Genomic DNA, 121,896 nt, shown 5'->3' with positions numbered 1-121,896 from the left:
TCAGTGTGGGTCCAGTTGACTTCAGCAGGAGTTGCAGCCTTAGGATAACACTACAGAAATTGATGACTCTGCTTTCATTAAGTTAAGAATATTTTAAGTAAAAACTGATTGTTTCCGGAAAATCTTAATCAGTAGTTTTTATTCCTCCCCTTCCTGCCCCCCCCCCCCCGAATTATGGTGAAACTTGTTGTTTGGGAATACTTACACTGTTTCTGGACCTTCCTAGAAAAACAGCTGCAACTTTTCTTTCTTTGTTTTTTTTTTTCCCCAAATTTTCTTAATTCCTGTAGATTAATGTTTTCAGGTTTGCACTCAGGACTCAGTAACACTTTTAGTTTATAGTGATTATATTTAAAGCTTCTATTTGTAACGTTTTGTTTGCTTTATTCTATTTTTAGTCACGTTGTTTGTCATGGAAAGCAGTGTTTAATAAAAAAAAAGTAAAGTTTCCTAGCAATTTCAAGAGAGATGTGCCTGCTTCTTGATGTCCCTCAAGGACTCTTTTTAAAAACTCTTAAGACAGGAAAATGGTCACCAAGGAAATGCCTTATTAGTTTCCATAAAAACAATGGATAAATCTATACATGCTTAGTGATATATAAGGCATTGGTCCATTCAAACACTTTGTGTTCAAATTGTCTTCATTCAGCAAAGTTTCAGCTGCAAAGTTTCAGTTCTTTGCTCTGTAGGGGTCTAATTTCCTAACAAGATGTACCTCATTGCCCTTTCAGTTTTATGCTAAAAAAGCAATATTTTTTGATAACAGTTTTTCAAATAGAAACTTCAGTAAGCTGTTGCTGTTTGCCAATGAACATAATTTTGTGCTGGTCTCTGTTAATTTTAATTAGAGGTGCACCACATCTAAAGACGGCAGGGGAACAGAACGAACACTGAGCTCCCACCTGGAATCTCTAAAGAGCTTTTGGTTACTGACACGATCTAATCTGTTCCAGTGGGAAGGGTATTTGCTTTGTGTTTTGAACTGTCACAAATGACAAGCTCTTGCACCCTTGACCACAGGAGGAGAAATTTGAAATAACTTACATCAGTGTAATGTGATGCAAATTGTGCATATGAATTTCAGAAAGAAGTGACAAGGCAATTCCCCAGAGGGTCTGGAAGGGTAGCGGATGCTATGGTTTTCCAAGGGTTAATAGTACCGCACTCTTGGGCTACTCTATTCTGTGTAATGTATTTTCTGACTTGAAAGTTTAGGGTCAAAACCCTACACCAAATTCAGAAGTAACGTAGGAACACAGATTACATATGGGTGAACTTGATTCAAAAGGGATAAACGGATATGGCAAGCAGTCAGCATTAGCTGGAGGTTACACGAACTTGGGCTCAGGTTTGTTGATGTCTCGGTATCTCAGCCTTCTACAAGGAACGATCCTGCTATGGAGTTTACTAGTGTGGTCCCAGTTAAGAACTTGGTGAATGAATTTGGCATCAATGTTAGTGCTGGATGATGCCTTATTTTTTTAATGGTGCTGCCACTTCTTTTGAAATTCTGTATGATAACTTCTGGTATCTTAAGTATTTGGAAAAAAAAAAAAATCCTGATTTGGGAAGGGAGGAGCAAATGCGCAACTCGGTTTGAACTCAAACTCATTTAAAAAGTTAGATGAGCACGGTTTACTCTTATGTGGCTGTCCTATGTTTTTTTGGTAATATAAAAGGAACCATAAGAGGAGGGAAGTTAACGTATTTCATCAGAAGCTGTCGAAAGTAGCTTCGATATAAATGGGAATGTGAGCCAGTGATTGTAGTATAGTTACATAAAAGATTACTTTTAATTGGGTTTATTTTATATGGCAATCCAGTTCATGGGTTATACATGATTTAGAATGAATTGTTTTAAGGGATTTGAAATGTAAATTCTTCTGTTCTAAATTAGTACAGTAATTGGAAAGGTGATATTTTTTTGACAGAGAACTGCCTGAAGTGGCTAAGTAAACTCAAAGAAGCCACAAAACACTAGCAGCAAAACACCTGAGCCTTGAGGTGTTTGGTAGACATAATGAAGGATATGTAGTTATGATGTGTTATATATATGTGTAACACTATAAATAATGCAGAAAAAGGTAAGATTTCCAGCTCATGACTGGCTGAAGATAACTTCTGATATGGTGACTTCTTATGAAATTCATGCCGAGCTGTGAGAACTCAGATTATAATTTCATGAATGCTTTAAGTAGGTTAGTTGCTGAAAAGTACAATCCTAACCTTTGCTGTCACCTGTCCATTCCCAAACTTGGCTCTCTTTTTTTCTGGTTGCCACAAATATTTATGCAGCCATGAAGTGAATTGGGTCAGTTATCTACCTAATAGAGTTAAACCCGAACTTTTTTCCTCAGGCCTGGTCTTTTAACTAAATCAGTTTGTGCGGTTGTGTCGTGAATCCGAGCAGGAGATGCTTTCTCCACTGCAAAAGGTAGTGTGGGGCCCATCTGTGTATAGGAAGCGGCTGGTCTTGGAAGGGAGAAGCCTGAGGTGCGTGACAGATTATGTTGCATCTTTTGGCAGAGGTGCTAGTTTGTCCAGTCAGAGCCTGAACTTACAGACCAAGGGTTTGAAGTGTGCCAACAAGTGTTGTTGATTCAAGTATGTTTGTCCCTTCTGATTATCATTGAGCTCAGGCTCATAGGCAGCTTATTTCTCTTGGGGAACATACATGTCTTAGTGAGATTTCTATTTTAATTGTGGTGCTGTGCTTAATATTGTGCAATACATGGCCCTTGTATAGTGAAGTATAATTTGTGAAACTATTAATAGTTATTCCATACAGATGTTCTTATCTGTGCAGGTCCCATCTTAACTTGGGCAGAAGATTTAATAATCAGGGTATTGTAGGTTGACTTGCTAGAATTCTGGGTATATCTTAAATGTAGAAGAGGCATGTGCATGTATACACACCTTCCTACAAGTCTTGAAAAAGAGATTGTCAAATGGCATGTGAGACAGTAACTTTATTAAGAAGACTTGGCCAATGCCCAAGTCCCTCCGAGCAAGTCTGTCTCAAGAATTGACTGTAAAAAGGAGCCAGCCTTTCTTGTTAGAGCTCTGGCAGAGCAAAACTACTGCCTAATAATGTAAGAGTATTTATTATTTTCTAATCTTAGACGGAACTTTGAAGCCTATATATTGTAGAATTGCCTGCTATTGTGTATGCTCATTTCCTTATTGCCAACTAAGGTGGTTTAAAAACATGAATTTCGTGGTTGTAACTTAAAATCCTGCTGTTTTGTTGCTTGTCATAGTGGTTTGCTTATTTCTTAAATTAATTTAAAAGCTTCCTTTCCTATCTAGTACCTTATAACATGGCTCTCCCAGGAGAAAAAAATAAACAAACAATGATGTAGTAAAGAAACCTGTAGACTTTCCTGACTTCTGTCGATACGTTGAGATTCTTTACTTCTTTGCATACCGTAATAGCTTTGTTATGCATTGGGGACAGCTTGTATGAAATTTGTTAGCTGCTGTGAAGTTATCTTTAACATTGTTATCATACTTTACAGTGAAAGTGGAACTTATTTATTAGACTAAAAAGTACAGCTTAAGAAATCAGCTGATACAAGTAGATAGATGTGCATGGAAAACAAATCAATGTACTGTATTGCCTCCATTGTTCTACTTGGACTCTAAGTTCCATTCAGACAGCATATTCCTGTTTTATTGTATCCCATGACATTCTTGTAGATCTTAATTTTCACTACTCCCAGTTCCACTTAATCTCCCCTCTTCTCACTAGAATGCTTATTGAGTGTTAATTCATAATCCAAATTCCTACAACTTTTGCATATCAGCTTGTCATCTTTATCGTCTTGAGTCTGTTGTGTAAAGTTGGCTTTGAAACATCCGTCTGTGCCGAGTGGACTCTTCCAGCTTAATGCTTGTGGGGGAAGAAGGGTTTTACCCAGTGTGACTATAAAATAGTCAGTATCTTCACTGACTGCAAGTAGTTTGTGTGATGTGAATTCAATACTTCACACTCACTGGCAAAAGTCTGCTCTACCTGTAGATTGTATTTACATGCTCTACATGTAAATTGTATTTTGTAACATACTGGGCTTGAGATTTATCTTTGTAAACCTAAAAGCAACGAGTCTCATCTTGACACAAGCTAGACATGATGGCAAACACATTTCCAGATGATTGTATTTGGAGTAGATGATCTATTAATATCTTCTGGTAGGGTGTTGATACATTCTGAATTTAAGTTTCTTCCCCGGTAGTGTCTGCTGTGAGGATTTCTTTATAGTACTTACCTGGGTATATTTACATAGAAATGTGTGGTAATACCAGGCTTAAGCGAGTTGGTTGAAATACCAGAGGCAATATTGCTGTGATACAGAGTTCCTGCGACACTAGTGTATACTGTCAAAATTGTAGCCATCTCCTCTGTCATTTGCTCAGGCTTTTTTTTTTTTTTCAGTGAGAATTAAATTCCTAAACTGAAATTAGTTGGTGAGAGTTGTGCTAATATCAGACCAGGTTGGCAAAAAAAAAAACCACACCCAAAAACTAGTGTATATTTGATAGTCTAAAAACCTGTCCTCAGGCTGACACAGTAAAAAGGGGTAATTGGCCTGAGGTTTGCACATTACACCCGCTTCCTTACAGTGCTGCATCCTCATAAATGACATGCATAGAATACAGGACTAGGAAACGATTCTGTTTTTAGCTGTGTAACATAGTTTAGTACCCGGAAAAGGAGGACAGCTAAGATCCTGTGACCTACCAGTGCCCTGCAGATCATTATATGCACCATGAGTGGTATTGCTGTACAACATTTACCTCTGGACAAGGTCCTGAATTATCCTAGTCTGACCTTGAGGTTTGGACTAGGTGACTTCTGCCGGCCCCTTCCAACCTTAGCCGGTCTGATTAATACCGACTAATAAATCTGTCTCGATCACATAATTTGACAGCGCGGTAAATGCAGACTCAGTGCTCCAAACTGGTACTTTTGAGAATGACTTTAGCTTGTTTTCTTGAAGACTTCTATTGTTAGCCCTGAGACTGCAGCAATAACAATTACTGACATTTCTGTAACATAAGGTTATGGAACAATGTGCTCTGTCACGGGCTAAACATCGTTTCAGAGCAGTAGCAGAAATGAGGTTATATGAAAGGTCAGTCGTGGCAAATTAGCTCCATAATTTAGTTTTGCTTTACTGCGATTAAGTGTAATAAGCCTGCAGGGTTTAATTTTGGATACTAGTCCTAAATAGTGTATTTGAAATAATATTTACAACTATTTATAGAGAATAGTAAGGGCAATCTGAAACAGATGAGCACGCTGTTTATGTAACTCTCTAACTCCTTATGTTATGAGGAGAAAAAGCAGCCAATAATTGCATATTGTTATTGAAAGAAACAAAAATATAAGGGAATTAATAATTTTTCTGCATAACTTCTAGTCAGCTTACTGGAGCTCTGTAGAAGTTACAGGTTGATGTCTAATACACCTGTACTAAGGATTGGTAAATTCCTGAATTTATACTAATTAACACATTGATAATTAATTGGACGTTTACATACTCCCCTTAGCTGGTATGAAGTTTAATACTCTTGTATTAAGAGTAGTGACACTGTTTTATGTATGGGCTTGTTACTTCTGTGTGTCTTAATTACCTTTCTACTCTGATGGATTTGGGGTAAAGTCTCCAAATTCAGTAGAATTTTCCTAACAGGTGGTGAGAATCATCTCTTGAGTCCACTCTTCTGTTAAGTTTTTTATTTGCTTCCTAATGTAATTAAGTTGCAAACAAAGAAATTGCTAATGGGTATGGAAAAACAGGGTATGTTCTGTCCTTAAACTGTGGAAAAAATTGTCTTTATTCTTTGTAATAGCGATGTGTCTTAGTTGTACTGTTTTTCAACGATTCTGTGTCCATGCTGCTTTCCAACAGGGTCTTTTTTTACTACTTTTTGCCTTTGAGTTGATGCCTGGTATAATTTTCTTCTTGCCCAGTGCATTACACTTTCTAAGCTGCCTACAAGCTCAGAAGCACCAGCCTGCCTTCCCCATAACAAACCTGGCACTTAAACCCAAATACAACATAGCATTTTCTTTTAGGGCACGGGGCACCGAAGTAATGCCTTGCTTCTGGTTGTGTTCAGCAGCTTGTGCTGATGCAGTTAGGTCTTTTCTGTCTAATAAATGAAACTGAAGCGAAGTCCCTATTTGAGCCTTGGTGAGACTAGTCTTAGTGCTCGGTTTCAGAGGTCAATTGTTGTCTTAAAATAGTATGAAACATACTTTCTGAAAACTAAGCCCCCAGATGAAGAACTTCTGTGTTAACTTGTGTATGTGATGTATTTAAAAGTGTAGTGTAACTGTCTCTCTCTTCTCCACGCTGCCAGGAATGAGGGGAGACTCATACTTCTTTGGAATGCGAGGTCTCAGTCACTATGGCTTCATCCCGGAGGACGGAGGACAGTTCTTACTCTACTCTATAAATGACGACAACGATTTAAAGAGATGTTTTGCAGAGGAAGATTTTCATGAAATAATTGACTTCAACGATCTTCCGAATTCTCTCTTTGCTTGTAATGTTCACCAGTCCGTGTTTGAAGATGAGGACAGTAAGGTACAGTGTCCGTTTCTGTATTTTCAATGTAAGAGAAACATATGCCTTATGTTTTGTGTTTATTGCAGTTTTGATGAAACAGGTAGTTTAATCTGTCTCATATTAAGAAACTGGATTTCAAATACGATTTCCCTCTAAGGTGACAACAGCACTCTGCCATGATGCATAAAAGCTGTTTTGTCAACTAGGGTGAAGAAAAACGTTTTTCTTTTGTTCAGATTTGCAGAATACTGAAATGCAAGTATGTGTCTTCATAGCAACCATAGTTACAGTCATGATGGAAGTGGCAAAGTTAAACATGTAAAGTTTCTTCAACTCGCTGATCACGTACCACTATGGGAGGTTGCCTTTCTTGTATTTTTTCATAGAACCATAGAATAATTTAGGTTGGAAAAGACCCTTAAGATCAGAGTCCAACCTTTAATCTACCACTGCCAAGTCCACCACTAAACCATGTCCCTAAGCGCCATCTCCACACATCTTTTAAACACCTCTAGGGATGGTGACTCCACCACCTCCCTGGGCAGCCTGTTCCAATGCTTGACAACCCTTGTGGTGAAGAAATTTTTCCTAATATCCAATCTAAACCTCCACTGGTGCAACTTGAGGCTATTTCCTTTCGTCCTATCACTTGTTAATTTGAGGAAAAAGAGACCAATACCTACCTCGCTACAACTTCCTTTCAGGTAGTTCTAGAGAGTGATACGGTCTCAAATGTTTTAAGTTAATCTGAAATGCTATTTTGTCTGGAAAATCTAAAATGAATGATAGTGATAAAGACAAGAAGAACTCTGTGAGAATATTTTTAACTCTGCAATTAGTGTAAAACAAAATGTTGAAAACAATATCTCTTAAAATTAAAAAAAAAAACCCAAAACAAACAGCTTTTGCAGGACATGTTCAATGCCTGTTTCTTAGCCTAGTATTCTTCCTGATGGAGATGTCAGGAATATAAAACTGATCACTTGGGGCTTTATTGTCTGATGAAATTAGTCTAGGCTAATTATTACAGGCACATCTGAGACTATTTGAGTGTCTTGTCCAGAATTTTCAATTCAGAAACAAGCTGGAAGTGGTAAAGTGGTCTCTGGCTGGAACTGGCAGCTTGAGGTATCCAGAAAAAACTTAGAGATTCACAGGGACGGAAGCTGGCCAGGATGGAAAAGGGTCTTTTAGTGGGGAAATTACCAGATGAAAGGGAAATAAAACAAGGCTTGTAAGGATAACTTCCTGTTAAAAGTACTGAAAATGGTATCTGTGGAGGCTGCGGAAGTGGAATTGTTTTGGTTTAATTCTTTAGACAACTTTTGTCTTCCATAATGATGTCTTGTGTATGTTTGAGTAATACAGATTGAAAGAAAATAAAAGTTCATACCACAGCAGTAAACAAAATGGTCATATTTCTATATAAACCCCCCCCCACACTCTAAATTGCAATCTTGGAAAACAGTGCACCATGTTACTGTATTGAAGTCCCTTTGCTAATAAGCATCTTGCATTTATGTTGTGCCATTTTGTGGAATTTTATAACCATCTGGTAATGAAGTTCACTAAAGTTGAAGGGGTCTGAAAGTCCAGTTTTAAAGGAAGAAAACAGAGGCCTGCCTAGAACTAGATAATATCTCTTCATCCAGGAGAGGTTGTGTCCCCACTTGCTTCCTCATGAGCTTTTCCTTTTGAGAGCTGTATTCTGATATTTAGCTGATGGCTTAGTTAGAAAATGAAATGGGTGATTATTTAAGTATGTGGGATAGCAATCCCCAAAGACTTGCAGGATTTAAGGATGTGTCTTAAGAATAGCAGCTGGGTGGTGGAGGTGGATGTTCTGTTCCAAGCGCATGTCTGCAAACTATCTGTCAGTGACAGGGATTGAACAGCTCTATTTGCAGGTAAGTAGTTACTCCCGTAAGTCTATAACTAGATGGGATTACCTTCAGATTTCTCATTAAAGCCAAGGACCTGGGGAGCTGATTATGATTTTTTTTATTCTTGTAGACCATGTACTTGTGTTCCCGGTTGATTAATACCAGTGGTCCTTTCTATTATTAACTGTTGCTGCAGGATAAGAGCACACATGAATTCAGTATAAAATATTGTCAAGCTACAAAAGTTTAAAATCTCTCACAATCACAATTAATAAGTGCTGCTAACAGTCATATGTTTAATTATATATTGATCCAAGGTACAGAACAGAGCATCTGGTCAAAACATATTTCCCTACCTTTCAGACCTGTGTTCTTGGAAAGAAATTTCTACTTGGGTCAGGAGAATCCCTGGGATAGCTGGGTCAATAATACAGGCATTTAAGGATTTGCACAGGATGGCTTAGCAGCTTCCATGCACTAACAGCTTGTGACAACTGAAGGGAGGTGGTTTTGCTTATCTCTGCTCCCATCATGAACAGCCTGCTCCTTCATGGAGAAAATGAAATTGTACCTTCTTCGCAATGTGACTAGAAAATACTGAGCTTCTTAGTTTTTAAGGCAGAACAAAAGTGTGAAGTAGATTATCCAACAGGCCTGTTGCAAAGCTGGGATCACATTCAGCTGTGTCCCCATCACTGTCCTGTGTTCTGATTGTTTGTTTTGGCATACAACCTGTTAATGGTAGGGGCAGACTTTTTGGTTTTTGGAGCGTGCAGCACTGACTTGGTTGAGCCATGGAAGTCTTAGTGTAATGAAGCTAAAAATAAAATTAATCCTAAACCCTGGGATTTGCCACGTGTCGCTTGGAAAAACTGATGGGACTACTTACGTGAGCAAGATATGGCAAAATTGAGACTGTTATTTTTGGCTGATGGGTAGCGTGACTGAATGGGAGGTGCTGCTCCTTTTATCTTTCCTGATAAAGCAATTGTGGTGGTGAGCCAAAGGGCATGACTCTGATTACTCCTAAGGGTGGATATGTATGTGTTTTAACAGTTAATTGCTACACATAGCCCTCAGGCTTTCCAGTCAGTAACCCTTTTGTTGTACTTTTGTTATATGAAAATACCACTGTTTTGTAAAACCATCCTTTCTGTAATGTGACTGTGTTAATTTCCTTCAGGCTGAAACTGGTAAGCACACTGTCAAAGTGAAGCATCGTTGTCTCTTAAGATGGTTTCTTCAGATGCTGTAATGCCTCAGGAGATGCCTACACAAAACTGTCATTATTCGAATACGCTTGTGTGAAGAAAGGATGTATTTCCTCAAGCTGCTTAGAGGCTGTATGCTCTTCTTGTTTTCCACTATTTTGACTCAAACTGGAAGGAGCACTTATTAAACTTGATAGTTTTATTTCAGATAAAGATTGATTAATCAGTTTCTGAGTGCTTTTTCTTGCCAATGTAATTCAAACCAATAGAAGATGATACTTCTACATGAGGAAATACAGTGACCAAACATGTGTCTGGTTCTGGACTTCCCAGTACAAGGAAGACATGAACATAATGGAGAGAGTCCAGTGAAGGGCCACTAAGGTGATGGACTGGAGCATCTATGAAGAAAGGCTGAGAGAGCTGGGACCGTTCAGTCTGGAGAAGAGAAGGGGTGAGGCTTGTGTGTGTGTTATATCAGTGTGTACGAACACCTGAAGGGAGGGTGCAAAGAAGACAGAGCCAGGCTCCTTTCACTGGTGCCCAGTAACAGGACCAAAGGCAACGGGCACAAACTGAAATACAGGAGGTTTCTTGTGAACATCGGGAAACACTTTTTTTATTTTTGTGAGAGTGACTGAGCACTGGCACAGGCTGCCCGGAGAGGTGGTGGAGTCTTCCTCCATGGCAGTATTCAAAAGCTATCTGGATGTGGTCCTGGGCAGCTGGCTCCAGGTGGCCCTGCTTGAGTAGGTGTGGTTGGATGAGATGGTCTCCAGAGGTCCCTTCCAACCTCCACCAGTCTGTGATTCTGTGAACATATTTTGAAGTGTATCCTAATTCTTCTGATGAGGAGGGTCAGTGTGTAATGCAAGATTGGGGAATGAAGGTGATTAAAAATGCATTTCCTGAACTGTGAGCTTAATGGAGGCGGGGTGGGGAAGGGAGGAGAGAAGTCACTGAACTAAGAAGTCAATGGAAAAGATAATCCGATGTTAATGGAAGGACTTAATTATGAAAAGTTACTATTTTCATGAGGGATTCTTTCACATTACAACTTCATTTACATATATTGGATGACTACTTGCAATTCTTAGAGAAGCTTACATTAGACTTCCTTTGACGACTCTTTTTTTTTTAAAAAAATATTTATTATTGTGCTTGGGCCTTGAAAAAGATTTGAGGCTACCTCAAGTGAGTGCTGGAGTATTTGTCCAAGGATGATGCTTTAAGAAAACTCTATAGCCTTAGTTGGAAAACCTTTTTTCCTTTGTACTTGTATTCAGCTTTCTCAACAAAGCCCATCTTCATGCTGCTATTTTTATTTTTAAGGTGCAGTAAAAAGACACCGGCCTGTTCAGTGCTCTGCTGTGTTGTCTTAAACTTTTATATGTTAATTCTGGAATGGAAACTTTCTACTAATACTTTGACTAGGAAGCATATAATTGAAATGTGTCTGTTCAGCTCCTTTTAAACAAAGTGGAGCCAGTATGTCTGCTGCTGTGTGTGAAATGTTTCTTTGGTTCCCTTTTCCTCCAGGGTAATTGAAGAAGATGCTCTAGGAGGCAGGCTTTGTTTCTGCAGGGGAAGATCTCTTCCTTTTGACTTCATTTTTAAAAATCCAGATTGTGAAGTCAGAACCTCTTTGGTCATATTACATCACTGAAACCTCTAGGTGTTGAGTCACCATTATATTTGGAGGGTCGCACGCTTCTTTTTAGTCTAATATTAGTATTCAAGCATGGACTTAGTGGAAGGTCACCCTAGCAGAAATGAAGTCACTGCTCCAAGGCTGGAAAGGAATGCAGGCTTCATTCTGCCTTCCTGGTACACTTGCTGTTGCTTTGTTTTACTTTCAGTTTTTCTACCTTTTAAGGTTGTTGTCCGTTGATATGATAACATTATCAGAAACTGCCACTTGAAGCAGACTGTGCCTTGTGCTGTGGAATCTTTACCTGCTTTGTTTTGTTCTGTTTTATAAATGGGGATGAATATTACTCACTGTCATTCTGTAAAATTTGAAGTGTTTCTTTACTATATGCTGTATATGTATCTTTATTTTATTAGATGCAGAGAGCTTGCAAAGAAAGGCAGCAGGAGCAGTGTCCTTCAGCACTTCATGAATCATAACTACTCTCTGGGAATCCTGTCTTGCACTCTTCCCCGCGTGGTGGTTTACAGACATCTAAGAACTACTTTTTTTGTATGACCATGGAGGCACTAAAATATCATAGGCTCTTCTTGCTCTGAGAAGTATGCAGAATAAAAAATTCATTTTCTATGGCATTTATTCTGTAACTAATTCCAAATGCATTTTCTGTGAACCATATCAGTGCAACACAGTATTTCAGCTTTTAACTTTAATGCTTTGCGTCTGAGATCCCATCTGACTGCTGGAGTGATAATCCCAACTTTTTCAGCCCCATTATATAAGTCCTCTCTATAACCTAGAAGAGCTGTTGATACTTTTCATTCATAAACCTACCTTAGCTTACTTTTATGTTACAGCTGCTGGACCTTGTTAGTCAGCTCTGACGCGTGGAATGGGATGCTGGTGTAACAGCTCCTCTGTGTAGCTGCCGCTTCTGTGCCTTACTCACAGGTCAGTTGTGGGCTATATTGAGCAGCTCAGATAACAAAACCAGTCACTTCATGAAGTCAGACATACTGTATCATACGAACTGTCTAAACGTGACTGGCACTAAGATCCACAGAACATGAGTGTCTGGAGCTCCCCAGGGCTGTAGAACCACAACAGGTGCTGAGGTTTTACTGGGGAAAGGGCAGTAGTGAAGTTAACCTTCACTGACATTTGGGAGGTGTTGAGCGTTCTTGCTGGTTCAGGGGAAGAAAATGAGTTAGTTTTGGTGTGGTTTGTGTATTCAGAATTTTAATACGTGTATATGAAGGAGATTATTTAAGATTGTTATTGTTGCTGTTAACAAGGACAACTTGCTGTGGGTACTGAAGGCAGCTCATGTATTTGTGTACATATATAGGGTCTGACACTAATTTTCTTTGAGGTGATCTGCAGAATTTCTAATGGAACTGTAAGGAGTTGTTGGTCTAGTGTGGTTTAGACGTTCTTTTTATCTTTTCTCTTAGGTGGTTCTGGCTGTTACTAAAAGGCTTCAGTGTTTCTACTGTCTTTCTGGAAAAATGCGTAAGGTTTACGATTTGATAGCCTTCGAAGTAACACAAAGGGCATACTAAGATTGTGCAGTTCAAACAGTATGGTCAAGTTGAATCTGTGCATATGCCCACTTAATCCCATGCAAGTAGAAGGCACACTTGGCCTGTTGGCTTCCAGGAATTACCAAACTCTAAATACTCCTCGATTCAATCAATGTTCAATTTCTGCTCTGAAAATGTGTGGGTTTTGTTTGTTTTTTAAACAACAAAAAAACTTAACTAACCAAACAAAAAAAGTTAACGAGTATTTCTGGGCCTGAAATGCTACTGGCTGTAATGTGGATGCTGTCTAATAATTTATACAGTACTCAGGGTTATTTTCCCATCCATGCACAGGGTGCTTGGTAGTACAGATGCCCTTGTTTTGATGGGAGAATGTGCTTGGCAAAAGACCAACTGGGTTAAAGGTAGGCCTGTATTCATAGCAGCTGAAATTTGGAGTAGTGCTTCAAAGCATCTAGCTATACTAGTTGTTTGTAAATTACAAAAATAAACTGATTAATGTTCTTTCCAGAACACACAAGACAGCAATTATGGTCTGCTTTTTAAATTTGGAAATGTACTTTTCTCATTAAGAGCAAGTATGGAAAATTTCTTCTAGTGTTGGCTTTCTGTGGTCATGCTCTACTCTGCAGTCTAGAGGGAACGTGTTATCTCAAGAAACCAGGGTGGGTGGGAAATCTTTCCTGGGAAAGGACCATTCAGGGTATTTCTTTTTTTTTTTTTTTTTTTTGTACAGGAATATAATATTCTTATTATTCTTATTTCTGCCAAAATACTTTTGAGTAATAACAACATATTTTAACGAAGTTGTTGGTAAATCCATGTCAGAGTTTATGAGGGCCCATGTGAACCTCATGAGGTTCAAGAAAGCCAAGTGCAAGGTCCTGCACATGGGTCAGGGCAATCCGAAGCACAGATGTGGGGTGCGCAGAGAATGGATGGAGAGCAGCCCTGCCGAGAAGGACTTGGAGGTCCTGGTGAAGGAAAAGCTGGACAGGAGCCGGCAATGTGCGCTTACAGCCCAGGTGGCCAACCACATCCTGGGCTGCAGCCAAAGCCGTGTGGCCAGTAGGGCGAGGGAGGGGATTCTGCCCCTCTGCCCCGCTCTGGGGAGACCCCCCTGCAGTGCTGCGTCCAGCTCTGGAGCCCTCGGCACAGGAGAGACATGGACCTGCTGGAGCGGGGCCAGAGGAGGCCCCAGCAATGCTCCGAGGGCTGGAACAGCTCTGCCGGGAGGACAGGCTGGGAGAGCTGGGGGGGCTCAGCCTGGAGCAGAGAAGGCTCCAGGGAGACCTTAGAGCAGCCTTCCCATATCTAAGGGGGCCTACAAGAAAGCTGGAGAGGGACCTTTTAGCAGGGCATGTAGTGATAGGAGAAGAGGTAAGGGCTTTAAACTGAAGGAGGGGAAATTTAGATTATGTATAAGGAAGAAATTTTTCACAGTGAGGGTTTTGAGGCACTGGAACTTGTTGTCCAGAAAAGTTGTTGGTGCCTCATCCCTGGAAGTGTTTAAGGCCAGGTTGGATGGGGCTTTGAGCAGCCTGGTCTAGTGGAAGGTGTCCCTGCGCATGGCAGGAGGGTTGGAATTAGATGGTCTTTGAAGTCCCTTCCAACCCAACCTATTTATGACCTTCTGTTGTGGCATGAGAAAACATAGGCTCTGGGAGCCAGAGGGAATTGCAAGGTCTTACCTGTAAGTCAGTAAAGAATTGTTCTGTTAATTACTTCTTTCTCTAGCACAGTGGACATAGTAGGATAAACTCTGGGTAGGTCTGATTTAAATATCCCTAAACACTGTACAAGTTCGGATTAAGATTCCACTTTGCAGTTGTCTTTCTCTTGTAAACAGGTTGAACTAAATTCCTGGACTTAAATGCCTTCTGATCTTTGAGGAAGTTGAGATGTGGCCTGGAACGCTGAGGCTAGTATGCCTTCCCTCTGAACTTGCTGCTAGTGTTAGCTGGGACATGGAGTTCAGACACAGACTTCTGCTGACCGAGGAGTTTTGGTGGTGGTGTTTGTTTTTCCTTCTGATTATCCGGCTTGAAGATATTTGATAGTTTGACTGCGTGTACGTGGAATACTGAGCCTTTTTTTTTCCAGGATGATAGCAGGTTATGTTGCTTTCTGGGATGATAAGCAAGAGAATTTATCAGCAGTCTGTCCATGTAATCTTATGCAAGTGTGAGAGGGTTGGCTTTATTGTAACTGGTGATACTTGCTATTCTTGACCTGTGTTACCTTTTTTAGCTTTTTTTTTTTGTCTGGCGGTCTGAGGTGTAACATGCTTTTGTAAAGCAATATAAAGCCAAGAAGATAGACACCAGAGCACACTTGGAAAAAAACACAGCAATGATTTCTACAGAACTTCCTTGCATCTAATCGAAACTTATGTTGGCACAGTGCATATTAAAGCAAGAAGTCAACCCTTTTGGTATCTGCTGACACAAGCCAGAGCTACGTCTTTCAAAGGGAAAAGCTGCCTTTATGTAGTTTGTAGTGGAACAAACCAGACTTTTCTAAGTAGTTCTTATCAGCTAATATCTGCTAATAATCAAACACAGTTTTGCCCTTCTCCCTCCAGCAAACTGTCATTCTGAAGTCAACAAAAATACTGTTTTTCCAGCTGATAGTAATCAAAAAGTTCAGTAAAGCCATTTTAATGTGGTTAGTGCAGCAGCTGTTCCTTATTTTAATACCATCAGAGGTCCTAATCCATCCACAAGTTGATATCAGTTTTCTGGCCCAAGGAAAAGACTTCTAAATGAAGGTCAGCCTTCATTACCAATGCATAAAGACAGTGCATTTACAGAAGCTACATTCTGACTTAATGGCACTGAAAACAGTAAATTTACAACTCTAATTACCAGTTATTTAAGGGAATTTCTCAAATCTTTCATATAAAATATGTTAAGAATACTGCACCAGAGTTTAATGTAATTAATAAATCAATGCTTAATAGAGATAGGTACAAGGTAATGCTTGAAAAGGAATGTAGTCTTAGAAAATGAGGGATACTGGAAGGTCATTTGAGGTAATACAGAGTGGAGAAGCAGCAGCTCTGAGACTGTGGCATTGGTTAAGATAAATTCTGCAATAGATTTGAGCACAAACGTGAGAGATCATATTCAGAGTTGAATCAAGGTGAAGTGAATTATCAATTACTTCTGTGCCTTTGAAAACATTTTCTTCTGTGCCAGATAAACTCATGCTGCTTTGTGGTTGATGAACGTTTTAGCATTGGCTGCAGTAGTGCAAGGATTTCTCCACGGCTGTAGAGATCTGTAGATCTGTTCTCAGATCTAATCTTCAGGCAACAGATCTTCTGATAAACTATGCCATTCTGTCAGCTAAGGGGTTTGTTCAAATTCTTAGTTCCCTGTGTAGTGCGAGTGCGTGAATGCTTTTAAAAAGAATGTATCTTGTATTTCTTTTATTGTCTTGCTTTAATGTGATTTTAACTGCAGGTTCTTTCACTCCGATTTGATTGCATTTTATGGACACTTTACGCTGCTTACATTACAGGACTTTTGTACTCGGCTTTGAAACTTAATACAGAAGTGGAGGCATTGCAAATATGGCAGATGTAATGTGTATGTCTCGGAGGGATAAGAGAAACCTTTTCCTTGTGATAGACACTAATGAGCTGGAAGTTAAGATGATAGTAGGATGAGGGGAAAAAAAAATCACGGTATCCCTGGCAAGAGAGTAACGAAAGCGTCTATTATGCTGCATCAGGGTGGATTCAAATCAGTATCCGTTGTCTCTAATTGGTCTTGCAGTTGGTCTAAAAAGCGTAAAGACGTTGTAAGACTGCTGCATGCAATCATTTAGAAATGTTGCATTTGATGTTACTGGAACTAGTATTGGGGAGAAATTTGATCATTTCACCCCCGTGTTTCCAGTGTGTGGCCAGCTTACAGGGGAGGAATGAAACTGAGAACTTCAGAAGATGCTGAGGAAATGAGGTACCAGCCCCTGACTGAGGGGGAGTTGGCCTCTGTTTTAAGGCCTCTGTAACACTGGGGTGCACCATGGGGCTGACTTCTAAAAACCATGATAAAAGTCAAGCAATGCACGTCTCTTCTGTTTTTATTCTTCGCGACTCTTCTGAATGGCGATTGTATATCTATTTTTCAAGATAGTTCTTGTTGAAAGCTTTGGGGTTTGTGTGGTTGTTTTGTTGTGTGGTTTCAGGGTTTTTTTAAGTTTAATAGCCAGAGTCTGTGGTATCCCTCACTGAAAATACCATCAGTTCACTCAGGCTGAAATACCCATTCCTATCACCTTAACCCTGGGGGTATTTCACATGGCCGAGATCGTGTTGCATCAAGCCACAGGGCTATCTAGATCAGCCTTCTGCCAGTTTGGAAACTAGAGTTATTTGTATTTGTTTTTCTTTAGTTCCTGGGACAGGCCCATACGCAAATACAGAGAGCACTGACACAGCGCATGCCTTGATCCAGAGGCAGTCCTATGCCATATCAAACATTTAATATATGTTAGCGAGGTTTACTGTCACACACACTATCCTTTGGCACTAGTTGCTTTCACTTGACCTTGCAAAGCTTTTGGGTGGATTCTCCCAAGAATCTGTGTTTAACAAGCAAAGAAAAAAATTCAGCTTATATAATGATTTATGCTTACTTGAGTAACTTCTAGACCCATTCTGTTCTTACCTGCTAGTGATCCTATTCCTCTGAATAAATGTGCATGGCTGCTTCTTACCATCTGCCTTAAAGGTTTGGGTCATGGACAGTTCCAAATTCCTTTAAAGTTTGCTGCTGTCAGCAGGAATTGCAGAAATAAATCACAAAATGATGTGATGCTGTCCTTCCTTCCTGTGTCCTTCTGTAAATCCCTGTATCTTCTGTATCTGTAACTACAAATCTTCCTTGTTACTACAACCAGTTCATTTCAGGTGTTTCTTTAAACATAGTGTCCATTATATCTGCTGTGTGTTCTGTAATGCAGCTTCTGATACCAGCATTCTAATTGCTCCTGTTTGTCTTGTAGTTAGAAGGAGAAACACGTAGCACAAATGGTACAGGAGTGGTTCTTAGGAAGGTAATTTGAAACTGGAATATAAAAAAGGAAGACAGATTACTTACATTTATTAAAAGGTGTAAGTTTTATTATTTTTCCCAAATAAATGGCTTTATTCATAGAATCATCTGGGTTGGAAAAAACCTTTCAGATCACTGAGTCCAACTGTTTACTGATTGTCTTAATCTATCACCTTCACAGTTTTGAAACTGAAGTTAGAATTTCTGACTCCCTGCTGCTTTAAGCTATATATAGCAGATGCAGTGCCCTGTGTATGTATTTAAATTTTGAGAAATTTTTGTGGACATAGCTATCACTTACTGAGGCGTAGTTGAGATTATCTATTATCTATTCAAAACACTACTTCACTGTAGTTATTCTGCTGATCTAAAACATATTATCAGATTGACATAATATAGTGACAATGGACAAGCTGTTTTAAATGGTTGTTTTCAAACTATGTATCTGCGTTTCATGCGATTACTTCAGGTCTAAGAATTAAATCCTCTTCTGATATTTGTCAGTCTTAAACCAGAGAGAGATGGCCTTATCAATACCTTTACTGAATACATTATAAGATGAGATTTTTGTGAAACCCCTACCTCGCATTCCCAGTACAATCCTGTATTTTTCCAGGCCTGCCTTTCTTGTTTGTTCTTTTTTCCTTCCCCTGTTAGTAGGTCTCGCACTGATCTGCACTTTGAATGAGGATTATTCCAATGTAAAAAAAAAAAAAAAAACAAAAACAAAACAGACCACCAACTCCTTTCTGGTTGTATATCTGAAGGGGGAGGTGGAATCTGAATGCAAATGTCAACAGACACTGGATTTTCAGAAAATTCTTCATAAGCTGAAAGTCATGTGAGGACAGTGACTTTTGTAGGATTTAGTGTTTTATATGTACCACAAATATGCGGTATACAGTTTCTGGATGTCTCCTCGAAATATTTGGTACCTACCTTGCTTTTTCTTCTTCTGGTATCCTTTATCCATGTTCTTGTAGCATATGGACTGCTATTAACCCCAGACCTATAAAACGTAGTTGTGTCAGTATACTGTGATACTGATTTTTAGGAAAACTTTAGATTCTTATTAATGCCTTCTGTGTGTTTGAGCTTTATGGTACACCTTAATCACCATCTGTATGTGGTTTTTGTGTTTTGGTTTTGTGGTGTGTGTTTTCCACCCCCACCCCGAGGTCCTATCTTAGGTGGGTGTAGGGTGGACTAAAGGAAGATATTTGAAACTGGGGTTCTTACACAAGTGCATCTCTTCGGACAACTGGGTAAAACCACCAATATTGTAGAATTTAAGATTAAAATTATGAAAGTGAAATGCACTGTTCCACTTCTTTCTGATTTCTCCTTGCACCTAATAATCATGCAGCAAGTCACCTTGATAGTGAAGATAAACTTAATTTATACCCTGTTAGACTATTTACACTGTATAAAGGAAAATCTTGGCTGGTACAGAAAAAGCCACGTTTTCTGTGGATAATCCACTGTGTGTGAACTAAAGGACATCAGAATGTGTGTGCTGTGGTTGTATAAGTGCCACGGGTGCCATCTGCTGCCTCCTTTATGTACCATGTAGCTCTTCAGCTGTGGGAAGAAGGAAAGGTAACATATGTTAAGGAATATAGTTTTAAATACCCTGCCACCCGAATATTAAATACAATTTTTAATCCTTGCTGGCTTTGTGCAGTTTGATCAACCGTGTTCACCCTAAATGTATTTGAGGTTCATTTCAGCCTTGGAAAATAGTTTTACAGAGTAATTTTTACTGTCAGTGTTCTTTTGCAGTATGTTTGCTTATGGTGACCATAGGTCTTAATTTTCGCAGTGTATTGCAGCTTATTGTCTAAACTCAGCTTCTAGCCATGTACTTTTTTATCTTATTAACTCTTTCCTCATTCCACTTGTTATATTCCATCTATGGTATCCTGTAAATATAGCTAGGAAGTGAGACTTGAAATAATTTCTTTATTGTGCTTGCTTGCAAAGCTGGTAAAATAGATTCTGTTGCCCTCGGTGAACAATACCAGCAGTGCTACCTGGTGAGGTAAATAGCCAAATAAAGTTGGCTATACCTGATGTAGTAACAAAGCTGAGAAAAGGGGCGAACTGGAGGAGTACAGCCTAACTGGATCCTAGAGTAGTTTATAGCCTATTTATTAAATTTGTTTTAAAGAGAAACCTCTGTTTTGTCTTGCTTGTCATAGTTTTCTTTAAAACCTAAATTGATATATTGCTTTGGGTCATTCAACTGAATGTCAGTATCTACTGGGAAGAAATTCAATCCTAATAAGCATGAAAGTGTAATAATTAATGCTATAGTCTTAGGCTGTGTTGCTGCTGTAAATGAAATAATTTCTGGCAGGTGTTCCAGCACTAATACTGAGAGATAATGTTTTCAGCTGAATTGCCGAAGTGGTCCATGCCACACTTTTGGCTGAGGACAAACAATACTTTCTAACAACTTCCAGGCATGGTTTGGGAGACTGCATGGTCCTAGGGATCATTCCCAACAGTAATTTTGGAAACTAAGAGTTAACAGTTTCCTTGAAACAATTAAATTATCACTTACTAGCATAGATGTGGCCAGCACATGGCAATGTGTGTCAGGGCCCCAAGTGTACCAATAGGCTTCAATTACTGTGACCAGCCTCACCTTCTGCTTGTTGGTCCAGGAGCTCCATTTAAGCTCGGGATGGGGCCTTTATTCCTGGCTTGAACAATTACATAGGCCTACCTGTCTCGAGTCCTGTCCTTGGACCACATTGTAGCCTTGGACTTATGTTGCAGCCTTTCTGGTTTTGTCTCTGGTCCCATCTGTTTCCATGACTTTCTGTGGCCAGCGCGCCATGGTCGCTGTGACCAGCATTCTGCTCTACCCACCCTGTTCAGATGCTGCCGGATGGGCCCTCGTCTGTGAGGGCTCTGCCTGCACTGTGGTCACCCTCAGCTTCCAGCTAATCTTCATTCATAGAGCAGCTTTGCTCTTGCTACTCCCTGACAGTTGGCCTCAGGATTTGAGAATGGGCCTTGACACCACTTTTGTCATGTAGAGGTAGCTCTAGTGTCCTGATACCAGTCTAAGACTGCTGGGTTGACTGGAGATTTCTTCTGTGACATCTTGGGATCATAGCATCAAACATGTATGTGGTCAGGGCTTAGGCTAGTTATTCGTGGAAGTATTGCATATGAAATAGGGACAGTAATTCCAGAAACATCTACTGAGGGACAAAGAACACATTTCAGAGTTGTGCAAAATCAAAGGTTGAGTGCACCTTCTTTTGAGACCTTGTTGTAAATCAAGGGGTGCTCCAAAGACTCTCAACACCCCTGAAAGCAGAATGCGAAGGCAGATCCTGATGGAAAGCAGTGTGACTTCAATCTCGATGAACATCAGTGCCAGAGATGATATGCTGAAGACGCTTTGCTAGTGTCTGAACCCACATGTGGCTAGCAGTAATGGGCTGAACTTGAAAGTGCAGGTAAGTCAGAAATGGGTGTCAAAAGAAGTTTGTAAACATTCTTTCTTCCTGTTACCTGATCTTCCAAACCACTGTAGAATATACAGTATCTACAAAGAAGAATAATAGTTGAAAACCTTGGAATGATATCAAGACTTCTGTATTTTCTACCCAGTTTTATTTGCATCTATCAAAACACTTAATATTCCAGATGGTTTTTTCCTTCCTTGTAAGGACAAAAGTAAAACATGTGGAAGCCTTTAATCCAAAAATGGGGTGACTGAAACACTAATATAGATGTGCTGTGAAGGTATGTGCTTGGGATATGAGAACGAAGGTGTTTCAATTCTTTCACAGAACTTGAGGCTGATTTTCCTGCTTTGACTTCCATTTGAATTATTTAGTATTCCATTTGTTTATATCTTCCATGGTTGAATGGTAATGAAACTAGTATTTATTTTTTTTCCACAGATAGTTTTGTTCTTGATTAGTTGATTTCTACTGAAACCCGTTTTGACAGATCAAAAAAACCTATGGAACTCTCATTGTGGCCTCCTACATACTTGAGATAGGTGCCTGCCTACTTTGTCAGTAAAATTAGAGAAAATATCTGAAATGAGAATTCATACAGTTCCTTTACCTGTGCTTTTTTTCCTCTTGCTGTTTGCTTTTTCTCTGGATAACAGTCTTGCTTCTTGCAGATTATAAAAACAGAGGGTACTGCTGTGTGCATATTCTGTCATTTCATGAAGTAGGTTCTCATTTTCAAATTACTTCCTCTAACTAGAACATACTTCTAGAAGATAATCTATTTTTAAAAGTTTGTTTGTATTATTGGTGTGTGTTACCAGGATGTGTTTGGATACATGAAACCTGAGTTATGTAAAACTTCAGTTTATACATTCACTCCAGCTCTGAATTCAAACATTTCCAACTTGTACATTGCAGTTGAACTGAAGCTGAGGATGAATTATCTGGAAGGTTTGAACAGAACATTTTATGCAGCTGAAATTAAGTGCTCTGCAGTGCTGAAGGCAGTCTTCCAAAAAGCAAGTATTGATATAAGCACCACAGGAAACCGATTGCTTCTCAGTGCTTTACACTAATAAATTGCTTTCAATACTACTTAATTGTCTGCTGAGCTCAGAATCCTAATGTGTGTTTGAATATCCAGTGTTTCATCTCTGTGTGTGTGTATATACATATACACACATCCCTTGCACTTGCATATTTGCTCAAGACTTTATTGGTCTCCTACTGTGCTAGCTAACTTTTGATGAAATACCTTCACTGCTGCACTGATAACAGTGAACTGAGTCTAGAAGTGTGAGAGTTTTAGACAAGCACTGAATACTGGGTTACATAGTTGTCGTGGTTTAGCCCCAGCCGGCAACTAAGCACCACGCAGCCGCTCGCTCACTCCCCCTCCCGCAGTGGGACGGGGGAGAGAATTGGGAAAAAAAAACTCGTGGGTTGAGATAAACACGGTTTAATAGGACAGAAAGAAAGAAGGAAACAACAATGATAATACCAACAAAGGAATGTACAAGAACAAGTGATGCCCAATACAGCAATTGCTCACCACCCCGTGATCGACAGCCCGTCCCTGAGCAGCAATTTCCGCCCCCCGGCCAACTCCAGTTTATGTACTGGGCATGACGTCGTATGGTAGGGAATATCTCTCTGGCCAGTCTGGGTCAGCTGTCCCGGCTGTGTCCCCTCCCAGCTCCCCGGGCACCCCCAGCCTGCTCGCTGGCAGCCCAGCACGAGAAGCTGGACTGTCCTTGACTGCTCAGCAACAACCCAAAACATCAGCACATTATCAACAGTTTCTCATCCCAAATCCAAAACACAGTCTCACACTGGCTTCTGTGAAGAAAACCAGCTCTATGCTGGCTGAAACCAGGACAATAGTTGACCTTGATGAGCTTAACAGTTGTTCAGTGCTGGGAGGGTTTAGAATCTGGCCCCTGGGGAGCGATGGTGGAAATGGGTACATGAAAACTTGAATTATAAAAGAGGAGGCCTGAGGCACACAAAAAGGCACTTGGAACAAATGCAAATCATGTTCTGGAGATTCAGTTTTGTGATCTTCCTGCGCTCCTAAAAGTGTCACTGATGGGCATGTTATTTACAACAAAAAAGGTCAGCCCTCCACCCTACTCGAAACTGGAAACTTGAACTTCTTTTGCTTTCTTGCCCCATGAACACGGCTACAGGGCTGTAGCGTTAAAGTAGTTTCAGTCTACTGCTTACCTTACCTACTGAAGTAAGCAGTAGGTTCTGTGCAGCCTAAGAAAAAAGAGAGCATCTTATTTTTGTGAGGGAAGCTATCTGTTTCTTGACATTGATACTATAAATGTGAGCTTTTGTCTAACTTTTATTTCATGGTTGGAATCTCTCTTCTGTCTAAACAGACTCACCAGAAGGTGGGGATGAGGACCTTTTTAAAAGCTTGGAAAAGAAACACGGGAGCTTTTTCTTCACACTTCTGCTTCTTATCGGTACTTTAAGTTCTCTGCTTGATACGTCAGCAATTCAAATCATAATATTGCATTCGGATATGATTTCACTTATACTTGTTATTTGTATTCTTCCTCTATCAACTACCCTCACCATGATTTGAAAAAACCAAACAAGACTTTGTAGGTAAAATTGCCTTCAAATGTCTCTTTCTAGTTCTTGGTGCCTTTTTTTCCAATTCTCCATCTATTCCCTGTCAGTGTTTGCCTCCATCAACCTGTTTAGCTGTGGGTTGTACAAGTTCTGTTCTTCATACCAGCTGACACAAGGATATTTGTATCTCCACCTACAAAGGAAATGATCCAGGGTGCATGTTAAGTGGAAAATCCTTAGTGGGTAGTTTGGAATCCATGCTGTGGAGAGGAAGCATAACCAAATGATTACAGACCCATTTGGGACTTGGGACCCAAATTGTGTTCACAGGTTTATCTTTCTGTCCTGACCAGGCTGCTATATGTGTGTTTTGGAGGGCTCCATTACTATCCCACCTACTGTAGCAGGGATGTTGTTAGGATAAATGTGTTGTGAGAATTATTTAAGGCACTTAACGTGCCTTGCTGCTATAGGTAACCCCTGAACATTTTTGTTTTTTTTAAAGAAAAGGAGGCGAAATACTGTTGCATTAAGGTGATGAAAACTGACTCGTGTTTATGCACGTTTGTTCTTATTTGGCAAAGCCCTACTGAAGTATATAGGATTACTTGGAAAGCAAGGTAATGCATAAGATAAAGTTTCTGCCAGGCTTACATGAATGGGATCAGCTAAAATATGCCGTAGTAAATAATTTAAATTTACAGTATGTTTTGAACAAAATCGGAGGATTGAGTACTTCTGCTGTTTATAGCCCAGCCTTGGTAAGGCAACTGTTGTTAAAAATAACTTTGTAAAATATTCTAGTTTTATCTTTGTATCTTCTAATTTAAGAATATATTGCTCGTGTCCTCTCCACTTGACTGTTCAGGGAGGTGGGAAGAAATCTTTGGTATTCTGATCTTTATGAGGGAGGGGTGATGTCCTCTGGATATATGCAGAAATACTTAGCAGAGCTAATTGGTAACTAATGGATGCAGTCACTATATAATGCTTAAAGTCAGTTAAGTAAATGAATGGACTGAAGAGAATACTTCCTGAAATATTTGAATACATCAGTGATTTTAAATGCATTGAACATAAAGTATATTTTTTTTTTGTCTTGCCTACGGAAGGACTGATCTCTTTGACTGTTGATGTAATTATTGGATTTTATTTATCTGTATCAGAAGATGATAAGTTCTGCCATTTTTAATTCCTTCCATTGCATGCTTATTTAGCTGTAGTGCTAAGTGACCTAAGACTTCTAGGTGAACATGCAGTTTGGGATATATTCACTTTACAGATGCTGTAGAGAAACTGTTTTCATAAACTTACTATGTTTTGTACTGGTGCCCGGGAAGCAAAATAAATCGTTTGGGGTTATCAATAATTCATTGACACTGCACTACTTCCTATGTGAGAGCATTTTCTTAAAGAAGGATGTAAGTTCTTCAATAATTCTGTCTCTTGCAGTTCATATTATATGAATTGTAGTTACTTGGGGGGAAAATTATTTTTTGCTTTTGTGTAACTCTCTACTGGGAGCCAAATTTGATCCCCATATTCATACTGAATGACAGTTTTCCTCCAGTAGCAGTGGTCTGCTGCATGAAACTTTTAGAAGTTTATTCCCTCTTAGTGTAGTAAATAGAAGTTTTACCAACATAAGAACTTTCTCATAATTTATCGGCTAGCAAGTTACAAATGCCAAGCTAATGTCTTATTTTTCTGATTGTTTCATGTGATGATTTACTTTCCTTATCTGTAATTTACACTGTATCTTAAGCGCTTTAGGACTGTGATACTTGTTAGTACACACCCTAATAAAATGTACTAGACTCTAGAGGAATAAACACAACCAAAATGAATAATAAAGCCCTGGTGATGCCAGGATCACTTTTTTGGGTAGATATACTTATGTCCCTCTTAAGTGATCTTGGTGATGTTATTTCACATATATACAACTTCAATTTTTTAATGAACGGTAAGCCAGACCACTTAACTACAAACTTCCTGCTCTAAGGTAATATTTTTAAATGGTTTTACTGTGTGTAGAAGGAATTAGCTTAATATATTTACGTAAACTGAGTGTGATGATTACTCTTCTATATTCTGAGTACTTAAGGGCAGATAAATCTTCCTAACAGTTTGTTTTTGTTTTTGTTTTTTTTTTAATTCTGCTTTTTGGTCTGTTGCATGTAATATGTGTGTAGTGTATGTGTGTGCATACTTCACAAAAAAAATTCTGATATGGAAACTAAGTGTGACTTTCTTGGGCTAGCAGAAAAGTCAGGTAATTTTAAGCAAGCCAGTAGAAAGTGTGCTTACCAGACTTCAAACAAATGAGTTACTGAAGCAACCTAGGCAACTCATGTTAAGTATGAGAAACTTGGACAAGTATAGAACAGCATAGAGGAGATGTCATTGAATATTTTTTAGTTAGAGACAACTTGTTACTGCAAAAGTTATTTATTTGCAAAACAATTTGCTCTAACTGGAATTCTGTCCTGTATACATCTTATTTCTGTTGGCAATACTGGAACAGGCTATAGGCCGATTAGGTAAAAAGATGGCTTTGTATAATCAAAAGCCACTGTGAATTACGTTGTAATTCAAGTTTGGGTAAATGTAGTGAGGTATTTAAATATACTTACAATGATATTTAAGTGGCAGTCAATGAGTCAGTTTGACAGAGAATTGTCAGACAAAAGCAAAGTACTCTTTTCTAAGCTCTTGGCAATGCAAAGTATATTGCATTACTACCCTAGTGAGAATTTGACTTTTCTCTACTTGAAGGGGTTTTTTGAGTCTACAAGCAAGCAGACCTCCCTGCTTTTCCTCATGCAAATAATAATTAAGAATCTGTAATGAGAAGGTCTGAAACTAACAAATTCCTTTTTGAGTTTGTCGTAAATTCATAACTGTTACCTGAGCAGAATAGCAAGCATTTTATCTGTTGCATCCACTTAGTGGACCAATATATGCTTTGTTTTCCCCAGGAATGTTCCCAAAATTATCATTGCTGTCCTGAGCAATTAAGTTCCTGCATTGTATCTTCAGTGAATCAGAGACATTGGTTGGAAGGAATCTCTGGAGGCCATCTGGTCCAACCTTTTGTTCAAAGTAGGGCTGTTGCCAACACTAGATAAAGTCAGCTGTGGCTTCTTTTATCAGCTCTTGAAAACCACAAAACTCTACAATGTCTCTGGGTAGATGGCATCTGTGCTGCATCACCCTTCAAGTGAAGAAATTTTTCTCTAATGTCCAATCAGGACTTCCCAAGCCACAACTTAAGGCTATACCCCATATTTTACTACCTCTTTTACTATCATTTGCACTTTCAGCAAATTGGCAATTTGTGCAGAGCACTTAGGAAGATACTGAACAGTATCTGCCCTGATACTGACCCGTGTGATATTCTGCGTGTTACTTGTTGCCAAATACATGTTGAGCACTTGATGATTAGTGTTTCTGCCTGTCAGTTCAGCAAGTTTTCAACCAATTTTAAGTCTGTTCAAACAGCCTGTACTTGCTCAGCTTACAAATGAGATCATTGCGTAAGGGTTCTGTTAAAGTCAGTCTTACTCAAAGCTCTTATGAAATGGGTGATATTTGCCTTATATTTGAATGCTTAGCGTTAGCGTGTTATTTGTTGTATGTGTGGCTTGGTTTTGTTTTTTTTTTAGTGGCTGGGACTGGCCTACAGAGAAAGCCGAGTTTGCCTTTGAGCTACTGGACCCTGAAACCTGAGCTGCTGGGCAGTCAGAGATGTTACTTCTTCGTTGGAGGCAACTGAGCACTAGGAAAGACAGCCTTCAGGAATGCCAAGTAGGAGGAGAGAAAGGTTGAGAGAGGAAGAAACCCGTGGTGCAACAGAGTTCTGGGAAGAGCTGGGAGCAGAAACACAGGCTGCAGGGATATTGGAAAGATACTTCCCAGGGAATCAGGGGCAATGTATTGAGTTTCCTGCAGTGTAGGAAGCTGCTGTATTGCTGGATGGAAAGCCACCCGAATGGTAACACTTCTATCTGTGAAGATGCAGTAAACTTACTCTGCAGACAGGGGCAAATTTGCTTCCAACTGTGTTTCATTTCTGTCTTCTCACTGTGAGACATCTGTATTTTAAAATGTTCAAATTTTAGTCTTCGGTCGCAGTTAACTGCATAATGTGCTACATCAGCAAGAGCAGAGCCAGCAGGCTGAAGGAGGGGATTGATTTCACTTACTTGTGAAGCGACATCTAGAGTAGTGTGTCCTGTTTTGGGCTACGCTACACAAAAAAGATGCAGACTAACTGGAGAGGGGCACTGAAGGAGCACAATAACACATGGAGAGGTTGTCTGGGGGCCTGGGTTTGTTCAGTCTCAGGAGGAGAAAACAACTAGGACTAGGGAGGGATCTAGTTGTCCTCTACCACCGAATGAGTGTCTGTAGAGAAGACGTAGCCTGACTCTTCTCACAGGTGCACAGTGAAAGGACAGAAGGCAGCAACTATAAGTTGTGATGTCAGAAATTCCAACTGGTTATAAGGAAAACCATCTTTCATAGTGGGCAAGCACTGAATCAAGCTGCTGAAAGAGGCTGAGAAACCTCCACCCTTGAAGACTCTTTGTAACTTGACTGAACAAGACCCTGAGCAATCTGATTTAATTTTGAAGCTCTCCCTGCCTTGAGTGGGAGGTTATACTAGATGACCTTCAGAGGTCATGTGAACAGTGGCAAATATGCTTTAGAAAACTGATTCACTAGATATGTCTGGTATCGGTCTTTTTGTTGTCTAATTGGCACATATAGAGCTTCCTTGCGTATAAACTGCCATAGATGGAGCATGGTTGGTTGCAGGCCTCTTAAAATCATGCTTTTATTTGGACTGCTTCCTGGCCCTTCTGTGCATTGTTATGACAGATCCGAAGATCTCATTCTTCCCATTCCTTCCTGCATGACTGAAGAGATGGAAAATGGTTAGCATCATTCCAGCACCAACCTAATCTTCATTGCATTGTTGATAAAATTTTATTTTTTTCCATGATAGTGGCTAAGTACTGTGTGCTTAAGTTCTTGCTTTCTGACAACCTCTGCTAAGTGAAGCTGTGTTTGCATTAGTATGATAGCAAAGCAGGGGTAGATCTGTAGAAGAAAATAGGTGTGGGTGGATGTGTGGATGTGGTATTTCAGACTACTTCTTAATCTGGACCGAGCATGCTCATTATGCTCCTGGAATGCCTCTTCCACTTCAATTTTGTCCAAAGAAATCCAGTTTGCATATTCCTGATAAGTGGTGTAAAACAAAGTGTGCTAGCTGGGGACTGTCAGGAGGCTTTCTTCAAAAGCACAATCCGGATTTGAACTAAATGCAAATATAGATGCACCCATAAAATACTATTATGTATGTGAAATGTATTGAAGTTGAGATTTTTCTCACCTGTTCAGGGAGACTTAAAACAGAATAATAAAGAAGGCCTGGGGCCATATTCGCATGATTCTTAGTCATGTAAACTATCTCAAACGTTTTAAAAGAAAAATACATTTTTGGTACACAAGTGAATATCCAATTACTATGGATTATGTTCTGCTCTGTGCATATCTGTGGTGTGGAGCTACTGAACAGCCATCTGCAAATAAGTTATTGTGCGAGGGTATGCTTAGTTGAATTTCCGACACAGAGAGACAGAATAAAAAGCAGAGCTGACAGAAAGGCAACTAATGGGGGAGAAAAAAGGTTAAAAATTGGTTTTGGTTCATTCCTGAAATTATAGTGTGAAATGTTAAATATGTGGGAAGTCATGCTTGACCAACCTGATGGTAATCTGCGATGAAGTGACTAGCTCAATGGATGAGGGGAGAGTGGTAGATGTTGTTTATCTTGACTTTAATAAGGCTTTTGACATTGTCCCCTTGTAATATCCTCATACACAAACTAATGAAGTGTAGGTACTAGATGAGTAGACAGTGAAGTAGACTGAAAAGTGGCTCAAGTGCTGGGCTAAAGGGGTTGTGATCAGCAGCAAGAAGTCCAGCTGGAGGTCCATCATTGGTGGTGCACCCCAGGGGTTGCTACTAGGACCAGTACTGTGTAGTATCTTCTTTAATGACTTGGATGATAGGAGCAAGTGCACCCTCAGCAAGTTTTGAAGACAATACAAAATCGGGAGGAGTGGCTGATAGACCAGATGAGGCTACTGCCATTAAGAGGGACCTCCACAGGCTGGAGACATGGGCCAACAGGACCCCCATGAAGTTCAGCAAAGGAAAATACCAAGTCTTGCCCCTGGGGAGTAACAGCCTGCTGCACCAGGCTGTGTTGGGGACTGACTGGCTGGAAGCAGCTTGGCAGAAATGGTCCTAGTGGACACAAAGTTGATCATGAGCCAGCAGTGCATGGTGGTGAAGAAGGTCAAGAAGGTCAAAGACATTCTGGGCAGTATTCAGAAGAGTGGTGGCAGCAGGTTGAGGGAGGTGATCCTTTCCTTCTGCTCAGCCCTGGTGAGACCCATCAGAGTGCTGTGTTCCAGAACTAGAGTTCTGGGCTTCCCAGTATCAGAGACATACATACTGGAGAGAGTCCAGCAAAGGGCCATGAAGGTGATTCAGAGACTTGATCATCGTGCAAGGAGAGGCTGAGAGAGCTGGGAGAGTTCAGCCTGGAGAAGAGAAAGCCCAGGGGGATTTTATCAGTGTGTATTAAATATCTGATGGGGGGAGTGAGGAAGATGAAGCCAGACTCTTTTCAGTGGTGTTCAGTGAAAAGAAAAGAAGCAGTGGGCATAAACTGGAGAAAAAAAAGGGGAAATTTCATCTTAATAATTTTAGGAAGTTTATAATAAAAATAATAACAAAAGTATTTTTTATTATTGATTTTTAAGGTGGTCAAGTGCTAGCACAGCTTGCCTTAGTGGGGCTGTGGACTCTCAATCTTTGGAAATACTCAAAACCTGACTGGGCATGACCCTGAGCAACCTGCTGTAGCTGGACCCTGCACGAAGCAGGGTGTTGGACTAAATGATCTCCAGACTTCCCTTCCAGCTGCAACTGTTCCCTGATTCTTACTCATCTTTCTCTTACATAAAAAGTCACAGCTCAAGACTGTTCTTACAGAGCATTCCTGTAAAAGCTCTGTATGAGTTTTCTTGGTAGATTCAGGAGTGTTGGTATGCTAGTATCAGAATTCTGGTTCCTGTTTGCCTGCACTTAAATTAATCATTATAGACCAGTTAATTTAAAATGATCAATCGCTTGTGCTGATTTAGCAGTCATTAAAATAATTTTATTGCACAAATTTGGGCATCTCTTTCAACTGGTGCTGCTTGAAGTTTTTGCCCAAATTTATATCAGGCTCTGTGGAAGTAAAATAGCTTGCAGTATGTTCTTGGTTTAGGTTATGAATGAGCTCCTGTTAGACTTGGATTTGATACTGTATACCCAATTTACAGTTGAGACATAACCTATCATTACTCTGTGCTTCATTGTCTCTTTTGGTAGGAACTCTCTTTAAGTTGCCTTGGATAATTCCTTTTTTTCACCTGACTTCAGTCATCAACACAAAAGCTGGAGTTGATTCAGCTTCCCAATTCTTATCTGGCTCCTTAAATCCATCCGGCCTGTTTTAGTGGACACTTAGGTGTGCTTTGCTGAAAATGTAAAAACTTGAATGACTGAAACCAAACTCCTCGTCCTTTTCTGGCATCTTTTTTGTTCTTTTATGCTGAATATGTTGCAATATCTTTGCCCTGATTCCATGTGACAGGCCCAGACAATCCATGTAATTTTATGTATGCTCTGTAAACTTCAAGAACTATTCTGTCCCCCTGCTTCTGTGGCTGAAGGAATCTATCAGTTGTAATAATCGCCTCTTACCTGAGCTGACCATGTACTTGGGTTTTATGACTCCCATACTTTCTCCCATGCCATTTCACTATTCAAAACAGCTGTTAGACTTCTTCCTTATGAATCATTGTGACTGATTCTGATGTATGATGATGCAGAAGGTATGAAATAGGAGTATGCTCAGGCTTCTTTTTTCCTCTCTCCAGCATGGGCAGCCTTACGTATTCATGCTATTTCAGGTTCCATTTCAGATTTATTGCCACCATTGCTTTGCACTTCTTCCCTCCCATACTTAACTTAAAACTTTTTCAAATTACTCTTGTCTCTTTCCAACAACAATGCCAATCCTGCTGTCCTGTTAGCATTCCCACAGACATCTTGGAGCTTGTTATTTTATAAGTGTATTAGTATAAGTATTTGTTTACTATGCCATCATCATCATTTAGCTATCTCTTCTTTAAACTGTACTTATCATTGAACTGAGGTGTTGTGAAGTGACATAATAATTTGTCTCTCCTTGCCTGGAAGTATTCTTCTGCCAAAGTCTGGGATTTCCTTGTCTTTTTCCAAATGCTACATGTTACATTAACTTACCAGCACTGTTAGTCTGTGATAAACTTCTAGTCCTGATCCTGATCCTCTCATGCTTTGAAGATGCCTCTAACCTTAAGCCATTGGCAGTTTTGTGAGTGCCTGCCTGTTGTGTGGGTTGTCATTAATATGCCAGATAAAATTACTGCTAATAATCTGTTTCAATAGAAGCGGTATCAATAGCCTTCCCCGGTCTGGTACCTCCTCTGTTAGCACTGAAGGTGATGCTGTCCTCTTCTCCACTTAGCAGTTCCTATACCAATCCTGTCTTCTCTTCGTTAACAAATGATCTGCTGTCCAGTACTCCGTCAGGTGATTTATTGTATGTGATCCACTATTTATTTATCTGAAATGAACCATACTAGACAAAATCTACTAAGGATTCTCTTCAGAAGGAGAGTAACTTTAAACTTTTGCTGCCTTTTTTAGCATTTAAGCGTATGGATTGCAATGTTCTCCTTCAAAACCTCTTCCAAAATCTCTTGAAGTTGTGTAAGCTTGTGCTTGCCTACCGTATGTCCACCTGTGATTAAAAAAGCTCTGTTTCTTCTTGTCCGGTCATATGGTGTTAAGATTTTGTGATACAACCCCAAACTGATGAAACTGGAGATTGATGTAACTCCCTGCCTTTGATTTGAGGTGGAAGCTTCAGATTTTTTTAATTAGAATCTGTAAATGATGCACTAAAACAAGAAAGTAAATAATGGTGTCTCAGAAGTAACAGAAAAGGCAAGATAAAGTGATTAGAAAAATTTGCTCTGCAAAAACAAGGTGTAGAGGAGGTGTTGCTGGACATGAGCCGGCAATGTGCTTTTGCAGCCCAGAAGCCACCTGTGTCCTGGGCTGCCCCCAAAGCCGCGTGGCCAGCAGGGCGAGGCGGGGGATTCTGCCCCTCTGCCCCGCTCTGGGGAGACCCCCCTGCAGTGCTGCGTCCAGCTCTGGAGCCCTCGGCACAGGAGAGACATGGACCTGCTGGAGCGGGGCCAGAGGAAGCCCCAGCAATGCTCCAAGGGCTGGAACAGCTCTGCTGGGAGGGCAGGCTGGGAGAGCTGGGGGGGCTCAGCCTGGAGGGCTGAGAGGGAGCTGCCAGGGCTGAGAGGGAGCTTATAAGAAAGGTGGAGACAGACTTTTTAGCAGGTCCTGTTGTGAGAGGACAAGGGGTAATGGCTTTAAACTAGAAGAGGGCAGATTCAGACTAGACAGAAGGTAGAATTTTTCACACTGAGTGTGGTGAAACCCTGGCCCAGGTTGCCCAGAGAGGTGGTAGATGCCCCATCCCTGGGAACATCCCAGGTCAGGCTGGACGGGGCTCTGAGCAACCTCATCCAGCTGCAGATGTCCCAGTTCACTGCAGGGGGGTTGGACTAGATGGCCTTGAGAGGTCCCTTCCAACCCGTCTGTGATTCTATGATATTTAGTAGCTTTTTAACATTTATTTTACAGTTTTGTAGCTAGGCCCGCATATAAGTGGATCTTAATACAGAAACTTTTCTGTCTGTCATCTACCTTCTCTTTTGTATGTTTATGGGAACAAGGCAGCAAGTTGGGACTACCTTTATGGATGTCAGAATATGTATCTTTATGGATGAATGTCTTTTAGTCCCTGTTGGTTTCTGTTGCTGTGAAGGTGGGATTGGTGTAAGACACTGTGAGTGTACCTTGCCCCTTTTTCATGACCACTGTGCTTCCTGGCTCATAGGTACATGGTAGACTGATGGGAGTGTCTTTTGGTGGTTAGCAAGGTGCTCTTTTAATCTTTTATTTGCAAATTTTGTATACTATGGTCATCTATACAGTGAATGTGATGCCCTAAAGACTTCAGCAGCCTTCTCTTAAGACAGTCTCATATGGGGCAGACCTCTGCCCTGTAACAGTCTGCAACCTGGTACAGGAATTGTTTTGCTGGGGAATTTGCTCTTTTTAAAATCTGCTTACTGTATATGGTCTGGTACATGTCCCTTCAGAAATTTGGCTGCATTCTTTGGTGTATGTAAAATATTTTGTAAATAGCAACCAGACATTACAATAACATTTTTAAGATGCTAAGAGAACACTGAAAGAACAGGAAATAGATAACTCTTTGGTTGCTCTGTCCAAAAGATAAGAAATTGTTTTTTTGTTCAAGTTCTAATTCAGTTATCTTCAAGGAATGTTTCTTGGCTTGTGACTGTCTTCAATTACTTCCTTGTATCACAGAAACATAAACATGCTTGAGATATGCTTAGTAATTCAGAGTGGGAATAAATCTGTCTTAGCTGCAGAGCATATCTTTTTTCCTGAGAAGTGGTTGCTATCATGCGATATCATCCAACGTTAGAATACTTTTTAGCAGTCTGAGCTAATTTAAAGACTTGTGACCTTCCTGTTGTGCGCATTTTGGAGCATGATTTTCTTCTTACTCAACTTGACGTAAACAGTGCCAAGTACGCCTTTGAGAGCAGGTGGTACACCCAAGATGCCTTTTGCTATGTGTTGTAATATTTGAGTGTAATTTTATCGCTGTGGCCTGAGGAAACTGTAATATAATTGGTGATATCTCAAGTGAACTAAAGTAGAACTTTGCTTGTCCATCTTAAGTTAGAAGGGTAAGAAGTTCTGACTGTAAAAACTCAGCTTACAGCTAAAACTTATGGATACTATTTAAATTTTCATACTAAATTACAAATCAATACTTGTGTTTTTTCTTTTTCAACAATAAGCAAACAACTGCCTTTTTACAGTAAGTCCTACTTAATACCTGGAATATCTAGTGCAGGCAAGACTTCCTATGGATCTGGATGACTCAAATCAAGAAAAAAAACCCTGAAGTATCTCTGAAGATTATTAAAACTAGAAAGAGTTTGAATTTTTGTATGGAAACATCCTTCTACTAGAAAATGGGTTTTTTTGGGTAATAGCATACAGTTGGGTTCATTGTTTGCAGCTCCATGTTTCAGAAGGAAGTTGATTGTTTAACTATAGATAAGTTGCTTTAAAATAAGATCAATTTTCTGTCACTCATATTTTTAAATGTATTTGCTATTTAATTACTGTCAATTAAATATTGATAATGCATTGTAATGCCCTTTTATTGAAGAGTGAATCAGCATATAGAATGACTAAATTTACAACTGTATTAAATACACATCTTCGGAAACCACTGTACTGATTCTTCAGGTGTGAGATGACTGTATGGGAACTAGCGCTGGTTTATTTTTTTTAATATCTGAGCTGTATCACGCTTTATAAAAACTACTGAAGTACTGAGTAAACTGGGAGTGCAAGACAGAAGATTGGAAGACTGGTTCTGGTCCTCTCCTGGGCTGGGTCTATGGAAGACTAGTTCAAGTTCTAGTTGGGAAAATAAGTCTGGTTTTTAGGGAGAGCCAGAGGAGGAAACTATATCTGATCTTTTCTATCATCATGTAAGGTACAGGCTTTTAAATGGGCCATCGAGGTCTCTTTCTTCTGTCTGTGAAATCATGAAATCAGCCTTGCGGGGAGGAGCTTGGATAAAGCCGTTTCGTAAATGCACTACAAGTTCACTAATATTTTAGAATTACTCAGATTTCTTTTTTTTCTGATCATCAGTTATATGCTCTAGGGTTAAAAAACAACTTCCTTAACAGATTTCACATTTCAATTTAGAGCCACTGGAGAACGTTTATATGACTTTTGGGTCCCATATTATCTAATCTCCATCCATCCTTTGAACATAAAAAAATAGCAGAGAATTTATCAAAATGAAAGACAGTGTCTTCTGTCTGCAATGAAGACAAGAGTAGATATTTGTATATGGTAAATTTTAAGTATCAACACTTATTTTTTTTGTCTGCAGTTGGATCAGGGGATTAACAGGAAAAGAGAGTATCTGGTTTAAAGTGTGGCAGCAAAATAAGTACCCACCCTAAAATGTGAAAATAAAATAGCAATTAGGTAAGAAATCTGTTATTCATGGTTTCATCATTTGCGGTCTGACTGCATACTGTTTGACAGTTTACTTTTTTTTTTTTTTCTTTGAACTGGACTGGTTTTGCTGGCTTGGCAGTAAGCACCGTTTTCTTTCAGTACAGCTGTTAAATCTCTCACCTGTGTGTCCTGTGTAGAGCTGCAGTTGAGAGATACGGTTGGTCTCTCACAGCAGTGAGCATTGGTATTCCAGGCTTTTTTTTCAACGGCATTTTTCTGTGATGGAAGTATCTCAAATGACAAGGAAAAGATACAGGCATGTTAAATACCCTTGCTGTCTGAGACAAGTAAGGGTAAATGGGAATGACTTAACAGTTTCAAAATGTATTTTTAACAGCATTCACGTATTGCTGTAAATCACATTTTAAATCACATTTTTAGACGGGAGTATTACAGACCTATCCCAACCGGCATCATCCCTTAAATAATGTTTAGTAATGGAGAGTACCTGTCCTGCCCAGCTTGCACTTAAAATCCAAATAAAACTCAAGGGCTCTGAGCCCTTCTGAATGTGTGTTCCTGCATGGTTTTCGTCCAAGGTTACATAAATAATTCTGTCAAAAACTGAATCCATCTCTTCAGCATCTTGTTCCTGTGCCAGCCTCTCAGCATCTCCATCTTCCTAATGTGAACTGAGAAGGTACCTGCTATTTCAGAGTTTCTTGTGGCTCTCAGAGCATTGGCCTGGCATCCTGTGTGTGTGGCATTTAACAACAGAATGCTTATTCTTAATAGAGAATCTGTGTATGACCTGGTTTTAATTCTCTTTTCAAGTACTGCAGGAGTGAATACATGTACTGCAAGAGTAAATATACGTAAGCACTTCACCTGTTTTGCAGTCTTTGTCCAAGGTATGGCACTCATACCAAATGTACATATGCACTATATGTTTAAGCTTCTGTTGTAGTTGCTGGCAGTTAGCACTCAGTGGAGGTTAAAGAGCTATTCAGCCCATCCTAAACTACACATCAAGTGACAGCAAAATCCCGCTGAAGTCGATTGAGTGTATTGAACAGAAGAGTTCAGTTGCCCAAATACCGGTGCTTGGTGTGCTAATTTAAATTAGCACTCTAATTTAGAGTCTTTTGGGGCCTCTGACTTATGATTCAGAAGAGGAGGGTCTTCCAGAGATCCTTTATCGTGTTTGTCAACGCTGTGCATGTGTCTTGGATACCCTAAGGCATCTCACATTGCACTAGCTATCCACGCTCAAGCAATGAAATTAAGTCCCCAATCTGTTGCCTGTGATGGCAACGTATATATCAGGATGTGGAGATCTATGTTTAGCTCTCTTAGTTTAAAACTGAAACCTATGCGATTTATCTATGATACTGTGTAGACAGACCGCAAATAAATTTAGCTTATGCTGCAGGGTTATGATCCTCTTCTGTTATCAGGGATTCGTGTGTGTGTGTGATGTATCCTGTGGGTGGTCATCTGTTCACCAAATGAATCAAGGATGTCCTGACTTCTGAACTGCGGCAGCTCATTTTATGAGAGGAGGTTTTGTAGTCTGGAACCATAATAGTTCTTCTCCTGTGTGGATCTGGCATGGAGAAGGATTTGTAACCATTTCCGGTGGACAGAAGACACATGCACTGATTTCTACCCCCTAACACCTCCCCGCATATACTTGGAAGCTGTGGACTATGAATGATGCTGCTGTGTTAAAAGTAATTGAACAATTCTGACTCAGAGTTGAAACTCGTAGCTAAATGAGATGGCAAAATTATGTTGGCTAAATGACATAGTCGTTTATTCAGTCACCGAAGTATTCTCACGTTATCGTATGTAGGTCTTTGACTTGCCTAATATTATCTTTATTAAAGGGGGAAGAAATCCTTCATAATGTTTATGATTTGTTTTATTTTCTGACTCTTGGACCCTCTGATTTTGAGATCTCTAAGTGTGACTAACAGAAAGCTATTACCTACATAAAAACAAAGCAAAACATAATTTATAATACAGAAGTCACCTTTCCAAAAACCAAGGACAGCCAAGGCATGCTTCAGCTAGGGATTTTCCAAGCTCTATATTTTCTGCATTTATTATAAACTCACTGATTTAGGGTTATTCTAAGTTTAATTAAACTTCCATTTTTCTTTTTTCTCTGGCCAAAATTCTGTCTTTAAAAATCTTCAAACCATAGGATTGATTATTAGTTATGAGAAGGGGTGGATCAGAGGGGGTTTTTTTGCCACAGTTGTTGCCAATTTAGAATTTTTGGGGGTCAAACTCTTCTTGGAAAAATCAGTGTTTTTATAGCTGTTGGATAGTTCATTTTTCCTTATTTATTGTAAATGCCAGTTAAATTTTCTATCTAAATGATATTTTATTTGATGTATATTTAATCTATTTATCATCTTTGGTGGGTTCAAAGATGCTCTACATGCTCTGGTTTATATCTTTGATATTGCTGTGTTCCACAGCCTCTGAAAATTTGTAAGATTCTGATAGTAATTTAGGACCTAGGAAAAAGTAAGTCGGGGCAGATAGGCTTCCTCTGGCTTAACACGCTTTTGTTTCAGCTGTTGACTGTTCTTGGAGAAGTTTGCTAATGGACATTAATGGAATCTCATGCTTTCTCATGCCTTGCAAAGGGTATACAACAAGAGTTAAAGTCCTCACAACGTTGTTAAAAGGGGCATAATTTAACAGAGTAACATTTGGTGGCCATTCTGTTTGGGAATTAAGAGTTGGAATATTATTTCCAGGTAACGATGAATCCATCTGGCATGGTGATGCTAGCTCATAGCATCGGGTAGTGTGTTGTAATCTCGTTCGCTTTCACATCTCCCTTAACTTCAAATATCTCTTTCTGAATTGTGTCCTGAAGGTGCCAGCCTTTCACCCTTCAATATATGCAGAGGATAAACTGCAGCGTAGCTTGAGGTGAGGATAACTCCTCCCCTGAGTTCCCGGTTCTTGGCCCACATTTCCCTGGTCTGATGTGTTGCTGGTGTCTTCCTCTGGCTGGATTTACCTGTTACTTCCACCCTTTTGGGGATAATCTACTTTAGCACGAGTCAATGCTTGCTGTCATAGGAACAAAAAATAATTATGCATGTTCTTTTTTCTTCTGTGGCTGAGCTGAACCCTACTCTGTCTTCAGGATTCCACTCTTGTTTAATGTCTTTATGAAAGACCTCTTTGAAGGACATAACTTTTCTCCGGAAGAATGTATCGGGGTGGCCTTCCATATCTTCTGCTGCAGACAGAGACACAGGAAGAACTGTCTCTTTTCTGGGCTTTTTTTTCAGGGCTGTCTCTTACATTACTACATTTTTATGCGTTTTAAAAAGTATTTATCTTTTATAATTCTGTTAACATATTTTTACAAATATAATCCTATTTTTTAATAAGCTACAGCAATATAAGGGAGCTCAGTTTAAATGTTTAGTAGGCTGAATGAGATCGATAAAGATGTACATCATTATGTCTGACTCGAATGGAACACCGTAAATAGATTTACATTAAAAACATTCAAGTGTCTAAGGGTCATTGATGTAAGGTTTCTTTTTATTTCTCTAGATTTGTACAGTGCCTTAAATGATACGGTTTGCATCTGCAAGCAGAGCTACTACACAAATAACCCCTTTATTACTATAATAATGAGCACAAGCTTCATCCAGTGAACAAAAAATGTCACACGTGCTTCTGAATTTAGCTGGTATTTTTGGTTACAACGTGGCTGATGTTACTGTGAGGTCCAGGTACAGAAAAGTTTTCCTAAGGCTAAATCAATAGTAGTTTGCTTGCAAAGGCGGGGGGGTGGTGAGTGTGTGTATGAAGGTTTTGCACAAGTTCTTTTAATGACTTGACAGTTGAGGTTGAAAAGTCTTAAACCCATGGTACTATTTATATGTATCAAGCTGAGATGCATCCATGATTATGGTAACGCTGCAGAAAAACAAAACCTCCACGCACAGGAGTAAAGCTTGCAGAGTAAGGACTGTGTTATCCCAGGTACTGTTCAAATCCATAAATGCAAGATTGTCCCTGGCTGGAACAACATGACTTTCCTTCTGATTTTGGAACCTTTTTGTCTTTTTGAAGGGGATTGGTGATTCAAGTATAAGGCATAATCATCAGGTGTTAATCGTGAGTCTAGTGGTGCTAAGGGGCTGCTTTGGTTCTTGTGAAGGAACAATACCACCCGGAGTTACGTTTAATCAGTATTATTCTGAGTTCTAGAACCTGTTTGGCTACACAGATAACTGCAAAGACTTGTTATTTCCATACTCAGCCTAGTTGTACAAGTGGGTCTCAATTGCTCTTAAATTCATTCCCCTGAAATATTCACACATAGCGAATAGTGCCCATTTAATTCCATGCACAATTGTTGCTATGGTCAAAACCTGAAATGAATTGAGAAAGTTCTGAATGACTCTCTCCTTTCTCTCTACTCTCAGAATTAGTGCTTGTGGTCTTGAGCCCAATGTAAAATTGGTAGGGGACGGCAATAGTTACATGCTTTTGGATGCACTTACATTAGTACTCTAGTTCAGGTCATTTTCTTCTGAAACAGTCTTCCACTTCCTGCGCGTTGGCTCACATCGCAGAGCACTCTTCATGTGGGTTCCCTTCAGATAAGCCTAAACCCAAGGATGCCTCCAGGACTGCTGCTACTGTGCTGCTGCTGGGTACCAGTCCATAGGGCGTACCAGAGCCTCCTCCTTGAAATAGGTATAGTGTTGTGGTCAGGTCCTCAGCACCAACTGTTTTACTTGAGAGGGGGGAAAAAAAAACCACCTTGTATTGGTCAGTATTAATATTCCATATATTGTCTAGCCTTTAACTTTCAGGTGAAGCTTTAAGGTGTATATGTGATCCTCTGGCTTAGCAGCCGCCAAGAAGAAAGCGGCTTTCCTGCACACATATTAGTACAAAAGCTGTGAAAGCTGTGACCAGTAGCAGTTGGTGATCTGGAGAACCTACTGAAAGAGTAAGTTCTTTGAGTATGCTGAAGTGCATATGTGTCTATATTAATTTTTGTTTATTAAATATGATACCTTTAAAATATACATGAAACATGGCTTTATTTTTTTCTTGGGAGTTTGGTGAATTGAATTTAACAAGGCCATCTAATCCAGAGCTAAGAATTTTTTTGAAAGAAATTGAAATAGTCTTTCTTTAAAACTGATTGAAAAACAAGTCTCCTGATCTGGAGAAAGCAATCAATATTAATCAATTTTAAATTGTCCAATGATAAAATTATTTGTTAACATTAGATGACACTATAAGGAATTGTAGAGTGCCCTGAAAAAAATCTCGCATAGGACTATGTCTTGATTTAAAATGAGGAGTAGTAACAAATAGAATATGATTTATATTGAAAGGCGTAAGTTGAAGTACTCAAATGCTCTGTAGAGTTCTTCTGATAGTTCATCTTTGTTTTTGAGAAGCAAAACCAACCAGGTTGTCTCTGTAAAGAGCTCAGTAAAATACCCTAGGGAGCTAGAGTGGTTTTTAAGGGGAAAAAATAGCTTATGCTTAGGAATAGGCAAGAAGAAACAAGAAATGAAAGTAATTGTGAGCTCAGTGAGGTTTCCTTACTCAGATGGAGTGGAAAAATGGCGACGATTCTGTTTTGAAAGGAGATGAATAGTAGAAGTGCAAGAATAATCATGAAGTGGAAGAGATCAGTTCACACACCATGTACCAGTTTTCATTAGAAGATGGGCTCTTGAAATTGATAGGTGACAGTTTTAAAAATGAAAAAAGGAGATAAATTATTGTGGAACTATCCAGTGTAGCTCTGTATTGTAAGATCTGTTTCCTGTTACTGCTATGAAACCACACTCCGGCCAGTCATCACGTTCACTTCAGATCCCTTTCTCTTAGACCTTAGGAATCAGCATCATCTAATTCTCGATCTTCCCCTTTTTCAAATGTTTGTTATGTTTTGTTGTCCTGTTGGTCCTTACTGCTAAATCTTTCACTAGGCTCAGAAATACATGACTCATCTTTGCTTTCAGTGTTTCCTTCCAGCTCTTTGATAACCACCTACTAACCTCTCAGTTTTCTGATGACGTGATTTTTCCATTGTTGCCTGCTTAGAACTTCAATCTGGCATCTTTATGGCTTTTTTCCATGATATCACATATATGTGATATTCAAATATATGAAGAAAAGTTCCTCTAAACATGCACAAAAATATTAACTTCAAATTCTTTCCAAAAAGTCTTTTCCTATGGTTTATGAAAAAAATTGTCATTGGTTGGTGTACAAAACACTTGATTACCATGATAAACTATACTGATTAATTTGCTGCCTTGTATTACCCCATCATTTCTGTTGATCAGTAGAGTCTTGGTTTGTAAAATCTTTAGTGCTGGGATATGTTTCTTTCCTGGCTCTGGATCTTAGTTTGTGATTACTGTTGAGGGGACTACTATAAATGCAACTTAAAAAGTGCTTAACTTAAAGCAAATAATTTAATAGAACTTGGAAAAGAATGTTCTGATAAGAGATCTGAGCTTTTCTGCATCAGCATCTAGCCTTACTGCCAGCTTGCAGAGCGGATTTCTCAGCGGAGGTTGTTCTGCCATCGGCTAATCTGGAATTCCCTTGCCCTTACCAAATTCACAGTGCTGGTGAAAGAGTAAGCTGGGTGGCTTGAGCCTAATCTGAAGCTGCTTCTGCTTTTAGGTGTCTGAATGCACAGTTTGGGTGCAAAGAACTCTATATATTTTCCCCGGGTGTCTTCATTTTGAATTTCATTAAGAGTATGGTAGTCTGCAGCTCAAACTGACCGTGGTTCAGCATGCCTGTCTGAGATGGTTTGCTACTGATTTTAAACTAGGTTGTCTAAAACTACGTGCAGCATCACAGAACGTGGTGCAAGCTGCAATATCGGTCAATGGAAGTGGAGTGAGTGGAACAGTCTCTTACATTGAGCTATGTGCTGCTGCTAGGTTTATATCAATACTTAAATATTTTAATTCTGCCTGTTAATCTGATTTACCCATAAATGTCATCTCTGGGCCTCCAACAATTAAAAGTAATTTATGGATCACAAGAATGAAACGTTAGACGAAAAATAATGGTGCAAGTCTTGGATAAAGATCAACTTTAGAAGTCCCAAATTTGTAGGTTTTTTATTTCTACCATTAAAACATGAACTTGCAAAGCATAAACAGACCACTGAGTAAGCAGGTGTAAAACTTCTTCACTTTACTTAAATCTGTTTCTCTCAGTTGAATACTGTTACATTTGTGTAGGAGTAACCCTAAGGATAGATGTTATAAAGGTTGCCTTGTGTGAAGTCCTAATTTCAAGGGAAATTTTCATGTTCTGTTCTTTGAGCGGGTATTGACTTCCAAATCACACACAGACATGCCTCTGATCTTCCTGAAGGTGCGTCATAGTGGAACTTGTATGTCTGTGTGCTGGGATCAAATCTGCAGCGCGTTGATCACTCCTGATGACAGGACTAGATGTTCTCTAATCTCATCTGCGGGGTTATATAGCGTGCTTTATTGAAAAAGAAGACCTGGAGCTATTAAAAGCAGAATGCTGAGGTTTTTGATTGTTTGGCTTGTTTTTTTCATTAGTGCTCTGCTGTAGATTTTGAAGTATAATAGTATAATAATAACGAACGTTACCCTGAGCTTAGTGGCTTTAAATGCTGGGTTAATTTACACTCGGAGCGGAGCTTTCAGTGTCAGGCGATCTTTTTTTGCCAACATAAGCACTCGGCTGAAACAACAGCTATGACTCAGTTGCCAGTGAACGCTGCTTGAATTGATTTAGTCCGAGTTCAGATTTAGCACATAATCATGTTCAATTTGATCCACTGTGCTGCCTAGAGATAAAAGGGTTGAAAAAATAGATTTAGCTTATGTCAGTCTTTGTGGTGATGTCATTGCCGTGAGAGATGGAATAGCGCTGTTACTATGCTGTGCCTGCTCAGTTGGTGGGTGTGCGGGGAACGGCAAGGAGCAACTCGGTTAAGTGCAAAGAGCTTGTGTCGGGAGCTTGCCGTTATCGTCGGCACTGAAACAGAATTTTGGACTGTTCCGTTGCAATACTGAATTGAAGATTTTTTTTTTTTCCTTCCCATCGTTTGTTACTCTGAGGTTGCCTAACTCAGTGTTCAAAAGGGGGGGATGCCAGCCCGTAGCATGGACTGTGATGTCTCCACTCTGGTTGCCTGTGGGGTTGATGTGGAGATTTTTGCCAACCAAGAGGTTAAGGTATGCACCTACAATTCTTTTGTTATAAATGCTTCTCAGAAAAGCCTTTGGGAGCAATAGGCGTTTGTATGTATCAATTCAGAATAAGGAGGCAGATGAGATTCTGCTGCAGTAGTTAAAGACATGCAGTTAAAAAAAAAATCAGTTAATTAGGGGAGAGAAATACGGGAGAGAAATGTGTCTGCTTTTTACTGTGTTTTATAAGCTGAAAGAATAGGCTGTGTTTACTCTTTAATGATATAAGAAATGGGTTACATAACTGACATCTGTGCATATGCATCTTTCACATTTGTAACAAATCATTCATTGTTAATTTTGTTGAGATATTTTTAGTCCGGTGTCACTTTTTAGATCAGCTTTGCCATAAATGTTATTTATCAATGTTGATAATCTTCAGATATTTTTACTCAGTGGAACAGCAACTGTTTCTTTTCTTCAGATCCCCATCATGTATATTTTTTTTGTGAAGGGTTATAACTTTGTAGCAAGTATTTTGGTGCATCTGCAATATAACAGAACACAAAAAGTTGTATACATTGCATTTCATATGAATACCTCAAAACCAATGCTTAAATCACAGGCTTGATATGCTGGGCTTATAGTCTCTTAATTAGACAGCTGCTGATGAAAAAAATCATTGTGTGTAATTGCTTACTGTTGAAAACAATTATCTTTTTCATTTATTCCCATATTGCTGCAAGAAAATCACTGCAAATTAAGTTTGAAAGAGCAATTTTAAGTATGCTTTTCACATATCATCTGGAAGAGCTCATAGGCATAATACAGTGATGTTCAGCAGTTTATTTAAAGGACAAAGATACAGACAACAGTAGTTTTTAATCTGATTGCTCTGGTCTTAGTATTAAAAGAACCGGATGGGGGAAAAGGGATTTACAAATTGGAGGACAAATTTTGAACCCCTGTTCTGTTTAATTCCAAGTCAAACGCTGAAGCCAGTGGAAATATCTGGAAATAAAACCACTTTCATTTGCAAGAGGTTATTATGATTTTTATTTCCCTGTTAGTTTATTACCAGGTGATACCATGTATACTTTGTACAGATGCTTTTGTGTTGCCAGCAAGACATTCTTCTTAATTTAAGCTTTTTGTTAACAGTTTAATACTGGATTTAGAGATCAAATATGGAATAACTCAGAGGACTGGCTCAGGTGAGCAGTCTCGCCTGCACTGGGACATGTTTCCTGTAGTGTTTTGAAGTAGTAAAATGATTACTTATTCCTTTTTTTTCTGTCATACTTAAGAACATATTTTAAAAAATATTTAGGAATTACACCTGTATTGGTGTGGAGTTGAACCTGGAGCAACTGTCTTTTAGTGTCTGGTCCATGTTCAGCATAAGACTATGCAAGAAGTTAAAGCTGTAGTGATCTTATTGATATGACAGTAGCAATGAAAAAGCAAAATTTTGGCTTCCGTAAAATTAGCAGAAAGCTTTCCACTGATTTTGGCAAGACTTAAATTAGCCTAATTTAAGCTGCAGCATCTGGAAAGTGTGGCCCAGGAACATGGGATAAAAGAGAACAGAAGGATTACAGAGACATTACAGGAATTGTAATCTCTTTCATGTTACTTGGACTTTCTGTACTTTGCTTTAGTTAAAACCGCCTTTTCTTTTTCCTTTTTTCCTGATGTCTGAATTAAAATTTGGAGTGCAAAGACTTTGGCTATATTTACAATGGAGACCGCACTGCAGACTGCAGTGCAGCTTAGAAAAGGCAAGTCTACTTTGAAATTGTCTGGCGGAGATGCTAGAAGCAGTCTGTCCTCAGTGACCCACAGCTCACTGCAGACTGATTTTCACTTTAGTTGTCAACAAACTCGGTTGTCGAGGCTGTGTGCAGCGCTGCCGCAGCTAGGCTGCTCCCAGTCCTCAAGCCTAGCTAGTTTTGCGCCGATTCCCAGTCTATGCGCAGCAGGCTGAGGTGTAGGCACCCTCCTTGTGAAAGTTTCAGTGCTACCAGCATTTTAAAGGTGGAGGGACCTACTGCTCTTTGCTCACATCCAGGAGAATTGCAGCCAAAAAAAAAAAAATGTTTTTTTGTCTGCAGAGGTGGGTTTTTTTGTTGACAGGATGGTCACTGTCAACATAAAAATATTTGTCTTTGATAGGATGATGGGAAAGTCAAGCTTTAAGGTTGAAAAGGAAGGAGGCTGTTTCTGAAGAGAGATGGGTGTGGAAGTTGAAGTAAAAGAGCAAAAGCAAGCACAGAAGTCCTGCCTTCTCCCCCTGCCCTGTTCTCCTGTGTGCTCCTCTTCCCCCAGCCCTTCTGCAGGTCAACTGGAAGGCACAAGCAGTACTGAAAACTGAAGTCTGGGCTATTGTCTTTTCAGTTTTCTTCTGCTATAGAGCTTTTCACATAGGGGAAAGTTTTCTGTAGGGAAATTTCTGGCTGTGTGAAGGGAATGTTCCTTCAGTGGTTGCACAGATTTCATGATGCATGTGGTTCTTGATGAGATTTGTTAAAATGAGCTATTAGTCCTGTAGAAGTGGTTTTCTAATGTCAGCAAGGATTGTGTTTTTGGTTTTAGGATATGCTTGCAGCATAGTTTACTTTATTCCAATTTAGGGTTAGAATTGAAGTGAGGCTTTGGCGAAGGATGCTGGCTGCACTGAGCCATCGCTGTCCCGCTTGCAGCACGTGGGTTGGATGCACCCGGGAGGCTGACTGCAGCTGGGAGGCTGAAGAGGCTGGTGGACAGGAGCTGCCCCGTTGGCCAGGCCTGCAGTGGAGGAGCTTGGTGTGTGTTTGGGCTGTACAGCAGGAGCCCTCACAGCAGGTGGCAATGATGCCTCCTGAAGTTGGCTCCTCCAGAGCAACAGCCCTCCAGTGCTGGGATGTTCTTGCAGAGAGCCAAGGCTCCTAATGGGCACAGGGCTTGGAGTGGAATGAGCTGCTGAGCTTATTGCTGCTTTTCCACCTATGGAAGTGACCTTATTCTGCAGGCATTATGCTCTTAGTGTCTGGCAGGCAGGCTCAGAAATACTCTTTTTTCCCTTTGGGCTCTGGAACCGGAGAGCGATTACTTAGAACTGAAGGCAGAGCTTTTTAGTTTCAGCATTTTAAGTGGCTCATCTTTTCAACAAAGAGAGGCTTGTGTGGATGCCCTGAAACTGGCAGCTGGCCCACAGCACTGACACCGTTGACTTATCATCCATGAACCCATCCAACAGGCCTTTCGGTTTTGATCAGCTGCTGCTTTGAATTGTCTTTTGTAATCCAAAAATTGGGTCAGGCTAATCAAGATGCTACTAAGTGTACAATGCCTCTATGTCAGGAATTAGGAAACCTGAGAAGACAACCATAGAAATCACAAAGTGCAGTTCTGCTTTGAAGTTCACCTGGATAATTAAAATTCTTCTTTTAGTGCCTCTAGATGATAATTTTATGTAATGATGTTTGTTATATAAGCAATTAGTTAGTGAATATCTTGTTTATAGCGACATTCCAGACATCACTGAAACAGTGGAAGAGAATTTAAACTTCTACTTCTTACTCTAAGCAAGATATTCTTATATTATTAATTCTTCATGTTCTTTCTTCAATGATGTTCACATGCACCATTCCGATAGGCAACAAGGTGTGATGGGGATCATGAGGCACTACTATAGCAGAGAAGAAATACTAATGATCCAGACTGATCGAATTTGCCTCTTAAGACAGTAATGTAAAGTAATGAGGGTAGGAACATTACCTTAATGTGGGGAAAAAACAATGTGGACATGAGCCGGGCAGTAAAGGGAAATAGTAGAAATAGTTTCACTGTTTTGACTGTATTGCTTTGGGAGATTAATCCCCACTGGAGCAGGATCTCTGTCAATCTGTAAACACAATATTCAGCTCAAAGGCTCCAGTGAGCACGCTGTTAATACTAGTCGTTTGCGATGGATGGTTTGGAGATCACTCATTGCCCTGCAGTTGCCTTTGAGAAGTTTAGCAGTCTATCGTCTTATCTAAACTTCTGAGGTCTAGAGGGCAAAAGCGTACTAGGTTCTTGTATTTTTTTCCTCCCTGCTTCAATTCTCCGTTTGTAAAAGTGGCTCATTCACAGAGATGTTGTGAGGTTTAAAGTTTTAAGTGCTCTAAGATTAGAGTCAAGAGAAGACAGCTGTAGAGAAGGAGTGTTGCTGTCTCACTGGATACTGCCAGCTGCCCAATGGCAGAAATCGTGACTTGTTGGGAGAGTTTCAGGGTTTCTGTTTTCAAATTCTTTTCCTTAACCACGTGAGCTTGATTTGTGGGAAGAGGCTGTTGCAGAGTCATAAGACTGCACAGACTGGGCCTATAGGAGGAAACCAAACAACAGCATGACTACCAAAAATACCCTGATGGCTTGAAAGGACTGCTTTATAACTTCTTCTGTTAGTATTTTCTGAACCTGATACTTCCTTCTGTTTGCAAATAATGTTGCATCTGTGAAATCTTCAAGATCCAATAGTTCTGCTTGAGAAATACATGTCTCTTGATTTCTGCTTACTGTCTGTCTTCATCTAGAGTAAGGAAGAAAGAGCGAAGAATTAAAACTCTTCATTTTCCTGCTCATTTACTCTATCTGTATTAACGTTTTTAAAGTAGGGCTGTATGGTTTGGAGAGATAAATGCAACCTCGTTTTCTACAGAGTTCAAAAAGCTGTAATGGAGATACAACTGATGTAAAAATAAGTGAGTTAAAGGCGACATCTTTTATCTTTCTGTTTTAAGAAGTTTGTAATCTATTTTTTAGACTTAGTTGCTATGTTGTGAATATGAAAAAATTTCAAAAGCAACATAAATATTTAGTACCTAAGTAAACAGGTACATGTCCAGACAGATATTTTCCACTTTTAATTTAATGGTAGCCATGTTCTCTCTGTTAGTCAAAACGTCCCAGAAGATCTAGTGCTGGTTCCAGCACATTGACCCTGCTGCATGGCTTCAGTGTCGGTGCTGAGAGACTCTGAGACAGCAAACCTGGGATCATGCACTCAGTGCTGTTGCAGACCGAGGTACTGCCTGTAACCTGTGTTACAGAGATAGCTTAGGCTTTGCCTTCATCCTCCTAACAGCCCCGTGTGAAGGCAGTTGAACCCTTAAGGTGGGGGCTGTGGTCGGTCCATCACACCTTGTCTCTGCTGCTCCTTCCTCCTCACGAGGAGGACTCCTCACACTCTGCCCCTGCTCCAGCCTGGGGTCCCTCCTACCGGGAGACCATCCTCCATGGACTTCTCCAACATGAGTCCTTCCCACGGGCTGCAGTTCTTCACCAACTGCTCCAGCCTGGGCCCCCCCCACGGGTGCCGTCCTTCAGGAACAGGCTGCTCCAGCCTGGGCCCCCACGGGGTCCCAGGTCCTGCCAGCAAACCTGCTCCAGCCGGGGCTCCTCTCCCCACGGGGCCACAGGCCCTGCCAGGAGCCGGCCCCAGCGCGGGCTGCCCACAGGGTCACGGCCTCCTTCGGGCATCCCCCTGCTCTGGCATGGGGCCCTCCCTGGGTGCGGGTACAGATCTGCTCCCCTGTGGAGCTCCATGGCCGCAGGGGCACAGCCGGCCTCCCCGTGGGCTTCCCCAGGGGCTGCCGGGGAACCTCTGCTCCGGCGCCTGGAGCCCTCCTGCCCCTCCTGCTCTGGGCCGGGGGCTGCAGGGCTGTTCTCCCCCATGTTCTCACTCCTCTCTCCGGCTGCAGTTGCTGTTGCGCAGGTTTTTCCCCTTCTCAGCTCTGCTCTCCCAGCGGCGCTGCCACCGTCGCCGATGGGCTCGGCCTTGGCCAGCGGCGGGTCCCTCTTGGAGCCGCTGGCACTGGCTCTGTGGGACACGGGGGAAGCTTCTGGCAGCTGCTCACAGAAGCCGCCCCCTGCTACCAAACCCTGGCCACGCAGACCCAACGTAAGTCATCAGGGGGTTTTGTATTCTTTTTGATCCTCCTTTCTGTTGGAAGTCGCATGAAGATACTTCCTTTTCATAAGGATAACTAGACAATGAGCAATTTGTGGTCAAAAGAAAATAAATAACAGCTAGAATGTGTTGCTAGAAGGTTGCAGCATTATTCCAAGGCAGGTAATAAGGTAAGATGGACCTTGCAATTTTACTGATAAATGGCCCAGCCTATGTGAGGAACAATGAAGAGATGATGATTTTCTTCAGCAGATTTGAAGAATTAATCAGTACAGCTATAGATGCGGTACTCTTAATACAGATACAGGTGAGATACCGATTTTTCATTAAATAATGACTTTGCTTATAACTCCCAGAAGAACCTAGAGAAGTGAAGTACCCAAATTATTTCTGTTTTTCTCACAAGGTTTTCAAGAGCACCTTGTTTTCAAGTCTGTAGCGATCTAGTCTCATTCTTCTCTGAAGGTGCTGTGTATGTGCACTGTTTTGTGTCAAGTTTTACTGATACCAGTTGCCACTTCATAGCGTGATCTGAGCTTTGAGACAGATTGCAGCTTTTGAGGCAGAGGTCTGCACCAACCTTCTGTGTATCTCTTTAATACATTTTTTTGCATAGAGACTAATGGATATGCTTTATGTTTGGACAATTCTTTAATATTTTCTAGGGGTAATTCTACCAAAGGTGTTAAATGATTTACTTAGTTTTGATCATTCATGTGCTGAACAGCATAGTTGCTTTGGATGATATTATCTGATCATATGCTAAAATCCAAACAACCATGACAGTGTGGTCTTGAGCAGTGAATTGTTCCTTGGTGAAGAGATGCTGAACAAGAAGAGTGCTACAGTTTATCAAATACTTGGCAAACACATAAGCTGCCAAGGTCCAGAAACCGGCCAAGCTAAGCCTCTAGTTCAGGGCTCGGTTGCTGCAGGATTTTGTGTTTTCCACCAGTGTGTTTATAGTGGCGCCAGGACTGTGTGTGGGGGTTTTTCCTGAAAAATTCCCCCATTCATATGGCGAAGAGGCACCTTCTCCTTCCAAATGCCAAGAGAATTAAAATTTTCCCCATGGGAGACTTCTGAGACTGTACTGTCTAACCCTCCTTGAAGTGACTGTATTTATGGACTTTCTAGTGTTGAGTCTTGACTCTTTGCTTTGGTGTAGATGATACAGATGAGCCTCAACTGCTGCTAGCTTGAGGCATGACAGCTTAGCTGCCCTGTGCACTAACTGCAGTATAGGATATTATACGTTTTACTTTTTCTGGCCAAATAATAAACGCATATCTCATTGATAATGCTTCTCAATGCACATGCAGCCATCAAGCTTGGCTCCAGCCTATGCTTTCCATCTAGAATTCAGGTTGATTTCTGCTTTGTTCATGTTAATTCCTGAAAGCACAGATCACCTTCTTGGAACATCAGTGTTCTTGTGATGCGTTTAACTGCCCCCATTTGGAGTTTTTGATGGTGCTGAATCAAGAGGAAGCCTTTGGTTTCAGCAGCTCTGATGGAGTAGAAGAGCCCCACTGCCCTTGCAGGATGTCCGCCCAGCAAACGGCGCAATAGCGAGCCAGACAGACGGGCCTGTGCAGAGCCGGGTGCTGCAGTAGCTGTCGGCTGCTGCTGGCGTCTCCATGGCAGTGTGTGTATCTCTTCTGCACTCCTGGAGTTGCCAGAAAACTTCCAAGTGGTGTTATGGCTAAAAAGCTCCAAGTACTCTCGTTTGCAGTTGGAGAACTAAGGAGCCAGGAAGTAAGTTTTCTGATTAGGAAACTGGACTGGAATGTACCAGATTTAGTGTAATTAATAATCCTTGGGTTTAATAATCAGGTTCTGTAGATGTTCAGTCTCAAATGCTGTTTGAGCTCTAGATGCTTTCCAGAGAGCAAGGAGCTCAGAAAAAGACCTGGGGGTGCTGGTTGATGGCCGGCTGAACATGAGCCGGCAGTGTGCCCAGGTGGCCAAGAAGGCCAACAGCGTCCTGGCCTGTATCAGCACTAGTGTGGCCAGCAGGAGTAGGGAAGTGATCATGCCCCTGGACTCGGCACTGGTGAGGCCGCAGCTTGAATCCTGTGTTCAGTTTTGGGCCCCTCCCTACAAGAAGGATGTTGAGGTGCTGGAGCATGTCCAGAGAAGGGCAACGAAGCTGATGAGGGGTCTGGAGCACAAGTCTTATGAGGAGCGGCTGAGGGAACTGGGGTTGTTTAGTCTGGAGAAGAGGAGGCTGAGGGGAGACCTTATCATTCTCTACAACTACCTGAGAGGAGGTGGTGGTGATGTGGGTGTTGGTCTCTTCTCCCAAGTAACTAGTGATAGGACGAGAGGAAATGGCCTCAAGTTGCGCCAGGGGAGGTTTAGATTGGATATTAGGAAAAATTTCTTCACTGAGAGGGTGGTCAGGCATTGGAACAGGCTGCCCAGGGAGGTGGTGGAGTCACCATCTCTGGAAGTGTTCAAAAAACATGTGGATGTGGCGCTTCGGGACCTGGTTTAGTGGGCATGGTGACGCTGGATTAATGGTTGGACTTACCGATCTTGAAGGTCCCTTCCAACCTGTGATTCTGTGATTCTCTGTGATTCTGAGCTTTGGTTAGTTACTAGCAGTTTTTTGGAATTAGCCCGAACTTGCTGCCTTTCAGAATCTACCTGAGATTCTGGCAGCATCTGGAAGGAGAGATAGACTTTATCTTGCAAGACGGCTTAATATTTAGCAGGAGAAACGTACTGCAGCATGGAAGAGCTTCCAGTTTTGCAGCACCAGGTAGTTCTATCTGTTGAAATCAATAGTCACTGAGCTGAGAAACACAGTGAACCTGTTGTGCTCAGAGCGGTATCAGCAGGCAGCTGTACACTGTAATTTCTTCAGCCCAGTTTGCCATTTGGGGAAGTATCTGCCTGCTTTCTGTGTTGCAGTGAGTAATCTTGATCCGTTGGCCATGAAAGGTGGAGGCGCTCAGACAGCTGAATCATGCAACATGAGTTCTGCTGTGTTATGGCCAGAAATTGGTAACCCTGAAGAAATCTCATTTGTCCTTTTATTCATGTAGGTCAGATGTGCTGGTGTGGAGGCAGATGAACAAGTTATGGTAAAAGAACTGCTAATCCTCTCCAGAAAGAAAATTCCATTTATGGAGGAGATGATTGTTTCATTTGCTGTATAAATCTTACTCCAAGTTTACCAAGCTCAAGTTTCATCATCTTTTGCTGTGTATTTTCTTGCCTGATGACACGGTTCATTCATTTTTGGTTATTTTGCCATGTTTCTCAGAGAAAACCAATAACTAAACCAATAAGAGTACAAACTTTTTCATTGTCTAAATAATTAGAACTATACTGGGAAATTTGTTTTAACCACCACTTCTCTGTAGCAGAGAAGGCTTGGATCCTTTTATAAGGTTTGGGGGGGGTGTTTTGTTTGAGGTGGATTATTATTTCATTTGCTAGTGCTGATAAAAAAAACAAAAGCAACACACCCTCAGAAATTGTCTTTTATTTACATTTATTTAAGAGAAGCAAGTATCTTTAAAGAGCAGGTATAGTGGAAGTCCTAAGCTGTGGTTTTAACCTGAGGGAGGAGGAAAGCAGCTGGTTATTCAAAAAGGTGGCTGAAATGAGGAAGGAGAGCACAGGGTTTCAGAAGAGAGAAGTCAGTATGATGACAGGACTTGTTTTGGTTGTTTTGGTTTTGGTTTTTTTCCGTCACAAGTGCCACTATGGTGCGAGACCAAGAATGGAGAAGACTCTTGCAGAGGCTGGGGCAGGCCTTGGGTGGGTGACAGGGGCAGAGAAGTTTAGGATGCAGAGTGAATTAATGGAAAAAAGAACAATCAATGGAAGACCAAGGTGACAACAGATGACTTCTGATGCTGTAGTGGAATGATTTAGGGACTTTGAGAGGAGAAGCTGACACAAGATGTCATATGAAACCAGGTGATGGTCAAAAAAAGGAGGACTTTGTGACAAAGCTTTTACCAAGCAGGTGTTGGTATCATTGAAACCTTAGGTAAATTAATATTGGAAGTTCATCTGCTTCCCTGAAAGCACATTCCACAGGCTTCTGTTCTGCCTCGGGTAACAAAATCCCTTTGTGAACTGTTACGCTGGGCTGCTGCCCCTCTCCTTTCCACTCTCTCCTCAAAACTTTCTGGTGTTAAATGTCTTACAAGAAATTAAGCGATTAAATGTGACTAGACTAAGCTACATATGCATGTGTAGGACAGAATATATTTTTGTAAACCATCAAAAAAAATTTAAAAATTCTCTTTTCATATACCTTGTTCCCACCTTCTCAGTCTTCCTTTCTGAGTCATCCTTCTGGAATGTAAGAAGGAATTGTGTGTTTTCCCTTGTTGTTGTGCAGTGTAGTAAAGGATACTAGAAATAAATAACAATACTTTCTAAATTGTTGAAAGTATGCAAACAGTAAGACATAATATATCAAATTAGGAGAATGTTCTGGGCATACTTCTTTCAGCAAATGGTTGTAGGTAATTTGAATTTGATTTTAGGTTTTGACCATAGCAATTAAGAAATTAATAATGGCAAATACTTTTGGTGAAAATTTATTTTGAAGAAAGGTTTTGAAATAAAGAAAGTCTGATGTCAGATGAACAAGGAAAATAATTTCTTTGAAAAGTTATTTTCAGGAACTTTATGGAGCTGGTAAATAGTGTCCTCTAAGAAGATTCTCTGAGAGACTGAGAAGTGCATGAAAATTAGCAGTCAAGGAGGCACTTTTGAATGCATAATGGTGATTATCCATCCTGGTGCAAAGGACAGATGGGATGTATATTAAGAGACTGTTATGGCTAGATCAGATATTCCTTTTGCTTTACAGCAGTTTAAGGATTTTTATATAAAAAGAAAACTGAGTGTGCAAAACCACAAAATGAATTTCAATTAGCAGAGGATTTAAAGAAGAGCAAGGGAATTCCTGTGATGCATAAGAAGTAAAAGGAAAACAATGTGCAAATCCATTAACAACAAGAAGATGGCACATAACGAGCAATGCAGGGAGGGTTAAGGTGTGACTGGTTTTGTGTGTTAGCCTGCATAAAGAGCTTGACAGATAATCAGCTAAATTAATAGAAACAAACAAACAGAAAAAGCCTAGTGGTGTCCAGAGCAGAGAAAAACTGCTAAAAATACAAGGTAAGGTAAAGTTACTTATGTGTACGGGACCTGATAAAATCTACCAAAGAATACCTTAGGATATAGTTGAAATAATCTTTCCACTCTGAAATTATCTTTGAGAGTTCATAGGCTACAGAGATGGGAGGATGGGAGATGGGAAAAAATAGCACTGGTGTTTAAAAGGAGGAGGGGGAGAAAGGCCTGGATAATTACAGATAATTTTATCTAACTTGAGTTCTGGGAAATAAGTTTGTAAGTACTTAGGGATTAATTAGGCCTGGGTTGTCTAGAGCAAATCATGTCGAATCAATATGTGTTCCTTCTTTGACAGGGCAATTGGACAAGTGGAATAAAGGAGATGTGGAAGGTGGATATTTTGACTAAACCTTTCACACTGTTCAACAAGTAATTTTTATAAGTAATCTACAATTTAAATATAATTTCCATAAGGTGGTTGCATAGTTGTTTAAAAAAAGTCTAAAACAGAAGTGGTTCATTCTCAAAGAGTGCAGGCATTTAAGTAGACAAGCTCACATGCTTCTTCCTGGAACCAGGTTGACATTAATGACACTAGTCAACAGAGAAGAAACTTAAAAAAAAAATGTGTGGATGACACTGTGCTGGTGGGGTGGCGTCAAAATTCTGAACAACCTTAAATTTAGCAATAGGATGATACTCGGTGAAGGCCACTGCAAAGGAGTACACTTGAAATCAAAATTACAGCTGTATAAAGACATTCATGTGTCTAAACAGTTGTGTGAAGCACATCTTTTGAGTTCTGGTGAATTGTGACAAGTAATAGTCAGCAGTATCATATTTTTGTAATAAAAACAAATGCAGAATCACAGAATGGTTTGGGTTGGAAGGGACCTTTCAAGGCCATCTAGCCCAGGGACATCTTCAGCTAGATCAGGTTGCTCAGAGCCCCGTCCAGCCTGACCTGGGATGTTTCCAGGGATGGGGCATCTACCACCTCTCTGGGCAACCTGGGCCAGGGTTTCACCACACTCAGTGTGAAAAATTTCTTCCTTAGATCTAATCTAAATCTGCCCTCTTTCCATTTAAAGCCGTTACCCCTTGTCCTGTCACTACAGGCCCTGCTAAAAAGTCTGTCCCCATCTTCCCTCTAAGCCCCCTCTCAGCCCTGGCAGCTGCACTAAGGTCTCCCCGGAGCCTTCTCTGCTCCAGGCTGAGACCCCCAGCTCTCCCAGCCTGTTCTCCCTCGGAGCGTTGCTGGGGCCTCCTCTGGCCCCGCTCCAGCAGGTCCATGTCTCTCCTGTGCCGAGGGCTCCAGAGCTGGACACAGCACTGCAGGGGGGTCTCCCCAGAGCGGGGCAGAGGGGCAGAACCCCCCCCTCGCCCTGCTGGCCACGCGGCTTTGGGCGCAGCCCAGGGTACGATTCCCTGCATGTAATTTCTGGACGTATGGAGGACGGTATGTATCACTTTCTCTCTCTGGTACGTGGAATGCTCGCCTGCCATGCCTCGTTTTCAGCATGCTCTAAAGCAAATGCAGACACCTGGACTTGTGGCGAATATGGCAAAGCTGCAAGAACATTAGGAGCTTAGCAACGAGGCCGGGACGGCAGCGCTTCCGATGGTGCCGTCACAGCGCTTACACTCTTCTGTTACAGCCAGTTATTGGTGTGGGGCGGTTATTCCACTTCTCCAAGCTGTTCAAGAACCCGGGCTTGCGGAATCAACGTCTAGTCCCGCTTGGGGCTTGGATAGTGGTTTGCAAGAGGCAGGTAGTTTCTGACTGTTGTCAAGCTGACTGAAAGCTCTCAAGTTGTGGATGTGGTTGTGGTGTTCTTGAGCTCATGAATTCTGTTGAGTAGTAGTTTATTATTTTGGGTTCTGTGCTGATGTGGCCATTGGTTGGTTTTAAGTACGCTTGCTATTGCAGGTGTGCCGTTTGTCTCTTCAGGCTGGTGAGACTTTTCAGATGCACATTTTTGTCTAAAAATGAGATTTCATATTGCTCTCTTGTTTACAGATCCTAAGAAGAAAACTACTGGAGTATGAAAGGTAGTACCTTTCTCTTTAGAAACAGCTGATTATATTAGAGGAATTCTAGGACTTTGCGACCAGCCAGCTTTCTGCAGGCTACTGCTAGTCCTTGAACCATAATCTGAGAATCACTGAACTAAAAAAAATTCTTATTAATCACGACAGCTGGGAGCAAAGCCAAATGCTGGGCCATAACAGTAATAAGTATGCTGCTTATGTTAGACAGAAGTAAATTATTAGCATACTTGAATTTTTAGAGGTTTGGGAAGTTTATGCATTTTTGTCTGAATTTTTTAAATAAATGAATAAAGAGGAAAGATGTTTAGATATCTCTTTCTTGCTTTTGTGGCAGATAACTAGGCTGAAACTGTTGAAAAACTGTAGTGATTTAAACTACCCACCCACAACATTAACTCCCAAAGTAGTGATATTTCTTGTGGTAGGAGAAGGAGGTTGGTGTCACTAAGTATTGCTGAATAAAAACATTTGCTTGGCTTACAGTAGCAGTCCCAAAACAGGATATTAGTCAGTGCATACTGCAGCCTACAAAAAAATACAGAATATTTTTTAATATCATTGGCTCGGTGTTTGCTAAAATTTCTGCTTAAGCTTTAACTTTTTTGTGTAGTTTTATAGTAAAACAGAAGCAGAGCAGATGGACTTTAAGAAAATCATAGAATAACTTGGGTTGGAAGGGGCCTTCAAAGGCCATCCAGCCCAACCTCCCTGCCATGAGCAGGGATATCTTCAACTAGAGCAGGTTGCTCAGAGCTCCGTCCAGCCTGACCTGGAATGTTTCCAGGGATGGGGCATCTACCACCTCTCTGGGCAACCTGGGCCAGGGTTTCACCACCCTCATGGTGAAAAATTTCTTCCTTATATTTCATCTGAATCTGCCTTCTTTCAGTTTAAAGCCATTACCCCTTGTCCTATTGCAACAGGCCCTGCTAAATTTCTTATAAGCCCCCTTGAAGTCCTAGCAGGTTGCACTAAGGTCTCCCTGGAGCCTTCTCTGCCCCAGGCTGAGCCCCCCCCGCTCTCCCAGCCTGTCCTCCCAGCAGAGCTGTTCCAGCCCTCGGAGCGTTGCTGGGGCCTCCTCTGGCCCCGCTCCAGCAGGTCCACGTCTCTCCTGTGCCGAGGGCTCCAGAGCTGGACGCAGCACTGCAGGGGGGTCTCCCCAGAGCGGGGCAGAGGGGCAGAATCCCCCCCCTCGCCCTGCTGGCCACGCGGCTTTGGGTGTAGCCCAGGACATGGTTGGCTTCTGGGCTGTGAGCGCACATTGCCGGCTCATGTCCAGCTTTTCCTTCACCAGGACCCCCAAGTCCTTCTTGGCAGGGCTGCTCTCCATCCCTTCATCCTGCAGCGTGTGCTGATACTGGGGGTTGCCCCGACCCAGGTGCAGGACCTCGGTTTAAAATGTCTCGGATAAGGAGAATTTACTTTGGGAATAAGTAATTGGTATAGGTATGGTAAAATGATAATTAATAGGCATTTATATATCTGTGTAAAGTGTGTGCTTGATAATAGCTGCAGATTGGTAGATATTGAACTACTCTATTTTGAGACCACTCACCTATAGGAAGGTACCCTTGCTTTTAACCTCTTTGACTTATTGTCCCCTACATGTTTTCCATCAAATTTGAAGTTTTTATGTAGCAAGTCTATGTCTACTGTGTTTCTGATTTAAATAGCCCTTAGAAAGAATCTGTGGGCTGCATTAAGGGACTTGTAGGATGAACTTCTTCACTTTTTGTTGATAATTTGTCCTTCTTAATTAAATATTAATATCCCATACCGGTTAAGTAAACAGTTGAATTGAAATTTAAAAGTGTAAATTATGTCCTTGAGGCTACAAGTGACACCTCTTCTGCCATATGGTGATTTGCAGGTCGTTGCAGGTGACCCTCTGCCATTTGAAGACGTAACCTCAGCAGTGAACAGGTTGCCTCCCTTTATTTTGACTGATTAGCTCCCCCAAAATTGGTAGTGTTACATCCTCTCATGTCGCTTAGAGTCTATCTGCACCAAACTTCAGTGCTTTGAAAATCTCATTGACCTCAAAGCCAGAATTCTCGAGTCAACATGTTTGTCTCCCACTCTGCAGATTGTATTTACATTATGGACTTAAATAATGGCTTTCTCAAGGCACGTATCTTTCTTTGACACAGAGACAGTGTGAAACAGTGCCACAGGGCAAGAAACTGCACTCTACGGGATACTAATTATTTTAATACGTCCTACTTATTCTTTTTTATGAACGAGTTTTTTAAAAATCAAATTTACATTTGGTTACTACTCTGCTTGCCAGTCACTGGGCTTGTTGCCTTCGTATTGATTGCTCTGGATACAAGATTCTATGAAAAGCAGCTTCAGTTTCATAAAGCCAGTCCAGCATCATTTTAATATCATGCTGTTACCGATACATTTTTCACATCAGGAAATGAAAATTATTTTGATGAAGAGCAGTGTTGTTTTTAGCTGTAAGATAGGATTAGTCTACTTTCCAGTTCTTGTTTCTAAACAAAGTCTGCGCCAACTGGAAATTATCCAGTTGGTTGAAAAATGACATGGGAGCAGTTTGGTCAGGAGTATTTGCTTTTTCACCCTGGGGTTTCTTCCATCTGCCTAATAAAACAATTATATCACTAAGACTGAAATTCCCTTGTCCATATCCTTTCTGGTAGTGGACAGCACTAGCGGCTGTTGAGGCAGATAGAAACCATTGCTGCTTTTTCTGCCCTTATGTAGCTGATACAGAGCCTGGGTCTCTCAGATGAGTAACTCCTCCTTGGCTTCTGAGAAGCTGCTTACCAAGTGTACCCAAAACCTCTCTTCTGTCCTACACAGGCCCAATTTTCTGAAATGTGCTAAATTCTTGATTTCATTACAGAATCACTAGGTTGGAAAGGACCTTTAAGATCATCAAGTCCAACCATTAATCCAGCACCACCATGTCCCCTAAACCATGTCCTGAAGCACCACATCCACACGTTTTTTGAACACTTCCAGAGATGGCGACTCCACCACCTCCCTGGGCAGCCTGTTCCAATGCCTGACCACCCTCTCAGTGAAGAAATTTTTCCTAATATCCAATCTAAACCTCCCCTGGCGCAACTTGAGGCCATTTCCTCTTGTCCTATCACTAGTTACTTGGGAGAAGAGACCAGCGCCCTCGTGGCCACAACCCCCTTTCAGGTAGTTGTAGAGAGCGATAAGGTCTCCTCTCAGCCTCCTCTTCTCCAGACTAAACAACCCCAGTTCCCTCAGCCGCTCCTCATAAGACTTGTGCTCCAGACCCCTCACCAGCTTTGTTGCCCTTCTCTGGACACGCTCCAGCACCTCAACATCCTTCTTGTAGTGAGGGGCCCAAAACTGAACACAGGATTCAAGGTGCGGCCTCACCAGTGCCGAGTACAGGGGCACAATCACTTCCCTACTCCTGCTGGCCACACTATTCCTGATACAGGCCAGGACACTGTTGGCCTTCTTGGCCACCTGGGCACACTGCCGGCTCATGTTCAGCCGGCTGTCAACCAGCACCCCCAGGTCCCTTTCCGCCGGGCTGCTCTCCAGCCACTCCTCCCCAAGCCTGTAGCGTTGCATGGGGTTGTTGTGGCCAAAGTGCAGGACCCTGCACTTGGCCTTATTAAACCTCATACAGTTGGCCTCTGCCCATTGATCCAGCCTGTCCAGATCCCTCTGCAGAGCCCTCCTACCCTCCAGCAGATCAACACTCCCACTCAACTTGGTGTCATCTGCAAACTTACTGAGGGAGCACTCAATTCCCTCATCCAGATCATCAATAAAGATATTGAATAAGACCGGCCCCAGAACCGAGCCCCGAGGAACACCACTTGTGACCGGCCGCCAGCCGGATTTAACGCCGTTCACCACAACTCTCTGGGCTCGGCCATCCAGCCAGTTCCTCACCCAGCGAAGAGTAAACCCGTCTAAGCCACGAGCCGCCAGTTTCTCCGGGAGAATGCTGTGGGAGACACTGTCAAAGTCCAGGTAGACAACGTCCACAGTCTTTCCCTCATCCACTAGGCGGGTCACCTGGTCATAGAAGGAGATCAGGTTGGTCAAGCAGGGCCTGATCCCTTGGTTGTCCTGCAGATGCCCTGTGAGCACTCTCAAGACCAACCGCTCCATAATCTTCCCTGGTACAGAGGTCAGGCTGACAGGCCTGTAGTTCCCAGGATCCTCCTTCCGGCCTTTCTTGTAGACGGGCGTGACATTGGCAAGCCTCCAGTCTTCTGGGACCTCCCCTGTTAACCAGGACTGCTGATAAATGATGGAGAGTGGCTTGGCAAGCTCCTCCGCCAGCTCTCTCAGTACTCTCGGGTGGATCCCATCAGGCCCCATAGACTTGTGGGTGTCCAGGTGGTTTAGCAAAGGTACTATAGGTACTATAGGTACTATTAGGTACTATATAGAGTTCTAGAGGCTAATTAAACATCGTGGTATATATTGGAAATGAAAATATGCTGTTGAAATTTTTTTAATTAGGCAGGTAAAAAGAAAATGTACATAAAGAATTGGTGGTGATGATGGGTTTTAACTGGCAGGCTACAGAAGGAGACTTGCATGAACCATAAAAGCCTGTTCTGGAAATAATATTGCTTAAAAAATTGCAGCAACTTAACATTTTTTTTCCGGATCTCTCAATTTAAAAGAGATGTCATAGCTTGTGAATTACGTTTTAAGGTTATTTCACCTATTTTCCTCTTCTGTTATCCATTTTTTCCCCACGTAGACCACTTCTCTATTTTGAAGTGAAATTGAGAACTAGAACGAGTTAATGCATTTTAAGAAAGCTATATTGATCTCAGTTGTTCAGTGAGATGTGAAGAGGTTTGCTGTATTAACCCAGTGCAGAACGCAGAAAGCTGTGGTGTGGTGTGTGAGCATCTTTCATGTGACCCTGGACCCTCAAATCCTTACATAGCCCATCACGTAAAATTTGTTTGAATTGTCTGATTCATCCCTTTAGTTCTGGTGTGTTGCTGTGTGAGCAGTGTGCTCCTGTTCCATCATCTACACTGAGCTGGGTGGACGAGAGACAGAATAAGTCAGAATATGTCCGACATGGATCCTAGAAAGGGAGTCCTATATCCCTCTGTTTGTAAGCAGAAGTTTTCCTCTGCGTACAACTTTGCAGCCCAATGATGATTTTTTTCTTCGTTTTCTTTTTACGTCTTTTTTACATGTTTGTTTCTGATAGAAGGTACCTTTATTGAACTTTTTTTGCATACCGTTAGGCTTGAAACGTATTTTTTCTACATAAACATGTAGTTTATGTAGGTTTGCTACAGACTCCATTCAGTCGCTCAGCTGGAGATAGCACGTTATTGTCCTTGATGTATCTTTAGTGTACAAAGAGACTCCGGTTTTAGAGGCTGTGGCTTCTAGGAGCTGTTTGAATGTATACAGAAAACAGACCTGCTTGAGTAATTTGCAAATGAAGTGTAAGACGGCAAACGGCAGATGGTCGAGACAGACTGGCAAAAATAAGAAACAATCAAACAGTACAACCAGAGCGTTAGACAGTGGTCCCAGTACTGCAGATTCTGCCCACTAACTGTGGGCTGCGGTGGCGGGGAGCAAGGCAAGAGAGGATAGTAAGAGGCTCTTTGTTTTACGTTTTAGTGCAGAGCTGCAAAGTAAGGCTAACACCTTGAGCGAAAACCGACTTCTACATTTTTGGCTCTGGGTAGTCTGCTTCCCTTTGTATTTGAAGCTACATTTTAGCAGAGATTTGTTTACTAATCTTCTGAGGATGTGTATTGGTGGGTCAATAGTTTTTCCTTGTAGCTTTTTTTGACAGTTAAATAATATTGATGGAGGAGCATGAGATTAGATTCTTTTCCACTCTCCTGCTTGGTTTTTTCTTTAATGGTCACTTTCAAAATTGTCTGTGTCCCTTCTAAAGCCAGGCAAGGTGAAGCTGTATTTTTAGTCATGTTAGTAGAGTTTGCAGTTGTTGGAAAAGAGGGAAGGGAAAAAGCAGTCCCCGTGACTGTGATGAGAAACAGCTGAACTGCTATAAATGTTGAGCTCTGTAGGCAAAACAGTAAATTGGGAATGGGCAAGGCAAGCATTTTATTTGTTTAAACTGTCTCATGGCTTTTTCTTGTTTATTTTTCTAGTTTAACTGGGTTTACAGAGACAGGGAATGAATAGTATGTATTTTATGGTTGTTTTACAACATTACAGCTCCAAGAGTATAAATAAAACAAAGTTTCTCAGCTCTTAGTGTTCTTTCGCTTTATTATATTTCATTCTTGCATTTAGCATTCTGTTCAGCGCGGTCCTGATTGTGCATCACTGACACGTCAACAGGCTCGGTAACCGATTTTTAAGACTGAGCTTTCTAGGTGCTCTGACTGGGATCGTTTATGCTTGTAGAGGAAGAAAGCTCGAGAATGAGTTACGGAAACACTGCCTCTACTCCCATGGTTGCCTGTAAGTGGGCATTGTGACTGCCAATGAGTCTGTCCTCGCCTCCCCATGTCACCACGCAGAAGAGGACAGTAGTATACCTCAGAAAGTTTGAGGAGATGAAACTTAAGTTGTCAAAGATCACTGAAAAATAGTGCAGTAAGAAGATGGTATCTATGTAGCTTTTTGTACAGTCCCTAAGTTTATACAGTTAGTATGAATATTTTTCACACAGCTTCTCGTAATGTATTAACTTTAATCCTAGTTTTCTGCACAGGTTTGACTACCAGTCCCTTATTTATTATTGTCCCTAGCACTTTAATTTTTTAAATTTTTTTTTTTTGGCTTTTCCAGGAATGCCAGCCAACTATTCCTATGAGAGGTACTGGCTTCTGTCTACATTAGCATTTTTAGTCTGAGCTGGGGATTCTCATGAGGCAACTTTCCTCTTGATCTTCATTAACTGTGTTTTTCGTTCACATCACAGAGCAGTTCATGAACTGGATACCTTTCAGATGAAATTATGTAGAAGACGCACGCCAGTAGTGTGCCTAATATGCTCCAAACGCTAATGGGCATTCAGGCCATGGCACCTGATCAGAAAATCCTCAGCACCAACTGTTTTGCCGTAGAGATCTGCTCCTACTGGAAGACTCTTATCAATATAAACATAGCAGCTCTTGGTAAAAACAAATTAAGGTTGTTTTTTTTTTTTCCTTAGTTTTGTTTGCTAAATTAAGATAACAGGAACTTTAGGAATTATTGAAACAGGCTAAACATATACACGGTAATTTGTTCCTTGTGCTACCAATTAATTGTTGGTCTTAAATGTTTTCAGCAACAAGACAAAATCGATAGGTAGTATTGTACTATGAACAGTCTTAAATCCAATGCAGATGAACTCCTTGGAATTCAGGACATACATTAGCTACTCAGTTGTTGTCTGAATTCTTAAACAAACAAAAAGGCTTTTTTCAGGACAGCCTGAATCTTTTCTTCATGTCCTTGTTGTTAGCATTATTTTTATCATTCTCAAGCCAAAATGTAAGGCTGCTATTTGGAAAACAGAAATTGCATTGAATCCTCCCCAGACCTGTTCTTGCTTTTTTTCACTGCCAAATACAATGCAAAAGAGGAAAAAAAAAGAAAGTACTGAGTGATGTTGCACAAAATGGTAGCCAGCACAGGAATCAAGTGTCGCTTCAAAGAATGATGTCTCTGTAGAATACTCCCTAGCACTGGGGGTGAAACTAATAGATTTAGTCATATAATGTACACTTGGCCAGCCGGTTTGAAAGGATGCTTCCTGCATTTCAGGGAGCTCATATGGCATCTGGAACCGGAGTACTTCAAATACGGAGTGCTCAGAAAAGCTGTTGCTGGTGATACAGTAAAATAGCAGTGCTCGTATAAAGAAGAAATGTAAAGTGTGGATTTTTCTTTTAGCTCAATCTTTGGGTGTGAAATTGAATTGAGAAGTCTCCAAACTATATTAAATTGCTCCCTTGGCATTGCCACAGGAACAATTTATTTCATCTTGAAGGAGCCTTTGGTTTCCAGATCAGTGGAGCTAAGCAGGAGGAATGTGCGTCACATTGAGGTAAACAGGGATGTGAGCTGGTTAAAAACAGAAAAGGCAACGCAGCAAAATTCTGTGCCCCTGACATTTGTCAGCCTCTTCTGAAATGTGAATGCCATTTCCATTAAGCTTTGGGGCAGATACTATCTCTGTACCTTTTGTTGTGCTGATGAGTTGGAAGCTGAACTAAATTTATTTAGTTCAGCTGATTTTTCAGGAGGTAAGTCTGTCTCGTTTTGTGCACCGGGAGGTTTGCGGTGCTGCTGCAGTGCTATCATGCCTTGGTGGACTGTCCTCTTGCAGGAGGACTGGTAGTGAGGGATGGCTCTTGCTGCCTCTGGCCCTGTGTGAGATGGAACTTCAAGCTTCTTCCAGTTTCCTACCTATTTTTGTCACCACAAGTTTTTGTGAGATGGTGAATTACAAATGTCTGTACCACATTGTGCAATGTCTGTTTTACTTTCTCAAAATCTCTCCCTGGAGCAAGATGCTGAACCTGTAAGCAGTGAGGCTTATATCAAATATTTCTGGTGTCAGAATGATTTTGGCACCTAATGAAGGTAAAACCTTGGACGCAACCTTCAGGATCTACAAGATCTACGCAGATGCCTCTAAAACAGCCCTAGTGTGTAAGGGAAACGGCAGCATCTGTGAGCCACGGACCAGGGCGGTGTGTAGACACATTTTGTGGCCAATGTGCTGCTGTTTAAGGTTGGTTCACTGCAAAGAGCAGAGCAATAAGGTCACTTACCATCATGTCTGGAACACAAAATGCATATTCTTTCTGATCGCGTAGTAAGACTTAAGGGTATTAGGAACCCCTTTAAAATGAATAGGATCGCAATAGTGCAAGCAAATTGGTCTTGATTTAACCGAAGAAAGCAAGATTTAATTTTTTTTAATCTTTTCCCCTCGAAGTCCAATCTTATAATTTATTATTTGTTATTTCTTGTTATTTGTAGTGTTTTATTTCATCTTTGGCTCACAGTTTGCCTGATCTCCACCCCTTAAAAGCTACAGAAAGCCAAGCATAGAACAACAAGCTGCATGAACTGGGGTAGCAAACATGGATTGATTTGTTGATGTACTGGACAATTATGCAATTTAGAAAGAGACTAATTAGTACTGGTTTTAATATACATAAATAAACCCAAGCTGTTTTCACCCCTGTTTGAATACAGTAATGTGAATGCAGTTTTCTATTCAGGAAGAGACTAGCAGAACTTTTCACTGAGTTTCAAGGTGATAAACATGCTTTTAGACGGTACTGTAACCAGGCAGTTATTGCAGAGTAATGCAATTCTGGTTACCTCGTGACCCAGTCTTCTCTGTTTTTCTGTTCTTTCAAAATTTCACATTTTTCTACACGTGTAGAAATGTTACCAATCTTAAAATGTACCCTGACGAATGACAGGTGGAAGGACACATTTTTCTATTGCATTTTTTCATTGCTATTTCCATCTACAGGATTGTATGAGAGGTTCCCTTCAGTAACAGAAGAAACTTTCTACAAGAACAAAATACAGGCAGTAGTATTCAGTCTGAATATTTTCTTGAAATAATATTCTGGCCTATTGGTAAAGAAGGGAGTAGGAAGACCTCATGCTCTTGGCTACAATTACCTTCAGTGAAAGGTAAAATAAAAAGCTAGGACCTGGAGACCTGTGCCTTAAGGTGATCTCTGAATGGTAGGTTAGTGTTTTATTCTCCTGCCATTTTGTAAACGCATGAGGACAAGGGAGCTCTTTACTGATCATCATCATAATTGGTTTAAATATTTCCTCCCTTTTCAGCACTCCTGGAATTTTAACTGAGAATCAATAGTGCTTTTTCATATGTGCCTTCAAAGTTTCCTGGCAAATTTTGCTTTTTTAGAACCAGAGATTGTGATAGTTGAGTAGGCTGTTGTTTACGCTGGCTACTTGCAGGAGTTCTTGCCACTTAAGGACTTTTCACACTTGAGTGATACCAAACTGCTTGCTTATTTTCTGTGGCTCTGAAATAATGGTTAAAAGCACTTAAGATGAACTCCGTTCTTTATAAATTTGTCAAATCAGAACTTTAGAAATGAGCATCCCCCTTTTTTTTTGCTGCTTTTTTTTTTTACTTTCAGAACTACAGAAATGCATGCTGCTGTTCCATCATCTTTCCTTCCTATCCTTTTGATGGAAGTAATTAGCTGTTTTGCTACTTGTGGGCCAGTGGCACTTTCAAAATTTACTGGTCTAATGCTACATAACCTCTTCGATTCATGCTTAAATCTTCTAATGGACAGTCATTGTTACATATCAACACTGATGGTTATTTTAATTCGGATAATCCCTTTCCCTTCACATCATTTACTGATTTCCTTATACCTAGGTGTAGCAGGAAAGACATTGTGCCTTAGTCTCTCTTTCCCAAGGTGAGATCATCTGACTTTACCTCCCGTGACAGGCTCACCACTTTTCCGATCGTTCTTGAAGTCCTCTTCTGTTGCTCTTCCAACTTGCCTCTGTCTTCCTTAATCCTGGATGAGAAGTGCCATACACACTGTCCAGACTAGGTCATTACAAGACCCTTCATGTGGCATTGACATAGCCCAATCCTGAAATTACTTCCAACTGATATTTTCTAGGTTTGTGCCTTTTTTTAAAATGTGTACCACTTTAGGGACTCATCCCTCTAGAATTAACCAGCATGCCCCTCCTTCCCATTAAACTGGGAATTAATCTGTTGGTAGAATGTTTTTGTTACTAGACTTTTCAGCACATGGCCTCCATATGTTTTATCCAACTCCATCTTTCCTCTTGTGCTGCACAAGAGATCTGCAGTGTTGCAGCCAGCGTGGCTACATGGAAACAGAAAGAACCGGACTCTGAGACTTAAGCTGATTTCTTACAAGAAAATTTATATCAGGTACACAACTCATTCTAGGAAAAACATATTTCATAATTGTAAATTATGTCTCAGTTTCCCTATTGTATACAATTAGTTACTTGGATCTCTTATGTAAATGAACAGGAAAAATTGAAATGGGAAAAATACTCGCTTTATTTATTTACAAAAGTCTAGGAAAAAGGATTAGACTAAAGTTTTAAATCACAGCTATCTCCTGAATCAAGTGTGTAACAAGGGTGATAATGAGCGTAAACAGGCTGAATAATAAAATGTTCTTTTCTGTTCTGAGTTCTAGGGCTCTAATCCAAAGTTTACTGATGTCTGTGGAAAGACTTCCATTGATGTGATTTAAGCCTTGGCTTTTGTCCCGAATGAACACAATACCAGTGGAGCTATTCATGAGAGAAATGATTGGAAATAAATCACAGGAACACAGAACTGGGAGGAACTTTCTGTGTTGGAACCCAATTCACTTGCTTAGTCACTCAGTCATGTTTTACAATGCTTGTTGTGTCAATACTTTGTCATAATCCCTTGCATGAATTAACGAAATTCAATCTTAAAAAAACTCTTTTGCCACTGCTGCTGTAATTGGAAAGTTGTTTCTGGATCATTACTCTGATGTTTGAAGCCTTCTTGAACTTGTAGCCTAGACCTATTTATACCAATTTTTCCCACTTGTTTTATGCCAGCATAGTCTCTATACAGTATACTTTGTCTTTACTCTGTGCAGTTCTCGTAAAGTACTGATGATTGTCCCATCTCCTCTCAGGCTTTGCCTTGTTTTGCTAAAGCCAAGCGTTTTCATTTCTTATTTAGTAAGTTGTTCCTTCCCTGTAGCTTTTATCTGATTCTATTCCTGTTTGGCTTAATCTATGTGGGATACAGGCAACAAAACCTGCATTTTTAATGAGGTGTAGTAGTGTTCTATATAATGTTTCCTTGCTTTACTGGAAAGTCTTTTCCAGATACAGCCAGTACTTTGTTTGCCTCCTTATGGCTGCATTTCACTGATCACTCTTACCGTGTGACTTCTGGGATCTTGTTTCCCAGGTGAGCTCCCATTTAGTAGTAGAAAGAGTTTTTAGTCCAGAAGTGCAGAGCTTTGCCCTTGTGCTCCGAGGCTTTTAGCTTGTGTCTGTTACTGCAGTGCTCATGTCTTCCTCTGCATTGGCTGTCATAAATGATAACAATCAAGCTTGAGTAATCAGCAGCCTTAATTAGTATGTTCCTACTTTGTGCTAATTTTGTTAATTAAAAAAAAACAACAACCCTCTAGAAACTGCTGGAGGTGGTGAATGATGGGTGACGGGAGCTGACGTAAGGTGACAGGGAAAAACTGGGGAAGGGTGTGAACAAAGGAATAGTGAGATGAAGAGAGGGCAAGGAGCCCACCGCGGAGAAGTGAGAACTTCTGCAGTATTGGTCAAATGAAGGCTTACTCACATTTGCCAGAGCATTAATTGGGTCTCACACAGACATACTTGGGATGGATGAAGACATGCCAAAATCCCAGAAATAAATGCATCACTCGTGACTTTCTGCATTTTGACTTTTTAAGAGTAGCAACACTGCTGATTAACTTTGGACGTTCCTTTTCTTTTTTTTTTTTTTTAATGAGTTTTCAAAGCATTCTGAAAGTTTAAAAACTTACTTTCTAAAAGCATTTTAATACTAGTGAATCCTAAAAGCGCTTTAAAAGTCCTGAATGAAGAGAATTATGAGTCTTGAATAATTTATCCACGAAACTTGAAAGGGAGGGAATTTGCTTAGGTCTTTAAAACATATATGATCCATTTTCTTATAGATTGGAATGACTCTGAAAGACTTTTATCCAGATAAGTACATTCAGCATGTAATAGAAGTCACAGGCAATAGCAATTAAGGCTTAAGGCGTTTCCTGGGAATTAGTATCAAGCTGGGAGGAGTTGGGATGGCTCAAAATGCAGCTGAGGGCCATTAACTGCAGCTGATGATTAATGACCTCTGCTGAGGTCATTATTATTATCAGCTGAAACTGTAGAAAAATTCAGATGTATGAATCTTTTTAATAGGAGGTGCAGTTTCAGTTGGTGCAGTGGAAGTGTCCCCATGGTGGATAGACTGCCCTGTATTAATGGCAAATTGAGGGCTTGATTTCCCTCCTCCCCATGGTATTTTTAGGAGCATTAATCAAAGCTGGATCTCTAAAGCTGTGCCAGTATCCAATTGAAAAGTAAGCAGAATAAAATCCATAGCGCTTTAATGTTCTCCCAGTATTACATTTGGCATCCAGTACTTAATCAGCTTTATTTAGAGATCCTCCCATCTGTCCCTTTCACTGCCTGAAGAGAGTGCATCTCAGTATTGTCCAGAAATGTGCCCAGAACATTCCTCTGCTCGCTGTTCTTGGACCCACGTTTGAAATCACGTCCTCCCTTCTTTTGCATTATGCCCCTAACGAAGACCGAGGTTCCACGTTGTTGTATATGCTGTGCACAGAGAGGGCAGGCACACAGCTCTGGCCGATGCAAGAAAACACCGCTGCGTCAATACAGGGAGAATCTGTTTCCTAATAAATACTCAGTCGTAAGAGATACTTACTTCCCAGTGTCCAGACAAGTCCATGCATGGTTTCTTCCACAGCTGGTGAAGTATATATATATTTTTTTTATATGATGAATGATTTAATTGCTGACTTTTGAGGAAACAGATCTAGAACAGGGGACTAGGAAATATTCACCTTGCTTATTTTTAGCTTATGTGACTTCTGGTGTAATACCTTGATCGTCTCATATATGTGTATATATATGTGTGTATATATGTAAATATCTTGATATGTCTCATATATATATATATAAAAGTTTGTTTACTTGAAGGTGCTTTTTAAAAAAAATACTGAAGAAGTCTGAAATAGGTAATATAGGTAACATAAAGACATAAGCTTTAATTAGTTTGTCACTGTTATGTTTTATTTAGATTATAAACAGTACCGCATGTTTCCTAACGCTGTGTAAGTCCTACTTTACACATACACGGGTCCCCTGACCCCTTCCCTCCCTTCCCCCAGCCCTCTTCCCCTGGTCATTGTAAAGGTTGTAGCATCAAAAGTCCAAGCAGGACAGGACTGAGATGACGGCTGCTTTTGGCTGACCTTTGGACGAATGTCACTGGATGTAGACTTCTGCTCAGGAAAATGGGATTTTGCAAAGTTGTAAGCAAAGAAGTTAAAAAACATAACTCAGGTGTGAAATGTTGACAATTTGAATGTTAGGGGTGGTATGACTAGACCCACCTGTACAAACCTTGTACAAACCTATCAACTTCACACTGTTTGTGGGATTACTGCGTGCCTTTATTCCCCCTCAACCAAATCACTGAGCCCTCTCCTCTCACTTTTGTTTTCGCCTCCTCTAATGTATCTCCTGTGGTGAGAGGAGGAGGTGAGTGAGGTCAGACGAAATTAAATGAAAATCATGAAAACTTAATAGACCACAGGGAGGTTCCTTTGAAAGGGTGCCAGAGATGGAATATCAGTTATGGGGAAGAAGACCACAGAGTTGGCAGTGAATGAAAGGAGATCTGGTACGTGCGCATTAGTGTTTCATACTCCCTGCCACGAAACTGGTCTGTTTTCCTAGTTAACTCCTTGACAAATGTATCATGCTGCCAGTAGGCACTCCTACAGTGCTACGAGTGCTCCCTGATGCATCTTCACCGTGCTTCAGGATCCCTTTTTCTCAGAGGTTCTGGATTCTTTGTCTTGCTTCTAAGAGCAGCAGATGAGAACTGAAGTATTGATGAGATTGTACACATTGCATTTTCTATTTCATGTTCTGCAGCCTCTAGCAGTTATCCACTCTATGGGAAGAAATTCTTTTCCTGAATGAGAAGAGAAGTTGTTATATTTTAAAACATCTTAAAACATGCTTACTTGCAGATATATCAAAGAAAACATCAGGTTATTGTAATCGTACAAATACCTGACCTAATAGCCCTCAGTGTATGAAATGGTATGGCAAATCAGCTCAAACACTGGTTTTTTTCAGTATAAAGAACTCTGAAAAGAAGGGACTTTGCTCTGGCTGATTCTCCATCTTCTAAGACTTCCAACTCTTGGTTGCAGTCGTTAAAATTCTAGGATTTCATGTGAGACTCGCTGGATGGCGGTCTAAAATCTGACTAAACACAAAGGCTAGACTAAATGATAACTGCTCCCTTTCAGTCTTAATATTTTACAAATCTATGCTTGTGTGAATGAAAAGACCTGTGTAAATGTGTCAGAATTGATTTAAGGACTTTGGTTTTATTTGATGATGTAGAACATAGGAACTCTGTGCATAGAGAAATTGCAGAGATAGTTTGATCCTCCGTGGGTGCTGAAGTACCTTGCATTTCTGTTGATCTCTGGGTCCGTAGATGTGGTACACTTCAGACCTTTCTTTTACGCTGTTAAAATATCCGTAATTGTGTCATGAGCTTTTGAATGTGGAGTTCTACAGCTAAACATTTTTAAGCCTGAAATTTGTCTTTGGGACACGTCACTGTTTTCAGTTACCTTATTTTTTCTCCTGCTGATACAGGAACTCTCAAGGAATGAGGGCTTATCTGCGCAAAGTATTTAAATGACAAAACATTCAGAAACACGTAACATGCAGTACAGAATGACCCTGCAGTGCTGATGTGACTGTAACCCTCAGTTACAGTGGGCCTGACTTTGTGACTCCATTGTCATTCAGCACAATGTTTGCTTTTGTACAGATGAGACCATAGTCATCTGGTATTTTCAGTCATATGCCCTTTTCAGCTTCATTTCATAAGTCATTGTCGCAGTTTTGCTCAACGTTTGCGAGAAGTTCAATAGCTGCAGGGTTCTTATTTTGAAGACTCGTTCCCCCAAACATTTTAGAGAGTTCAGCACTTCCAGAGCAGTGCTTTCCTTAGGTTCTTTTCACAGAGCCTTTATTAGTCTATGGACACCCACCCCCAAAGGCTGAAACCTCCTAGTTAAAGAGTTGTCCTCAAGTTTCAGGTTATCCTTTGACACAGACTATGTGACAGAGCACAGAGCTAATCGTCAGCATTATTTCTTTTTCATTTGCAGGAAAAATTTGAAGGCTTGTTCCGTGCCTATGATGACTGCGTGACATTCCAGCTGTTTAAAAGCTTCAGGCGTGTGCGGATAAATTTTAGCAGTCCCAAATCAGCTGCCCGTGCCAGAATAGAGCTGCATGAAACACAGTTCAGAGGGAAGAAGTTAAAGTTGTATTTTGCACAGGTAATGAAATCTAGTATCTACTTCTATGTTGGTGTGTAGCTTTTATAAGAAATAGCACGCAGCAACACTGAGTAAAGTAATAAAGGTTTCTCTCATGCCCAATGTCTCTTCTAAAAGATTACTCAGACATCCTTATGCTGCCTGAGCTGTATCTGCCCAGCAGGTCTGCAGTAAATTTAAAGGATCACTTAGGACCCAAGTTGCTTAATCAACACACAGAAGTTACATAGCTTAGAACTGATTTACAACATTGAGTATTTTCTGTGGGTAACTCTCTAAACTAACCATTAAAAAAGTGGTAATGTAAAGTATCAGTCCATAAAAAAAGTAAGGCTGAATTACTTACTTGACTGCAACCCTAAACCACAGTCAGGCTTCCTCCAGACTCTTTTTTTCTTACTGAATACATGTGTGAATTTTCTAAAAGGAATTCAGTGAGTTCAAGTAAAAGGGAGGAGGTAGGGAGAGAAGAATACCTCCAGCCTGGGGTCATAGGTGATGATATCCATCCATTGGAAGTGTCAGATGAGGGTTTCAATTCCGCTTGGCCAAGGATGAGAGATCCCAGATGTCCCATAGCCTGGGTGAGTACTAGGCACCAGCTAGGATTTAGAAAGGGGAGGGAGGTTGAGAATCCGACCACCATCTCTTCTGAATGTATTTTAGTAAGTTGTGGCCACTGCTGCTTATGGGATGCTCTCTAGCGCTTATATGCAATCTAAGTGTGACTTGAGCTGCCAGATTGGTCCTTCAGAGGTCCTAGGTTAAGGGCAGGCTCATTTGAAGATATCAGACAAACCTAAGAGGCAGTTAAGTGTTGAGCCTCCACAGCCTGGTCAGAATAGGAGGTGTTTTCAGCCTAGGCAGAAGCAGAACCTCAGGAAGATGGGAAACATCTTGTAGTTGTGGAAAAAAAAACAATATGCTTAATGCGTTAGATGAGTTCAGAAGATCTTAGTTGGATTTAGGTGTTGACAATTTACCTCAAACCCATTTTATATGCCTTAATCTCCTAGATCTGGCTCTGAATTTTTTCTGAAGGGTTTCAAAACCTGCTGTTAAGCAGATCTGTGAATCATTTCACTCTAACTGCACAATCAAGAGGCAAATAAGAAACTTAGGATAACACAACAAAAAGAAAAATGTACATAGTCTCCATATCTAAGCTGATTTCCTGCAAAGCTCTTTAGATATCTGCACTATGCTCTTCAGTACATGCAGTCTTAAAAGAGCTTATTAGTTGTGTCCGGGGAATGAGTATGTGGAAGCAGCTCAGTGTCTGGAGCAGTGTATGTTTATATGGACCTGAGCCGGACTGAATAAGCACTTCCAGAACTAGAAGTTCTGGGGAACATGGAGTTGAGAGACCCAAACTGGCTCTTTGTAAAACCTGTTGTGGTATAGCAGGGTGCTCTCTCTGGCTTGCTGTCATGCGAATGTAGTTTATTGCTTCTGGGCCCGAGCTGGTTGTAAACTTGCTCAGGTATGGCTGTAGTATAATTAATTTATGTTGAGACTTCTTTAATATACCAGAAAAAAGCAGGAATTAAACTAGATAATTTAAGACGGAAATAAAATGAGAACAATTAGTTGCAAATGACTAAGGAGTGTGATAGATTTCCTTTACCACTTCAGCGAAAGAAATCAAATCTTCAGAAACCTTTCTGAAGTTACTGATAAGGCCTTGGTGCAGGAGTTACTGGTTTCTTGTCTAATGTCTTTTTAGGAGTTCAGGCCAGTAGACCACAATAACACCTTTCTAGCCTCAAAAATCTCTGAACTACCAGCCGTGGATACCAAAGCTTTGCATTTATCCTCAGAGAACATATACAATAGGCACAAACATTGTAGCTTTGCTCGTATAACAGCTGCCTACAGTGTATTTACTGTAGAGGAACCATCTATAAGGTTGAGATGAAATTCATCTCCAGGCCTTCTCTGCTGAGACCGATGCTGAAACCCCACCTGGGAGGCACTTGGTATTAGAAATGTACGATTTGAATAATCATTCCATTTACCCATCCTATACTAAACAATGTATTTGTTATGCTTTAAAGATTCAGACCTCTGAGACAGATGGAGACAAGCTTCATTTGGCACCACCACAGCCTGCAAAACAGTTTCTCATCTCGCCTCCAGCCTCCCCACCTGTAGGGTGGCAACCAATAGATGATGCAACACCTGTCATCAACTACGACCTCCTTTATGCAGTTTCTAAGCTAGGACCAGGTAAGCTTGTGATCCTTGTGTGAAAATACGTCAGAAGCAGCAGACAAGAAGTGTAGAGAATAACTGTAGAGGAAGTTGGGGTAAAGCCTGTAAGTTGCATTAAAGCTTTGGATTTAAGTTGATGCATGTTAACTGGTTCTTTGCTTAAGAATGAGTGTTACTGTATGTATGTACAGAATTCTATCTTATCTGCAGCTTGTGAGTGCTATTTGATTGAATAGCAGATCAAAGCTTGTTTACACAATCTGTTGTGCTTGGATTTGTGTTTAAGATGAGACAACTGATGGTTTATGTGGGGACTGGGCAAATGCTTGTCCATGAACTTGAGGAGCTTTTGCTTTAAATCCCATCTGCTCAGTACTGCTTTCGAAGATGCAGAATAATACCTCATCAAATCACTGCATCTCCTCCAGCGTGGAGAATTTCTCATGTTAACAAGCTGGTCGAGAGAGAACTACCATTCCCCAATCCTGGCAGGATTGCTCCGTTGGGACTGCCCATTTTCCGTTGAAAACTGTATGCAGAAGGAATGGGATAAGTTGCAGCCTCTATCAAATGGATAATGCAGATAGACTTTCTTCTGTCTTCCCACCTTCAGCTAGTGCCAAGAATTGAAGCTAGCTGGGATTTTCAAAACAATGCTTTCCCTTAGAAAATGCTCATCTGATGAAACCAAAACTTTTCATAGGAGAGGATTACGTTTGATTTAATTAAGTCATCATTACAAATAGTTTTCTTTCAAAGCTGTTAAAGCCTTGAGGGTGTTAAAGCATCCTCTTCTAAAATTTTCAAAATGGAAAAGGTTCCAGTTTCCAGTCTAGGCAGTATCATTTAGAAATTAGGTCTAATTTACATTTGTAAACCATAAGAACAAATAGCTTGTTAAATTATTTTCATATTGAAATAAACCACTTCAGATCCAATCTAATAACAACTGGGGGGAGGTGAGTTTATTTTCTAAATTCCTGTGGGATGAGAGAATTTTTTTCTCCCCAGCTGTACTGAAGATACTGCTTTCTTGTTCTGAGACTAGCTTCAGTTGCAGACATCTTATCACCGGGGCTTTTGTGTAACTGCACCAGAGTAACCCAGAACTGAAGTGTGTGGGGTGCAGGAAGAGCTGTTTCGTGATTCACAAGGTTTGCAGGATCATCTCGTATCTTTTTCACATGGGATCTCTCACAGTGGGGGAATATATACCAGGAGAACATCAGAGATTCCTGTGTTTTATTCCCATTCAGCAGGAAAACCCGTAGAAAAGGGCTGTCAGGTGTAACACTTCATACTATTTTGCATATTGTTATTTCTAGAATTGATGCTTTGCTTCTAAACTGCTGAATAAAAGAAAACAAAAAACCTCCTTTTTTTTTTTTCCCCTTGATGCAGCAGTGTTATAAATGGAAGCATGTAAACGAATTCCCTAGCGAGCTGAGTAATAAATCAATTCCTGTTCTAGAGCAGTGGAACGTGAAATATCACTCATTGTCCCACACTGTGGGACAGCTTTGCGTGAAGGTCATATTCACCCGTATTTAAGGAGCCTGCAGGGAGCAATATGAAAAGTCACTGTGTGCTCTCTTTCTATTTTTAGCACTTGTTAGAGAGATCAATTTTAGTTAACTGCAGTGGCAGTTTTAAAATAGTGTTGCAGTTCTCAATTGTGCATTTACTATGTTTAGAATTTCACTGAAAAACAAATCCCACCAAAAGTCATTTCTCAGTATCACATTAGGAAAACATCTTTAAGTTAGATTTTTTTTTCATTCAAAAAACACAATTAAAAATGTAACTATGGTTTATCAGCTATCAAAAAATACTCACTGGCACCACAGTTTACAGAACTATGAATGTTAAGAGCCTGATTTCTATGTCTTTAACTTGTGAGGAATCTTTGCTATATTAAATACACTGAGTTGGTAAGACTAATATCTGAGGACCAGGAAAATTCGTTTGAGCCTGTAAATAGTGAACGGTTTCTTTGTATGTCCCCAGTACAAGACGAGTTTTACTGACCTACTTCGCTGGGATTGCAAGATACACCACTTGGACACAGACCCAGGCTACTTTCCCATTCCATGATACAGGTCATCTCCTTTCACAGTACGCTGCCATAATCATCATAGCCACAAAATCAGAGTCTAAAACTGTCCCCAGACACAAACGTTGGGAGATTTGCTCCAGAGTAAAATGAGTTGTCTGGAAGCTAGTTAACAGATTTGCTGCCTGTTGTCTTTTTCCAAGCTCAGTTTTGGGACAGGCTTGTGGGGTTATTTTTGCAGGCTTGTGGCTGCAGCAATGACTGTCTGGCATCTCAGAGGTCTAACTGGAAAGATTTCTTTTTGCTGTCCAGAAAAGGAAGCAGACTTTTGGTCCTTCGACATTAAATTGAGATTGGTAAGGGCGCATTTACTTCTTAGGGAAGACCATGGCATGTTTACTTAAGTTTCTTGTTCATTGATGTATATTCTTACTTTCTGCAGATTCAGAAATTGAGCTTTAAATGAGGCATGAACAGAATACTGTAGACTAGTCAGGACCAGCAGCTGTGACTGTGCCTGGTTCTGACCACCAGCCTACTTTTTTTTCAATATATTGCAAAGAAAGAAGTGTGGTCGTTAATATCTTTGACGAAAAACACTTCCGCTGTCAAGAGAACTTCCAGTAGTTTAAAACACTGATGAAGATACAAAGGCATTGCACTGAACGAGGGTGGTAGTTTGGCTGGTTGCCTGTCAGACCCAGGTTGTGTCTCTGCCTGGCCTGACTTGGACCTAACTCTTTCCTACAGGAATGCTTGCTACAGACTAAGCTGTTGTCTAGTTTAGGCCCTTATGTCTCTTTCATAAAAATTTATAAGGTCTTAGTTTCATCCCTCTAAGGAATACAGGAAATAATTTTATATGTAAAATGTTTGTAAGGAGGAGTGGGGGGAATCTCCAGATCTAGGCTATGTCTGTAAAGCAGAGCTGCTCCTCTCAAAGAAAAGGCAGCTATGTTTGCTCTGCCATTTATTAGTGCAGCAGTTTACAAACCATCCCCATCTTCCTGGCACCTAGAGTAAGTCCTTATTTTCTGGAAAGCAGTCCTACCCCTCCCTTTCTAGGCCCAACCTGCGTATTTCTTCCCTCACTTCCCCCATTGCCTCTTTCAAACCTGCTACCCCAATTTCTTCTCAACAGACTGCTCTGTACTCCCTCACTTTCTAAGTCTGCACTCTTCAGAGTGCCTGTCCCCAGGATCCCAGGTGCCACCCTGGCCTCCCCTTGCCGACCCAGCCCCTCCCTGCTGCCCACCCAGCAGTTGCCCGGACAAAGTGCCTTTCTCCCATGGCTTTGATTCACGGATCACGGCTCCACTGATGAGATCTGCACTATACATTAACACACAATATAGGTCAGCACTTAACTGCTGTATGTGCTCCCCAGTGCGTTTTTGCCCTCTATCAGTTAGCACTCGCCTCCACAATTTCAGGCACTATTTGAAAACCAATGCAAGCTGGACACCATCTCCAGTAGCCCGTGCAGACAAATTTGTACCCGTTTCAGTTCTCTCCCCATTTCCCAGTCCTTTGTCAGCATTCCAGCAGGCTTTGCACCTCCTACGTGCCCCCAAGCTGCGCTCCAGGCCATGTAAAATACGTTCTTCGCATTATGAAAGCACCACCCTGAAGCGTTACACGTGATGGCTCCTAGGTCCACAGAGGTGTCTTGGGACACAAAGGAGACCCTGCAGCAGTCTGTGCCACTTGGCTGCTGGGTCTGCGAATGATTAGTGGTCAGAGAAGGGTTGGGTCAGGGTTTCATTTTTGTCTCTGAGCAATTAAGATGTAGTTCCTGCCATGCTTTAGCTGGGCTTCTTGAGGATGCATAGCTCTTGCCCCTGCTCCGCCCTGGGTTTGGCTCACCCTTGCAGAGGGAAGGGGAAAACGGGAAAGAGCAGGACCCTGCCCAGTAAACGCCGCACGCAGATTTCAAACCATGCCTCGCACGGCAAGTTTTCTATGCCCAGGTGTTTTTCAAACTCTCATGTTTGTTCTCACTGATTCAAAGGAAATACTAAATATTTCATATGACTCCCAAAAAGGATTAAAAGGGGGTGAAGGGGCAGGCAGATGGGTGATAGATAAAATTTTCCATCTCTGTTCTTCCTCTCTCTTCTGTTCTGTGGCTGCTTCTGCCCTTCCCTCAGGCAGAGTACAGGAGGACTGTGGGTGTAGAAGGCTTTCGCTCTGCCTTGTCCTGCTGGCCAGGAGAGGAGGGTGACCTTCTCCTGCAACATCAGTAATGGATTTCCAGAGAGCAACTCCTCCATTTTGTGTATGGCAGATCCGTGCAGTAGAGGTATTATATGGGATGGGTTCTATCTCTTCAGGCATAAACACGCACCCATACAAAGGACCACCCGTTATTTGCACCGTGTTATTTGTAAAGCACTTGGATGAAGGGACTATAAGCGGAAGGTATTTTTATGATGCTAATGACACGTTTAACATGGAATGGACAGCTCTGAACCCATTTTAACCTTTGATCATGAGTCAAAGTCAGGGATGAGGTAGCTGCACAGTATCATTATAATTTCTTCAATATTAATTAAGTGTATGAAGATAGTCTTTGCTGGACAAAAGAGCCTCATTAGACAAGAGATGCACCAGCAATGAAAGGTCATAGTACTGATTCACAAAGGGATAGAAAATCACATGCCGTTATTTTTATAATTCTGAAATATTATAAGTTGCTTTTGTGCTGTTCTTGTGGTCATCTTTCTTGTGTCACCTGAGGCTGTGGGTTTGCTTGTGGTTAATGCAGTCACAAAAGGTGGTGCCAAGTGACATAAAAGCAGTTAGGCCCATTGTTGAATGGTGAAACTTCAATTTCCTATTTTTTTTTTTATGCAAAGCAATTTAATAGAAGATCATTGCTGCTATTTTCAGGGGTTTGTTAGGAACATTTTCTGATGAATCTATATGTGGAAATGCCACAGTTTAATTCTTCCCTGCGTTATACCCTGAGGCAGAGTTTAGATGCTTGAGTGTACTTGATAAATATTGTGATATTTTTCTGAATAAATTTATGTGAGTTTCCATTGTTATCTCAGCTTACGTGAATATTTGAAACAACTTATTATTAAGGGATAGAGATAGCCCAAAGACTGCTGGAGGAGAAAGATACCTCTCCCCAAGAATCCTTTGGCTTAGCCTGTGAGAGTTCTCCAGGCAAGTGGGAGAAGCAGGAGTGGTGGGGCAGCGTCAGAGACAGCTGAATGAGGTAACTGGACAAATGCTTCAGTGATATTAACTACGGAACTTGGTGAATCTTAACTATGCTAACTTGACTTGCTACACCTAGCTTGGGACAACCTATACCTTATAAGCATAACTCAGCTGCAGCGGTTCAACCATTACTCTGCTAGCTTAACTACTGCAGATTTAGCTCAGTTGTTTGTTTGGGGGTTTTTTATGCTGGATTTGTTGTTTAAGAGGAAAGAAAAAAATGTACAAAAAAGCAGAAGGGAAGGAGTAATCTGGCTTTATCGATTGGATTTTTACTTTGTACTTATTACCTCAGTGTTCCTCAGCAAACAACGATTACATTTAGGAACAAGATACAAGCTTGTCCCATAGTTACTGTTGTCTTGTTCCTAGCTCAGCCATAGGAAGGTTTTCTGCAGTTTGAGCCACAGTTCTGCAGGCATGAGTAATCGTGAGTACAGAACTGAGTCTGCAGCTCATTTATGCCCAGAAATAACTGTATGCCTCAAAAACCTAATTTATAAGCGCATCACATTTTGATTTGCAAAGTGACATTAATTGCTGTTGCAGTTACTTGTGCCAAAGGCATCTGAATATTTTTCCTTGTGTCTGTACTTATTTCCACTGTTCTTTTTCAGTAGAAAGAGTCCTTCTGGGAAGGATTTGAACAGTAAAAGAATGTGGCATTTGACCTGGGATTATTACCTCTTAAGAGGGCAGTGAATCTGATTTACTTCACGGTGCTGGTGGAGGAGGGAAGGGCCCAGCGTTGTGAGTGCGCAGCGCTGCGGAGCGGCTTGTCGCTGACAGTGACCAATGTAGCCTTCGGTGCTGGTTGGCAGCATTGACGTCAGCCCATAGCCGAGAAATTAGCTGAAGCCCGCAGGGAAAATAGGCAAAGAAAAACCATATAATTTCTCAATGCGGCACAACCACGCTATTTCTCTTTTTATATTTTAGCCTATCAGCAAGACCTGTAAATGCTTTGCTCAATTTGGATTCAGAGGAAAGGCTGCCAAAAATAGAGCAGTTAAATGTCAACATTAATGGTATCACAGCAGTAAAATATTTCTCACAGCAAGATGCCTGACTTATAGCTATGATTCACTAGTTGCCTCTTATTTTTTAGGCAAAAATGCAGCATGTCCTCTAGTCGCAAGCCGCCCAGTCTTATTTGGACCAAGAATTTGTCAGCACAAATAACATGTGAGCCCAGAACTGCATGTGCCAATGCAGGGCCAAACCTGCAACCCTTTCCTCACATGAATTATTCTGCCACAAAGCTGCTAATAAAGAAAAATCCTAATTAGTAACATGAACAAACTGGAAGTGCTTTGAGGTAGGGACTGCCATTTCACTTTCATGGTACAACACCTAGCACTGCCGGGTTCTACCAGTGACACAGGCATTTAGCCGCTGCTGCAGCACAAATACAGGTCAGCTAGGTACGTTGGGACCGTGCCTTCCTCATTGCAGAATATTTTGCGGGCAATATGCAGTGGTTTTGCAGCACTCTTATGAAAAAAAATCCAGGCTATCAGGGGTGCGTGTGGTCACTGTAAGCCTATTTTAATTTAATGGTGGCTTGTGGGTCTTGGAGATGAGTGATGACAAATAGTCCAAAGTGGGGCAGAGCATTAGCTGGAATGGCTTCTAGTTTTCCGTGCTGTGAACGGGTGTCTTTCACTTCTGAAAGACCAAGTCATCCTGTCAGAGACGTCACCATTGGGACTTTTTTCTCCTCACAGTCTTAAATTAATTCCTTGCAATTTAATAACCAATACCTACTTACATCCTGTGTACAATCCAAAACACATGTAGTGCCAACAGCCTGAATGCAGGACTGAAAGTCCCATGCCTGATCCTCATTTTCTGTTGCTTGTGGACTCTTGCAGGTAACCACCTAAGCCATATTCATCTTCCCCACAGGACTACTGGGTGGAGACTTAAATAAGGAATGTACATAGTTAGAAAATCTAATGTACTGTTTAAGCATGTAGCCGCTAGTAAGCATTTATAGACTGTACTCTGTAATCTCATCTGTAGAGACAGAATTCGTTACAGCCCCAGCTAAAGAGCTTTGAATCTCAAAATCCGTCTGGAGCAGATAGATGTGGGGTTTTTTTTAATTTCTATAGCAATTGGACCAAGTGTTGATGTCTGTCTGGAGGCAACAAGTTGCAGAATGGAGTGGACTTTAAATGGGACTGGAGCCATGCTAGATTAAAGGAAAACAACAAAAAAGCATAGCCCCAACGCAACAGGTGTGATGTGACTTTAGACCAAATGTTTGATAGGTTGCATTCCAGTCCTTTTTCTTAACCATGAACTTCTGTGCTCTCCCTCCTCTTCATACTTTATTTTTTTCTTTCACTGCTGCTGGCCACTAATATTGGTGCAAAACGCCATTATAGACACCAGGGTATTTTATTATGTCTTACAAACCAATGATCACTGCCCCTGCAGGGATCTGATACAGTCTAGCCATGCTTGCCCTCACCTGTATTTAGGAGCAGCACGCACTCATCTGCCCTGTCCAGGTGCAGGAGTATTCTGCAGTCCAGGAGTGCCATGGTCTGTGCTGCTACTCAGACAGTCATCCTTTGATCTATTTTTTATTTCTGCTTCCAGGAGAGAAATACGAGCTGCACGCAGGAACAGAGTCCACTCCCAGCGTGGTAGTGCATGTCTGTGACAGCGACATGGAAGAAGACGAGGACCCAAAGAATTCTCCAAAGCCAAAAATCATTCAAACTCGGCGCCCTGGTCTGCCACCTCCTGTATCTAACTGAGCCTCTCCGGCAGAAGCAGCACTTCCCTCCTCCAGCACAGCTCTTCAGCTCTTGGTTTTTGTTTGCTTTGTTTTGTTGAAAGGCAGCCATTGCCTTTTGAGTACCAGGGACATTAAAATCATTTAAATCCCTTCACAGTAATCAAGCGTATGTAATAAAAGGGCTAGGAAAAAGATCTTTGTCTATGTAACCATATCACACACCAACTACTAGATTTTTCTGGAAAGGACAAAACAAGGCTGAAGAAACAAGGGAGGGTTTCACTCTGAGGAATTTTTCACAGCTATAATTTGCATGCTGAAACACCACTGCCAGAGAGATCGTTCAGGGTGGGCAATTAGGCCGATATCAGGCTTGATATTCAAACTCCCAGAATCTGTGCTAGTGCCCTTCATCAAGCAGCCTGCTCCTCTGCCCTCCTCAGCTTCCAGCAGACCTTAGTCTTCCCCCTGACCTTTTTTTGTTCAGGGGGGGTATGTGTGTTGTGTTTAATCTACTAGCAGCTTGGTGGCCTTTTCATCCCCCTGGAATTTTCTGTAAGGAACACTATCTTTGCAACATTTTTAGAAACGGCAGAAAAACAGCCTCTTCCCCCGACAACTGTAGGGTACAGTGGTCCTTCATGGTGGCAGGGCGGTGAGACAGAGCTCTTGGGGCTGAGGGGAGCTCAGCAGAGCTCTGGTGTCTTCAGGCCTTCTCTCTAAGGAGCAGGGAGCCAGCAATTGTCATTTTATCTTCCATAAAGGTATGAGCAGTGCTTCTCTCTGCGGAAGAAAGAGACACTAACTGACTGCTCATTTAAGATGGGATTCATTGCTCTCTGTCATAGCTGTAAGTTCTAGTAATGGCTGAATGCTTTCCTAGTGGTGTGTTGAATAGCCCTGAAACTGTTAGTAATTACTTGTACATCCCTAATATTCAGACCTTTTCCCTCCCCACTTCCAGCGCTTTAAAGCCCTTTTCGAGCTGTATGCAGTTTGGGTTTTTGGAGGTGAGGAGAGCTTAGTTGGTGACCTTTTGTTGGGTTTTTTCCTCCTTTTTTTTTTTTTAGGCCAAAGAAAACAGGACCATAATTACACACTTGAAATTAGACTGCATGCAGTTGAACCCTTTTTTTCACTCTGTCCTGCATGTTTCTTTCACTTGCAATGTACACTGGGTTACAAAAATTGTTTTATGTTTTCATCATGGCTGACAGCAGACAGATACTGGGTTCCCTGTCTGGCAGACCTTCCATGATGTTTTTTTTTTTTATGCCTACTTGTCATTTTGAGAATATATTTTATAGACATTTGAGCTCAGATTTTGCATATATTTAAGCATGCGCTTAATTTATGCAGATGAGTAGTTCCAGTGCAATTAATACTGCAGAAAACTGAGCATGTGTGTAAGATATGGTGGGATTTTTGAGCTGATTAGCTGCTGCTGTACTCCCAAAAGTGACTATAAAATGGCACTGTGAGATTTCACAGTTTAAAATCCTTTACAAGTTAAAATAATTATATACATCCTGGAAGCTCATTCTAGGATCTGACAAGTCAGCTTAGGTTCTGTAATCAAGGCTTTTGTCATAAAACCTAATGGTCTGGTTTCTGAGGGAGGGTTCCATTCCACCCTTAATTAGCAGTGAGGCTACAAGCTTCAGCAGAGTCAAGCCCCCCTTGCTGGCGTATTGGCTCTGCAGTATTTCCAGAAAGCAACAAAGCATCTTGCTTTGTCGGTAAAGACAGGAGCTGCCATTCTCAACATGCGTGGTGAGGATGTTCTGAGAATGAGCACTTGCCATTCTCATGTAGCTCATTCTCTGACCATCACACCCCCTAATATTCCTGTTGAGATGTAGTGCTTTACTTAGCATATATCTATAATGTGATACTTGTTACTGCATTACGGACATCGTTGTGCGTGTGTTATGCTAATAGAAGCACATTAAATACAGCAGATACTGAACAAGAAATGGGGCTTTAGTGTCCTCATCATATCTGTGTAAAGTTGTCTTAAAGTAAGTCCTTAGAGGTTTCACTTTGCTTATTTTTTCAGAGATGCCTCTAGAATTGATTTAAATAAATCGTCACTCACTGCCCTAGGACTGTAACCCAATGTTCCTGTTGAAAACACCGTCATAGGTCACCTACAATATTTCGGGAGTAACACCACTGTCTATTTTGAGAACGTACAGAACTCTAAGGCCCACGGGTTTTAGACCAGTATAAACAGGGAGAATAAGATTTAAGCGTGTAAGATTTTTTGTTGATATGTGCTGTATGGAAGAAATTACTGACTACATCCTCAACTGATGTAAGCAATGAGAGATCATCTCCAATCGAAGTTGATATCCTGGATTTTTTTAACACGCAAAAGTGTTAGAGGCCAAGTCTAGTCCTTGTATCCATGTACTCGGGCTTTGGAGAGACTTGGTTCTGAACTGCGGACTTTGGCCTCAAATGTTGTAAAACTATACTGCAAATTAAAGCATTGCATCTTAAATGTTCTTTCCTCAAAGTGCATTTTCAGACAGATTTAAAACCAGGGTTTTTCAATGACCACTCTTTGTCTTTATAAAACTATTCAGTACTACCCAGGAGTGGAATGTGGCTTGTTTGGTTAAAGCACAGAAATAGAAACACAACTACAGACCTGAAAATGCAAAGAAGCCTGTTGTAACCATGGGCAAAGCTTATATATCACCTTTATATGATAAAATAACGGTCATCATAGAAAAGTGTTTCAGGTATTATGGATTAATGTCCCTATTGTAAAAGTAACAGCATTTGTGACTCTTAAGAGAACCTGGTATTCTGCTAAAGGCTGGTTCTGGCCTGGCATGGAAGAAGGGCTTCTTGCAAAAAAATGCTCACCATCTGGAAGAGTAACTATCCTATTTAATTCATAACGCACAGGCAGAGCCCCTACTTAAGCGGGAATTTTCTTTTGTGTAGCATCTACGAGCTCAGTCCCTCCGACTTACACTTTTCACAGAGTGTCCGCAGCACTTAAAGTAGATTCTCTCATGTCGTAATACTATAAATAAGAATGAAATCTCTGTGTTACGTTACAGCTTCTGGTGCACAGTGACATAGACGATGTCCTTTTAATTTCCTTTCCACAGCAGGAGCCTGTGGGAGCGGCTGGCGGCGGTGTCCTGCTGAGTGGATGCTGCTCCTGCTGCTGGTTGGAAATTAAAGGAAATTGGGAGAGGACAGTTGCTGTTTCTGTAGGCCTCTGCCTGCTGGTCCTTTCTGACCTCTTCAGATACGAAATTGAAATTTTGATGACTTCCTAAGTACAGTTAAAAGCATGAAAACATTTACAATGCACAGAGAAAGGATATTTTGGAATCTGCTCTTTTGGAACAAAAGAACAAAGAATTTCTGTGGCCTTGGTTTTTGTAATTAAGACAAGGTAGTGCCGACTCCCTCTTCCTAATGTATACATACACACTCAAGTATGCTGTTTTCAGCAAGAAAACATGGCAAGAGCATCCCTTCCTCAACACTAACAAGACTACAGACATAGTAATGGTAAAGTGCTTTATATTCTAAAACTGTGCCCCATGGATAAATTGCTTAACATTTATTTGATCCTAAACTGGGTGTGAGGGGTTCTTTTTATTTTGGTCTTTTTCCCCCTCCTTCTCATTCAATAACAGCGAAAAAGCTTTCTGCAAAAAGAAAGGCTGTTCTTTGTACAGAGTAACGGACTGAACCATCTTGCAAGGCTTGATTACCGTGGTGTGTCTGAGCACTGTGACAGATTATGTTAGCGTTTCCATTACATTGTACATACTTTTGAAATACTCTATTTAGTCATATTTTATAGGAGTATTAAAAAGCTATTGGCTAATTAATCACTTTTACACTTGTATAATTCAGAGCTTAGTTTAAAAAATAAATACGGCAAACAGTATTTTTGTGTTCTGCTTGCATTGGCATTTTGAAAAGCAACATTTAAAGAGTTTAACGATATTACTAAGCCAACTAGTGTGGTGTATGCTGCTGCTCTCTTAACCAGTAGAACTGAAAATGCTTAAATGTGTGACACAAGCCAAACTGTTTAAATAGAAATTAGCAAGGGGAAATAGCCCTCTTATTGGCAGGACATGCCATCTTCCATTTTAAACTGCTGCAGTTTCACAGAGTCATAGTGAACTTACCCTGGTTTGCTGTAGATTTGTCTAGGTGTATGCAAAAAACACAGCGCAATCCCTGGTGAGCAAAAGCCCATCCCTGATGGCTGATGTGCTTCTTACTGTGCTTTTATCAGAATGGGTAAATACAGTGGGCATGAGTGCTTGAATAAGGAACATGGCATCCAGCTACCATCCAGGCTGGGGAAAAAGTTCTGTTAGTGTTAATTATTACCAAAATTGAAACTAATTATTTGTAGTCTCTTGCATCAGTTTGTACTGGATCTTGCAGAGGATTGGAGACCAGATGAGTTTGTGGAGCAACTGTCTTGTGAAATTCTTATTTGATCACTCAGATCTGCATTTGGAAAAATGATTTTTTTATGCCTGGCATAAAAGATTCAGTTTCTCAAAGGGTGATTGTTCATGGTTCTGAAAATTAGATCCGCCTAAAGAGTCTCATTGGAGATGTAAGTTCACTGATTCCTTTTGAAAAGACAGGCCTTAATCTTTGTGTTTTGATTAGAAAAGTAGTAATAGTCATCATCTTTCGGAGCACTTTAAGAGGTGATATACAGTGCAGAGGCCTGATTTATTCTGTGCTGTTGAGCAACAAATGAGCTTTCCCCAGCTACAGTAAGGTTCTTTGTCTGATCCGACTCAAATACTGTATTACCTGTGTGCCGATAGTGGCTCTTCTGTCTTGCTGGGCACTGGACACGGCACCTGGAAATAAACTTCAAGGCTTCAGCTGCGGATGGTAGAGCGCTGCGTGTCCCAGAGGATCTCAGACTGGTCTTTGGTTGAGGGCGTATGTGTGTAACTTCAGTACACACTTAATTTGCAGGCAGAAATACGCAATGTTTGTTTATACCGGGCATTTGTGCATGCAAGTGATAATGTGCAGCCTCACCCTGTATGACTCTGAATAACGGGAGTTAAAAGTATTTCTCCCAGCTGCAGCAGGGGCCTGAGGCTTCCACGGCTCGTGCCTTGGTTACTTACAGCTGAAGCTCTCTACACTTCATTACTGACAGTCTGGCTATTGCTGTTGCTTGTGCACCCTTGGGTTTTTTGTCCTAAAGCATTACAATCAAAGCAAGAGAAATGGTGATTTAAGAAGGACGTGTTGGAAAAGCGCAGACTCCAGCCCTGCGATTTGGTCTGTGGTTACCAATTCACTCCCTGATGATCCCAGCCCAACTTCTTAAACTGGATTCAGCAACTCACAGGGGTTGGGTCCTTTGGTACTTTACTGCCCGATGATGAAACCTGTAGCCAGTTTGGTGGTGGTACAGATAGACGTACTGGGACGGCTTGCTTGAAATGAAGGCAGTATCTGTCTCGGGTCTGGGGAGCTGGAGCAAGGTTTCTGTGGAAGAACAGATTTAAGTAGGTTGTTGTGGATATCCCGATTAAAGTTACAGTGCTTCCAGATCACATCCTCTAAAAAACCTTTATGAAACTTATTTTTGTCCCTTCTTTACTGATAAACATTTAGCCACGTAAGACTTTCTCTCACATGCTAGCATGAATTTAAGACCTTTGCATTTCGTTAATTCCACTCTACCTAAGAAATCATATTTAGTTCTGTTTTACCAAGAAAATAACCAGGTATGGATTAAAGTCACATACAGACCCTCGTTTATACTCATCCTCATGCAATATGCTTGAATAACTAGTTACGCTAGGCGAAAAACAAACAAACACTGTTTTTCCTGTTTTAACACATCTTCTGGGGAGAGTAGAGCAGCCTTCAAGATACTCTAGGCTTCTCTTAAAAGGAGATTTTTTTTCTAATGTGAGCTGTGCTCTTTTTTTTAAATACATGTAGACCGTGGCATTCAGGGGTAAAACTACAAGGGAGGAAGTGTTGTAAAAGCTCTTTCCCACATGCCTATTTGAAGTGTCGAGTATATTTGCTTTGGCTTGGAGGGGAGGGAGGCTTGCACTTTTAGAGGTGGAACAGCGGCAGCACTGCCGATGGAAGGGCGAGAACCCTGAGTGCCTCCACTGCAGAGATACTCAGAAAGCATTAAAAAATAGCTGTAATTCATCTCTCCCCTTTTTGTCAATTTGTTCAGTCGCTACACAGAGATTCTGTAAGAATCTACAGAGTCATCCGTGGATCCTTTTAATGTAGGATTGTGTACTGATTCAGTAGCTACAAAGCCTAGAATCGGGGACATTTCTTAGCGAGATTCTTCCTGGAGTAAGGCCGGGAAAGTCTGTGGAGTATGAGAAGCCTCACAGTTAACGAAAAATTAAGAAATTCAGAACCTTGAGACAGACTTCAGGATTTAAATCCGTGTAATTGAGAATGTATTAAGAAGGGCCTGTTTGCTGTCCCTGAGGCAGGGGTTTCCCCACTCACCTGAGTAAGAGTATCCAGCAAGAAGGATTAAACTTCCCTATTATTATACACCAGAAAATCAGCCTTGATTTAACAAATTATTGTAGCTGATCATTTATCTAGTATGAGAAAGTTGTGTCCACATTAGTGTCACACAGATGTATTCACTATTTGGTTAATGAAGGTAAATGTTTTGAATCCATTGTAGAGCAGAGTTCTTGTTCAGAAACTTCTAAAAGAAATGCCATCTGTAATGACTGACCTAAAGTGTCAGTTTGGCAAGTTGTCCTACTGTGGGTAGCTGCAGAAATATTTCATGTATGTTGTAGATTTAAAAACATTACTCATGTTTTCATTCAAGTGTCTGCATTTCTGACACAGATGTGACATATCTGTATATATTATAAATCAATACTATTTTTAACCACATATTTTGTACAAATACTCACATTAGCTCTGTACTTCAGTGAAAATCTATTATGGTATTAAACATTTTGGTGGAATTAGCAAACTCCTTGTCCCTGTGTTGTTTCCATTTTATAACAGTTTTAAGCAGCTGAGCTTTTTCTTACATCCAAGACAAATGTTATCATTTCCAGCTATTTAGAACAGTGCCTTAAATCCATATACACCTGTACCCTCTAGTGACCAATTCCAGCCACTGCAGAAGCGTGCCGGTCGCTGCTGTGGTTCCCCAGACCTGGATCTGAGTGACGAGAGGCCAAAATTAAAAGTTGAACCAACAGTAAACATGAGTACTATTTTTCTCCTAGCTAATGAGAGTAACTATTGGCGTGAGACAGTACATTGCTGTTGAAGGGCACCCAACTAGATATTTTGATACACACAGGCGCAGTTTTAGAATGGCTTTTTAATTTTTACACCTTTCTCCAAAGCTTCTGGTGTGGGTCACTGTCAGGAACCAGATTATGAACTTCAGGCTACAGATGTTCATTTTCCTGCGTACAAAAGCCACATCCACACAGCTTCTACCAATCACAGCAGCAATACCTATTTCCAGTTTTGTACTAGTCTCAGTCTCATATCTCTAACAGAACAAATGAGGGGAAAATAGGGGGAAAAAGACAACCCAAAATATTAAGAAAACAATTAAAAGAGCCTTGTCTCCTACCATGATTCTTAGAACTGGGGTGAGGGGGAGGAAGGTATCACCCTTGCTTAAAAAATGTAGATGCGATGACCAGACTTTGCCACTGCCTCAGGCTTGAGCGAGCCCCTTACTGTATGAGCCGGGCCAGCTCAGTCACCTCGAGTTCAGGAAGCCAAGCTGTAACTTTACACAAAAAGGAGGGGAGGAAACCAGAACCTTACCTGGATTGCAGCTTGTACACAGGTTATACGTAACCCTTTTCTACCTACTTACTAGTAACGTACTGTGTTGGAGACGTGAAGCCTCCAGTAGGTTGCCATCAACAAGAAAGCAGGTTCATCCTGTACGGATTAGGAAAAAGAACTAAACTCAACTCAAACCCAAAACCCACAAGTTTTGTTTTATTTGCATTGTAATGCTTGTTTGCACCAGAAGGACATGTAAGTTCAGCAGTGCCAGCTATAAAATGATTAATAAGCAGCATGTTCCTGTGCACCAGTAAAAGTATAATGGTTTTCTACACTGCTACAAAGTGGGGTGAGGTTTGCGTACATACACAAGGCATGGGCTTTGGAGCTGTTTGTAGCACAGATCCTCAACTAGTAAAGGTGGGAAACCCAGCTCGGATTTTTGTCCCCTTCAGCAGATCAGTTTCTAGTGAGATGAGGAGGGATAAACTGATTTTCCTCTTCATTCCAGGGCATGGCTATGAGTCTTGAGCATCACAACACCGGAAAAAGTATCTGTCAGGAAAAAAATGGAAAATTTAGAGACTCAGAACGTAGAAGAAGGAAAAAGTCAGGCAGAAAAACATCTGATTTTTTTTTTTCTTTTCTTAAGTGAAGAAGCACTTGCAGATTTCCACAAAGTGAACTTTGGTCCTTGCCTTTACAGCCAGGGCCCTGCTTCTCGCCTATTCAATCCTTGACACGCCGCAGCACCCTCACGACTTGCCCGCCTCCGGGCCCGCAGCAGCGCCCTGTCCCCAGCCCCCGGGGCCGCCGAAGCCCCGCGCTCCTCACAGCGAGGCGGCTCCGCCCTCCGCCGCCCGCCCGGGCCGCTCCGCCGCGGCAGAGGCCCGGTGCCCCGCCGGAGCGGCCTCAGGGGCGCCCCAGGAGCGTTAACCACCGCCCACGGCGCTCGGACAACCGGGCACGACCTCCGGGACCACGGCCGGCCGCGCGGCCGCGACACCTCCCCTCAGCGCCACGACCGTTACCCGGCGCTGACTGACAGGGCCGCTGGCCACTTCCGGCGGGGCGGGGCGGGGCTGGCGGCCGTCACGTGCGGGCGCCGCCGCCACCGCCCCCCGGTGTGGCGGTGTTGCTCCGCCTGCGCTCCAGGGCTGCCGGCAGGTAACGGCGGGTCGCGGCTCCGCGAGGACTCGCTCCTGGCCTGGCCTGGCCTGGCCTGGCCTGGCCGCGCCGCGCCGCGCCGCGCCGCCCTGCCTGCGGGGCGGAGGACTCCGGGGCAGCCCGGACCGAGGGCTCCGGAGGTGGCGGGGCGATGGTTCGTTAGGCCCGAGTGGGCCGCGGTGGGGGCAGCCCTGGGCGTTGAGGTGGTCTGTGGCGTGTGGGAGCGTGGGTAGCGTGGGTTTGTTGAGTCGGGGTTTTTGCCTCGCGTGGTTGTCCTGTTAGGGTGAAGTAAACCTTTCACAGCGGTGTCCGGCCGCAGTTGGAGGCGGCTGGGCGAGGGAACGCCGGCCTGCCCTCGACATTCGTCCGTGTGCTGAGCTCCTCTGACTGCTGAACAGGTCCCTGGGCACTTGTCTGTCTGTCAGCTCCCTGCCCTCGGCAGTCGGGCGCCTTTGTCCCACCAGAGCCCTGCCTGGACCCCAGAGCTGTGCTTTGTGGTGCTGAGTTTCTGGAAGCACCCGGGTCAGTAGATTGCTCAGGTTGTGTCCAGGGAAGACCAGTATAGGAAGGCCTTGGAAGAAAAACATTATTTATAATTTATTAAAAATCTGCAGCTAAAGGATTAGGTGATGATAACATCATTAAATATGTAAAATCCAGAAGTAAGGACATGATTTCATTTGAGAGGACTTTAAACTTCTACTTGTCATTCCCCAGAATGGGGAATTTATGACTTGGCTATGGGCTACGGTTAGTTTGGTGGATGGGGTTCAGATGGACACAACAGCGTGTTCTCCCTTTCTTCATTCTGATTCAGCTGAAAGGTGTCCCACATTAGGTGAAACCAAGTGATTCTGCAGCTTGTGGCTCTGTGGTGGTTGCTGAACGGAGAACAATGCCTCTGAAGCATCAGTTCATTCTTAGCAGGACTCTAGTCCTGGATTTTAATTTTGGGAGATGTGCAAATTTGGTGTAACATTTGACTACCTGCAAGCTAGCAGTGGCTATGCTGTTTTCCAGTGTAAATATATATATCTGAGAGATTTATCTGGGTGTTTGGAGTAGGAAAATTTCCCATGGAAGGTATCTTGTGTTCTACCAAAATGACAAATCCTATTGTATCATTGCAGTAGTACTCAGATGCTTGTTACACTATAACTTTTAATATTACTTAGGATATTTATGTACTCCGGATATTAATGTGGATTTATTGGTTACACAATCACTGTTTTCCAGCTGAATTTCAGTAGTGACTTGTTCCAGAGGATTGCTGAAAAATGGGAACCTGAAGGGAACCGGGTGGAGTACCAGTACAATCCACATGCAAGATTGGCTTGAACAGTATCTGGTCTTGTGGATAAATTATGCTGTTGAGCAAGAAGGGGAGAATATTAGCATGAAATTTTAGGTTGGTTACAGATGGGGAAATCCTGTGTGAGGGTTCTTACAGGGATGTTACTTTGAGTTAGATAGCTGAGTCTTGAACAAGAAAGTGTTTGGGAAAGGCAGAGGGAAACAGGGGCAGGGGAGTACAACCCAATAAAATATGAAATTATGTGCCATATTATGTCATGCTGTTAAGTAAGGAATGCCAGTCATAGCTAGGTATAGTCAATATCCTTGAGTTATATGATCAGAATTAGCACTGAATGTTTATCTAGGAGGGAAATGCTTTAGGGTACGGTGTAGTGGTCACCATCTTATGCAACTCATGGACAGGTTTTGCATTATATTTCCTGTGTCTTGCATACTTCATGCTGCTTGCACTTAGGTAGCAGTGGTATTTGACTGGAAAGGACAGATGCTGCTTGCTTGAAAGATGTAGTATTTCCAGTGGCTCACAACTGTACCACTGAATCTTTCAACCATCTCTTTCCAATCCATTCAGAGACATAAGTGGTTAGTTAGAAGAACTGAAACTTCACACTGTCTTGTATGACCTGTGTACATTCTTGTTTGTGAAGCTGTACACTAGAAGTGAATGTGCTGGTATTGGTTGTGTTAATTTTCTCCATAGCAGTAAAGCACCAGAATTAGATGATTAATAAGAGCTCAATTCTGTAGGGAGGCTACAATCAGGTTAGAGATGTGATAAAATGTTGGGAAACTGATGTTCCTGCTCTTTGTTTGTCTACCTCTTGATCTGACACCTTTTAAGCAGCAAAACCTTTTAATGGATGTACTGCTGTATCCAAAATTCGAAGCTTATTTGCTAGTTTCTCCACTGGAAATTGTACTCAGCATATTTAGTAATCCCATACTGAGTGTCGGGGCTGAGAAGCTGTGATGGTTTCTAGCTGGCCTCCTATCCCCATGGGAGCTGTGCAGTGTCTTGCAGTTCCAGGTATGTGCTTTCTGCTCTCATTCGCTGCTCTGCCATGTGATGCTACTGTGTCTGTGTCATCCTTGCGCAGAAGAGAAGTCATGCTCCAGAGATTTTAATGAGGGTTATAAAGTTCTGGTGAAGATGGACCTTGTTATTCTCAAGGTGAGAACTGCCCCTGTTTACATCTTAACAAGCAGAAGCTTTCTCATAGGGCAGTTTCTTACAACTTTGAATGCAGAAAATACTTGAAAACTTATCAAATTGCAAGAGCAGGAGTTTCTGTGTATTGGGAGCAGGAAGAAAAAAGGAGGAGGTTGGGCAGTGGTGCTGGATAAAGAAATTTCTTTGCAAACTGTATTTTGTTCAACAAATTGTTGTGTCTCACTTCCCATCTCTGAAATTGGGCTATCGATATAAGTGATAGGTAAAAGGTCTTGTTCCTATGTTTGGAGTGCTTGGTGTTAGTAAGGAATATTTTAGCTACTCCTTCTTAAAACCAGCTTATGACTTTGTCAAACAGGTTAACACAAACAAATCTTCTGTCTCTGCTCAACAGATGCCATGTTGCCTCAGAAGAGGGGAAGAATATCTTTCACAATAGCCATGAACTGTTACTGGAAAGTCCTGGCAATTTTATTACTGCTGCTTCCAAGTGCATTGTCTCTCCAGCCAGCCCAGCCCAGAGTGTTGCTGGTATCTTTTGATGGATTTCGATGGGATTACATCTATAAAGTCTCAACTCCCAATTTTCATTATGCCATGAAGAATGGTGTTCATGTCAAACAGGTCACTAATGTGTTTATAACGAAAACGTATCCTAATCATTATACAATGGTGACTGGTCTCTATGCAGAAAGCCACGGTATAGTTGCTAATGAGATGTATGATCCTATTCTGAATGAAAGTTTCTCTCTGAACAAAATGAATATCCATAACTCCAAGTTCTGGGAAGAAGCCAGCCCAATATGGATAACAAACCAGAGGGAAGGACATAAAACCGGAGCAGCTATGTGGCCTGGAACAGATGTGAAAATACATGGAGTCTTTCCTACATATTATATGCCCTACAATGAATCTGTTTCCTTTGAAGATAGAGTTGCTAGGCTTATTGACTGGTTTACAACAGAAGAACCCATAAACTTTGGTCTCCTATATTGGGAACAGCCTGATGAGATGGGCCATATTCTGGGCCCAGAAAACCCACTTATGGGACCGATAATTAGTGATATTGACAAAAAGCTGGGGTATCTTATGTCTGAACTGAAGAAAGCGAAGCTGTGGGATGTTATAAATGTCATAATCACAAGTGATCATGGAATGTCACAGTCCTCCTCGGAAAGGCTGATTGAGCTTGATCAATATGTGAACAGAGACTTCTATACGGTCATTGACCATTCTCCTGCAGTAGCTATTTTGCCAAAAGAAGGTAGGAGCTATAGCAGTTAAGTTCTTTGGAGAAAATACTTGAGTATCAAAATTTGATAGACTTCATTCCTTAACTGAAGTGGTGGTAGTAGTGCTGATGCCAGTGGACATCAGCCTTGAACAAGGAGTACTTGCAGGATCGCTTCCTTGTTCTTTTTGCTAGCTCTGTCAAAAGCCTGGATTAACTTTCTGAAATGAAAAGTGAGGAAATCTGTCTGCTGTTGACTAATATTGCCAAATATCCTTTAGTCCTTATGAGAAGTAAGATAATCTAACAGCATTATCACAGATGAATGGCATTCTAGATAGATAACAACTGAACGTTACATATCTTGCCTTTCATCGAGATGCTAAAGCCATAGTGGAAGAATTAGATTTCTAACTCAAACAGTAAACTGAAACCAGAGGGGACCTTTGATAAAAAGAAAGCCTGTCTTGGCTCTTTGATTAGCTGCCAGCTATTGTAGTTCACCTCAGGTTTTTTCCCTCATTGTGCTGAACAGCCAGCCATTTATGCTCCTAGCATTTTTATTGTGATAGTGATGGGCAAGAATACTGTTGGAATCGAAATCTGAAGTCTGGTTGCCATCTTTGAAGGGTTGCTTAAGTGTCAGGTGTATGTTTAGTGTCACTGATGTAGAGGTGCTGATCTTTTTTTATTTTGATGATCAAAAGCTATAACTATTTGGTGTGAATGTGTTAACCTGGAAAATGGCATTTTTTTGTGTGGGCAGGGGTGCTAATTTGCAAGTTGAGTTTTAAGGTGGCCTTCTGAAAAGGTGTTTTTTAAGATTTCTGTAAAATTTGCATCAATCTGTATTTAATGCCCCAGCAGGGGAGGGTATTTTGCAGACTTTAAGTGACCTTTAAATGTGTAAACAAATGTCCTTTGTAATTTTTAGTTTGAAGAATACTCCAGACTAAAATGTTAGTATGTCCAAACTGAGATCATGTGCTGCCTGAGCACACTCAGTTTTTTTTAGCTGGGCGCTGTTTCTCTCAGTGATGACAGAAGAGCCAAGTTTGGGAGCTCCATCCTGATGGAGACAAACATGGTTGACCAGGTTGTTCTCATTACTGAATAAAGGAGTTGTAAAAGTAAACTTCAGTGCTGAAACATCTCTAATGCAGTAAATGAGAACTTGAAGATGCGTAACCTGATTCTTCTGTCTGCTGAATGCTGGAAAGAAATAGGATCTCTGCAGCGATTAGATGACAGAATAGTAAAAAAAAAAGCCATTTCAGTGGATTTCAGAAATAGCTTAGATTTGGTTTAGCCCAGAAGTTCAGATATTTATTACACTACCAATAAACAAGAATTAAGTTTTGAGCACAGCTAAAATTCCTTCCTTCCTTGTTATCAGCTGTAATTTCTATTATAAAACAATGAGCTTCATTCTCATTTTAGCTATGAAATACTGCACACTTAAGTACATAAGACTGATTCTTCAACAGTTACTCCATTTTTCTTGCTCAAGCCAAGGGAATGGTAAAACTTAGTGAGACATAGAGGAAAAAATTTGAATGCTTAAAAACACAGCGATTTCTGCTACTTTAACTCTTTGGCTGCATATTTCTTCCCTGAGAGATGGATTAAAGCCATTACTTAACCATGCTAGTATATGGGTGTGGGTGGAACTAGTTAAATGTTCACAAAGATGGTACCTGCAGCATCACCAGCTGTGCTAGCCTTTTTCTTGCGTTTAATATAAATATATTAATTAAAATAATTAATTTAGTGTAAAAATCATAGTTTGCTGTGTTTGGGCCTTCTCCTCCCTGTTAACCCATATAGAAAAGTGGCATACAAAATTAATTTTTTTACTAATATAGTCCTAAAAATGCTAGATTGGAGTCCCTTTCGTTGTTGCTGTAACTATCTCTATCATATCGGACTTTTTGCCATCTCATTTTGACCTTTATTGAGTTTCTTAAGTTTGGTGATCCTTTTTTTATGCCAATTTGAGATAGGAAACATTATACATTAATCTATTTCCAGTTTTTCTCCAGAATTTCTATACTGGATCTTAGGAACTGAGGGGGAAAATGAAGACTGTTTCTTTAAAGACATTGGGCACCTCCTCCCAAACTTTTTTTTCCCTGAGATATATTCAAAACTCCATGCATGCTGTAAATGGTAGACCAGATTTTATCCTTGGTTTCTTTCAGGTAGTGTCCCAGGTCAAACTAAGCACTTGTTCTTGTGGTCATCAAGGCGATGGTTTCTTGGGGCAGTCAGAGAAGAGCTCGCTTGCAGCAACGCCTGCTGCAGGATGTACAGCTAGCTGTGAAGGCAGAGCTAGTGAGAAATGATAAGTCAAAATGACAGGATGTGCTTAAATTCCACTCGTCTGCTAAAAACAGCAGTGTTGGCCACAAAGAAAATGTGACTGTCTTCCAACCATGCTTCGGACCTTATAGTGCTGAAATTGGCCTGCAGAGTCTAGCTGTGAACTCAGCTGTCGGACTGAATTGTACGTGTGTGTAGCACAAAGTACTTAAGTCATGGAGCTCAGTTATTTCACAGAATCACAGAATCACTAGGTTGGAAAGGACCTTTAAGATCATCAAGTCCAACCATTAATCCAGCACCACCATGTCCCCTAAACCATGTCCTGAAGCGCCACACGTTTTTTGAACACTTCCAGAGATGGCGACTCCACCACCTCCCTAGGCAGCCTGTTCCAATGCCTGACCACCCTCTCAGTGAAGAAATTTTTCCTAATATCCAATCTAAACCTCCCCTGGCGCAACTTGAGGCCATTTCCTCTTGTCCTATCACTAGTTACTTGGGAGAAGAGACCAACACCCTCGTCGCCACAACCCCCTTTCAGGTAGTTGTAGAGAGCGATAAGGTCTCCCCTCAGCCTCCTCTTCTCCAGACTAAACAACCCCAGTTCCCTCAGCCGCTCCTCATAAGACTTGTGCTCCAGACCCCTCACCAGCTTTGTTGCCCTTCTCTGGACACACTCCAGCACCTTAACATCCTTCTTGTAGTGAGGGGCCCAAAACTGAACACAGGATTCAAGGTGCGGCCTCACCAGTGCCGAGTCCAAGGGCACAATCACTTCCCTACTCCTGCTGGCCACGCTATTCCTGATACAGGCCAGGACGCTGTTGGCCTTCTTGGCCACCTGGGCACACTGCCGGCTCATGTTCAGCCGGCTGTCAACCAGCACCCCCAGGTCCCTTTCTGCCGGGCTGCTCTCCAGCCACTCCTCCCCAAGCCTGTAGCGTTACATGGGGTTGTTGTGGCCACAGTGCAGGACCCGGCACTTGACCTTATTAAACCTCATACAGTTGGCCTCTGCCCATTGATCCAGCCTGTCCAGATCCCTCTGCAGAGCCCTCCTACCCTCCAGCAGATCAACACTCCCACCCAACTTGGTGTCATCTGCAAACTTACTGAGGGAGCACTCAATTCCCTCATCCAGGTCATCAATAAAGATATTGAATAAGACCGGCCCCAGAACCGAGCCCTGGGGAACACCGCTTGTGACCGGCCGCCAGCCGGATTTAACGCCGTTCACCACAACTCTCTGGGCTCGGCCATCCAGCCAGTTCCTCACCCAGCGAAGAGTAAACCCGTCTAAGCCACGAGCCACCAGTTTCTCCAGGAGAATGCTGTGGGAGACGCTGTCAAAGGCTTTACTAAAGTCCAGGTAGACAACGTCCACAGTCTTTCCCTCATCCACTAGGCGGGTCACCTGGTCATAGAAGGAGATCAGGTTGGTCAAGCAGGACCTGCCTTTCATGAACCCATGCTGGCTGGGCCTGAGCCCTTGATTGTCCTGCAGGTGCCCTGTGAGCACTCTCAAGACCAACCGCTCCATAATCTTCCCTGGTACAGAGGTCAGGATGACAGGCCTGTAGTTCCCAGGATCCTCCTTCCGGCCTTTCTTGTAGATGGGCGTGACATTGGCAAGCCTCCAGTCTTCTGGGACCTCCCCTGTTAACCAGGACTGCTGATAAATGATGGAGAGTGGCTTGGCAAGCTCCTCCGCCAGCTCTCTCAGTACTCTCGGGTGGATCTCATCAGGCCCCATAGACTTGTGGGTGTCCAGGTGGCTTAGCATGTCCTTGACTGCTTCCTCCTGGATTATGAGGAGTACATTGTGCTCTCCATCCCCATCTTCCAGCTCAGGGGGCTGAATACCCTGTGGATACCTGGACTGGCTATTAAAGACTGAGGCAAAGAAGGCATTAAGTAGCTCAGCCTTGTCCTCGTCCTTGGAGACAATGTTCCCCGCCATATCCAGTAGGGGATGGAGATTCTCCTTGCCTCTCTTTTTGTTGTTAATATATTTGTAAAAACATTTTTTATTATCCTTTACGACTGTGGCCAGACTGAGCTCTAGCTGGGCTTTTGCGTTTCTAATTTTGTCCCTGCTTGACCTAACAAGATCCTTGTACTCTTCATGAGTTGCCTGGCCCTTCTTCCAGAGGTGATAAACTCTTCTGTTTTCCCTGAGTCCCAGCAAAATCTCCCTGTTCAGCCAGGCCGGTCGCCTTCCCCGCCAGCTCTTCTTACGGCACATGGGGACCGCCTGCTCCTGCGCCTTTAAGATTTCCTTCTTGAAGACTGTCCAGCCTTCCTGGACCCCTTTGTCCTTCAGGACTGTCTCCCAAGGGACTCTCTCAACCAGTGACCTGAACAGGCCAAAGTCTGCCCTCCGGAAGTCCATGGTAGCATTTTTGCTGACCCCTCTCCTTACTTCCCTCACAACCGAGAATTCTATCATGTCGTGGTCGCTAAGCCCAAGACGGCCTCCGACCACCACATCTCTCACCAGTCCTTCTCTGTTTGTAAACAGCAGGTCCAGTAAGGCACCTCCCCTGGTGGGCTCACTCACCAGCTGTGTCAGGAAGTTATCCACACTCCAGGAACCTCCTAGACTGTTTCCTCTCTGCCGTGTTATACTCCCAGCAGATGTCAGGTAGGTCGAAGTCCCCCACAAGAACAAGGGCCAGCGAATGTGAGACCTCCGCCAGTCGCTTATAGAATGTCTCATCCGTCTCTTCATCCTGGTTGGGTGGTCTGTAACAGACTCCCAGCAGGGTATCTGCCTCATTGGCCTTCCCCCTCATCCTTACCCACAAGCACTCTACTTGGTCTTCACAATCTTCGATTTCTATGCAATCAAAACACTCCCTAACATACAGAGCCACCCCACCGCCTCTCCTTCCCTGCCTATCCCTTCGGAAGAGCTTATAGCCATTCATTGCAGCACTCCAGTCATGAGAAGCATCCCACCATGTTTCTGTGATGGCAACTACGTCATAGCCGTCGCGCTGCACAATGGCTTCCAGCTCCTCCTGTTTGGTGCCCATGCTGCGTGCATTGGTGTAGATGCACCTGAGCTGGGCTATCGATTTCAACTCTGGCACGTTGAACCTACCCCTAGGTTCAACTCTAGTGAGCCCGGTTTTATCCCCTCCCCCCTCCAAATCTAGTTTAAAGCCCTCTCAATGAGGCCTGCCAGCTCATGAGCAAGAATCCTTTTGCCCCTTGGCGTCAGTTGCACTCCATCAGCTGCGAGAAGTCTGTTATATACACAGCATAGCTCTCAATAAGAATCAGTGCTTATATGGCAGGGAGGATTGAAAAAACTTGCTCAGATGTAAATTCGTGAACTTGCTTTTGTGTTTCGGTCTGTGTGTCCTGGTTCCTCCTTTCTGTGTGCTGGTCCTGTCCAACTGCTTTCTGGCTGCTCAGTGACTTTTACTGGAAAGAAAAGCTCAGAAACTGGAAATAAGGAAATTAAGAATTGGGGGTGGAAAATGCCTATTTATTTGGTAGTGTTAGTACAGCTCTTGAGGGTTTATGCTCACTGGGCAGTAGATGACTAGGGAAGGGAAAGGAGTAGACACTAAGAGTACAAAGGAGTAGGTAGTGCTTTTAGCTGTTAGTAAATACACAGAGTGGCTGACAGGTCTAGACCAAAAGTGCCATTTTCCTCTGCCAGTCCAACCTGTCCCTTCGTGTGTTTGCCGTGTGTTTCCCTGCTTAGGCCTCTGCAATCTTTGTACAGCTCCCAGGGTATTAGTGGCATCTAGACCTGAGGGCTTCCGTTGGCAGATGAACGCAAGCTAGTTTTGCTTATCCCTAGGCAATCAATTGCTAATACTATGATGTTACATGGAGCATAGCAACAAACTAGCTGCTCTTTCTCAGTTGGCTAAACTTGTTATCAAAATGGTAGAAGATCAACACGGGGAGTCAGATGAGGTCAAATATGTAGCTGTTCATTGGAGCATCTCACAGAAGGAGAAATAAATAGTTGGGTTCACTCAGAAGTAAGTTTTCAGAGAAAAACTTGAAGAAAGTTAAAAAAAAAGAAAAATACATTCAAGAAAGTTCAAAAACTTTCAAGAAACAAAGTGGCTGCTCTCTTTGGCCTTTTAAAGGAAAGCAACTAACAATTAAACTGCTTTAAAATTAAATAAAAAGTGTCACTTGTCATCATAGCCAACTGGGGGAAGGACAGAGTATGGCCTTAATGCACACGTTACCTCATAAACAGGTTTAGGAGCTATCTTCTTGCTTTCAAGCTTTGCATGGAGGTAGGAGGAGCTGGTTTCTTTTCTGTGAGACTTAACTGAATGCCTTCTAACTCATTCTTGTGAGAAGCCTACGTTCTGATAACTATGAACTGAGGGATTTTTCTAAAATTAGCAAGGTACTTACTGTTTAAGAATAGTCTGTGAAGCCTGATGCCAGGCGTGATCTTACTGTGAATGACGCTCTGGATTTCTCACAGTAAGTTCTATGCATGTTGTAATCAGCTGTTGTCTCTTACAGCTATAATTAGCTTTTGGGGAAGTGCATTTTGCCCTCTTCTTTCAGTTGTATTTAAACTACTGATGAGTTCAGTAAACATATTGGTATGTTTAAGTTTTGTCTTTTGTTTCTTTTTGTTTGAAGGCAAACTGGATGAAGTATATGAAGCCCTGACCAGTGCTCATCCCAACATGACTGTATATAAAAAGGAGCAGATTCCAGATAGATTACATTACAAACACAACAGTAAAATTCAGGCAATCTTAGCACTGGCTGATAAAGGATGGGAAATTGTATATAATAAGTCTGACGGTTTTCAATGTAAGTATTCTGTCTTCACACTGTCTTCCTAGTCAGACCTTACACGGTACTTTCTCTCCCAATCTCAACCAATGTTAATTTTTAAATTTTTTTTAATTCTTAAACTGGGAGGGAAAACACTGAAGCTAAGTGTGTAGAATTTATAATTTTTTTTTTCCTTATGGGATGGGAAGCACCCTACTGTTAGGGGAGGGAGAACTGGACTACAGTTTCTAAAAATTAAACTTGCTGAGATAAGATCATTCACATGTTTTAGTGGCTACATACTTAAGGTCTTCTTGTGAGATCTAGCAAACTGACAAGCACTTCCTGAGAGATTTAAAAAAAAAATAATTTGTAACTGAACTTCCTGAGTAGAGGATGAATAGTGTTGTTTTAGCAGGTATTGTTTATTTACTATTAATAAATTTACTATATAATATTATTATTATGGAGAAGGGTTGGGTTGGAAACATAAGAATACGTTCTGAAACTCCCCAACTTCTCTGGATGCCTACACTTATAGTAACCTTGTTCTATTGCTAGACAGAGTCTTTGAATATTGTGTTACTGTACACCAGTGATTTTCTTTTGCCTTATAGGGTAAGGTGCATTCTAGGTGATTTGGAGGAAAAAAAACCACCACCACCCACTTTTAAGTTCCTCACCTTGGGATTTTGAGGTTTATTACAGGTAGAATGGAGACAGTAAACTGTAACTGTTGGTTAGCTAGGAGGAAAATATAGGTGTCATATGGTCAGTTCTTAAGTTTCTTAATTGAAAACTTCTTATATTTCACATCTGGTTATGAAGCTGAAGAGCATTACCTGCAAGACTTAACAAGTTTTTCAGTAGTTGATAGCAGATGAGAGCAGCTTTTTGTGCCTGCATGTCTATTTACACGTTCAGAGTGTTTTAGTGCCCATGTAAGGACAGGGCCCTGGAGACCCACTAGTGAGATCTGTAAACTTTTTTCCGTGTTGATGAGTAGATAGTGCACAAAATTGGACAAGGTGCCAAAGCAGTCAGAGCTTATGGTCTGTCTGCTACAAGGAGTCAAACAGTCTGTCTCTACATGGAGTTTTTCCTTGAGGAAAATCAAGGAAACTTGGGTATAGCATAGCATGCCATTGACAGTGCTGCTACTGCAATGGGAGCATACCTTTTTTTTTTCCTTTTTCTTTTTTTTAAATAGTGCTCTCCTTTTTTTTTTTTTTTTTTTAAGGCATCTTCTAGGCATCTTCTCTTTGTAGTTTTGAGACAGTATTTGCAAGGAGACATTTGTGCTGTTGATCAAAATAATTCTTCTAAACCTCTGCAAGAATAAATGATGGCTGTTCCTTTTGTGCATTATGCTAATTCTAGGAAGAGGTTCAGTGCTTGTTTTGCAACTTCAGAATATTGATCTTTATCTATCTATCTTTTATTTCTAGTTGGTAATCATGGATATGACAACATCTTACCAGAAATGCATCCAATTTTTTTGGCAGTTGGGCCTGCCTTCAGAAAGAATGCCACCAAAGAAGTCATGAATGCTACAGACTTGTATCCCTTATTGTGCCATCTGCTTGGTATTAACTCACTGCCAAACAATGGTTCATTCAATGCTGTGAAAGATATACTTGCTGAAGAAGTTCCTGTAGCCTTTGGAGCAGACACCTATGCTACTGTTGTAGGAGTCTTTCTGGGCAGTGTTATTGTTATGGTTTTCATTGCAGTTTTTGTTAAGCATTTTATCCTCACCCAAGCAAATAACATGCAAATGCAACATACTGAAGCTGCCCAGCCACTGTTGCAAGATTAATAACACATGGTACTACTTCCTGTTTATTGCTTAACCTTATTAAAAAAAAAAAAAAGAAATGGATCAGCATAGATAGGTGGAGTAAAAGGAAACAGATCCTGATCGATTGGTACACTGGAGTACATACCTACCAGGTATGCAGAGAAAAAGCATGTTTCTGTTTCACCCTACAACTACTTAATTTTTCAGGTGTTGAAAATATTCTAGGTAAACCTGGAAAGCTGTATGTGTATATAGACATGTAGTGACCATAAACCTTGAATACCTCATTCTGAACTACTTTTCAGGAAATAACATCAACTGAGGTGCATTTCACAGATATAACATGGTGATTTAATTTCCCACCTCTTTTTTTTTTTTAAGTCTCTTAGATTCTAACAAGTCAATGAATGTGACTAGACTTCTTTGGGGTTTTTTATTCCCTGCCCAAGGAAGCTTTTGCTGGATCACCATTACAGATAGCTTGGTGGATTAAATCCTGCAGAAAACAACATTATTATTAAGCTGGGTCATGCAGTGCTAAGTGTCTAAGTTTAGAGTTAGGCATCTTTCTTTAAACTACTGTATTAATTGTATGAATATATGAATCTAAGTGGCACTGCCTTTAGCAATCGGCATTAAACTACTTGTTTGATTTTGTTTTTATTTAGGTAAATATAGGTCTTAATGATTTTAGGTATGATTTTAGGTAAGTGTAGGTCTTTACTTTTTCTGTTGTTTCCTGCACACTGGACTAAATTTTCTAGGAATTTCATATGGCTGGCAGTTTAAAGACACGTACAGCTCAACAGCTGTATATCCAAATGGAGTCTTTCATATTTCTGTGATAAAGAGGATTCTTTCAGAATAAGGCAGATGAATCTGTTAGGGAAGATACATGTATAAGCTGGTTTCAGAGTGCTGTCAAGCTTGTCATTGGGTGTAACATCAGACCTGCTACTGGAGACTCTTCTCTAGTGTGTTTGGCTTGTTGTCTTGTGTTTTATCTGATATATCTGGGTGGACCTTGGAATTTGATGAGTAGTATTAGACGCACAATTTAAGGAACAGCTGTATAAATCTTAAGCCATGTATACTCTTAAATCTGAAAAAGCACACTTTAATATGAAAAAAGATATAAGACTGGAGTTTATTTTTCCAGAGGAAAGTCTGTCAGGGAAAATTATTAATTCTGAGTCAACAAAAATATATATTACTCTAATTCTTCTGTGTGGGGCAATAAATCTTCTAAATCTATTGTAGTTGTGGGTTTTTTATGAGCTCACTGAAATAGTAGGTGAGAAGCTGCTGACTGAGGTTTGTATGAAAAACATGGTATGAAGTCAGAAAAGTTGTCTAGTTGTCAGACTTGTTTACAAGCTGAATTATTTTTCCCTCCCTGTGTGAGTTAGTGTTTCTCTGCGCTTTGCTTCTAAGTATAATGCCTGAAGGAAAAAGAAACTCTTTCAAAATTCACACAAATACTCGGTCTGGTATTTCTGTAAGTCCAATTTATCGCTTTATCCACGGCACCTGGCAGAGGGCAAAGCTGGGAACATCTTGGCCTTGGATGTGCTCTGTCAAACTGGTGTGACTAACAGTGTAATACCGCAGTTGAGGGCGTTGCTGGCAGACCTAGCAAGGAGCTGCAACAAGCTGATGAACTGAAGTACAGAACTCATTTTGCTGAGCTTAATTCCAGACTTAATGAATGAAATCTAGGCGAGTTCAGAAGTGAGCTTACTTCTTGCTGTCTCAGCGATGACTCTGCAGTGCCGTGTTACGAACTGTCTGGCGCTCACTGCGTCGTGAGTGATCTGTTGGATTCCTCCGTGACGGCAGGGGCACTTGCTTAGCATTGAGTTGTCTTGCAAACAGATGTAGAAAGTTTCCAGACACCACAGCTAGGTGCAGCAAATGCTTGAGAGGGAAGGCAATGAAATACTGCAATTTAAGGTATATGCTGGAAGTCTAGCTGCAATAGTAGCTTTAGGAAAGCAGAAACTAGCAGATCTGTTGGAGGACCCCCCCTTAATTTGGGGAATATGTATGAAGTCTTGTGTAACTTAATTTGACTTATCTCTGTGATTCTGCTGTTACTGTTCTGTGTACTGCCTTGTTTTCCTACATTGCCATTTTCTTAAAAAAACACTGAAGGAAGACGTCTGGGTTAGGTGTGCCTGACGCTGCAAAGCTGGTTCTTAGTGGATCTGATCATTAGGTATGCCTTAAGATTAATTTGCTGATGCCAGCTAAAACTGAGTGCTGCAGGGACTTTTCAAGCTGAAAGATTAAAGCAGTAATGATGTTCACTCTAGAGAGGCTGGGGAAGTCCCAGTAGACAACCGAAACCTCAAAATTGTTACTAATCACTTCCCTAGCTATCTTCCAAAAAGTGGATGGCAGTAGCAGATTGATGCATTGAATCCACCTTTTCTTGCCTATTTGCAACTTAAAAACAAATTGTAGCACAAACTTAGTGTGTGTTTAAAGAAAGATGTACAGGCTTGGTTAAGGGAATATCAATGAAAATTAGAGATAATCCTCACCTGTAGCTACTTCAGTTACATACTTTCTGACTTTGCAACATGCTGCTTTAATAGAAATTCTTCTTATTGAAAAAATTTCATAGGAATGCTTATGGCAGATGTAAAAATAACCGAGTTGTAATTTCAGAGGTGTTCATTAAACTCCCACTTTTTTTTATTTGTGACAGGTGTAGTTCTGTCATCAGCCAAAGTGACCCTTGATTTTTAAGGAGGGGGCAAAGTTGGTCAGTGTTGTTCAGTCATCCTGGGTCTTAGGCTTACCTACCCAAACATGCAACTAGGGCAAGAGCAGGAGGTTTCCCCTAACAAAGGGTTTGGGGAAAAATAACATTCAAAATGAGAAGTCTTCTCAATGTGATTGTTCTGTATTGCACTGTAAGGCCCTTCTTTGAAGAGAGCAAAATGAACCTTTGTAGAAAACCGAAGGGAATCTTTCAGCATTCGGGTATTTCAGTTTAGGTTTAAACATGTTTCCTTTATTGCTTGGGTGTATTTGCAGGTACCTGTTGGGTAGTTACTGTGTTAGGATATTTGCCTAGCCAGGGTTAAGCACTGTTTTAAGTTGTTGGGTGTATGCTTAATGAAACTGAAAGCAGATATGATGCCACTGGAGAAAAATATCAACTTTTTCTCTGATGTCACGCGAGGTATTTTTTCAGACTATCTTTTTGGTTGGGGAGGATGTGGGATTTGGTTTCTGTGTATTTGATACTTTTTATGATGTACAAACAAGTTTATAGGAAAGTGGACTTGAGTACACGCTATACTGCTTGTAACTTAAGCCTGGAAACTGAGAAGCTTGCATGATTTTGTGTTTCATTATTGACCTGTGAAGCATACTTGGAGATGTCAGATGTTTTCTTTGTTTCTTCCTGTTTGGAAATGTTGAAGTTGAAATACATGTTTGCTGTAGTGCTATCAAGCATTGAGTACTTGCTTCATTTAAAAACACTTCAGGAAAAAAACTTGAATTCTGGGGAGATGGCTGGGGGAGAATGGTCCTTAACTCATACGCATCCCAAATATTTCCTGTACTGTGCATAGTGTGATTGATAGAATTTAGAATTTTAGGTCAAAGTTCTTTTATATAAGATGTCTGTTTCCCACCTTGCTACTGTATATGGAAATAACAGCTATCTTACCAGTAATTGAAATACATTTTATTAAAAAAAAATCTTCCAGACTTTCTTGGTAAGGAGCTGCAGTAATGCTCTTTACAATAAATGTGGTTGCAAAAAAAAAAAAAAAAAAAAAAAGGCACAAAGCCTATTATAAGATGAAGCGTTGTGCAGTGTGACTTTTCACAAGTGTAGAACAACACAATCTTGAGCTGTGTGTGGGAAGAATGACAAACATGCACCTGTTGAGTCCTGCTGTTTTGTAAAATGCAAATCTGCTTCCCTGCTTAAATAACGGCCATGGATGCTGTCTTGACCATACCTATGCTGCTGTACATACCTTTCAAGAAATGGCATTTGTACTATAGTAAAGGTAACGTAAGCATTTATTAGACTGCAAAAATCATTGCAAGCACATGAAAATTATAAGTTCAATAGTGGTATCTGCAGCATTGCAAATGGATGGTCTTTCCATAACAAAATCCTAATCTGAATCATATTAACAAATCTCTGTTACTGGGGTTTGGGTTGGGTTTTTTTTGCAATAAAAGGTGGTACCATGTATATTAAAGCAAACATTTGTCCCTCTGGTCTGATCCTTGGAGGTACGTGACATTGTTGGTTTATTTTCATAGACAATACATTCTTTTCAATTTATAGCAACTTAAACTTCTGCCTGAAACAAGTGGTTTGTACCTACAGTTAGTTGACAGTTGGCTCCATGTTGGAATTGTTTCTTTAGTGCTAATGGACAAAAGGCATATAAACACAGAGGGGTGGATGTTTTAAGGCTTTTCTACCCAGTGTTGAGAGCTCCTTTATGGAGGCAGTCAGCATAATGAAACATCAGTCTTCGTAATGCTACTTCCTAGCAGTAAACTTCCCTAGCGCTAGCTTAAGCGTTAAGAACTTCCCCTAAATTAATATGCCCTGTATGAACGTTGCAGAGTTGAGTATATTTAGCAAGTCATTAAATGTTGCCGCAAACTATTGTAGGATGTTTTATCACAGCTTTGAGGAGGGGGGAAGGGACAGCTTCTTGTGTTCATATTGGAATTAGCTGTTCAAAAGGAAATCAGCTGCTGACTTTCACAAGCAATAATTCATACAAACTGTACTTAGGTGGTTGAAATTTTTCATCATGTTTAAGGCACTAATGCTTTGAAAAATAATCATCTTTAAATATATCAACTTTGTCTCTAAGGAGAAAGAGGCATTTTTCTGGATTCTTTTGGTATGTACATGATCTGTATGAAATCCTGGATGTACAAGAGCTACTTTAAAGCTCTCCCTGCCAGCAGCAAAGAATTGTGCCAGGAAGAAATCCCAGCACCTTTATGGAGCACACCACATCTTTGAAAATAATTGGCAATGCAGCTGGCATATAGTTTATTTCTTCATTAATACTTAAACTCTTCCCACAATAGCACTGTTTAGTCTCAACACTAACAGGAGGAGTAGTAGAGGGCAGTAAGGATTTCTGCTAGGTACTACCACTCACTTCCTGCTTTCATAGGAGCTCAGTAGCTTTAGTAATTCTTATCAAAAGGAGCTACATGAAGCCAGGCAGAGAAGTGCATTTAGACCCAGATTTCCCCATCTGTAGCAATATTCATATTTCGGATTAGAGTGCTGCCGTTGCACTTCAGTCAATATCTACATTTCTGGTAATTAAAATCTTGGTGGTAACCCTGACACCTGTCCTATGATGGTGAAGCACAGAGGAACTGAAAGCATGTCATTCACACACTGTGTGACAGCTATCTGGGGGAAGGAGGAGGAAGGGAAGAACAGAGTGGAGCATATACTGTGCTAATCCATTTCAGCATCTAGAAAACAACAGCCCTCACAGGTAGCGAATGGTACAGTTCAGCCTTACCAAGTCTGCCAGAAAGATAAAGATAACTCAGTTGAGTCAACTGAGTTAGATGATGCAAAGCCTCTCCCAGCAAGTTTGCCACTCTCTGAGGAATTAGCAAGGAAGCAAAGTTACAAAAACCTAACAATACTCTCCAATGTAGGAATTTAAGCATCTTTCCTGTTACAGCATCACTGTAAAACATTCACTCCAGTTACTCATTAACCTGACCTTTTACTGTATGTAATTAATTGTTTTCAATCTTCCAGCAGGATGAAAAAGTGATTTCTATGTTCAGTCCTGTTATTGCTATATCAATAATTGAAAATCCAGTACACTGTCAATGACAGTACAGATTTTTCAAGGGGCCCGAGCCTCCTTCAAGTTCAGATTAATCCAGAGTAAAGCATTAGTCAGTAAGTAGTAACTAGTAGTTTAAAAAGGGGGGAAAAAATGCAAAACAGGTTAGGTTTTGGATTGTGTTTTTAATCAGTACAACAGAATCCTCAGAGAAGAAATACAAATTAGTAAAACTTACAGCATTTTTAAAACCCATTTTTAAGTGTATTTTTTTCCAGTGGGTAGTTAAAAGTAACCTTTCCCTCCAAAGTCCCTACTTCCTCCCAGCTGGATCACTAAAAGGTAGCCTGTAGCTAATACCATATTGCATTGAATTTGAGCTGGTGAACAAGAGATGACGTTGCGTGCTACCAGGTACCTCAAATTATCAGTTCTTCAAAACAACCAAACCTGTAGGAAGAGGGCTGGGTAATGGTAGTTCTCTTTGCAGGTTAGCATTAACAATTTAACCTCACATTCTTTCCCCACTAAAAGATAAAGTAACCACTAAAGCTTTCTAAATCAAATTAATTTTTTTATGGCAAGTTACTAGACTTGACAAGGAATCAAGAATTTCAATTAAGAGAAAATTAGCACTGGTCTTCACCATAACCTTGCATTTAGACAGCTTAGACACTACAGATAACAGATCCTATCTCAAAAAAGAAAGTAACTTTTCCCTTTAAACTTCCAGGGTTTAAAATAAAAGTTTGGAATCCTTGCTTGATGGCTGCATTGTCACATTTTCAATTGCTGCTTTTTACCACATGGCAGCCTTCAAAAGGTAATTATCAGCTGATACACAGGGTAGAACCACCTTTATTACATAAAGACCTTCAGCAGAGTTTACACCTGAAAAACTTTTCACATGGTTTAGAAGCAGTAATTTTACTACTGCAGCCCATGAAACTGGGTAATCCAAGGATTCTCAGATTAAATCAACATCCTGAAAAACACCCTGAGAAGAAAGTAGTACCACCCCAGCTGGCTGACTGCAGGAACTGTGGAACTAAGTCATCCATGGACACACATCTAGAAACATCAGAGCCATCTGCCCAGTGGTACAACTGCTCAACTGCATGCTTTGTTGCTCTAATTTGAGGCAATATGCACCAATTCTTTCCTCACTGACTTCCATTTTCCTTCTCACCGATTTCTTGTCATATTGCTGGCTTAGGGTGGAAACAGAGGTACTGGATCTTCTCTACACACTCGATCCCCAAATTTAAGAACAAATCAGAACATACCATCCAAATACAACTAACGTCTAACTCTCATAAAAAAGAAAGATCTTCTTTCCAATACAGATACAAGAACACTAAAAGAAGTCAACAGTAATTTAAATTTAATACAAAAAAAATAATTATCATTTACAAATGTTAAAATTCACTTAGTCTACCCTGGCTAGTTCATACTCTGGAATTTCATTCTGAAAGTGTTCAAAGGCTTGAATGAAAAGCTAAGCATCCTTATTTTGTTAAGCATTTCTTCCAGCAGAAAGCCACCCATCCACCATTTTGTTCTCAAAATATTTTTACAGGACTACTAGTCAGGTAGCACACACAAACACGTTAGCAGGGTCTGGCTGTACAGTATTTTATATGGATACCATTAAAGTGCATCAAAGAATGCCATCCAGTGCAAGTTCAAGCTCTCTTCCTGAAATCACTACTTAGCAAGCGAGGCGAGGCTCCCTACACGCTATCCGATTAAAGGATCGTCATCATCATACTGTAACTGAAGTCGGGAAAATGGCCGTGGGGGAGCTACTCTATTCTTGGCGATGATGATAATGCAGGTGAAAGTAGTCAGTATCATAAAAGCCCCAGTAACTATCCCGATAGCTTCTGGAAGATTTATGCACCACTGGTCAGCGAGCAAGCACTTGGTGTTACTGAAAGTGCCGTTGTGCGGCTGTGGTGTCAGGCCCAGGATGTGGCACATCATTGGGTAAATATCAACGTTGTTCATTGTGCTCTGCTTGTAACCCCGATGAAAAGCAGGCCCGCGAGCAGCCAGGAATGGATGCATGCTTGGGAGAGTGTTGTCATAGCCATGGTCACCTACTGGAGAAATGCAAAGAGTTAACATCACAGTTTCTGTTTACATATCAAGTATTCCCCTCCCTATCTCTCCCCACACCCCCAAAAGGCATAGATTTTAACCAAAGGCTAATGCAGAACATAAAAACAGCTGTTGAATCAAACACTGAAGGAAACCAGAATTCCTTCCTTCTTCCCCAATCCCCAGAAGTCTTTTCCCATACTAGTCTTCAGCTGCAGTTCCTCCCTGCCCCCCATTATCTCTTTTCCTTTTGATCATCAACATTTTCAATTTTCCCCTCTCCACTCCTCACGCCAAAGTTGAAAAGGATGTTGCCATTCCACAAGTAGCTGGAATTGCAAATTTGTACTTCTCAGAATTTGGAAGGACATCTTCCCCTTGCAAAGCAGACACTTTGATTACTCCTTAAAAGCCAAGCGCTTTCCCCTTGATAGTGTTCAGTTTGAGCCCATTAAGTCACCTTCAAATCATGCTTATCAGATTAGGTACTTCAGGAGAAGGGGCACCCAATCAATCACAACCATAAAACAGTCAGAGCATCATGATTTGACATATGCTTGTGACAGGCATACAACAAAACTTTGTAGCTACAAGGTCAACAGTACTTGGACAGTAGGTTTTTAAGAAATACGCCGATTTTCGGTGGAATACACACAGCTAAAAACCAGCCATAGTCAAATCTCCTAATAACATGCATGAAAAATCTGTCCAAGATGACAAAAATTTCTCACAGCACACGCAGCACAGTATTTGAGTGACTGTATTTAACTTTTGAGTTCATTTCTTAGTAACAGTTTAATGAGTGTCTCCCCAGAACTGTCTCCTCAGCTGCTTCACTGAAGTTTCTGATGTGAAATGTCATGATTCTTATTGATTAGGTCACACTCACCACTTGGGTATACTTCCAATATTCCTTTTTAATGTTTTCCACCATTGTTTGTTACCACAAAGATAGAACTGCACCACATCTTGCTTGCTTGTTTTAATGCAGTGCCACATTTCTTGATGACATTTTTTTCCTTCTACTACTTGCTTGTTTTGAACAGAGCTGTTCAAGTTCCCTCCCCAATGAAGTTTCCAGTCTTTGACCTCTGAAGTAGGAGGGCTGGGGTGTGCTAGCATTGCTAGATAGAACGTAGGTATTGATACACATGCCAGTCATCACGCTGCCACTTTGTCCACAAAGACAAGTACAATGAACGCTTAAACAGCCTTTTAGGCTAAAACCGCCCCTGCCTGCTTCTGGGAAGCCTTGGCTAGTCGAAAAGTGATTCACTTCAACTGACAGAATGCTGTTACTGATAAATATACACCTACTAACTATTTTTAGGTACATGAAATTGAATCTAACCATAAACAAGAGAGAGACCTCTATTAGAGAATACATGTGCTAAGTGCTGTCAATTTGAAGGTGATTGTAGCAAATCTGTAGGGAAATTAAAATATAAACACATCTTACATTAAAAGCAGTACTTCTGTACAAATAATAAGAAAAATTTGAACTTAAACTTGCAAAGGGAAGACAGGAAGAACAGCCAAACTGGGTGAAACTGGGAGTTTATACCACCCAGGGCCCTGCCTCTGACAGCAGTCATGACAGGGAGTCTGGGAGGTATCCAAGAGGGTTAGCCCTGACACAGCAACCAGCCTTGAGCTGTGAGCTGCTCAGAAACTTCCTAGAAGTTGGTACCTTTGTAATTAATTTCTCTTAATGGATTTTTCTTCCAACAATTTGTTCAATCACCTTCTGAACACACATATATACATATATATATATATACACACACACACAGAGCCTTTGTCTGCAACTAGAATTCTCTTATTAGAACAATAATGAAATCTGTCTGGAATTTCTTTTTTGAGATAAATTTTCATGTGACTTTTGCATTTTTTCAGTAAGTTATACACACCTCTCGTCTGCCAAAAAAAACCCTGCATGTGAAACACCTGGAAATATACATGCAGGTACATACATACATATATGTATATATTTTGATATTGACAGCATCTAGCAGGAAGAAAGTGCATAGCTTAGCAATGTGTGAAGTTAACATCTGTTTTGTTTTTTGTCTTCAAAACATGCTATGATGCCCCTAACAGGAAGAACTTTGACTATTATTGTTGTGTTCCTATTATTTTTAGTATTTCCTCCCATTTATTTTTGTTTCCTAGTACATGTACCGTAACATTAAATGTTGTGTCTTGCATTCTCCAATTTATGCTCCCCTATATATATATATTTTATATACAAAAAATAGTTAAACCACACTCTAGTATAAGCTTGAGACAGACTGCTAACTTGCCTAAAGTAACTCTTAAAAGTGTACCTCAGGCTATTGAGTCGAACATGACAAAGTGTTTTAGCCAACAGTATATCCCCCATCTCTTCCGCATCTCTTAAAAGACTCCAGGCTCAGGCTAAGAGTGTTCTAGAAAATGCTGAGATGTTCCTAAAGATGCACAGTGCCAGGACTCCACTCGCTAAACTAGGACCATCCTGTAGATGGCTGGAATTTCCAAAACAAGTCTGTTTACCAACATAAGCTACCAAGAGCACAAATGAGGAAAACACACTTACATTTTGAAAGTGACTCATTTTGTACAATTGTCCAGCCTTCATCTGCAACCAGAATTATGGGTTGAATTCTCTTATTATGACGATAATGAAATCTGTCTGGAATTTCTTCTTTGAGATACACTTTCATGTGACTGTTGCATTTTTTCAGTAAGTTATACACGTCTCTCTTGTCTGCCAAGAAAAAAACTGCATGTGAAACAGCTAGAAATTATGTCCTGTTCACTGCAATTATCTATCATTAAACCCAAGATCTATTTTTTTTCAAAACAGTTATTTTTTAAAGAAGCACACAGAAAAGGATTTCGTCACATCCCTAATAAAACGCTACATTTATCAAGGTGGATTTCACAATTTGCTCTCATTTTAAATCAGGCACCTCATGGCTGTGATTTTGGACCTACAATTCAACCTACCTTCTAGGCTTGCAGGAGAAGAGGGCAAAATTCAAACAGAGAAATCAAAAGAAAGCTAACTAAAGTTATCAATATTTTAACCAAAGCAGTAAGTATTAAATTTTGTTACTGTATAAATCACTTTGTTCATTAGAATTGCTCCAGTCTGGCCACAGCTGTGGAAACTGAGACCAGCAGTGTCATGATTTAAGGCATGCCTGTTAGTAACTACTCCAAAGTACAAAAATCTAATTCACAGTATGAAAATCCAAAGTTTCATTCACAGAAACAGAAGTGGTAAAGCGATCAAAGTTGGGTTTAGATTTTTACTTGGAAGTTTAGACAATGACATTTTTTATTCTGAATAAACACAAGGGTTTATTTCATGCTCACCATGAATTACAACTGTATAGACTAAGTGAGCAACAAGAGAGCAGGCATACCAAGTGCCTATCTACTTTCTCAACAAGCTGTACCGGGACCATCTTTACCACCCATAGCAATTTGACAAGAAACTCTCCTTGGCCCACTGATTACCAAAGCAAAGTAACTTCTAAATAAACAAACATTCTTTAGCTTATTCATTAAATTATGTTAAAGTTCTGCAATATGAACTACATTGGGTTTGCAAAAGATGTGAACAGTCTACCATAGTGACTGCTTTTTAGATAAACAAGATTTAATTCTCAGTGTATGACTTGAAAAAAAAACAAACACAAAACATACTCTGCCTTGGCAGCACTGCAGCAACCGGAGTCTTGTCTATCAGAGTATAGTTATCGCGACCAATGCAGTCATCGAGGATAATCAGCTGCTTTGCAGAACAGGAGGCCATTCCATGATCACTTGTTATTATAATATTAATAGTGTCCCACAAACCTGATGCCTTCAACTTATCCGTAAGGAAACCAATATGATTATCCACTTCTTCTAGTACTTTGCGCATGTTCTCAGTGTTATCTGGTCCATACTTGTGCCCACTTGCATCTGGTTCTTCCCAGTATAACGTAGCAAAACTGACTACTGGATTAGAGCTGTTCAGCCACCCAACAATTTTCTCCACTCTCTCCTCAAAAGTTACCGAAAAGTTATACTTCATAAAGAATTGAGGGGTTGTATTGTTAATTTTTACATCAGTACCAGGCCACATTGCAGCAGCACTTGCTCTATTTCCCTGCTGTTGATTTGTTACCCAAATTGGAACTGCCTCATTCCACCAGAAGGGATCTGAATCATTGAACTGTGAAAACTTTTTCTTGGCATCTGCATCATACATGTCATTAGCCACGATGCCATGGCTTTCTTCATATAAACCCGTCACTATCGTATAATGGTTTGGGAAAGTCTTGGTGATAAAAGCATTCGTAACTTGTTTTACAAGCACACCACCCTCAATGAACTCCTGAAGATGAGGAAGTTCATAGGTTTCCAAGTAATCAGCCCTGAAGCCATCAAAGGACACGAGGAGTAACCTGGATACCGAATCACCAGTAAAGTGAGCACAAGAGGCAACTATTCCAGAAAAAAATAATGTTAACATTGAGTTCATTGTTGATACTTCAAAGTATTTCCAGCAGGTAATCAGATGCACCTGAAGAATTAAAAAAGATACGGTATGTAACACAATAATTGTACTGGAACCAGTTTAACTAGCTATACATTATGTACATCTTCCTTATAGAGGTTAAGTGCAAAATAACCGGTCTAAACAACCACGGAAGTCAACAGTACATTTCCCTACTGACTTCAGAACATTCTTCATCTATTGTCATAGTTTTTCATACATTAAAACAAATGAGCAGTAAGATTTTTTTCATTCCAGACTAAATGAAAGGAAGAATGGTTTTCTCTCTTTTAAGCAGTCATTCCATTGTTATGTGTATCTTACTACAATTCTAGATTCCAAGACAGATGATCAGTATTTTTCCTCATGTTCAAGCACAGGCACCTGAACAATTGCGGCTCCACATTTAAGAGTCCTGTGCATCTCTACATCCTGCTTACACATCACTGTTCAAACCAGAAGTGTGTTTTCTACTGTAATTATAATTTTCCTTTTTCATCCCATCTTTCCAAGTTTCCACCCTCTCAACTTGCTGGAAGACTTTTGAGCCTTTCAGCATTTCTATTTACTCATTGCTTACTCTATACATGGAACTGCCAGGAATAACTTCTACTTCTGTTTACCTTCTAAGCTGTTGTACATCTGCCATAACAGTATTTAAACCTGCTCTTTAGATATTTCTCTAAAAAATAAATAAATAAAAAATCATTAGTAACCTTAGCTATGAGGCAAGTATTTCTCACCAAGGAATTCATGACTTATGAATGAAAGGTATGATTTGTAAGCTTTTTCCCCCTCCCGAACTTATTAAGTGTGACAGGAGCACTTTGTTCAGGAAGGTCCAGAATTATTCTATAAGCCTTTAAGAAAGAGGAAGTGAAGCTCCAGGTTTCACAAAAACTTCTGCAATATTGTTAGACAGCGTATTTTCAAGAAGATCCCCACTCCAGCAAATTTCTCCTTTACCTCACTTGCACAAACCAGGGTGATTCCAGGAGGAACTGGAGGTATCTTCCTAACCGAGTAATATGTTCTGGCTCATCTCAACCCTTTCCCCCAAACTCTTTAGAACCGTGAGTGTACTATTTTTAAAGCGCCAGTAGCTTTAATGGTAGCTAACGCTTTAGCAGTAAGAGGAATTCAAAGCACGGGAAATCATCCCCCCGCAACCAACAGTTAAAAATTCTTTAGCAGATACAAACGTTAGAAGAAGGAAGGGTCAAAAACAGCACGAAGGGATCTCCTACTACAGAGGACTTGTAACGCACAGCCCCTTTAAAGAGGACAGCAAAAGAACAAGAGGAAACAAGATGAGCAATGGAGCAGAATCACCCGTTTCACGCTGCCAGGTGCTTTGAAAAGCAGAACCAGGGTTCTTCATAGCGCAGCAAGACGTAAGACCACTGCATTTGCTTCGAAATACCCCCAAGGTGCCAAGCACGTGTCCTTACACAGCGTGTCGCAGACAACTGTGACCCGCCGTCAGCACTACAGCTACCTGCTCCCGACCCTCCCCGCCCTCCAGCCAGGCTTTCAAGCCTCTCAGTTGCTGGGTCCGCGCAGAAATGAGCTCTCCCGGCCTCGACCGCCTACCGCGAGACGCCGCCTGGTCGTTACCAGCCGACCCGAGCCCAGCCCCGCCAGCGCCGCCTTCCCCTCACCTCACGGCCCGGGGGAGCGGAGGCGCGACCACCCGGCGGTACGAAGCCCGGTCCCGCGGCCCCGGCCCCGGGCTGCGACAGTCACCGCAGCCTCCCCACGCGGGACACCCCCTTCCCCGCCGCCCACGCGGTTCCGCCCCAACCCCACCGTGAGGGCCCGCTCCTGCGCGCCGCTGGAGATGACCGGCCGCGGCGGGGGGAAATGCACAGCGCCTGCGCATCCGCCTCCCGCGCGGCACCAACTGCCATTAGCGGCGACGGCGGCGCAAGCACAGCCCGTGCGGCTGAGGTCCGGCCGCGGGCCCGGCCTCCGCCGGATGCGATAGGCTGGGGGCCCGCTGTCCGCTGCGCCGATTGGCTCCCAGAGGAGTGGGCGGTGCGCAGCGAGACATGGCCGGGGGGGTTGGGGGGGGGGCTAAGGCGCGGGGAGTCATGGGCGGCTGTGGGGAACAGGGCTGTGGGGACCTGACCTGGGGCGGGGGTAGCTGTAGGGAGCCATGGCGGGGGCCGAGGGGAGGTGAGTTGAGGGGAAGGGGCTGAGGTGAGGGGAGCTGAGGGGGACGGAGCAGAGGGGAGCTGTGGGAGGTGGTCGTTGTGAGCACCGGTGGCTTGCAGGGGAGCACGGGTTTTCGTGAGGGGCATGTTGCCCCCCGCCCCAGGCTGGGATGCGGGAGGGTTGGCCCCGAGGTGGGACAGCGAGGCCTGCTGGTAAGGGGTCAGAGCTCGCTTGGGGTACAGGCTGTTTGCTGGGTCTGCTGGGCTGCCCCGTGGCTGCAGGAGGGCACCGAGGGGTCAGGCGAGGCCAGGCTGTGGCGGGTGTGCTGCTGGCCCGTGTGTCCCCAGGATGCCTGTAACCTGCCTCCTTTGTGGGTGTCGCAGCAGCCCCGGGCTGTGGCCTCTGCAAGGCAATGGTGGTTGTCACCGTGTCCGTGACTCCTGCTCCCTTTCGGCCACGCAGCTCTGAAAGTTGACTGTTCATATTCTTTGCCACATGTGACCTTTTTGTGGTCTCTTGTGACAGCACTGGTTTAGCTTAAATGCAGAATACATGCAGGAAATTGCAAGTGTGTTGTATGCAGTGTGTTGGGTTGAGGACTGTTTTGGGTCCTGGTGTAGGTTTGCTTCATAAATGAAGGCAAATAGTTAACATCCCCTTGGTTTTCCTTTTTGTTATGAGAAGGGATTAGTAATTCTGCAAAACCTGTTAAGTTACTGGTGCTGAATAACAATGAAATCAGCTCTCTGTAAATAGAGAAAATAAGCGTCTTTTAATGGCACAGAGCAGAAACTGTCACTCCATTTTAAATTTCATCATAAAAACTGAGAAAAAGACGTTGAGAGCTTCACGATTGACTTAAGTAGAGGATCTGAATTTCATTCTGTATATCATGCTAGTATGTTTAATCTGAATGCTGCATAGGTTTGAGGATTTGAGCTTGTTCCTTTCTAATGGCGTTCACATATGTATGAGTTTGGCAGGTTGTGCTGTCTGTGCATGCCAACTGTGGAGTGGCTCTAAAGATGTGGTACAATAGGCTGACTGAAGTGACACGCCTCTGATTCACCTTGATGTATGGAATGTAGCACGTGTGGCAAAGCACAGGATTGTAAAAGAGGAAAAACCAAATAATTCTAGGTGAGCTAGATAAGACTTGCTGCAGCTATTCAGATGTTATATGTCAAGTTCAAGTCAAGGTCTTTTTTTTTTACTTTTTTTTTTTTGTGTGTGACACTAATTCAGCTTTGTAAATATGCACATGACAGTTGATCATGTGGAGGATGGAAGTGTCCTTTATGAATTATTTTATTGTATTTCCTTCAAAACATTTATTGCAGAGTGAACTGGAGATCAAGAGAATACAGAACAGGTGCAATCTTTTAGCCAATTTCATCACAAATTATGACTAATAATAATTATTGTTAAAAACTTTATGCAGCAATACAGACAAATTCTAAGCATCAAGGCTCTTTTCCTAACTTAGTTTGGCAACATACTTAGCTATTTAGTCCTAAAAGGTGTGAGCAATTTCCTGTTTACCCTTACCCATGTGCTTTGAAACGTGTTCGCGGTATTCGCCTATTCATGAGCCCAGCATAATGTGTCTGATTTGACACATCATAAAGGCAGCATACCATACCGGCTCTGGACTCTGAACTGGGCTAGCCAACGTATCACGTATTTCATATAGCTTTTGCTTCCACTT

The 121,896-nt window shown here is 41.3% G+C and overlaps 3 protein-coding genes across 5 annotated transcripts; 2 read left to right on the top strand and 1 right to left on the bottom strand.

Moving 5' to 3' along the window:
- Nucleotides 1–6,371: 6,371 nt before the first annotated feature.
- RCAN2 (regulator of calcineurin 2) lies at nt 6,372–84,009 on the top strand (the record flags this gene model as incomplete). Of its 3 annotated transcripts, XM_081997753.1 has the most annotated exons (5): nt 6,372–6,601; nt 44,442–44,544; nt 73,567–73,740; nt 75,798–75,969; nt 83,849–84,009. In XM_081997753.1, the coding sequence occupies 5 exons, from the start codon at nt 6,372–6,374 to the stop codon at nt 84,007–84,009; spliced, it is 840 nt and encodes a 279-aa protein (XP_081853879.1). The 3 variants fall into 3 exon arrangements, with proteins under 3 accessions (XP_081853879.1, XP_081853880.1, XP_081853881.1); XM_081997754.1 differs by lacking the exon at nt 44,442–44,544 and having other exon boundaries at nt 6,372–6,596; XM_081997755.1 differs by lacking the exon at nt 6,372–6,601 and having other exon boundaries at nt 44,107–44,544.
- Nucleotides 84,010–91,685: 7,676 nt separating this feature from the next.
- On the top strand, nt 91,686–106,257 carry ENPP5 (ectonucleotide pyrophosphatase/phosphodiesterase family member 5; the record flags this gene model as incomplete). Its single annotated transcript, XM_081997993.1, has 5 exons — nt 91,686–91,842; nt 92,538–92,954; nt 95,837–96,706; nt 103,631–103,807; nt 105,220–106,257. 5 exons carry the CDS (start codon nt 91,686–91,688, stop codon nt 105,588–105,590), a joined length of 1,992 nt encoding a protein of 663 aa, XP_081854119.1. The 3' UTR covers nt 105,591–106,257.
- Nucleotides 106,258–113,134: 6,877 nt separating this feature from the next.
- Nucleotides 113,135–118,049, bottom strand: ENPP4 (ectonucleotide pyrophosphatase/phosphodiesterase 4; the record flags this gene model as incomplete). Its single annotated transcript, XM_081997241.1, has 3 exons — nt 117,194–118,049; nt 116,076–116,246; nt 113,135–113,499 (listed from the first exon to the last, which is right to left on the bottom strand). The coding sequence occupies exons 1-3, from the start codon at nt 118,014–118,016 to the stop codon at nt 113,135–113,137; spliced, it is 1,359 nt and encodes a 452-aa protein (XP_081853367.1). The 5' UTR covers nt 118,017–118,049.
- Between the last annotated feature and the right edge of the window lie 3,847 nt (nt 118,050–121,896).

The sequence above is a fragment of the Phaethon aethereus genome (genome assembly GCF_964289735.1).
Source record: "Phaethon aethereus genome assembly, chromosome: 3".
NCBI classification, from domain to species: domain Eukaryota; kingdom Metazoa; phylum Chordata; class Aves; order Phaethontiformes; family Phaethontidae; genus Phaethon; species Phaethon aethereus.
This window is presented reverse-complemented; position numbering and strand designations above follow the sequence as displayed.